Source organism: Amblyomma maculatum, chromosome 3, assembly GCF_055883805.1.
Source record: "Amblyomma maculatum isolate TAMU_Amacu chromosome 3, ASM5588380v1, whole genome shotgun sequence".
Classification (NCBI taxonomy): domain Eukaryota; kingdom Metazoa; phylum Arthropoda; class Arachnida; order Ixodida; family Ixodidae; genus Amblyomma; species Amblyomma maculatum.
In genome coordinates, this window is record NC_139346.1 from 85,027,020 (window position 1) to 85,171,198 (window position 144,179).

A 144,179-nucleotide genomic window follows, 5' to 3' on the forward strand; every position below is an offset into this window, starting at 1 on the left:
GGATCCAGCCATCGAAGATGCTCCTGGGCGGTACCAGTTTTTTTGGTGAAGAACAAACACGGCACACTTCACTTCTGCGTTTATTACCGCTGCTTGAATAGCATACCAAAGGAGGATGTCTACCCGCTTTCCCGCATCGACGACACACTGGACCGGCCCCGTAATGCCAAGTAGTTTTCGTCGATGGACCTGAAGAGTGGGTACTGGCATATTGAGGTCGACGAAAGAGACCGCAAGATGACCGCGTTCGTCACGCCAGACGATTTTTTCGAATTCAAGGTAATGCCCTTCGGCCTCTGATCCGCACAAGCGACATTCGAGCGAGTAATGGATACGATACTGGCTGGCTTGAAATGGCAAATTTGTCTGGTATAATTAGACGACGTTGTAGTCTTCTCTTCGAGCCTTGAAGACCATCTGAGAAGACTTCAAACAGTACTTCACGCAATCAAGTTGCCAGGTTTAACATTGAAAGCTGAAAAGTGTCACTTCGCCTACGAAGAGATGTTGTTTGTGGGTCATATCGTCAGCAAGGTGGGAGTTCGCCCCGAGCCAGAGAAGACAGCTTCGATCGCACAATTTCCACAGCCCGGCGACAAGAAAGCTGTGCGCCGATTCATCGGACTGTGCACTTATTACCGATGATCCGTCAGAACTTTTCGCGCCTCGCCGAACCTTTGACACTGCTTACAAAGGCAGAAGTGCCATTTCAATGAGAAGCACCGCAAGCGTAAGCCTTTGAGCAACTTAAGCGGCACCTACAGTCCCCTCCTTTACTAGGCCACTTTGATGAGAACGCCGAGACTAAGATACATACCGGCGCCAGCAGTCTCGGCCTAGGCGCCGTTCTCATTCAGGATACCGCACAGGAGAACATAATCGCCTACGCTAGCAGGTCCCTCTCGAAAACCGAAGCCAATTACTCGAAGACCGAGAAGGAGCGCCTCGCGAACATCTGGGCCATTTCAAAGTTGCGTCTCTACCTATACGGTCGACCATTTAAGGTGGTAAGCGATCACCACGTGCTCTGCTGGCTAGCAAATTTGAAAGACACCTTCGGCCGCCTTCCCCAATGGAGCTTACGACTTCAAGAATTTGACGTTACCGTAGTCTATAAGTCGGGCCGCAAGAATTCCGACGGAGATTGCTTATACCGCGCCTCCGTCGACGCTCTTCCGAAAGACGATGACCACGACGCCTTTTTGGTACGGCAAGAGCCAGCAGCTTTGCGCACCAGCAGCGCTCGGACCCGGGCTTGAACGACCTACGCGATTACCTGGATGGCAAGACCGCTTCCCCTCCTGCTGTGTTCAGGCGTCATTTATCATCGTTCGCGTTAAGCCATTGCGTCCTGGTTAAGAGCTTTGCACACAACAGGACCACGCAGCTTCGTACGCCTAAAAGCCTCCGGCAGGAAATTCTGCACGAGTTGCACCATGAGCCCACAGCAGGCCATCTCGGGTTTGCGGCCAAGTAGCATCGAATCTAGGAGAAGTGCTACTGGCCGCGACTGCCTGCCGACGTTGCCCACTACGTGAAAACGTGCTGTGAGCGCCAACGACGCGAGACGCCGCCAATCAGACTAGCTGGACTACTGAACCCGATACCGCCCTCAACCCTGCCCTTTCAACAAATTGGGATGGATCTCCTCGGCATTTCCTATCTTCATCTACGGGTAACAAGTGGATGATCGTGGCGACCCACTACCTTACCCACCAGCCGAAGCAAAAGCGCTACCCAATGGTACCGCAGCAGAAGCCGCCAAATATTTTGTCTTTTGCGACACGGCGCCTCAGAAGTGCTCATCAATGACAGGGGAACGGCATTTACGGTAGAGGTGACGCAAGCCATCCAGTATTACAGTTATAAAAGCCATCGACGAACCATTGCGCACCATTGCCAGAACAACGGACTTACGGAGCGCCTGAATGATCGCGGACATGATCGCCATATACGTTGACGCCGAACACAAGACCTGGGACGCGATCTTGCCGTACGTGATTTTTGCATATAACACGGCCATCCAGTAGACAACCAGAGCCACCCCGTTAATTCATGCTTGTGTACGGCAGGGAGCCCACGACGACGCTCGATGAGATGCTGCCGCACGTGACAGAAGGTAACCCCGATGTTGCGCCTACCTGCAGTGTGCATAGGAAGTCCGACGACAAGCCCAGCCGCGCATCTAAGACCAGCAACACACCGACACCCGGCGGTACAACGTGCGACGACGCGACGCAGAGTACAGGCCGGGAGATCAAGTGTGGGTTTGGACGCCGATACGCCGCCGCGGACTAAGTGAAAAAGCTCTTTCGGCGGTACTTCGGCCCATACAAACTGCTTCGGGGCATCGGACCGCTTAATTATAAAGTCATCCCCGACGGCACGACCACAATGACGCGCCCTGAAATTGTTCATGTCGTGTGCCTAACGCCTTACTACGAGCGCTAAAGGCCCTAGCTGTTTATATTTCTCGTATTTTGTTTACTATTTTGTGCTTGTTTCGTAAGCATCGAGGCGATGCCCTTGGAGGGTGGATCAAGGCCGCCAATCATTCGAATATTTGTTCTTTTTAGACAGCCGCTGGCATGCGGCCTTATCAGTGTGAGTATAGCACGCTGATCGATTCTGTATTGTTTGTTTATTCATGCCTGTTGTCCAGAAACGATGCTGTATCATTTTATTTGTCGCGCATGATGCGTCGAGAGGTATCTCGAATATTCCAAACAGTCTCGTGCGTTTCTACAATGTTCCAGGTCATGCTAGTCACCGGTTGCGGCCTTATCTCGACGTTTCTTCGTCGCCTATAAATGAGTGTTGACGGGCGCGATAGGGATTTGTAGATCTACGACCGCCGAGCACTATAATTGCTATCGCTGCCACCGAGTTGTTCAGTTTTTTTTTTTTTTTTTGGGTGCGTCAGCTCAATAAAGAATTCATTCGAGTGAAGATCAAGCCTCATTCTTTGTTGACAACCTTGTCACCACCTCGTGACAATATTTATGAAAATGGCAGAACCTTATAATGCTTAAAAATTTCCTTTTTGGGGTTTGTCCTGCATTCTCTCTGAGTAACGAGGATTGCCATAAAAACCAGTTGTGTGCGTTTTTTTTCCCTAATGGCGAGACAACTGTGCATTATTTTAAAACACTTGCGAATATGTTTTTAGAAATGGTGTTAGCTTGTGATGCGTAGGAAAATTTCACTTCTGAAGTTTGTTCTGCTCTCACGTGAGGTTAATAAGACTGTGAAGCAAACCAAATGAGGTGTGTGTTTAAAAAAAAATTGCAAAAAACTGGAACCGCGTCGATTGATGGAGTATCTGCTAATATTTTGATTGCTATCGTGCACTTCAAAAAGATGTCACCAAGCTACATTCAAAACCACATGCACAGAATCACCCCGCCGGGGTGGCGCGGTGGTTACGACGCTCGAATACTGTTCCCAAGGGTACAGGATCGGTCCCGACCCCGGTGGCCACTTTTCGGTGGAGGCAAATAGCAAGGAGCGCGTGGGCTGTGCGATGTCAGTGCAGGTTAAAGAACCCCAGGTGGCCGAAATTTCCGGAGTCCTTCACCTCGACGTCTCTCATAGCCTAAGTCGGTTTGGGACGTTAAACCCCACCAACCAAACCAAACCAAACATTCACAGAATTTGTCCAAATCTTTTGGCGTGACACTGTACAACATGAATAAAAATGAACAGACGAAATTAGACAAAGATTTCCCTCCACAAAACCTACGTAACTTAAGCCTGATAAAGCTTGTCTAGAATTGGATTTTGCGTGACAATAATGACTGGCATTTAGCAAGGGTTAACGTACGTAATTTTAAAGCTCTCGCTTCGCTCGACCCGCCTCGCTTCGTCTTTGTGCGGCAGCCTCTCTGCGAGCTATACGTCCACTGGGTGTTGGGATTCGACCTGCCGTCTTCGAAACGTCTGAGACGCAGTCAATTTAAGAAGCGCCTCGCCGGGATAATCCATGACGACTGCTGGCACGTCGGGAGCTGTTGCGATCTGTTGGCACCGGTTAAGAGGCAGCGTAGGTATAGTGCAGGCTATCAAGACCGCGCAATTGCCACGACTGCAGCGTGTCCATGGCGTGTCTGCGGTTGAGTGACGTAATGTTTGTCACCTGACTAAGCAGAGGCGAGCGTGCGGTTGCCTTGGTTTCGGCTTAATTATCGAGGGGCTTTAGGTCTCGGCGCCTGAGTGAAGCCATCATGGAGGAAAGAAAGCTAAGGAGGGAGCACGCGGCAACACTCTTGAAGCCTAGTCATGAAAAAACAAAAGAGAGCAAGTCGGTATCTACGTGATTAGACCACGTAATAGTGTGCGGTGAAATCTACTCCCGCTGCGCATCTCGCATGCGCGAACCGGCGCCGCGCGGGGTTTGCCGCGTGCGCAGCACCGGGGAATCGGCGCGATAACCCATGCTGGCCACAGCAGACAGCCGCGGCAAGGGAGACGCGCGCATTAAAACATACTGACCTCCAGACACAGGAACAGACTGGGAGAGCGAAAACACGGGAGAGGGAACGGCTTCCTCGGCGCTTGGCCTGCGAAGACTGATTGATTGATTAAAACTTTAGTTTACACCGATTTAAGAGGCCCCCTACTCCCCGCTCCTGGCAAGCAGGCCTGAGATACGGGGGCTGGAACCTCAGCGACTAAGGACTGGCGAATATACATTGGTTATTCGAGGCATCAGCCGCCAGGCGGACGGCTTTCTGCTGGTCAGCGGGGACGTCGCTTCGCAGCAGGGTTACCCAGGCTTCTCTACTTTTAATGTTGTCCATAGCGCCCGGAGACTTAGGGTATTCCCAAAATATATGGTCGAGGGTCCCCCTCGCTTCGCAGGCTTTACATTTATATTTTTTCTCTCATCTATCTGGGTGTGAAACAACCAGACAGGGTTCGGGAAATTTCCGGCTTGTAATCGCCGACACGCTATGGCCTCTTTATTATTTAAGTTAGGATCCGGTGGCGTCATCAGACGTCTTCCTAATCTCTAATTTTCGTTTACTTCTTTATAGGTTTGCAAACGTTCGTCCATCGCCTGGCAGTCAGGCGGCTCCGCGTTTGCCCGGAAGTAAAGATCTCGGATTAAATCATGGGCCGCCTCGTTGCCGGGGACGGACGTGTGTGCTGGGACCCAAATTAGGGTGATTTTGCGATCGATTTTAGCTACAGCTGTTAGAATTCGGGCGGCTTCTTGCGAAACCCTGCCTTTTCCGATATTCCAGAGAGCAGTTTTACTGTCGCTAAAGATCAATCTAGCCTTCGTTCCGACGCAAGCGAGCGCTATTGCGACCTCTTCAGCCGTGTCTATGTTTCTGCTTCGGATGGTGGTGAAGACGACTGGTGTGCTGCTACCATTGACTACCGCGGCGACTGCCGCCCTTGATCGGGCGTCTACGTAGGCAACTTCTTTTACTCTGAATTCGTTTGCTATTTTAACCAGTGCTTCTGCTCTTTTCTCCCATCTCTCCTTCTGGTATTCTGGGTGCATGTTGCAGGGGAGAGGACGGACAGTGATGTTCTCGCGACATTGTGGCGGTAGGGCAACCTTGTCGGCTGTGCCCCTATCTATTTTTCGACCCACCCATTCTGAGATGGTTCGACCCGTGCTCGACCTACTTCATCTCTCATGTTGGGCGATGCTCACCGCTTCAGCAAGTTCCGTTCAGCTATTATGCACTCCCATTTCTATCAAGTGTTCCGTAGAAGAGGAGGTGGGTAGACCCAGCGCCCTCTTGACGCAACGCCTGATGAGTGCGTCTGTTTCATCTTTTTCATTGGTCCTGATGTTGAGGAATGGTGTGGCATAGCATATTCGGCTTATTATGTACGCCTGCATCAATCTCAAGAGGCTTTTCTCTTTGAGGCCTCTGCCTTTGAATGCAATCCTCCTAAATATCCCTGTTACTTGCGTCGCGTAGGTAGTGAGTTTTTTATCGTTCCGTCGTTATACCAGTCCTCTTGAATAAAAAGTCCGAGAATTCTGATTTGCTGGACTTTTGGTACGGGTTTGCCGTCGACCTTAATTTCTACGTTAAAGTCGCCCTTGCATCTCATTGATTTTGGATTATATATGAAAAGTTCGGATTTTTGCGGAGAGCACGCAAGACGCCTTTCGGCCGCTTAGGACTCGATGGTGTCCGCCGCCACCTGTAGGCGTTCCTCTATGCTGCCATCGCTGCCATTGTTCATCCAGAGATTAACGTCGTCCGCGTAAATGCTAACTTTAGATCTTTCATGGCTTTAAGAGCGGCGGGAAGGCCTCTCATCACCACGTTAAAGAGGAAGGGGGAGATCACCGAGCCTTACGGTGTTCCTTTACTTCCCAGGTGGACAGTGGGGGATTCTAGATTCTGAAACTTTGTTTCAACGTCCTGTTTGTCAGGAAATCTATTACTTAATTATATGTCCTCTCGCCGACTTCTAATTCCTGCAGTCCCGCGAGAATTGCCTGGTGTTTTACGTTTTCAAATGCTTTTGTTAGATCTAGTGCTAGAATTACCTTCGCGTCTCTGGATTTCGAGTCAATTATGTCATGTTGTAATCGGAGCATTACATCCTGTGTGTACACGCCCGGTCGGAATCCGACCATCTCGTGCGGCCACAGGTCGTTTTTCTCCATGAAATTGGTTAGACTTGTTTGGATTACGTGTTCTATAAGCTTTCCAATGCATGAGGTTAGAGAAGTTGACATGATGGAAAAACAGCGCTACATGCGTGGACGGAGGTGTTTTTCCATCATGTCACCATACCAACTCGCCCAGATGTCTCTTCAATTACAGGTTAGAGAAATATATCTGAGGTTTTCCAATTTCGTGAGCTTGCCAGGTTTCGAAGTTAGCACAACGTTTGCAGTTTTCCACTATTGGGGAAGACGACCGCTACTCCATACTTCTTGCATGTAGTTGGTGAGTGCCGTTATGAAAGCGTCGTCTAGGTTTTGTAGCATTTTATTTGTTTCGTCTTTAAGCTCAGGATTTCGGCTCTAATTTCCGCTTCTGAGATGGGGGCTTTGAGGGCCTCGTTCGGAGGGCCCGCGTATTGTGTAAGAGAGGGATGTTGTATCGCCAACATATGTGTCTACAAGCTTAGTTATTAGTTCCTCGTCAGTCCCCTCAAACGCGTCTTGCCTTTGCTATTGTTGTGTTTGATTGTGTTTTCGAACTGTCGGGATCAAGAAGATATCGTTGCAGTCTCCACATCTTCGAAAGGCTCATGTTGCCCTCCATTTCATCGCACCTTTTACACCAGTTTTGCTCGCAGAGTTTAATTGCAGAATCCTCAGTTTCCTTATTGCGCCTGGCTATTTTTCGCCCTAAGTTTCGGTTCCATCTCTGACACCGGAGGCGTCTCTTCATACCTTTTTTTGCTTCCCACATGTGTAGGAGTTTCCTGTCAGCTGTTTTCGGTGCTTCGTCCCTCCCTAGGGTAATGGTTACGGATTTAACGTGATGCATGAGGGTTTCTATCCAATCGTCGATGTTTTCAATATTTTCGTCCATGTTTGCGGATTCCCTAATTTGTCTGAATTTCTCCCATTCGGTAGCGCTGATGATCTTTTGTCGTCTTAGTTTGACTCCCCGTTTAAGCGTTATTTCGAGGACGTAATGATCGCTTCCAAAGTTGAGCGCTATGTTCTTCCACCTAAGCTCCTCTATGTTTTTGGTGAATGTTAAGTCAGGGGTTGTGTCTTTGCTCACACTGTTTCCTACCCTGGTCGGGAAGCCAGAGTCTGTCTGCAGGGTGAGGTTTAATTCGTGAAAATCTTCCCATAACTGCCTGCCCTTCGGATCTTGCCTATTATATCCCCACTCTTGGTGGCAGATCCTGAAGTCTCCTACAATTAGCAGGGGGTTGGCTCCGGCTGCCTTCATTGCTTTGCGAAATAATGTCTTGAACCTAACTTTGCGCTGCTGAGGAGAGCTATATATGTTTAGGACGAAAATACTGGGTACATTCTTCCTGCCCGTGATGATTTCAACGAAAACCGCCTCAATATCGCGAGAACTAATTTCATGTTCGATCACCGCTACGTTCCTTTTGACGAATGTAGTGACCCGAGATTTTCCCCCCGACCACTAGCAAACGCTTGATATCCTGATAATGTCATTAATCCTTTGCCAGTTTCCGGTAGGGCTACGGCTAGAGGTTTTTCAACCATTTGCTCGAGATGTTGTTGCATTAACGCTCGCTTGCGCGGTAATCTTCTGCAATTCCACTGCCATGGGGTCGAATTAATCTGTGGTTGCGTTTTGCCCATGTGTGAATTGGTCACGTATCCCTTCTCTCACTGTTTTCCTTTCTGCCATAGCAGCAAGAGCCGCGTTTGTTTGTTTAGATTGTTCCTGAATTCGGTTTAGGGCGCCTATGATGTTGGTAATGCCTGCCTCGAGCCGCTCTAGTCTCGCCCCGTATTTGGCGTCTAGTCTGTGCCCTATTGCCGCCAGCGGATCCGTTTCTCCGCCTCTTCGTTTCTGCGGGGGAGGTGGTCTGCACTGTTAGTGATCACTGCGTCCTCCTCCGTGTCTGACGCCGCGGGTGGTGTTAGCACCTCTGGCGTCGCAGGTGGAGGTGTCGATTTGGCTACTTGTTTTGCGGGGGGAGCCTGTGGAGGCGGCGGAGCCCCGGAATTTGGCTGTGATTTGGATTGGCGGAGGTCCCGGGTGAGTTTCTTAATTATTTCCCTCAGTTCCTCGACTTCCATTCTCAACTTTTCTATTTCTTTATCTTTTCCTTTGTTTTCCTCATCTTTAGCCTGGGGTACCCCACTGCTGAAACTCCCTGTTTTGCTGTCCCCGCTCGGGCTTCTCTTTTGGGTGGCCGATTGTTTTCTTGGGTACCTGGAGTTGGCCGTGGCTCTGGATTCGGACCCCGACCTGTACTTGGATCCGGACCGCTCCTTGCTGCTGCGGGAGCTTGAGTGGTGACGTCGGTTGGCGTCCTCCAACTGCGGGAAGTTCCCACTCAGCGCCCGGAAGCCTCCGCCCGTCTTAAGAATATCCGCGTTGGTCAAGGTGGTATTTTCTGAATTTCGAGCGTCCTCTGCGGCCGCTCTCAGGTGTGGTGTCGGGATATTGCTGCTGCTCGTTGTGCTGCTGCTGCTCCTGCTGTTCGGCGATTTTCTGCTCCCATTGACGTTTTTTGGTCTGGTAGGGAGTCCTGTAGAGCTCTCTGCACTTCTTGTCGCCAAGCGGATGGTCTTTACCGCAGAGCTGACATTTTATTTCGCAGGTCTGTCCCTGATCTGGGCGCTCTTCTCCGCATCCTCTGCACATAGCGTTATTGGGATCTGGGCAGACATCTTGGTGGTGCCCTAGGCGCCCGCATGCGTTGGAAACCTCGTATTTCTTTCTATATAATACACATCTTTGCCATGTAAGTGAGAGTTTCACCCACCTCGGAACCTCTGACTTTTCAAACAGTATGAGCACGGTGGTTGAGCTCCTGCCCAGGCGCCTGGCTCCTAGCACGGGGGGGTTTGCCTTTGATCGTGCGTAGCCGTTGCACTATTTCTTCCTCGGTGATGCGAAGGGGAATGTCGTGTACCACTCTCTTGCTGCAGTCTTCGGGCATAGAGACGTACGCCATGGTTTCAATTTTCTGACCCTCGATATCGAGGATGCGTAGTGCGACGTATTTTCTTTTCCGTTCTTCGCTGTCTGTTGCAATGAGGATACACTGCTGTATTGTGTTGACCGAGAAAGTGTCTTCCGCAGCCTCTCTGATGTTTATATTCGCGTTGCGAGCGATCAACTCCGCAAGTTCAATGTTGCCCTACTTAAGTAGGCGGCTGACTCCGCCCCGCGGGCGGATAATTATTTTGTCAGTTCCGTCGGGTATTTTGATCGATTGCCTTTCAACCGACTTTGCTGCCAATCTCTTTCCGGCGAGCTTGGACGCGGCTCGCTCTCTCCATTGATCATCGGTGACGCTGCGTTCCTCGTTATCAATTGGCACCGCCTTTCCTCTTTTCTTAGCAATAAACCACTGACCAGGTTATTTCAGCTCCGCAGGTTCTATGCTCGTTCCCTCCACGGTTTCCATCATTTTCGTCGAGCTTCTAAACGGCCGGGGGTGCCTTTGTTTGCCTAGGCCGAACTAGTCCTAGCGTCCCCCATGGCTTGCGAAGTTGTTCAAAGCCTCACAAATCTGCGAAAGAATCGGCCCACCTTGGAGTCTTGATAATCCGCGGTGAGCACTTCCTGAATAGAGTGGATCCCCAGAAAATTTCCGAAAACCAGTGGCCGAAATAGAGCGCGAGTGTTCGTGGTCGAAGAAGCCCATCGATTGCACGTCCGCTCTCCAGCTTGGTCGGCATGGAACTCTCCCTGGCCTGCGAAGGTTGGCTGCGTGACGTCACGCTTTCTCAGTTTTTTTTTAGCCTCCATAGAATTCGTAGCTTTCACGTGGTTTCTCCTCGGTTCAAGGAAAAACACGCACATTGCGAAGAAGTTACGGAGAGGAGTAGTAAAAGCTTTCACGTTTAAAAAACGAGACCATCCAAGTAAAGAAGCCTTCAGGCGGCCATTTATACTTTTTAGAGCTCTTTTTAATGCAAAGCAAATGTTAGTAACCGCGTTGGTTGCGATTTCAGACACGACACGTTTCCGACACCTCTCACTAAGTTCATTCATTCTATAATGAACAGCTGAGAAATACCATAACCTTACACAGTTTTGAAAATTGCTAGTAGCTTTCTTGAAAGTTTGTGAGTTCTATTTGGGTCGGCCTTCTTTCTTCCTGGACGCCGATATTCATCCAGGCTTTTGCGTTCTCTCCTGAAGTACTGTAGCAGTACTTGCTGTCGAGCTAGTTGGTTCATGCCATATATTGCAATGGCGTGTCGTTCGTGCCGTTCCACTTCTAGTAGAGAATGTAGTGAACTGCTAGAGTGCGCCAGTGTTGGCAGTTAGTTTAAAAACTCATTTAATGCAGCTGTATATTATAGTTATTTTGCTCCTAAGTGCATTCATGAAACCTCCGGACCGCACGGCTCGTTTCATTTTTTGACGAAACGAAAAACTAACACCAGGCTGCTACAAGAAGCGAACATCCTAACAGAACACGTGTATGTGGCGGTGACCGCGCTTAGTTTTATATATATATATATATATATATATATATATATATATATATATATATATATATATATATATATATATATATATATTGTAGGGGTGTGTTTACGTTCTGTCAGGCCATTCGTCTGAGGGGGGTAAGAAGTATTGGTGCGATGCATGATGCGGCATTCTTTCAGTAGGGCCTCAAGAGCGTCGGACAAGAAAACGCGTCCGCGGTCGCTGAGCTGTTCCTTCGGAGTCCCGTGGCGAAGAATCAAATTGTTGAGAAGGAACAAAGCAACGTCTTTTGCGGAGGCAGAGGGTAACGGTGATGTTTCAGTGCAGCGTGTAAGATGGTCTACTGCCACGATAACCCATCGGTTTCCAGCAGGAGTAGTAGGAAGAGGGCCATAGAGATCTATGCCAACGCGGTCAAACGGACGAGCAGGGCAGGCTAACGGCTGCAATGCAACAGGGGACTTGTGAGGAGTTTTTCGGCGTTGACAAGATTCGCAAGCGCACAAGAAATGTCTTACAAAGCGGTACATTGCACGCCAGTAAAATCGCAGACGTAGGGGCGTGCAGGTTTTCAATATGCCACCGTGAGCACATTGTGGGTCACCATGGTACGCAGCACAAATGTCGGCACGGAGATGACGCGGGATGACTAGAAGCCACATCCGTCCATCAAGCAAATAATTGCGGCGATAGAGAAGACCATCACGAATGGAGAAGTGGTGGGGTTGGCGGACGAGCGCTTTGGATGAATGACCGGGAGTAGGACTTGAGACAAAATCCAAAGTGCATTGATCCAGGGGTCATTCCGCTGCTCGGTAGCCATGTCGATAGTGGCAAGAGTCGACAAATCGTAGACACAGACGTGGTCAGACGAAGTATCTCTAGGCAATGGCGAGCGGGAAAGAGCATCCGCGTCCGTATGCTTCAGGCCTGATCGATAAATGGCATGAATGTCAAACTCCTGGAGACGGAGAGCCCAGCGAGCAAGGCGACCGGATGGGTCTTTCAGAGAGGCAAGCCAACACAAAGCGGGGTGATCGGTCATAACGTAAAACGGTCGGCCATACATATAGGGACGAAATTTTCCGATGGCCCAAATAGTGGCCAAACATTCCCTTTCTGTGACTGAATAATTAGATTCTGCTTTCGTCAATATTTGGCTGGCGTATGCCACAAGATACTCGCTGTAACCAGACTTACATTGGGTAAGGACGGCACCAAGCCCAATACCGCTGGCATCAGTGTGGATCTCCGTAGGCGCAGTCGGATCAAAGTGGCATAGAATGGGAGGCGAAACCAAAAGGCGGCGTAAAGTGTCGAAGGCTTTATCGCCGGCTGAAGTCCAGGCAAAAAGGTCGGAGCTGCCGGCAAGGAGCTGGGTCAGAGGAGCGATGATAGAGGCGAAATTCAAGATAAAACGTCGAAAGTAGGAGCAGGGGCCGATAAAGCTCCGGAGTTGCTTCAGGGAGGTTGGCTTCGGAAACTCTGCAACTGCGCGAAGTTTGGTGGGGTCGGGAAGAATGCCGTCCTTAGAGACTAGGTGGCCTAAAATTGTGAGTTTTCGAGCGGCAAAGTGGCACTTCTTCAAATTCTATTGAAGCCCAGCATCGGCGAGACGTGAGGACATGCTTTAGGCAAAGAAGGTGAGAAGACAAGTCGGTAGAAAAAACTCTGATGTCATCCAGGTAACAAAGACAGGTCTCCCACTTGAGTCCACAAAGAACAGTGTCCATCAGGCGCTCGAAAGTAGCTGGGGAATTGCAGAGGCCAAAGGGCATAACGTTGAACTCTATAAGCCGTCCGGTGTTAAAAAGGCAGTTTTCGAGCGGTCATCATCAGCCATCGGTACCTGCCAGTAGCCAGAGCGCAAATCCAAAGAGGAGAAATACTCGGCTCCCTGTAAACAGTCCAAGGCGTCGTCGATTCGCAGCAGAGGATAGACATCTTTTCGCGTGATTTTGTTAAGCCTACGGTAATCGACGCAAAACCAGGTGGAACCGTCTTTCTTGGTGACCAAAACAACCAGAGAAGCCCATGGACTGTTAGATGGCTGTATGACGCCCCGACGAAGCAAGTCGTCCACGTTGTCAGCAATGACTCGGCGCTCAGAGGCCGACACGCGATAAGGACGCTGTCGTAAAGGTGCGTTTGTACCAGTGTCGATTGTGTGCGTAACGACAGACGTGCGACCCAGAGCAGTGTGAGGAAGGTCGAAGGCAGATGTGAAGTTCTGTAGAAGAGCAGCGAGTTGATCGCGTTGTGCGGGTGGAAGATCTGCGTCAATAGCGTGTTGAAGAACATCGGGTGGTGTCAAAGCGGTCGCTCTATCGCAAGAGCTGAGAACATTAACGTTTAATGAAGTAGGCGTGGCAGGAAGAGTATTTACAAGCGCGGGATCAAATTCATCAATACGACCGAGACACTCGCGGCGTAGCAGGACGGACGGGCACGAAAATGGATTTGAGACGTACATTGCACTAAGGCCATCTTCGAACTTGAGAACAGCAAATGAAAGCAGGAGGCAGGGATGGCGTGAAGCGGCGTCGAAAGGTGTGAAGAAGACAGTTGAAGCAGTAGCGCTTTCACAGGAGTGTGGAACGAGCGCAGGAGAAAAGGGAGGAATGTCTGTGTCATTGGCTACAAGGAGTTTTGCAGACAGGGTAGGGACGTCACACAAGACGGTATCACAAAGAGCTAAAAAGGAAACTTCCGCGCGGGCGCAGCCAATAACGGCCCGATGAGTAGAAAGAAAATCGTATCCCAGGATGGTGTCGTGTGAGCAGTGAGACAGTACAATAAACTCGATGGTGTATAAGACGTCTTTGATGAGAACACGGGCCGTGCACGCCGCTGAGGGATGAATGCGCTGTGATGAGGCGGTGCGAAGCGAAAAATCGGAAAGCGTGGCGATCACCTTACTAAGACGACGGCAAAGAGCTTCACTGATGACGGATACGGCAGCACCCGTGTCGACAAGAGCGAGAACTGCGACGCCCTCAACAAACACTTGTATTCCGTTAGCGGGGGAACACGGAGGACTTGAAAAATTCGAACCAAGCGCAGTTCTTGCCCCGGGAACTGCGACTTTTAGTTTCCCTCAACAGCGCCGGTAGAACGTCGGGGAAGAGGGGGCGGGGAACGGCGACGAGGGACGATGATCGGCGAGTTGTATACATTTGATTGTCACGAAATACAAAGTCGGAACAGGGCGGAGTTCTCGGCGAGGGCTGGTCTGTATCGTAGGAGTAGTTCCAGAGGTCAGGTCGAGAAGGTGGAAGGCGTTGGCAGCAAAAGCGTGCGACATGGCCCGGCAGCCCGCAAGAGTAGCAGATTGGCCGGTTGTCCGCGGTACGCCAAGGGTTCGTAGGGCGTTGGCGTACCCTTGGAATAGGGACATGGAATGCAGACCCAGGCAAAGGCTAAGGAAGGTTGGAAGGAGCGGCCTGGTAGGAAAAAGATGCTGATGGCATTAGCGGCCTGACCGCAAATTGGGCGTAAATCAGTGGTTTTGTTACTTGCGCTGGCACGGGGCTGGGCGGAAGCACAGGGCTGGGCGGGAGCATGGAGCTGGGCGGAAGGACATCAGCGATGTGATCTTGCACGGCACGCCGTATGGTAGTGGCCAAAGACGGAGCCATGTCAGAAGCAAGGCGGCCAGTATCCTGTAACTGAGGGACCAGTGATAGCTGGCGGGCGACCTCTTCTCGAACGAAAACTTTGATTTGTTGAAGCAAAGGGCTGTCCTCTGATGGGGTAGAACCGCCAAGCGCCAGTGTAGAGATGGCGTCATCTGTAACACCGGACCGCCGGGCAGAAGCGCGCTTCTTACGAAGCACGTCGTAGCTCTGGCAAAGTTTGATAACGTCACTGACGTGGCAGGATTTTTCACCCAGATCATCTGGAACGCGTCGTCAGAGATGCCTTTCAGGTTGTTTTCGATCTTCTCCGCATAGGACATCAGCGGATCGACACGCTTGCACAGGTCCACGATGTCTTCTATAGAACTGGTGAACGACTCTTCGGCATGCTGAGTGCGCTCACACAAGCGTTGTTCTGCCCGGAGCTTGCAAACTGCAGGGCGGCCGAACACTTCCGCAAAAATCTTTTTAAATTCAGACCAAGATGACAGGTCTGCCTCATGGTTGCGAAACCAGAGGTTCGCCACGTCAGTCAGATAGAAAATTGCGCTACTTAGCTTGGTAGCGTCGTCCCATCTGTTGTAACTACTGACGCGCTCTTATGCCGACAACCAGTCGTCGACGTCTTGGCTGTGCTACTGAAGAGGCACGGATCACGCTGCCGTAGAGCTCCAGAACACAGCACGGTGGTTGGTATTGGCGACGATGTCGAGGCAATGTCGTCCGGAATGCTGGAAGCAGAGGGTAATGTGCGGCTTCTTAGTTGCAGGGTGGACGGGAACGTACCCAGAAGCACCTGCACCAATTGTAGGGGTGTGTTTATTCAGTTGACACAGATGAATCCAGCTGCTCGGGATGAACTCGCAGCGAGGCGTAAGGCGTAGCGATTCACACAGACAACGACCAAATTCTTCATCCTCGAGCGTGCCAGCACGCGATGCATGGCAGTGGCTATGAAGACGAAGATTACCACACATAATATATTTATATATATATATATATATATATATATATATATATATATATATATATATATATATATATATATATATATATATATATATATGTATGTATACATATTTTGTGTTTAATTATCTCTCCCCTAAACAGATTACATTACTAATTTCTGTGATTATTCAAGTAAACGTTAAAAAAAAGACATAAAGTACCATCCCCAACGCTTTCCTTGGCCTCGCCGACTGTTGGCTTCTTTCCTTCATGTATTATAACGAGCACCCTCATTTCCCCTTAATTGATCTGCTTGTAGCTTACGGGGGTCTCGGTTCTGGCAGTCGTGAAGCCATAGGTAGCGTAAGAGGGTTCTAGCACAGCTTTCGCCCTCGCTCTTGATCACGTTCTACGTGACGCTGGCGGTATAAAGGACGTTCCACGTCCGCCGCTATGGCTGAGGGTGGCGCTGGTGAACACTCTCAAGGTTCGTATACAGACAACATAAATACCCAAGAAAGTAGCAGGGGGGACAGCGGCCGATGTAGCTCAGTTGGAAGAGCACCGGACGCGTTATTCGGAGGTCGTGGGTTCGGTTCCCACCATCGGCGCGTTGTTTTTTCTTCTACTTTGTGTTTAATTATCTTTCCCCTAAACAGATTACATTACTAATTTCTATGATTATTCAAGTAAACATTAAAAAAAAAGACAAAGTACCATCCCCAACGCTTCCCTTGGCCTCGCCGACTGTTGGCTTCTTGCCTTCATGTATTATAACGAGCCCCCTCATTTCCCCTTAATTGATCTGCTTGTAGCTTACGGGGGTCTCGGTTCTGGCAGTCTTGAAGCCATAGGTAGCGTAAGAGGGTTCTAGCACAGCTTTCGCCCTCGCTCTTGATCACGTTCTACGTGACGCTGGCGGTATAAAAGACGTTCCACGTCCGCCGCTATGGCTGCGGGTGGCGCTGGTGAACACTCTCAAGGTTCGTATACAGACAACATAAATACCCAAGAAAGTAGCAGGGGCGACAGCGGCCGATGTAGCTCAGTTGGAAGAGCACCGGACGCGTTATTCGGAGGTCGTGGGTTCGGTTCCCACCATCGGCACGTTGTTTTTTCTTCTACTTTGTGTTTAATTATCTTTCCCCTAAACAGATTACATTACTAATTTCTGTGATTATTCAAGTAAACGTAAAAAAAAAGACATAAAGTACCATCCCCAACGCTTTCCTTGGCCTCGCCGACTGTTGGCGTCTTTCCTTCATATAAGAGATGTAAAACGTAGCAAATTTAGTAAAGAACTCAGTAAGTGAAGTTTCCCTGGCGGCAGGAGGCCGTAAAATTTATTCATTCTTTTATATAGGTATGTTTACTCACAAGGATGACTTCAGTCAGTGGTTAGGTGAGGGCGCTACACTAATTGAGGTCGGCGCTGCGGGTTGTCCAGTCTTCGTATGTGTGAATGTTGTAAGCATAGCTGTAGCGGGAGCGGAAGCTCAAGCAGCTGTTTATAGTTTGCGTAGACAGCACCAAGAGTGGGGCTGCGCTGACCATTCGATGCCATGCCACGAACATCGATTGTTCAATATATTTCGCACGTTTTTGTATCCGCCTGAAACATTTAGTTTTACAATTACATTTAAGTCGCGCGGTGCAATTCACTGGAACAAAAGTACAGATAGAGCTCATCGCGGTCAACCAGTAACACCCAGGAAAGCTGGGTATGTTTTCAGCTAACGAAACTGTGAAACCGAAACACTGCATAAATCACGAAGAATCATAGAAGAAGAGGGAGGAGTCTTCATTCAGGATGATTCGCTCATCTCATGTCTGTCGATCAAGCGCCTTCCACAGAGCAGAAATGGTTGATGTTTCAGTAGCCGCCTAAGACAGGGGCATCAAGCGGAGGGAATCTTCTCTATGCGCAGCCATATGCCCTTGTCAGGAACCAGAACGATGAAGCTTGACCGGAAGCTGCCTTGAGTCTGCATAAAATGAGTGAGCAAGTAATATTAGTTTTGTTAGCCACTTATTTCTGGTAAACAGAGAAGGAAACACAAGCTTAAGCACAAAAGTAAAGAAAGACAGGAACACGACGTTTTCCGACCACATAATTTGTTATTTTTATTGAAAATGAATAAACTCGAACCGGGTATTTATTATCCTGCTTACTTCGTTAGTGCACTGAAGAGTAACGGCGTAATGTTTTGCTACTTGCTTCTTACTTAGAGACACCATTTCCTTATATTCACAAGACATTCAGCGTCTGTACGATTACATGTAACTGTAACTGTTGAAGTTCACTTTTAATCACTAACTCAACAAAACTTGGTGCCATGTTAAGAGATTCTATTTCTGGCGCCCTGATGCTCAGGGGCGTCCGTGCAAAATGAGAGTGACAGAAGAGGTGTGGCTTTACAGGCCGCTGAATACAGAAATCCCAACTGGATTGGATTGTTTATAGTCGCCACCACGGAGAGAGAGTGTTCTGTGCAGCGCCAGAGGTCTGCAGAAACATCTATCCAACTAGCGTGCACGCAAGAACTACTGAGATCATTTGTTTGTATGGGTTAACAGCTTTAACATAGCGTTAGTGTGGCACATTGTACATCACGGTAAAGGAAATTTCCTGAAAACGGCAATCTAATAGAGCTGTAATAGACTATATGTGCCCCTGTATGATGCTTGCATAGTTTCTGGTTGCGAGGAAACAGCCTAACCTACAATTGACCTTTCCATTTGTTCGTGAAAAGTTTGCAGTACGGATACAGAGACAACTTTTCTTAAAGCGGCAGGTGGAAATTCTGCCAAGCATCACCTTCGGTTCTTCGCTAGGCGATAGCTTCAGCCTAGATACGAGCGTTGCCAAGGACACCCTGAGCATGAGTTCCGCGTAGCGCAGAGCGATGCAGTTTCTGGGGCCAGCTCCGTACGGCAAGTAGGCCATCGCTGTTATCTTGCGCTTGTTTTTACTGCTGAACCTGCGTCAAAATGAGGGAGGAATGTGCGAATCTCCAGCTAGATGATATGTTCTTATTTTTGTTTCCAAAATAAGTAGTTTTCAAATATTTTTAGTTTAGGACAGTTTGAAATTGATAAGACGTCTGTCTAAGCAGAACAGTTGAAAATAAACTTAGCGCTTCGACCCCTCGCCCTGCTGGTACTCATAAAAGGAGAGTGTATCAGAGATCGTATCAATACTTTTAATGTTGGGAGCTCCTGAATTTCACGCGTGGAAAGTGTTGTTACTTTCCAAGAGACACCAGGTCTGGAAGCGAATTCTCTCTCCTTTCCACAGAAGTATCAAAAGAAGTTCCCGAAAATAGCAAACATTTCAAGAAGCACTGTGTGGGCCAGCAGGCAAAATAAGTTTCCAGCCAAAACCTATAGCAGCCAGTGAAGTGCTTCTTAGTGCAGAATTGTGACGGCTTGAAATTGCTAGACTTTTCGAAGAAAAAATGGCTGCGACTTATTTCGGCTAATACCGGTTATACAAGCAAAAGCTTTGGTTATGTTGTGTTCCCAAGCCAGGTAAACTCGTATATAACCTGTAGTGTACTGAATGAAAGCTCGAATATAAGCATGGCCAGACAGGGTTTGCTGTGGCTTAACTCCTCCGTGCATCCGTGCCTCCTTGCGAACCCCAAGGACACCACAGCCGGATCATGACGACACGAATGTGTCGAGGCCATTTTGAAAGAAGAAGTCACAGGCGGCGAGCCAGGTAGCTAATGGTGGCGCTGGAAGGAAATAGTAGGCAGTGGACTGGAGGGCTGTGTGGCATTGTATCACGCAACGTCGTATATCTGTGGAGATATGCACCGTTACGAATAAAGCTTTCAGGGTGTAGGAAGAACAAGAAGAAGCAGCAGGTGGGCGAAGTAGGAGAAGCGGAGCAGCAGCAGAAGCGAGCTCCGCCGGCTCTGGGCGCTGCAAGTGCGAAGGAGCGCGGCACCAGCTCTACGCGCCGCGCCTGAGGTCAAATCTGGCCCGCCGATAACCTTGGCTCCAGCTAGGCCAGTAAAGCTTTCGCTTTACAAACATTTGAATTGGTCTTGTGGTTTACACTGATGCAGAAGTACTGTGAACACTTTCGCGATAGTAACAAATGGACTTCCAATCCTCCATTCAAAACACGAATAAATCCATAAGAAAGTAAAAACAAGGAAGCATGTGCTCTAGCGCACTCTTTTGTAAAGCCATGGCCTTCTTACCAAACTTTGGGATAGAATTGCATTACTAGAATTAAAGAACAGTAAGAGAAGCTGATTCTCAATTGAAAACATGTGGAGATCCAGCAATTATAAACATTTAATCTGATCTTTTAACTTATTCGAATGGCGAACCTCAAAACGCCTTTTGCAGCCGTTAAATGTTTCTTGCTGTTGCTGACTGCATGAAATAAACATGATTTGAGGAGGGAATATATGTCTGTTGCCAACAGTATACCATTCCGTACGTTTAGTGGTTAAAATCCACTTCAGAGCGTAGAGAGAATGCCGTGGTCTAAAATTAAATGCGCTAGACATGTCACCTCCTTTGTACTTTCTTGCGGGTTTATTCGTATTTACAGTGTACCGGGCGGCGGTCGTTGGTACGTGAAAAAACGTTTTTGACCATATACGGGAGTATGCTTTGAGGATGTAGTGAAGCTGAGCGTGGTTCGGCTGCCTCTCTACTGCTTTTTGAATATTAGAATAGTCCATGAAATCCGTGCCTTTATTCCGATTATAATTTTACAGCTGTCTTATTTCTATTTGACTACCTGCGATGGCCCGTTCACAGGCTGCACATATTGCCTTTTTGGATCTGTTATCAATGGCGAGGCTGGCGAATTGAAAAGAAAAAAAAATTGGGACTCTCAAAATGGCGGCAAAAAGGGTAATTATTCAAAAAACATTCCTTCAAAGTACTCAGTTCAGTCGTTCAGTCGTGTCCGACTCTTCGTGACCCTATGGACCATGTCACGCCACGCTTTCCGGTCTCTCACTATCTTCCGAACATCACATAACTTCGTCTGCAGTGCCTTGAGGATGCCATCTATCCACCGCGTTCGCTGCCTACCCCTTCTCAGGCGACCCTCAACCTTTCCCAACATCAAATCTTTCTCCAGCGACTCCTCTATCCTCATCAGATGACCAAAGTAGCTTAGCTTTAACTTTAGAATTTGACCCTGCAATGCGCAGACAGGGTTTATGGTCGACAATATCGACTGATTTGTCCTTCTGGCAGTCCAAGGAACTCTCAAGAGTCTTCGCCAGCACCGCAATTCAAACGCGTCAATTCTTCGGCGGTCAGCCTTTTTCACAATCCAACTCTCGCATCCATACATCACAAATGAAAAGACCATAGCACGAGTTATACGGATCTTGTTTGGCAGACTAATGTCTCTGCTCTTTACTAGGCGGTCAAGGCTAACCATTGCTCTCTTTCCCAAAAGCAGGCGTCTCCTAATTTCATGGCTGCAGTCTCCTTCTGGGGTAATCTTGGAGCCCAAGAACAGAAAATCTGTCACAGCTTCCAGTTCTTGTCCATTGATGCTCCAGGACTTGATAGGGCAAGACGCCATGATCTTTGTCTTTTTAATGTTCAGTTTAAGCCCAAACGTCTCACTCTCTTCTTGTACGCGCATCAGAAGTCTCTTGAGTTCCACTTCACTTTCTGCCATTAAAGTTATATCATCCGCATATCAAGATACGTTTTCCAAAAATCTTCACTCCATCTGAAGACTCATCCAGACCGGCCTTCCTCATGATGCACACTGCATATAGGCTAAATCGGCAGGGCGACAGTATGCAGCCTTGCCTCACTCCTTTCTCGATCGGAAACCAATCAGTAAGACCATGCCCAGTTCTGACTGTGGCCTCTTGCCCTTCATACAGGTTCCTGAGGAGACGGATGAGGTGAAATGGAACTCCCATCTCTTGGAGAGCTTGTCACAATCTGCTGTGATCTACGCAGTCAAACGCTTTCGCATAATCAATAAAGCAGAAGTAGATGGGTTTCTGTAACTCTCTCGATTTTTCCATGATCCTCTTGCACGTCCGGAGCTCCCGATCTATATACTTCTGCAGCCTACCTTGGAGGATTTTCAACATCACCTTGCTAGCATGCGAAATAAGCGCGATCGTGCTGTAGTTGGAACAATCTTTGGCACTGCCTTTCTTTGGAATGGGGATGTAAACTGACCTCCTCCAATCCTGTGGCTACTGCAGGGTTGTCCAAATCTTCTTACATAATGTATACAGAATGTAACGGCGTCATGGTTGAGGTTTTGAAGCAACTCAGCTGGAATGCCATCAATTCCGCTAGCTTTGTTCTTAGCAAGGCTGGCTAAGGCCCATTCAACTTCACTCTTCAGAATGCCCGGCTCGAGATCAGTAATCACAACCGTCTTATGTAGGGTTTGCACATTCGGGTCCTTCTTGTACAGTTCTTTTGTGTATTCCTGCCACCTCTTCTTTATCTCTGAAGCTTCAGTGAGGTCTTTGCCTCGTTTGTCCTTTATCACGTCCAGCTTAGCACAGAAGCTTCCTTTGATACTATTCCTTGGTAAATTACCGCGTAATTCGGTACACCTTGCCGGAAAGATTATTTTCGCATCTCAGTGTTTGAGTATATACTATGCGACAACTTTTTGTTTTCAGTGCCGAAAAAAGTTAGAGGGTTGTAGAGTACGTGGCACTAGCCAAAAGCTCTGTCTGCAGCCGGCCTTCTGTTAGGGTTGCTACCTGCGCTAGTGCTTTTTTCTGCTACTAGCTGGCCTCATTTATGAAAGGTGGTTGCAACCGTATGTGCCTGAAAAATTTGTTAGGATGAAATTGATTATTTTGACTGCTACTCTATAAAGTTGAAAATGTGACCTATATAAGCACTGTCTTGAAAAACGAGTGCAGCGCGTTTAGTGTATTGTAGAAGTATCATATGTACAAACCACGACTCTTCTACCCTGCTTGGGAAGAGAGGGGACCGACACCTTGGCTGTGCTACCACGTAAAGTGGTCGACGTTTTCGAACTGAATCTTTATTTTTATGGGCTGGCCACACTGTGCAATTTGAGCGATGTGAATGTGGTTCTCGTGCGTCAGAGAAGTAACAAAAGTCTCAGAAAAGCTCGGCTGAAGCGGATAAGAACCAAAGAATTTCTCGTGGGAAGCAATTATAACTCAAATTAACCTTGTAGTGCTTTTGTGAGTGATGTAAAGACAGTACCTTTTGGTAAGAAAGTTATAGGATGGATGTTTCGATTGTGACAGAAAGTGGTAAGGAGATAATAAGATAGTTATAAAGAGTTTACAAAGGAATTGTTTGTTGCCATTACCCCGACACATGCCTGACGAGATGGAGACACAATCGTGTGAAAATTGAGTAATGCTTTGGCGTTTCAACATGGGGGGGGGGGGGGGGGGGGCAAACCCAGATCTGGACCTGGCTACCCGAAAGTACACTTTGTCCATGGCTGAAATGTGGTTTGGAGCTATCAAAGGCATGATCTTGATGTGTCCCGCTCAAATTTGGCCCAGGACACGGTTCAGTCCTTATAGAAACAGTCGTTACTGCGGTCATTTGCTTGTGAAAACATTCAAACCTATATCTGGCAGCGCATTAATTGTCATTTTTTTATTCTCTACCGCGAAAACGTTTTTCATAACGTGCCGTACTAATACAAAACCTCAAAAATGAAGTTAAGTATGACAAAAAAAAAACACAGCAGGCTCTTCAGGCAGCACTTGTGACGGCACAACATCAAGCTTTTTCACCCATAGCATGCCAAGGTGCGGGTGAATAAGATCCCCGGGCGTGCGGGTGGTAACGATTATGGCGATGCTTGATATTACGCGCTCTTGAGATTCCGCTTGCTCGACAGGGACCTCGTTATTACCAGCGCGCCACGTCTGCTGGAACATAATGAGAAAGCAAGAGGCCAGGCACTGTTTGCGCGCCAGTGTGCACCCTCACTCCTTGCCTCGAAGACTTCCGCGCCTAGCTCTAATCTTCGTCCACTAGACCAGTGCCGGCGACGCACTGGCGATGGACGTTCTCTTATCGTGGAGGCGAAAAATTAACTCTCGCGCGGGCAGTTCTGCCTCCTAACGCGAAACTAACCACAGGGATTGTGGAAATGTTGTGCGGATCACGTGTGTTTATGCTAAAGTAATTCTCCGATAGATGAAATTAAGGGATCTCTGAATTTTTGATAGGAGTAGGGGGCTTATTAGGATACAGGCGAAACAGAATACAGTCCAGACCACTTATAACGAATTTGATCGTCACGCGGCATTTATTCGTTGTATCCAAAGTTTGTGGTAAGTGGACCACCTATAATACGGGCAAAAAGAGCAAGCGAGACAAAAGTCAACTTTATTTTTGAAAAAGTCCGAGATGCATGTCTGCTTCTTCAAAGCTGATCTCATCACTGTCGTTTCTAATTTTTCCAGCGCGGTAATATGTTCATCGCCAAGGCCTCTGCTGCACACGAGTTCCTTAAGCGACGCGATGTAACCGTTCGCGGTTGAACCGTTCACAGCAACCGGCGGTAGAGCAGCATCCTCGTCATCGTCCTCGTCGGTCTCTGGAAGGGCTCGCACTTCACGCACAATAGCTTCGTCAGTGCATGGCTCCGCAATGTCGGCGTCGTCATCAGCAGAAACTAAATCGTCCCAGGCAACGTCAGGTCCGGCCAGCTGCGTGTCAACGACGCGTTGCCACAAGTCCTCGTGCGACCGGCCTTCCGGTGGGGAATCTAAGGCGTCCTCGGTGCCTGGGCCCATAAACCCCGCCTTGCGGAAGCAATTTGCTATGCACTTCGCGGTGAGTTCCATCCACGCCGTTTTCAACATCTCCACGGCGGCAAACAAGCTGATGCGAACTGGCATGGCAGCATCAATCGCGATCAACAAGCGTTGGATGACGCGCCGCCGGTAGCACACCTTGAACGAATGAATGATGCCCATATCCAGCGGCTGAATTTTGCAGGTTGCATTGGGAAGCAAGGAGAGCACTGTCACCGCACTCAAGGAAGGCTGCACATGGTGCGCCGCACAGTTATCCAGCATGAGCAGGACCTTCCTGTTTTTTCGTGCCATGTCGCGGTCGAACTCGACAAGCCACTCAGCAAATATGTCACGACTCATCCAGGCTTTTGTATTTATTGTTGCTGTAGCATACGGGCACGTAGCTTCCAAAGCATCGCGGCTTACGTGACTTGCCAGTGACAAAAGGCAGCCGCCGGTCACTGCCGTCCATATTGACGCACCGACGAACGGTTATGCGCAACTTGCTGTTCTTCCCTCCTGCGCACTTGTCGCCTTTCAAGGCATGCGTTTTAGATGGCAACATCTGATAAAACAACGCAGTTTCGTCGGCATTGTAAACGTCCCGTGGAGCATAGCTCGTGATTGTTGGGAGCTTGTCGGAAAGCCACGCATCGACGTCCTCGTTGTTCACAGACGCGACCTCGCCGACGACCGCCTTGAAAACAATTCCGTGGCGAGCCTTAAACCGGTGGAGCCATCCATTGCCTGGGTTGAAATCGGGAAAGTCCAAAAGAAAGGCGAAGTCTTTAGCCTTGGAGAGCATCAGCGGTCCACTGATCGGAACGTTGCGAGACCGGGCGTCAGCGAACCACTTCAGCAGTGCGTCCTCAACGCCCGCGTAGGTCGCCTTGCGAAGGCGCTTTCTAGTCGTTGCGTCGGTATTCAAGGTAGCACCAAGAACCTTTTCCTTACCCTTAGCAATGGTTGAAATGGTCGATTTTGACAGTCCGTACTTCTTGATCAGTTCGCGGTTTTTTGCACCTTGAGCAAGTTCGTTAACAATGGCCATCTTCGTTGCGATGTCGACAGCTTTCCTTTTTGCACCTGAAGAGGTCGGCGTACAGTCCTCCATCGCACCAGGCGCAAGTCAAGCCCTTGGGCTCGCGCTTTGAGGCAGCCGTCAACTGCCCGATCTGGGAAAGGCACGGATGCGGCAACGATGTCAACGCAGTGCCATCGCACAGAAAGTATCGACAGCGCAATGCCCTCAGCGCGGGGTGGCAACGGAGCAACATGTGGAGAACCGGTTTGAGCCGGTAGAGCAGGCGCCTGACTTTCCGGATTGGCGGACGCAGATCACGTGGATGCATCGCAGCGACGCGGGCGGCGCCACCTTCTCTTTCGTCACCGGGCGCGCTTTTTCGTTTACATTTTTCAACGCGCGCTTTTTTTTACTTTATTTTACCCGCAAAGGAGCGCCGGGGGACGCTTTGTTCGCTCTGTGTTCGCGTCGTGTCAGGGGAACTCAAAATGCGCGAAATTCGCCTGCCGCGGGTTCGCAGTCGAGCGAAACCACGCCAAACGCCGCCGGATCGGTCAACTGCGGGGACCCGACAGCTTCGCGTTCGCTCTAACCAAGTGTTGAGGCCACAACAGTTCGTTCTATGTGAGACACTGTGCCATTGCCCCAATATATATTTTGACGGTAGCACCGCCCTCGTTCGTACTAAGCGAGCGTTCGTTATATCTGCGGCTGTTATAAGTGGGCTGGACTGTAGTCATTTTTGGTGGTGATCAGTATTAAGAAATCGGTACGATTTAAGGGCGTGTGTTCAGAAAAACATGTGAGGTAGTTTTTCACCCTCTAATGGGACGCCTAGGCAAATCACTAGTTCTATGCCATCAACAGCTACTCAGAACCATTTTATGACAACTCCGTGGGGAGCGGGCTACTGGCTGAAGCCAGGTGTGGAGCCTTGAGGACGCGGCAGTGTCGATCTAGGTTCAATAGCAAGTGCGTATCCGACTGCGCCCTCTGCGGAGCGGAGGAGGAAACTTTGGAGCACGTGATACTTGGATGTGTTCGATTTCTCCCACCCCTCGCACGGCGTCGCTGCCGGTCGCCCTTGGCTTCGCAGGCAACACGGCTGACACGGCAGAGGGAAGCACCGACGGCGTCGCGGCGTCACATGAAGAGGGGAGCGGAGTAGAATTCCTTGGTGCAGTCGTGGAATGTACGAAGAGACGCCTGGAGTTCTGGTGGACACGAGGAGCAGTGCGGGCGGAGCGGCGCAAAGACGTGGAGTGAACTAACATCTGTACTCTCCTTTTTCCCTTTTTTTTTTTGCTGGTCAGATCCCACTGGGTGATCGCCCGTTCAAAAGGGTACGACCATATCGCCATCGCCATCGCTTGTGGTATTGTCCGGTGCTCGCGAGTATCTGATGCCAGGGCAAGCCATAAAAGTGTGTAGCTTCGAAAATTGATTGAAATTAGCTTTTTGGTAACGCGGGTAACCATCTACGTATAATGGTCCTAAATGTCGCCCTATGATGTCACGGTTAGGGAATGGCATATATAAAGATGTACCACCCCGGTCCCGTGGTCCTCCATTTATACCTTTTCCTATATGCCTCTCACCGAAGCAAGCATCCATTCTTCTATCCATTGACCAAAAATCCCAGTTGGGCATGCCTGGCTCATATCTCTATGAACGCCGCTGAGCGTAGCGTTCTCAAACTTGTTGCTCTGCTGGTACTCCTCCTATTACCCTTACCTGGCACTGAAGAACCAAAATACCTGAGCGTTTCTCGAATTCTGGCTTTTTTTTTACAGTTTAGGGTAAGCAACCAGAATCTTCTACTGGACTCAGCCGAATTTTGTTTCCAGGCCAACGACAGTGAAACTGGCCACTAAGATACCTTTCCGGGTCGAACTTCTTGGGCTCCTCCCAGAACCTTGGATCGTAGTGCATCTTGAGAACCGGTACTCCAACCACTGTTCCTTTAGGAAAGCGCATGCCTCTGTATTCGTAGCCGTCATCGCATTCTCTTTGAACAAACCTGAAACAGTTATTTCCACCTAGTTAAGATTATGCCCTGCATGCAAGGTCTTTACATCACAGCCGAAAGTACACGTCACTGGAATAAACTATTCATTTGAGGCCCTCTTAAATGCAGCAACTTTACGCTTCGAGCAATACTGAGAAAGTGAGACTATTTTGGCCTTTAAAACTTCCTAAAACTTTGTAAGCATTTTCTCGAATTTCTAACCTCAAATTCCTCGAACAAGAAGAAATTTTCTTAAATGAACATCACTCTACGGCTTCGCATACTCGGCACTGCACGAGGAATGCGAAAGCATAGCTAGGCTGAGGCTATCGTTACAATATCTGCAACATGAATTACTACTGGGGGGACAGTAACTTCACGAAGATGCTTAGATTGATGAATTCTGGTTTTAGAAAAGCTGATCTATACCTCCTTTTCATGTGGGCATGTTCATCATATAGAGTTACTCGTCCAGGGGCGAAAGTATGGGCTGCTGTTTAGAGAGGTGGAATTCAATTTCATTTTCATGTTTTTTCTTCAATATATAGGGCAAGAACGGTCATCGCATGTAGAATGTCTCGATTGTCTTACCCCTCTCATAAATCCGCCTCTGCGATGCTGAAAGAGCATCTGTTTCTTGCAATTTTGTGACTATTCTTGAAGGCAGCTTAATATCACACTATATGATTTGCTTTGGAGGGAAGGGCGAATACTGTGAGGTCGTTCATGCTAATCGAAAAATATCAGCTGCGCCTCGCTCAGTGACAAACATCACCTTCTGGTTCTTCAATGGCGACATCCCTGTAAAGCGGCACACTATGAACAAGCAGATAGGTTCTCACTAGCATAACTTACCCGTGAAGCGAGGGGTACAAGCGCAATGTTTCCGATATCACCTGGCCGAGATACTCCATCTCACACACATTGTCGTAGCTTAAGCCGCCCTGCGTGATGTGATAAAAGAACCATTCTGTATTGACTAAGACACCTCCTAAAATCGCAGTCAAGAAAAACCACGGTGCCCACGAGCGCGGAGTCACGAATCGAAATAAAGCCCGAGCAAGCAATTCGATCAGCAGCATTTAAAATCACTGCTAAATATATAGCTGGTAGAATTCAAAAGCAGATGATAGAACATTCCCTAAAACATGCTGACGTAAATGATATATGACAGTTCACGTTCATATGGTCACATCAAAAGAGCAGTCTTTGCCGAAGCCGTACTAGAGCGGGTGTTTAAAACTATCGACAGAGCAGAGAGGTTGTAATTATAAAGCCTGAAATGCTTTCTCTTTCTTCAGATTATAGTTTACGGCAGTGGTGCAATACTTATGCTAATTCTGTCCACTTCAATTGCTTCCATTAACCGTGAACGCATTTGCGACACAAGCGTTTTTGCCTTGAAATTTGCACGGTTGTTTTCTCAATTTAAGCTGACTAGGATTCTCATAACGCTGCCAAAGAAAACGACACATTTTCACGACTGAACAAAATCGATAATTCAGAAGCTAAAACGAAATAAAGGAACTAAGCGTGTATACGCTTGGCAGTGTCCGGCTTAGCACCAATTTCTCTTAGTGTCGTAGCATATGTGAATATGTGCACAAGGAATATACTCAAATGTTTTTTTTTTCTTTTGGTAGACCAGCTCTAAAGAGATGCCAAACGTACAACAAATGCTCCGAGACTGCGGCAAAATACTGATCTTATGGTTAACGGAATACTTGGCTTTAGTACAGCGCTACATGACGCTGCCTAGCTCTGAAAACCGGTGGTATATAGTCGGATACAACTTAAGTCTGTAGTAACCACCATGCACAATTCATCCGCACTGTGTCGCTGTTAGTATTTCTGGGTTCGGAAATAAAAGGTAAGTGTCAAACCAACTTGCTAGCTCAAGAATCATGATGCCTTTGGCTGGTTCGGTATAGCGAAATATTAAAAACTGTTTTTTTTTTTTGGCTGTTCAGCGCAGCAGCACCCATGGTTAAGAACTGACGTTTTTTTTTTAAAGTTCCATCCCACTACAGTCGAAAACAGTGCTGTACTTGGTGCATGTCGCGTTTCGCTGCCAACCACTCATATTTGGCTTCAGTTGCGGTTGCCATCGTGGAGCGAAATTACATCTTTTCTTTGAATTATTATTAACCTCGGCACATATCTCGATCTAAGGTTAAAGGTCATACATGTTAATTGCGTAGCGTGAAAATGCGTGAGCGAGTTCAGCTTGTTCTCAAAATAATTAGGCGCTGTGAGCGCCGCAAATGCTTAATTCGACAGCACTTCTGGACTTTGAACAAAGGCTAAAAACAAAAAAAAAACCACAAAAATTACGAGCGTCGACTACGGCCAGAAACGATAACTTTCATAGTATTGATATCGCTTTCGACAACATTTCTCATTCATTAAATAATGCTTACACCACTTCGCAAGTGTTCATCAAACCAACTGAACAATGAATAAATCATGCAAATATATAAGAAATTATCGATTACGTACATCTTTTGATAACACGTGTAGGACTTCTTGCCTCAAACGGTCCTGGACGTCTTGATGCATAGCCAACAGGTATGTGGCAAACGCTAGTGGCGACGCCACCGAACTAATCCTGAAAAAGCGACGAGATGCACGAGCGTTGAACTTTCCATAGGACAGAATTTTACGGCATAGGTCACATAGAAGGTTTGTCATTGCTGGTCGCTGGTACATTATGAGTAGGGATATTTCTATGCTTTGTGCACTATGTACCGTACATACCTAGGTCTAACGTGCGCCCATTTTACTTGACCTAATGGCAGAGAACCTGGAAGACCTAATTCTGACGCGCATGTGGCCGATTCCCATGACCAAGAAAAGAACATCTGCAAGCTCCGATTATAACGGCCATATGAATTCCGCGAATGAAATACAGTTGAACCTGGATATAACCAAGTCGACAAAAAGTTCACAATTTTTCGTTACATGCAGGTTTTCTATGAAGGCTCGCACGAATGATGCAGAAACGAAACCGAAAGGCTTCAGATATCAGTGAAGGTGAACTCACCCTTCAGGCATTTATTTGACAGTACAAAACTGCGTAATCTCTACTTGTTTCCGCGCGAGCGAAGGCACAACACGGCGTTCCAATCAAGCTAAATCATGTAATGCTCCTTCGTCGTCGCGCGAGCTGACGAAACGGTGCAATACTTTGATTGCGTTCATCACCTCCTTCGCAGTGGGCACGTCACACAGATCTGTCTCACAGGAACCATCATCACAGACATCAGGATTTCGCACGCTTTCGGCAAGTGCCTCATCATGCATTTCTTCCGTAGCGACGGCGGCGTTGTCGGCAAACAAAAAGTCGCTCAGGTCGACGTAGTCGGGGACATCACCTTTGCTGCGTAGCTCATCCCACGCTTCGGCCACATCGGATGAAGCTGAAGTCTCTTCTTCATCGTCGTTGGCACCAGCTTGTGCGTTTTTTGTAACCCCTGCCTTCATAAAGCACTTGTCAATAACTTCTGCCTTGACTTCTTGCCAGGAGGCACCTAGCACTTCAACTGACTGATAAATATCGATCTTCAGCTCCCGTTTCAGACGGATGTTCAGAAGAAGGTTCTGTGTCAGTCGGCGCCGGTAAGAGCATTTAAGACTGTTGATTATTTCTTTGTCCAGCGGCTGTATTAATGATGTGCAATCAGCTGGGAAGTAGTGCAGTTCGATGCGAGACAGCTGCAGGCCTTCAACATGGTGCGCAGCGCAACTGTCCAGACGTAGGCAAACATGATGGCCTTGCTGCTTGACATCCTGGTTGAAGTCTTTCTGCCATTCAGAAAATATTGTCAGAGTCATCCACGCTTTAGTGTTCACCGTGTATTTCACAGGCATACGTTTCGTCCCCTTAAAGCACCTGGGACGGGCACTTTTTCAAACAACCAGCAGGACTCGCTTGTCAGTGCCGTCGAGGTTGGTGCACAGTAGAACTGTTACGCGGAGTTTGCTCTGCTTTCCGCCGGGGCAGTCATCTCCTTTAAGCGCTAGCACGCGTCCCGGAAGCATCTGATAAAAAAGAGCAGTCGCGTCGGCATTATAGATTTCAGCCGCTTCGAAGCGACCCGTCTCGTGGGCATAATAGATTTCAGCCGCTTCGAAGCGACTCAGTATTACAGGAAGCGTGTCAGTCACCCATAAAGCAGCAGCATCGCTGTCTGCAGAGGCAGATTCGCCGCAGATAACTTTCCCGATGACATTGTGTCGGTTCTTGAAACCTTCTAGCCACCCGTTGCTTGCCTTGAAGTCATCATGGTCCAAGATGCACGCAAAATCGTTCGCCTTCTGTTGTAATATCGCTCCGCTTATGAGCGCATTCCTAGCTCGCGTGTCCAAAAACCACGTGAACTCTTCCTTGTCCACATCATCATATGTTGACAGTTTCAATCTTTTCTTAGCCTTTGTTTCCGACTCTCCTGCACTTCTAATCTTCTCTTCCGCACTCAAAATTGTTGACAGGGTGCTCACTGGAATCTTGAAATGAGTGGCGACGTCCTTCTTCTTCTCGCCAGCGGAGACCACACTTAAAATGACAAGTTTGTAATGACAAAACTTTTAATTTTTGGCCGTTGAACTCATCACGACGAACTGACGCCGCAGGTACAAGCGGAGCCCCGTGAATGCAGTCAGAAAGGCTGGCCTAGCACTTCCGAAACACGTCGGGTGAACCAACACCGCAAATCCGCAGACACACGAGACGTGCACGAGACGCAGAACAATAGACAGGATGGCGAATGCACAACGTGCTCAAAAATAGCATGTGCAACACGCACGTACAGTACCTACAAAAGAAATGATGATTATGAGTCTGTGGTCTTTCTCTTCGTATCGGGAGATCAACGGGGTCCCTGGATCAGAACAATAAGTTGTAAAAAAAAGAAAAAAAAATCACTTAAAACACGCATACACATTGTCGCACAAAACACACACTGGCACAAATTCACGCACTGGCACACACGCACTGTGGCAGCCACTGAGTGCGATGGTCAGTCGTTTAGCGGTCATCACCGAGTTATCTGCCACCACTGTTGCAGCCGAGCCTTCGTGATGAAAACACTGCGACATGCGATAGTGTTCGTTTCGTTGTCGCTTTCGTCGCCCGCCTTGGAGCCCAATGCGCGGAAGAGGGTGGCGCCATCTGCGTGTCGAGGAGACAACCAGTCGCAGTAGAGCACCAAGTGTTCTAGGAGCTCCTCAGGTTTCTCGCAGGCTCTGCAGGTGGCGGCTTGTGCCTCGGCGGAAGCATCGAAGTGGCGGCGGTACACAAGTGCGCGCAGAGCTCCGGCATGCGCTTTGAATAGAAGGGCACTACCCCTGCTGTTGTCGTACACGAGTTCTGGTGCAATATCCTGCTTGTGCGTGCGGTACATATGGAGTGTTGTTTTGGTCTCCATAGCGGACTGCCAGCGGCCGCTCTCTGCTGCTTGCACCAGGGTCCGAACCGCGCGTCCCCTCTTCCGTTCAGTTAGCTCGTTGTTCTCTTGGGTGGAATTTTCAAAGAGACTATACTTGCAACGCAACCGCTGTACCCGGGACCATCATCGCGTTCTGGTCTCCTTAAAATGGAGGTACCGAAACACTCGTCGTGGCCATCGTGAGTCGGGTAATATGCGGAGCCGTTCCTCGAATGCAATTTTACTGCTGGCCTCTCGTGCTTCGGACGACGACCAGTCGAGGTCACCCTGAATTGCCTCAATGGCAACTGGCCCGTGGCACCCCAGGGCTACTCGGCCAATTTCGTGTTGACCGCGCTCCAGCCAAGCCCGCGTGGAGGCCAATATGCATACCACAGCATTCTCGAACGTCAGGACCCGAACGTGCACAGCCTTCCACAGTTCGTGGAGTATCACGTATCGGATGCATTCTCATAGGTACCGTTTGCGCAAAATACAGCACGCTCGCTGGGAGGAACGTCGCACGTGCTCTTGTGCTGCATATACGTCTCCCTGAGCACTGATGTTAACGCCGATGTACCTGTAGGTGATGCAGGCATTGCGAAATCCGGGGGTAGACGAGACATGCGTGAAAGTGCTGGAATATATGTATAGTGGTTTCACAGCAACCATAGTTCTGCCCAATTAAAGTAACAAAATTCCCATAAAGAAAGTTGTTAGGCAAGCAGGCACGATCTCTCCAGTACTATTCACAGCTTGCTTAGAGGAAGTATTCAGAGACTTGGAATGGGAGCAGTTAGGGATAAGGTTAGATGGAGAATACCTCTGTAATCTGCGATTTGCTGATGACATTGCCTTGCTCAGTAACTCAGGCGATGAATTGCAAAGAATGATTAATGACCTAGACAGGAAAAGTAGAAAGGTAGGTTTGAAAATCAATATGCAGAAGACTAAGGTAATGTTCAACAGCCTCGGGAAGGAACAGCAGTTTACATTAGGTAGCGAAGCACTGGAAGTAGTAGGCGAATATGTCTACCTAGGGAAGGTAGTAACCGCAGACCCGGATCATGAAAAGAAAATAACAAGAAGAATAAGATTGGGATGGAGCGTATTTGGCAAGCACTCGCAGATTATGACTAAATCGTATTCAGATATGTTGCGCAAACAACACAAACACAAGAGAAGAGACACAACACACGCATGTGTGTTTGTCTCTTGTGTTTGTGTTGTTTGCGCCACATATCTGAATACGATGCAGCACCAAATAGCCCCTCAAGCCTTTATTTTGAGATTATGACTAGCAGCTTACCGGTATCGCTCAAGAGAAAAGTATACCACAGTTGCATCTTACCTGTACTCACCTATGGGGCTAAAACGTGGATGCTAATCAAGAGGATTCTACTTAAGTTGACAAAGCAGAGGGCTATGGAACGAAAAATGGAAGGGGTAACATTAAGAGATAGGAAGCGTGCAGATTAGGTCAAATAAATAACTCGAGTTACTGACATTCTAGTGGAAATCAAGAAATGGGCATGGACAGGACATGTAGTGCGAAGAGAGGATAACCGATGGTCGCTTTGGGTATAGGGTAACAAACTGGATTCCAAGGGAATGAAAGCGTAGCAGGGGGCGGCAGAAAGTTAGGTGGGCGGATGAGGTTAAGAAGTTCGCAAGGGTCAAGTGGATGCAGTTAGCACAGAAACGGGTTAATTGGAGAAATATGGGAGAGGCCTTCGCCCTGCAGTAGGTATAGTCGAGCTGATGATGATGATAATGACCTGTAGATGGTGGTCTGAGGTATAGGCTCTCCGCTTGGCAGACTGCAGCCACTAATGCCACCTGGTGTTGCTCTATACTACCTACGCTTTAGGAGGCTGCTGCGTTAGCCATGGAGCGGCGCTAGAAGATAATACTATCATCCTCATCGCCAATTTTGCTTGACTTCTGTGATTACAGGCGTTCACGTAGCTGCTGGCTTCTTAGAGTTCTAATATTCACTAAATTAATGCATTTCGTCGGCCAAATTTCCAGTAAAAGCTCGAAAAATAGTGACTTATCAGCTTTGTGAGTTCTTTACATCAAGTTTGACCGCCGCAATGCCTTAGTTACATAGAGGTCGAAAATACATTGGCTTCAATGGGTGTGGCATGAGAACTTTAAAACCTTCGTTAAATTCAAGAATTCGTTACATAGAGGTTCGTTACATCCAGGCGCAACTGTAAAACACGTAAACATTTTCCTATTTTCAGGTAGAAAAAGGCTGTTTATTCTCATTAACTTAATCACTCAAGCCCGTACTAGTTTAGTTCAAGGGGCTTCCCCTTGAGCACCTCGGTGTGTAATCCACCCACATCTGCCTCGTGAAATCACCCAACTCATACTCAAGGTCTGGAAACCTCCCCGCTTGCGGACCGTGGCAGCCTTTTCTTGATATCTTGCTCTCAAATATTCAGTCATGGACACAAGTGTCAGTTGTTCCAAAATGGCGGGCTGCTTCACTATTGCCACTCTCTTGAGCGCTTAGATTAACTTTACATTTAAAACTGTTCTTGTGGCGGACACGATGCATTTTCTTCGCCGCTGCGGCGTAATTCTTGGAGAAGAGAGGTTACGGATAGGACAACAGCACCACACCGATTGCAAATGGTTCCTTCGATGTCGAAAATGACGAGCAAACGATTTGGTATGGTTGCCAACCGCATTTGTGAGCTGCCGCACCCGCATTGTGGCGATGGCAATGGGCAGCTATAGACTAGGTTCAGTTTACTGGAATCTAACGCGCAGGTGATTTTGCTTCCGCCCAAAAAAGATGTGCGTTAGAATTGGATAAACACTGTATACGTTTGTAAAATACGCGTCCTGCTTTGAGTTTTGGAAATCGCGCATCGGATCGCACTTTTAGCCAGATGCTTACGGAGAGCAATACTAAAACTATTTGATCCTCCGCTCTGCATGAAGCTTGAAATAAGCTAAATACTTTCAGATCTTAGTTAATTATTTGCACACGAGTATTATTTTACCTTATAATGCCAATAAGTTGTTTTCGCAAAGGAGAAGTTGTAAAACTTTGGACTGCTGATGCCCTGCAATACTTGTAGTTCATTAAAGTTTGAGATAAATCGATCAGCACACTCGACGCATTTTGAGGCATTCTATGCTCATTTAATTATTTAAAGTTAAAGTTCCCACTGAGATTAAAATAAAAACGTATTGATGATTTTCCACCGTTGAGGGAGATAGCCGTAATAAATGCATTTTATTATCGAATTACACTCGGGACACTGCGTCAAAAGTGTAGCTAAGAGTAACTTCATATGAAGCACGCAGGCATGCTTGTAAAGGCGTGGGAATAAAATGAAACGTTATCCAACGCTTACTACTCACGCAGCAATTACGAAAAGCGATCCATTCGACAGCGTTCGAGTGCGACACGTTGGATGCGTTTTGTTTGTCGTGCCTGTAAGTACAGAGGTGCGCAAGGAATTAGCCACTCTTTTACTTGCAAGACAACTTGTAGATGCTTTTTTACTGCCTTCGCATAAGCAAAAAATGAGCGTGAAAAAATGGCGTGCTCTAAATTTAGCGTCCTTGTTGTATATGTGCAGAGTATAATAACCCAGTGGGCGGCACAATTACGTTTGCGTAAAGTATTCTTGGTGTTTTGTCGATATGGGAAAACCGCTCTTGAAATGACTGCTGATTACACCGTGAATTTCGCTGCATAGTTTCGCCATTGAACTTTGAAGTCGTGATAAACACAGCTACGGCGAAGGTAAATTTATCACTTTGCAAAGTTTTGTTGCAAACTGATTACAATGATGTCATACCAGCCAAAAGTAGCAACATGTCTTTTAGCATTGCACGTAAGCTTTATACTTTTTTCGAAAACATTCCATTTCACATTACTGCATGTTTTATTTTGTTTAATTTCATAGCGAGCAGGGCCGACGCTATATTGCAACAAACGATATGAGGTACAGCGTGCGCCATTCTTAGAGGGCACAATGCAACGCGTGGGCGCCGTCTCTCGCGGAGCGCCGCCGCCGATACCCGGCGAAAATGCGACACCATGAGTATGCACGAAAAGCGCAGCAGCCAGCCATGCTTACCGCACATGCCCTTTTGCCGGGGATTCTCGCATACTGTCGGCTGCTGCGCGTTTTCATCCTGTCAATAAGTACGACGCATACTGTTCGTCTTCTGTCCACGGCCAATACTAAAAATATGACTTGGAGCCAGCAAACCAACAGCTGTCTTTAAAAATGGGAAACAAAAAACCCTGGCGTAAAAACTTCACATACAGAAAAGAGAAAGAGGCAAAGAGACAACGGACAGGTGCCAACTTCTGTTTATTTCAGAATACAGGTGCATCCATTTATAGCGTCAAGCTACGCCCACCTAACAAAAGGTGCATTATCAAAGCCGTAGGTTTGATGTGTGTGTGAAGTTTTCGCGGCAGAATTTTTTCCCCGGTTTTAAAAGATGTTAGACCAACTAGCCCGGCAACGTGCTTTATTGATGCCAACACCTAGTATCCGTGATTGCTCCCTCGCTTTTTTAAACAAATTGCACGTAGCGGGAAAATGAATGCAAGTAATTCAGTGTTACATCGACCTAATGCAGCTCTTAGGAAGCATTTGTGGCCTTACTACCTTTTCCTTTGTCCGAGTGGGGCTTTATTAATGGACTGTCTTCGGATTCTGCGTCCAAAAGCATCTGCAGAAGGTCGTTTCGGTCCCTCTGCGAAATACAAAAAAAAAAAAAATGTTGCAACACGCCCATCACTGCACTTGGCAATAACTTCATGCATTTGTATGGAGATGCTGAAGCTAACGAACATTTAGCGCTTCGAAGGGCTTAGCGACAAATGCAAATACTTTTAATAACTTTAGACAGAGCCACAAACAAAAAAGCTTTCGTTTTCTTGAGAATTCGAAGTAATAGGACTTCTCTTATCCCGATTGCAACGCAAGCGTTCTAGCTTCCAATACACCAGGCGTCCCAGCTAAAGGTAATTGTGGTTTTTACAATGTAGCTGCAGCGAGTCACATGGCTAGCTTGTATTTTCTCTTTGCAAAGTTTATTCATTACCCAGAACTACTTAGCTAACTTTGAATATCTGATTTAGGAATAAACCACGTATTAGAAACTGGAGATCGGCTTGAGGAACAGGTGCATACGCTAAGCGTACCCCTTGGCAGTTTCATTTACAGGTTCTGAAAGCTAGCATTTGAGGGCCGCGGGCGCATGCCTCTCCCCAAGTGCACATGCGTAAGTCCCTATGGGAATAGCGCGCAGTGAACGTTCTCTGGAAACGCATTATGGGCCGCTAAAGCAGCTCCATTGTTGCGCGCAAGCTACTGCGTGGTGAAGGTTGCAATTAAAAATCGGTAAAAAATCAAAATTCCCTAAATAGCACCTGGCGTCTTACATTTCAACGGAATGTTTTGCATACAGTCTACAATGTTCAAGCTTTTTCCACCGAAGTTAATAATAAATTTTAGCTAATTAGTACTGAAGAATTTAACTTTCGAGAAGAAAACAAAATGTCCCAGACCAGACCAGGCGACTGTCAACAGTCATCACTTGCTTACACTCGTTCTGGACAGTATAACTTTTAAAAACCTTTGTTATCTTAGAATGGGGCAGACCGCATGCGACAATTAATTTGTCAATATTGGCGCAAATCGTAAATGATAGGAAAGCACCGACTCACACCATCCATATTCCTTCGTTCATCAAAGTTGGGACCGAAATATGCAAGCACGGCGTCCATAGGAACTCCTTGCGACATCGCGTACTTAAGCAGCGGCTTGAAGAGGATAGGCAGCTCTGAGATGCAGTCTGCGATAGCGCAAAAATAATGTTCGAGATCGATTGTATGCCGCAATGATATATACCTCCCGTGCTGCTAAGGCAGAAGTACCCACAGATGCTGGGGCTAAATTTCACAACTTTCTGTCCCTGGTTGGAATGGTCCGCCGAAAAAGTTGCTCCATTCATTTGCTTGTTCCATTTGAGGTTGCCATGTTGCAAACTGAACCCCTATAGCAGTGGCAGCCGCATTAAGGGCTCTTGGACGCGCTTAGACAGTTCAGTAGAACTTACAGAAGCGACGCCTTAGCTTTTACGACATATAGAATCCACGCCTAACTGTTATTGATGTCTTGTCACAAGCAGTTTTTTTCCCTCACTATCAAATTCTGCCGTGTGAGTTCCGAGTGAGGTAGACATGACAGGCGACACACCGTTGGCACAGGCATACCTGCAGATATTAGGTGCACGCAGAGAGCCAACCAAGTACACAAAACAATCACGAACACCAACAAAACAAACGCGGCCACTACTGACACGCGCGATCGCGGTGGACACGACGCGTGAAGGAGGATGAAATCAGGTGCTCGAAAGTTTGAGAGAACACACGAACACACCCTGCGTGTTCCAAAATCATATAAAATAATGTTTTCTAGCAGTCTCTTTGCTTACCTCGTGAGGGCACTTGCGTTTATAAAAGGATAAATTGATATCTCATTTTGCCTTTCTTTATAAATCTTATTTGAGGGCGACTGCATTATCGGATCCCTCTCGTTCACATCGCACGTTCATTATGGCCACCTTTATCCAGTTTGAACCAACAAGGCTTAGTGGTCTAGGGCATGGTTGATGTTCCTTTCTCGTAATGCAAAACTCCTGGCATCAATCCCCACTCCCCCTGTATTAAGAAAATTTTGTTTTCTTTTCTTTGTTGCAGGAACATCCTGAAAATATTCGACGTCAGCCCGAATATTTTTGTCTTATACCTGAATTCATGATACCCAAATGAAATCTAGCAACATTCACTAACAACCAGAAAGTCATGTTGTCGCCTTCAAAGTCTGTTTAGGCAAGTCAAAAAGGTAGTGGTTCTCACTGGCATAGACAACGTTGGTTTCCCCGAACATGCCCGTGCACTGGCGACACTTGAGCAGGAGCTTTGAGGCCATCTCGTCACCGCGCTGCACGTCGGTCTGAGTACTGTGGAAAACTCACATGGCCACGTCCATGGCCAGCCGTTGGGCGTGATCGTGAAGGTTGGCCGCTCCCTCCTGCCTCGCGGCAGCCGCCTGGACCATGTCCACAAAGAGGTGTGCTCGGTCTTTCATTATTTCCACTGCCTGCATCCGATAGAAACACAACGGCGATGAAATACTATAATGCGCCTGCCGTTAGCTGCCAGAAGACTCAAAGGATACCGCGCTGACACAACAAAGAACCTCTCAAAAGGCAGTTTCGTGAACAAATTAACTGTTTGCTCCCCACCAGTCAGACATTGAATCTGTTTCACATCGAAAACACAGATAAGCATTCCTAATTCACAAAATTCGAAACCTTGCAACCGCAGTGAACATAATCGAAAGAGCGTGATTCTGTAGGGACTCGAAGTTAACTGAGTTTTGCGGAGGGCAACCCTATTGCGCGTTTTGTATTGAGGTTAAACTCTCTCGCTCACAGCCTACAGGTGACTTTCCGCTTGGCCTTTTCACTGGCGATCGCCAAGGTGGACTTGTTGCAAGTTACTATGTAATGGACGTTTGGCCATTTTTCAACCAAGCAAAGCCATATTATTAGTTTTGCCGAACGTTTCCGCTTATTAGCAAGAGATATGAACTGACCGACCCACTTGCCGACGTCATAGTCTTGATTAATCAATTCACTGTTGGTGACACGAACTGCACATTCTTTTAGACATAATGTGCCGCAGTGGCGTGCCACATTGACAGGCCCTGACGCCGAGCATGCGTAACACAATGCTTTGCAATGGTGGAACACGATAAGTTTAGGATCGTACACGCCTGGTCATTAAATCTGCATTGATAAAACAAACGTAAAGACACTATGAGGTCACTGACCGACGTGTACGTTTAAACAAAAACCTTCCGTTACAAGGGAACATATTGGCGGGCTAGTTGGTGGATAATAGAAGTTAATGAAAAACAGCGCAGAAACGAAGACGAGACCACACGGCACAGCGCCTGTGTTGTGTGGTGTCGTCTTCGTTTTCGCGCTGTTTTTCATTAACTACCGTTACAGGGCTGAGAAATTTCTCGAGTTAACCAGCCATTTCGCGACCCTCAAAGTCAAAAGAGGAAACTATAAGCAGGTCAAGGTCACTGCGAAATGCACACAAGGCGAACATGACACTACACAACAGAAACATAATTTTAAGAACTGTGGGGATATCCACAGCGACAATTAAGCTCCGCGTTTGAGGGCACGACGCGACGGTGTCGATGCCTCCCTTCTGCTGCCCCCTTGCGGATCACGGTTCGCCTATATGCACTTTGATACTGGATAAATCAGTATTCTTTTCATATTGACCACTGTTATCCCGTACATACTTATCACACAGTCGTATTCGTAAGTTACTAGAATGAATGAAATATCATCTAATTATGTATAAGCACCGCTTTAACCAAGTCGCATGCATGAGCGTGCCTGATTGGCTTAGGGGCAGGGTGTTTAATTTTTAATCCAAATGTCCTGGAGGACTGGATTTTGATTTGACCCTTCCAAGTTAAAGGAGAAGCTCAGATTACATTGTCTGCCATCTCAGCCGGGCCGTGTGTTCTCGAAACGCCACACAACCGGACGACCAGTACTGCACGACCACGTAGCCTGAAACAATACCATCTGGCAGATGCATGCCTGTGATTTTTCGCTGACAACGCCCACGCAGAGGTTTGGAAAATGGGGCCTTTAAGCGATAGTTTTAAATGTCCTGGTGCTTGCCTCAATCTCATTAACTAGGACTTTAATATTTCACGAGTTCTCTCTCAGATATATATCATCGGGGATTTACGGTTTGCTTCGGTGTAACGAGCGGCTCAGGCCATGAGTGACGCCGTAGTGGAGGGCTCCGGTAATCTCTTCCACTTGGAGTTCTTCAACTTGCACTGACATCGCACAGTACTTAGACGACTAGCTTTTCGCCGCCATCAAAAATCGGCCGCCGCGACCAAAATTCGATCCCGCGTCCTTGGGCACTGTAGTCGAGTGTCCTAATCATTGCACCACCGTGATGTTGGGAATTTTCGTACAATCCTGTTCTCTCAGTGTACAATTTTGTGTCTACGGTTTTCTTGTTGGCATTCTCTTGAAGGAGCACCAACTGGCTCAAGCAAGGGAGCAGGAGCAAGCACTGGATTCAATTCGTTTGTGCAACATTCAGTAAAAACAGCCTTTATTCCACGACTCTGCTTGGTTAGCACGTATATTCCGTAGCTTCTCGCCTTGTGGTATTGTCTAGTTATTACTTTCGTTTGATTATAGCCTGTTTCTGTGCAGTTGTTCATTGCGCGCAATAGGCTTCTTTTTGTCGCCTGGCATGTTCAAGGTAGCGCGTATACGATTCCGTCTTTTATTCAAGTGTTAATCGAACTGCGCTTGCACCCTGTTGGTTTGTGCGTCTCTTTGGTTAACTCTACAGAAAGGAGTACAGCGAAGCAAATGTGAAGTAACAAATTCAAGCTCTGCCGACCACCTTCGAGAAATAAACTGCTAGGATTGGTATTTATTGTTATAATCAGCCCTAGTATGACAAGGGCCTTCCCTGCATACCTCCGATTAAACCAATCCTATCAGTGGCCGCCTTATCAATGAAAACTTTCGGATCTCATTTCGGCGAACTGACCTCGCTTTCCACACCGTGCATACTCTTGACCTCTCTTTGGTTTTGTCTGTAAGGTTTAACGTGCCAAAGCAGCTCAGGCTATGAGAGATGATGTAGTGGAGGGCTCCAGATATTTCGACCACCTGGCATTCTTTAACGTGCACCGATATAAGCTCAGCACACGGGAGTCTTTTTTTTTCGTTTCCATCCAAAAGCAGCCACAGCAGCATTTTCGAACCCGCTACCATGCGTTGGTATGGAGAGCGATGTAACCTATAAGCCACCACGACAGGGCTGACGTCTTTTGTCATCCACTTTGTTTGTTCGCTCAAATCACGTTACCGCATGCTTAACCCAGTGCATTATTCTCCTGAATGGAATATCAGTGAGTGGAATTCCTAGAACAGAATGGAAGAGGGGAATTCAGAAGAACCGACCTGCTTCATGCTGGATGACTTGAATGCCGGAGAGATGAGACTCCGCAGTTCCCTCCAGGCTTTCCCCGTAATCCTCGTCAGCTTAATTTGGTTGAGAGGTAGATGCTGAGTCACTGCTGTGAACACCTGCAACGATACGGTTTTCGCGCAGACAACGTGTAGGGTTGCGTAGATTTAATTATGCGTACTGCAGCTGCGTTGATGTTCACGGGTGTCATACACCGCACCAAGATTTTTGGGACAACTTTTAACTGAGACAGTTGTGGTATATTATAAGATACTCCTATATGCGCGTTGATGGAAATGTATCTGTTTTCAGTGCGTGGGTAACGTTTGATTTTGAAGTTTCCCTACTCTTGCGACTAGTAATTGGAACGGGAAAACCTGTTTGCGAATTATTGTGTAATACTTTTATGAACATACGAAATTGTCCAAGCCTACTATGCTTAGCGAAATTTGCTTCTGAAGATTGGCCTGCGCTCACAGTAGTTAATGTTATCCATAGAAAACCAATGTGATGCGTTTTAAATAATTCTGAGGCAAATGCATGATTTTGAACATAATAATTGATAGAAACGGTTCGAGGTTCTTATGCGTACGAAATATTTGCTTCTGAAGTGTGTCGTTTACTCAGAGCAAGTAAGAGATATATCAATAAAAACCAATGTGAAGGTTTTTTGAGAGAACATTTATAAAAATGCATTCAGACACTCTCTCCCTCGTAAACTAAAAATTCCGGATATGAGGAGCCCCGTTTTAGATTTTAAAGCATCTCCCTTGCTTACTGTTATAGCTCAAGCAAAAAAAAAAAAAAAAAGTGTGAGTCCGGAAATTCGGTTTCAAAAAAAAAAAAAAAAAGATCTTTTAAGGTGAAGCATCGTTTTAGTTGCAGAGGGGGGTTCTCTGTAAAAACCATTCAGTCTCTGACTTTCAATGAAACAAAAATAAGTCCACTACACCTGGCGCCAGTTAGGCTTGCTTATACCATAAAATGAAAACATTTCTTTTGAACATTGTACACTAGCGCAACATGGGAGTTGAAGAAAGAAATCAGTGAACCATCTACCCTATGCGTTGGCTGCTTTACAATATATAGTTTTAAAATTAAATTAAACTTTTGTTCTGATTACATTGGTGGCTTATGTGGCCTCATTATAACATTATATCCCGTTACTGTGCCATTTTGGTCCAGAGTTCTCAACTGCGCACTCACGAGCGTCTACCTTGCGAGGAGTAATAGGAGGAGGTGCTATGAGCAGAGATGGTAAGTTTAGCGCAAAGCCCGCACTATGTCCTCGCTTGGTAGTTAACGCAAACACCACCAGAAGGGCTGAATTTCTGCGTGAAAGCTACCGGGTCCCTGCCGTGAGCGTAGATGACACAAGTTATTATAGCAAGATGTGGACTAGTAGAGTGCAATCTAAGCTAAGAGACGGCAAAAATCAAGTTTCTACGTTGGGCCCAAGGACATAAAACTACGAGCCTTTGCGCTGTACAGTTAGAAGAAATGTGTCACTAGCTGGGATAAAGGTACCACCGGTAAATCCTGGGAAAGTGCAGAGAAAAAAAAAAGAATGCTCGAAGCTTAATCTAGCACCGAGATCGGAGCAGAAAGTCAACGCACGTGCTCAACACCGGCAGAGCCAGGGCTAGAGCGAGGACAACAGAGTGTGTTCTAGCGTAGAGTAAATTGTAAAGCGCTTTCCTCGCTATTTTATGTCGTCAATATCACTCCACCGAAGAAAAACATTTGTGCACGCGCCTCCTATCTTCCTTTTTTATACGTCCTTTTATAGCCACGTAACGTAACACGACAGCGCTTTGTGTTAGATATTCGTAATGCACGTCAACGGTTTACGTCCTTTTTTTATCTTTCTCTATCGCCTAACAGGAAGTTATACCATATTTTGTTTTATAAAAGACACATCCGCGGCTGCAATCTGAAATGAGAAATCCATTAGTTTTTGGGGTAGCGGTAGATTTCGTGGCATAGAGCTATGGATTCGTTCGTTTATTTTAGATCGCAGCGCTGCAGGGCCAGATATATGGGTAACCGCGCTGCCAAAAGTAAATTTTTGGAGTAATTTTTATCTGTATTTCAACAGACGTGAACTTACTAATGGAAAACCCAGTTTGTGTTCAGTTGCGTTAAAGCCTAAAAAAAAAAGTAAAGGGGAGGGAGGGGGCCGAGGCTTAAAGGAGATTTTCCGTGTGAAATTAGGTTTTGGTCCCCAAGAATGTCTCTACAAGTTTCGTCATTTTTAATTGCCGTTCTTTGTTTAACATTGAATGATTTGAGAGCAACGTTAGACAACCATTGTTGAGGCCCCACAAACTTTGAAAAGTTCGGGTGCTCGCGTAGAACCTGACACTTGTGAAATAAAAAATCCACTTCGTTATCAGTGCGATTAGTCATACCCAATCTGTAGTCTGCTTCATCTGAAGCAAGATAAACGACAAGACAACGGCGTTAGCCAGTAGCTCTACGGAATCCTGAGAATGCTAGGCGTGCAGTTTCGTTGGGTATTTTTAAAAGTGAGTCATTTTCTTTGGCCCTCATTGCGAGTTTGCGTCGTATTATGAAGTGCCGTTTTCGCCCTCATGTCGAGTTGGCGGATTGGTGAAGACATCGGAACCGGATGTCAGCTTGATTACCACCACTTAGGGTTCCGTGGCTTCACTAATCAGATAAGGTCCTCTTGCTTCCTTTGAAGACAGCTCTGGAACCCATCCAGGTGTAATGGAATCGCAGTTTTTATATGCTTGACAGATTTATTCTCTACGATAAGTTCGTGTTTTTGGAAGACTTTGCAGATTTCTAGGGGGAAGCTTGAGCGAGATTTCAACAGAGTTGAAGGACTCGAATGCATCGTGCTTGAAGGATAGGCATATCAATTTGTTTTTCGGCGGCATTGAACTGTGGGTCGAAAATTTTTTTTTTTTAATTCGCAGCAATCGTTAGACTTTTCCTTACATCAGGCATGTAGTGCAGAAAACTGCCACCAGGGCAGTGCAAAGGACGCCCTAACAGTCGCTCTCTACGGCAACTGTTTTATTTAACGACGGCCATTATTTAGCGTTACAAAAAAAGGCTTCCTATCCCTTACCTGTAGCTTTCACACGTTGAACCCATTTGTGTCCCTGAAATTCTAAACCTTTTTATATGTGCTTAAAACGAAAATTTCATTGTAATTTGTTTGTAACTGCAGTTTGAAACCCATGAATCAGGTCTCCAAGCTGCACACAAGTATCTCCCAGTGTTGTATTTTTCTCGGATAGTTGACGCAATTCTATTTGCGGGGGCCAGCTCGAATTGTGAGACGCAGGGAGGCACGCAACACAGCTTTGCGTTCTATATATGTCTATACGTCCGGTACTTCAAGCTGGCAGCTGAAGGTGGAATCTGCCAGCATTTTGTATTCTTATTCTGGCACAATGAAGGCAGTGGCTATAGCAAACCCAGTCCTCACCTGTCTGCCGGTAACCTTCTTGCTATCTTTAATAAACACTTGTTTGATCATCTCAAGGTCTCTCGTCAGCACTGCCGGTATGGTTCCATGGAAGTACTTGAAGTAAGAAACACCAGCACCGGTCTCTGGGCATTGATAGAGGAAAAATGAATTCCATAACCGCCATCAAGTTTCATGCACAAGCTAGGACTTGCAGCAAGGAGTGTTACTTCTCCCTGTAAGGCGCACATTGACGAATATCGCTGAAGCCCTCTTTCGCGATATCTTGGACAAGTAAGTTTTCATCCATAGGCCTTCTGAAATAACCAGCATCGCTAATCAGCTCTTCTAAAATTTTCCTTTCTTACAGTTACGTATGGCATGCTACCATACGAACACGGGCTGCACTTCTACACCCGCGACAAAGCCGGAACATACCATGATACCTGATTACCTGGATTCATCGCCAAGTATGGAATATTCAACCCCTCTTCTCCCATATTCAGACAAAATATCTGTTACATAAGAAATAGCGCGCCAGCGCCAACTCTGTTATCGGAATTTGTGAAAAATACCTTCCCTTTCCCCTCGCTCTAACAGCTCGACCGCAAATCAAAAAGAAAGTAAAGCAGAAAACAGAAAAAAACTTGTTCGTGCATCCGCAACCCTCCGAATATCGATCGCCGTTTTTCATATCTTCTGTTCTCAAGCCTTATCTATCTCTGCGTCCTGAAGCAGCACGAGCGAAAAAACAAGTCGATGAAAATCTCGGAGATGCCCCGCAGATTCAGCATAGAAGCCGATTTCAGAATTTTTGTTCAGCATGGCATAGCTTAAAGGAGTATAGACATGTACATTTTCTGTTCCGGTATGTTTGCTTTAATCGATCCGCAGTGGTCGAAAACAGAGGGACTGCGACCCAAAAAGCCCCAGCACAGACCAATTAATTCATTATTAACGCATTTATCAGGACCAGTTTCGGTTTCGATCTCTCCGGACACGAGCGCGCTGACGTCAAAGATACGATGGATGGATGGATGGAATGGGGATGGAATATAGGAGCGTCCCCTTTGAAACGGGGCGGTAGCAGTAGCTATAATGCTCATTTTTCTCCATATATCTTAATTATTGATTTATAATGGTTAACTAAACCACCATTCTATTTATTAAATTTTGTTCCTACATTACTAACATTATGCCACACGAGCGCCCCCTACTGGCAAGGTTGGTGATCGCGTAAACACAAAATCTGATGACGCATTCGAGTCGCGTTTTTCGTCTGCTTGCTGTCGTACGTGCAAGAAAATATCGTCGTCGAGCAACGCTTCAGCGTAGCCGAATTAGGACGTTGTTTCGCGCCCAATAGCGTGGATGTTACTAACATTGCCGGAAACTTTAATCCCTACCCGTTCGCCTGCGACTCAAGCGACGAAGCAGGAATCAGCAGCAGCCACAAAGGCTTGTTGGGTTGACGCGCAGGAAATGTCACCTGATAGGAATGTTGAACAAAGGAACCGTGAAGATGTCGTTTTATTGGTCCGCTTGGCCAACACTGTGAGCCAAGCTGTTTTAAAAAAAATGTTTTAGTAATGACGCGATCAGCCACCGTAACCCGTAAGCTCTCCCGATGGCTCCCGTGCTCACGCCTGTTCACGCGCTGATTGGTCCCGACGCGGCAGGCCTGCGTGCCGCCGTCCAAGCATGTGGCACCATCTGGCGCAGTCAAGGCAATCTGGGGGCGTAAAGCCGTGGCTGCCACGATCAGCTCCCAAGTCATAGCTGCCTCATAGCATCCGCTATCGGTAATCTAGCTATCGCGGATCGCTGTTCATTTGTTTACATAACTATTTGTACAAAGGACTATGAGTCACGATTACGTTGCGAGGATTATTCGGCCAATACGAAGGTCCTGGTAGAAATAATTACAGTGATACAAGCAAACTTTTTTTCCCTACAGCTGCTGCCCGGTGCGACGCACCTGATGTCTGCTAGCTCCGCTGCTGAAGGCGTCGCGCAAAGCAAGGAATATTTTACGAGATGGGCTTGCCAGTAAAGCGGCGCTAAACTCCGACGTTTATTACAGCGTTAGCCTGTTCCGAAGCGCCTTTCGCTGGGGCTCCGAAGTGACACCAGCTAGGGCTAGCGACGTCTAGGGTAGGCGGGGAGCGGCGCAGTATGTTCCCGGCGCGCTATCGAGAGGCACCGTTGCCGTAAGCCCTGCACTTGGGCAGGCATGCTGTCGGGGCCTGAGTTTAGTAGGCAGTCTCCATACGTACACCGGTGAGGTAATTGTAACATGCACCAACGATGAAGCCATCGAGGGAAGCGAGCAGAAGCGTAGTCTTTCTCAGGGCAGCACCGGAAGCGGCAGCGGCGCTGTTCGAGTCCGGCCATGTGTCGCCACTGCTCTTTGCTTTGCCGACTCCACGTCATAGTTGTTTGATTACGTCATGTTGTTTACCTATGCACACGTTTTCGTCACAACGATGTTGATGACAATGGGTTTTGAAAAACGAAGTAATTGCATGGCTTGTTTTTAAAATCAAATTAAAATATCTTCGTGGAAACGTGCGAGGTTGGGATTGCTTGTGGAGCATCTCTGTGTAACCTGGAAAGCAATCGTATTCCTTCCAATGCTTCAAAAATGGTGACTATACTCTTTAAATGACAGCTATACACTGTTCGGCTTGTTGTACCACCTTCAGTATAGCAGGGACAAAGTAATTATGTACGAATAGTCATCGTTTGTGTTCAGGGGATTTTCCCCAACATGGCGAAAACTAGAATCGTTAGGTGATATTTACCCAACAAGGTCTCCATACTTCGTGCTCCATTCTTCAAACACAGCGCCAGTTCCCTGAAATATCCATGAAGCGTGTTTAAAGAGATCGCATTAAAAAGGGTTCGTCAGCCGAAGTGAAACGAGATGTTCGCTCGCGACATACGAGAGCGCGAGATACGACGAGATGTCGCAACTTAACATCTTAATAGCCACCTGAGATGAATATCACAACGTGTGGAGAAATGCGGATATTTGGTCGTGGCAGTCATTCTATATTACTTACTGTTTCTGTTAACGGACTTATCCACTGCCCAAAAAAGCACTTGCCCACATTATAACACCAACGACAACGCCTTTTCTCGGCGGGGAACTTGAACTGGACCATATTTGGCACAACCCAAAATAACTAGCACACATACCTCCTCCTTAATCAAACGGCGCATTGGTTAAGGTTTTTTAATTCAAGTAGCGAACCGTCTTTTCCACTTGTATCACGCATACCCTCACCTTGAAAGCGTTTCAGCGACTTCGGAGGTACAGGCAGAAGCAACAGAAAAGGGAACGTGTAAGCACGTGGGGATACAAGCAAACTGGGCGCATATGGCTATTCGAAAATCTGGGCGCGCGTCCGGTCGCAAGCACGGCAATGCATGCGTGCAAATTTTAAAGTGGTAAGGGTAAGAAGAATAGGGACTTGGATCCTTGATCGAAATACGGGGTAAACAGGTACATTGTCGTAAAGAGCTATCGCACCAGGTTCAAAGCCAGAGCATGACAATGCGTACCTCGGGTGTATATAAAACCCACTAGCGCACGATCATTTCAAATCATCATGGGTTCTGGTGTTCCCTTCCATATTATTTCTACATATACGCGCTTCAACATCAGTCCTCGAACGTTGTAAAAGGTGACCTTGATCAAAAGTTCAGCGGGAGGTTACTATGGTTCGGTGGCAGACTTTGCACTGGGGCCGAGGACCTTTTATTGATCCTTCGCAACTACAGCATCCTCCAGCATGGAGCCCTACTTGCACAGGTGGCCGCTTTATTCAGAACGCAGTGCAGACAAATGGGATGATTAGTTGCCAAAGATAATGCATGACACTAGAGATGATCGATGACCGTAGTTCTATCGATTATCAATATGGCCACTGACGGTGACGCACGGAATGGCTGCGGATAATCTTGCAGGAAGGTCTGATGTAATCCCCTTTGTAACCACACCTTTTGTTTATATTCGTACTGCTCAGTTTTATATACTGTGCGCACGTTTCCTTGATATATAGTCTGGATGCATAAAACAGTTCAACGATTCCGGCAGGGGACACGCTTTACCCCATATGGAATCCAAGTTCATTAAACCAGGAGAATGCCACGGCGAGAGCGAGGACAAGGCGACAGGGATTTAAAATGTAGACTAAAAGAAAGCCAACAAAACAAGAACCATATGCTTAGAGAAATATTTGTGGACTAAGTGGGGCACAAGGGAGTAATTACTCCTCGACATCCACCCAAGCGCAGCCATGCGGATGCAAATGAAAGCTATACAGCTTTTTTACAACTTCGTAGTTGAAGAAAAATTCGTCCGGGTCCGGGGATTGAAATCGGCACCACTGCTTTTCCAGGACAGTCGCTCTATCGACTGAGCTAACCAAAACGGTCAGCAGATCAGATGGTAGGGTGAGAGCGATTTGATCTGTAACTCGAATTGGGAAGGGTAATAAGAGAGTAATTGTCAGAGTAAGTTCTGAGAAAGTTCCCTTATTAGAAATCTACTCCACCTTGGGGGACTCCCCTAAATATCTGACCAAGTAGTGCATAATTGTGCCGTACTCTACGCGCTCACTGCCACGTACAGCAGAAACGAACCAGACGTAATTATTACAAGAAACGTCGCTTTTAGTGCAGATAATTTGATTACACGGACAGATTGCTCGTTAACCGAAAGAAAAAAGAAGCATGCAGGCATACCTTATCACCCATACTACTCGCACTACGTGAGACGGATCCGTAGTTTCTGGTTTCAAGGCAGTGTGACAAATACTTAGCTCAGTTAACTCAAGAATAATGAGGAGAGGGCAGTGACCCGGTTCGGTTTGTAGCTCGATGTCTCAGCAAACTGGTCGCAACGCTCGACAGCCCATGTCGCAGTGAAGAGTCTTTCTCTGTTAAACTGTAAATCGTCTCTGCGGCAGCGTGAGACCTCGACTTATAAGCTACGGCTCTTCTCAGTCGATGGCTGATCCTAAGAAAGACGACACCGAGGCAGTATGACCTTCCACCAACTGAAACGGCTGCCTACTAGGACAGGTCACACTTCACCATGCAGGCTTTCAAGAAACAGTTTCTTAGTTCTTAAAACGAACCATTATTTTTCAGAAGCGCTTTGATCGGGGCTGTGATGTAGGGAAGAAGAGGGCTGAAACATCTTACAAGGTTAGTCGTGCCAAGCTGCCCTCTTATAACACTCACGTATTCAGGTGTTGGCAGCGTGATCATACCTCCATATTTTGTGGATTAGACCTTTTGGCCCACCGAAATTGCCCGCAACTTTATTTGCAGAGGAAATACTGGGTCGTGCATTTTAAGGGTGAACACGGCTGAGCGTAACCAAGCTTCGCGGAGCGCCAGTGCATCCGGTGCGGTCGCGCTTCGAAGCGAAGCCGCGCTGGTGCGAATGAACCTAGGGGAGGAGCTTCGCGTCATCTGCTGCAACTTGCTTTGCAGCAAAGCACACTGAGATACGTGTCGGCGTCCGATGTCGGGAGCACGGCCCAGAAAAGCGCACTTCACTCAGTTTGGCATACTGCACCTGGTTTACCTTGTAGCGTTAGCACCGCTTCTTGGGCTAGTTGGAGCATAATTGAATTGGTGAAAAAATTGTGCCGAACCAAACACACCACAAGAAAGAAGACGAGACACGAGAGATGTGTCTCGTCTTCTTTCTTGTGGTGTGCTTGGTTCAGCGCAATTTTTTCACCAATTCAAATTACCTTGTAGCGAGTGAACGGCTAGTTGCAATTTCAATTAACTGCATGAACTGAAACACACTTCTCACACCACGCAAACTAACTTTCTTTAGACGTGATGAGGGTGGAGGAAATACGATGTGTTCCCTCGCGCTCAGTACTAGCTTCGTGTCATTTTTTTTTTCTCTGTGGTTCGGGCTATGCGTGCTTTACTTAAGTGGGAAACCTCATAAATCCATAGTGCACTATTTCGCAACTCACTCGGCGACTTATCAGATTTAATAAAAAGGATGTAAAGAAAATAATTGAACGGATGATTTTTGGCGTAAGAGTAGACACGATATCATCTTTAAAAACGCCTTTTCATTCTGTAATTTTTAAAGCGAAAGCCTTTCCATTCTTACGAAGCAAAAATGTGTGCGCAGGAGCTGTGCGCGTCATCTGTGCGTCGTATCTGTGCGCTGATGTGTCACTCGTAAGTAAAGAACGTGGGAGGTGAGAGGTTAGGAATGAAAACGATTGAAGGTGATAAGTAATGAATAAGTCATAGGCATGGATAGAGTTATTGAATAATTGTAATGGCAGTGAAAAGGATTAATAGCGACTAAAATATCCGGTAATCACCAGTATGTGAAAATACGATTTGCAATGACCGCAACCGATTTCAAAATGAGTAAAAAGCTCAGCGATGAGTAGTAATAATAACTATGACTAGGCATGAGTGATCATGATTGCTAATGTTAACCGACGGCTTCAAATGACGCATCTGATTGAAAATACTTTGCTATCAGTGGTAATGAATACAATGACTAGGCATGACTCATCATAACTACAAAACGACCAATATGTCATACGACGACTAGAGTGACCGCAACGGCCTGGAAAGGAGTAAAAATGCTTACTGATGAGTGATATCAATTATACCAAATAGGCATGACTTATCATGACTACGAAATGAGCAATATGACAAAATAAGACTGGAATGACCGCAACTGACCTAAACGATAATTTTAATTTTATATTTAGTTATTATTTGCATCGAAGTGGCACATGAGCTTATTGGTGGGCCGTAGTTGAGGGATCTGGATAAATTTGGTATGATGAGTACGATAATGGATGAGAGCCAGAGACTCTGCTGTCAATACGCGAAATAGCAAAAGCTGGCTTTTGTCTGCTCACTGGTATGTCGAGGCACATAAAATCCCCTTTTCCATAAAAAAAAAAAAACAGGAAAACTTTATTCATCAAAGTCCTGCCTGTGCGACTACAGGAAAAAAAAAAAAACTTTACTTTTAGTTCAGGTGCCTGTGTGAAGGCTGCTCACAGCGTAGAGACGGATTGTCGTACAGCCCGAGCATGAGCTCGGCCTACATTTATCGCCTGTTGGACCGTGGTAGCAAAAGCCATCCGGCCCTGTCTTATCGGCTTGTGATGCTGATACACGACCGCAAGTCACTGCGCAACTAAATGTCCAGTCAGACACACGTGCATTATGCTCTGGTGATTTGTCAAAAACCAATCCGTGAGACTTGTATCAACTGGACGTGCTTCTGTCTAACTTGCGATAACATCGCGTTATGAGCTATCGAAAATGAGTTGCTTTTTATTCTCTTCGCCGATAAAAAAAGCTCTAACAGTGCAAGGCAGTTTCATTTCCAGAGCGCTTTCTGACATCAGCTATTTCGCATGTGCCGGAAAATGAAAGGCGGCGCAAAGCTAAAACAGAGCTCTACAATATGCCAAACAGAGTGAAGTGCGCTTTTCTTTTCTATGCTCCCGCCGTCGGGCGTATCTCAGTGTGCTTTGCTGCAAAGGAAAAGCGGCGCTCTCCAGCGCTGCAGCAGACGACACGAAGCTCCTCCCCTAGGTTCATTCGTGCGTGCGCGGCTTCGCTTCGAAGCGCGACCGCACCGGATGCACTGGCGCTCCGTGGAGCGCGGCCACGCTGAACCGTGTTCACCCTTAAATTGGACGATTGTACACTTCAATGCTTGATTCGTCTAGATTTTGCAACACTTGGCAGACACGTCGGGCATGTTTTTCCTTCGAATGCCCGAAGACAAGAATATCGTCGATCGTGAAACGACGCCCTCCACACCTTTCAGCATTCGGCTCAACGTACGCTTAGTGTATTCCGCCGCCGTGAAGATGTTCCGCCTATGCATTCGGCTTACGCATGCTATTTCTCTAAACGAACAATTATCCTACAGAAGCGGTATTTTGCAAAAACAACAGAATCACAATGTCTGTTTACCATGAACCTTTTCCAGAGTTTATGGAATCTAGAACCTCCCTAAGGGTTCATCAACAAACTGCAGTGCTATGAAATATCGCACAGAATGCGGTGTCAAACTGTCTTTTTAGAGTGTCCGTTGCATAATATTCCAGACCAGTATTGCATCCTTGAAGTTTAAAAGCAATGATGAACTGTATCTAGAGAATCGCAAAGGCAGGAATTTACCGTAGATAAAAAATGCCATTTTTTCCTAACCACGTTTTAACGGGCAGAGTCTCAATAAATAGCTTATAAAAGAAAGTGTTTGTACATGCCAATAAATGCGCTTTTTCTGCTGTTTGGAGTATACAGTGTTTCGGTAAAACCAAGATACAAAGAACGTCACATGGGCGCATGGAGACAAGAGCACAGAAATTAAACTCTTGTACAAACGCTTCCTTGATGCTGAAAAACGAAAATCAGGCTCCTGCAATGTGCGTAAGTCGACTCCAAATAGTGCATGTAACTTTATGGACTGAGCTACACGCAAGCGTCTTTGTCTCCATGAGCCTCTGCCGAGGTCACATAATACGGGAGCTACCACCTAGTAAAGAGCAGAGACATTAGTCTGCCAACTAAGATCCGTATAACTTGTGCTGTGGTTGTTCCAGTTGTGATGTATGGATGCGAGAGTTGGACTGTGAAGAAGGCTGACCGCCCAAGAATTGACGCGTTTGAATTGAGGTGCTGGCGGAGACTCGTGAGAGTTCCTTGGACTGCCAGAAGATCAAATCAGTCGATATTGCCGACCAAAAACCCTGACTGCTCATCGGAGGATCAAATTCTAAAGTTAAAGCTCAGCTACTTTGGTCATCTGATGAGAAGAGAGGAGTCGCTGGAGAGAGATTTGATGTTGCGAAAGGTTGAGGGTCGCCGGAGAAGAGGTAGGCAGCGAACACGATGGTTAGATGGCATCCTCGAGGCACTGCATTTGAATTTATGTGATGTTAGGAAGATAGTGAGAGAGCGGAAAGCATGGCGTGATATGGTCCATAGGGTCACGAAGAGTCGGACACGACTGAACTGAACGAAGTAATGCGCACAGCTTGACACCGTCTTGCGTGCATCGGTTGATGGCAGAGAAATGGGGCTTACAATAGGATGAGAAGCACGCAATATCAATGCGCAGTCACTACACCAGCCCCCTACTATTTCGTCTCAATGCTGAATCAAACTGAAGTGTTATCTATGGCAAGGTTTCAAAATAGTAAAGTCGCATAAGGAACTATACCAGTCCATACACACGCTACTTTGAGGAAGTATGTACACCAAGCCAGGCGGGAGAGGTGCAATAGAGCGAGATTGTTAAGAGGAGGTATCGGAACAAATATAAGACGAAACGACCGATCAAAGCAAAAGAATGTGATCTGGGAAGGCAGCATCAGAGGCTAGCATGCAGGAATGAAGTGGAATAATCGTGCAGGACTTTCGTGCAGTGTTACCACTTAAAAGACATAACACGGCAGGTGTCCAGTAATAAATACCTTTGTTCGGATCTCCTTAAGATTTCCATAAATGAAGCTGGGAGGAGGTCCCGGTATTCCAAGTCTCCTGAAGAGTGAGAACGTCCAGGCACGCTGAGCGAGAAACCTGAGTAAAGTCGGGTGAAATAAAAATAATAAATTTCAAATATCGCGAAAACAAAACCCTTTTAGCGATGTCATGAGGGCGCTAAAACGTCCCACACACTACACAACAGTTTTCTATGGATGCAAGCTGTCATCCATAGAAATCTATAGATGACAGCTATGAGTTTTAATGACCTCTTTGAGTGTCATTTAAACCCACAGATTGACCACATAGAAGTGATGTGCTGAAGGAACGGAAGTGACTCGGCACTTATTTTTAAAAAGACTTCAGCCCCCGAGTTCTTCCTGTGACAATCTACGGATTCATTATCGAAACGATTCCATCATAGTTTTACACTGATACAACATCAAAAAGGTCGCTGATGTATTTTTTTGGGGTCAGAGGCCGCTGGCTGTTTTCATATGTGTTGCATAACGAAGCACCTCATTTTCAGGGCATTTCTATGACGGGTATAATATATGTCATGTTCCAGGTGCGTTTTGTTAAGCCACATAAAGAATATCCCTTCCAAAACGTGCTCCTCCGCGGTGGTTCAGTGATTAAGGCGCTCACTACTGAGCCCAATGACGCCGGAACGTATCTCGGCCGCGGAGGCCTCTATTCGGTGGAGGCGAAAAGCAAGGTACCCGTGTGCTGTGTGATGTCAGTGGACGTTAAAATATACTCAAATGGTCGGAATTTGCGTAGTACTCCACTACTTCGTCTCGTATAACCCAAGTCGCTTTGGGACGCTAAATTCTAGAAACCAAACCAAACGAAACCTTTCATTTTGTGCATAAAACTTAATGTTACGGGCTGTTGCATTTGTATTTGTCGATTTCCTAGTGCTCTTACCATATTTCCTACTAATGTGTATCGTTTTCATCTTACACGCTTATTTTGTGCCTTTAGGAAACGACTGCTTGCTCCAAGTTTCATTGAGCTTGGTCGGCAATCTGCCCCGTGGAATCGCTTTTTTCAGTCTTTTCAGCGTCCCTAAACTACAATAGATACACTATAGCACATATCTTGTTTGCCTGACTGAAATTTATTTTAGTGCAGCGCCACCTGCCTTCCACGGGTTGCATAGCTTTGTTATTTTGTAGTCTATGATGAGATGGTTGGTTACACTGGTAATCATTTGCACCTTTCCTGACGAAGGACGGTCCCACGGCCAAAACGTCGTTGCAGTGCTCTTACCAATAAACATATTACCATGTATGTATGTATGTATGTATGTATGTATGTATGTATGTATGTATGTATGTATGTATGTATGTATGTATGTATGTATGTATGTATGTATGTATGTATGTATGTATGTATGTATGTATGTATACGTACGTACCGTCTTTGCCAAAAGTAACCAGGCTGCTCCGAAGGCTGGCGGAGCAAGAGCGTGGCCGTGTGGCGGCGTTGCGCTCGCTGTTGCTTATCGGTGCTCGTCAGCTCCGAGGGTACAACAGCTGACGTAACTTCGCACCTTCACTCTCGCCCGTTGGATGATAAAAACTAGGCGCATAGTTGTGCGGGCTCGGTTTCACGTGTGCGAAGCCTGATTGTTCCCAGCGAGGGCGCTCAGTATAGCGACGGGGCTATTCGCTCTTCTCGGCAACTTCCCTGAAGCAGATATTATGTCGCGTTTCTCACGTGCTTGTGTTCTGTAATACGCCGCCTAAACGCCCCAGCAGTATTGCGCTTTCCTGCGTGTTTGATGCGCCGGTGCATTGAAGAAATATAACGCACCTCGAAATTTCAATATGCTTTCTCCAAGGTGCCTTGCGTAGTACCACATCACGGGTCGTAACTCTAGTACAAAGATATGGGAAAGCTTGTGAACCCTTTCAAGCCACCTTACGTCTCTTTTATGCTTGCGAAATTGTGTTAGCCCATTGGGGAGGCTGTTTAAACATAAGTGCTATGATTGATTATATCAAATGTTTGCATTTGCTTGTAGGTAAGAGTGATGTTAAGTTCGTGTTCGGCAGGTAGAGAAGCAGAAGACGATGATCTGATGATGGTCAGGAGGAGATATATATTTTCAGAAGCAAAATAGTTTACATTGGCAAACTGTAAGTTACAGTACCAAGAGTCACACAGACAACTGCAACTTAAAACAAAATAGACTCTCCCACAGAGAAGTCACTCTGCAAGCCCTTACTTTCCTACCGAGCGTTTCGGTTAAAGCCTAGGGGGTGTAAATACGTGCTAAGCACGGAGCCTCAATCTCATCTGACGAACATGGTCCGAGGACCGCTTTTTGATACCAGACATCAACAAAGAACAAGGGCGGTCACCTTAGATGATCCGCCCCGAAAATGAAGCAGGCAATCAAATTATTTAAAAACATGCCACAACTCCTGTGGGTTGGGAATAATCTCGGACCCAGGTCCTTAATTACGTCAAATAAAAATACAACATTCAAAACACACACTCTCTCCACTCGCTGGTCCCCAAACCCTCTCACACGGCGCCTGTCTTTGCCTCCCCTCCTCAGCGTGTTTGCGACGCGACCTTGCAGCGGCCGCCTTTGTGAAAGAAACGCCGCGGGGGATTCTGGAGACTAGGCCACCCCGCCGTCCCGTTCGAAGAAAAAAAGGGGGGTGGGGGCACTGTCCCAGAGCAGTGTACAGTCGCCTTCTACAGGGCGTTTAGTGAGCGCTTGAGGCAGGGCAAAACGGCTTCATTATCGGGGTCTCTCTGCCCCGATGTTTCGCGACACAGCGGGAGATCGCTGGACTGATTGCCTACTTTGGAGGGCCGAGGGTCGTGCCTATTGTCGCCTTCTGCAGGACATTTAGCGAGCGCTTGTGGCAGTGCAAAAAGCTTCATTAACGGCGTCGCCCTGCACCCATGCTTGGCGCCACGGCGGGAGATCGCTGAGATTGCTGGACGAGCTGGCCGTAAAGTGGTTCGCAGAAGCGTGCTGCTGTTGTTCCCGGCCGATAATTGGGTGCGTCTGCCGTTCGCTTCTTGGCGACGCCTCGGGGCGAAGGGAACGAAACAAACCAAGCCTCCCGCGCACCCCGCGAGGCGCATTCAGCATCCAAGAAGGGCATCCAAGAAGAGGGGAAAAAAGGAGAACAAAAAAACAACAACAGCGCTCGCTCCTTGGCCTCGGCGCGTGGGGGGTTCGACCGCCAGCTCGACTCCACGTGCGAGTCGCTTTTCACCGCGGCCTTACAATAAGTTTTGGTTTAAGTAAGGAAGTAAAACGAAACCTTCTTCGAGTTTAGCCGTTATATGCACATGATTGCTTTCTCGTTCGCGGAACCGCTATTTCAGGGCGACACTGTCTGGTAAACCTAGGACATATTCGTCCTAGAAAGAACAACAGCTCACCGTGTCTATTATAACCTGCTTTTCTATTTTTCGCAGTTGCCGAGAAGGGCGAATAGCATCGTCGCTATACTGCGCGCCCTCGCTGGGCACAACCAGGCTTCGCACGCGTGAAACCGTAACCCGCACATCATACACGCCTAGTTTTTTATCATCCAACGGGCGAGAGTGAGGATGTGAAGTTACGTCAGCTGTTGTACCCTCGGAGCCGACGCGCACCGATAAGCCACAGCGAGCGCAACACCGCCACACGGCAGCGTGTTTGCGCCACCAGCCTTCGGAGCAGCCTGGTTACTTTTGGCAAAGACGGTACGTACGTACTCTCATGAAAAGGATCGATCCCCCGGTCGAAACGTATAGTCAGATAAATGTTTCTTTTAATGAAGCGTACACCTCGCTTTACACCTTTTATTTGTTTAGGCAGTCAAGTACGTCTTGTTCCCTCAAGATATATACATTTTAACGCTGCCCTGCCGGACGGAATACCATTCCGCGAAACTATTGTGAAAATAAACTTTGGAAATGAACAGTCGCGTTTATCGTAAAGTGGACGTTATGCAGTAAACTGGCTCACTGAAACCTACTCCCATCACCAACCTACCTATCATCATCATCAGCCTAACTATACCCACTGCATGGCGAAAGCTTCTTCCATATTTCTCTCATTAACCCTGTTCTGTGCTAGCTGCGTCCACTTGACCCCTGTGAACTTCTTAACCTCATCCGCCGCCTAACTTTCTGCCACCCGCTGCTACGCTTTCCTTCCCTTGGAATCCAATTTGTTACCCTAAGCGACCATCGGTTATCCTCTCTTCGCACTACATGTCCATGCCCGTTTCTCCTTCTTGATGTTCCCTGTCAGTTCAGTTCAGTCGTTCAGTCGTGTCCGACTCTTCGTGACCCTATTGACCATGTCACGCCACGCTTTCCGGTCTCTCACTATCTTCCTAACATCACATAACTTCATCTGCAGTGCCTCGAGGATGCCATCTAACCATCGCGTTCGCTGCCTACCCCTTCTCCGGCGACCCTCAACCTTTCGCAACATCAAATCTTTCTCCAGCGACTCCTCTCTTCTCATCAGATGACCAAAGTAGCTGAGCTTTAACTTTAGAATTTGACCCTCCGATGAGCAGTGCAGGCAATATCGACTGATTTGATCTTCTGGCAGTCCAAGGAACTCTCAAGAGTCTTCGCCAGCACCACAATTCAAACGCGTCAATTCTTCGGCGGTCAGCCTTTTTCACAGACCAACTCTCGCATCCATACATCACAACTGGAAAGACCATAGCACGAGTTATACGGATCTTGATTGGCAGAATAATGTCTCTGCTCTTTACTAGGCGGTCAAGGCTAACCATTGCTCTCTTTCCCAGAAGCAGGCATCTCCTAATTTCATGGCTGCAGGCTCCTTCCGAGGTAATCTTGGAGCCCAAGAAGAGAAAATCTGTCACAGCTTCCACTTCTTGTCCCTTGATGCTCCAGGACTTGATAGGGCACGACGCCATGATCTTTGTCTTTTTAATGTTAGGTTTAAGCCCAATCTTCTCACTCTCTTCTTGTACGCGCATCAGAAGTCTCTTGAGATCCGCTTCACTTTCTGCCATTAAAGTGGTATCATCCGCATATCTCACGTTGTTGATACGTTTTCCAGCAATCTTCACTCCAGCTGAAGAGTCGTCCAGACCAGCCTTCCTCATTATGCACTCTGCATATAGGTTAAATAGGCAGGGCGACAGTATGCAGCCTTGCCTCACTCCTTTCTCAATCGGAAACCAATCAGTAAGACCATGCCCAGTTCTGACTGTGGCCTCTTGCCCTTCATACAGGTTCCTGAGGAGACAGATGAGGTGAATTGGAACTCCCATCTCTTGGAGAGCTTGCCACAATCTGCTGTGATCTACGCATTCAAACGCTTTCGCATAATCAATAAAGCAGAAGTATATGGGTTTCTGGAACTGTCTTGCTTTTTCCATGATCCAGCGAAGGTTGGCAACTTGGTCTCTAGTTCCTCTGCCCTTGCGAAACCCAGCTTGCACGTCCGGTAGCTCCCGATCCACATACTGCTGCAGCCTACCTTGGAGGATTTTCAACATCACTTTGCTAGCATGCGAAATAAGCGCGATCGTGCAGTAGTTGGAACAATCTTTGGCACTGCCTTTCTTTGGGATGGGGATGTAAACTGACCTCCTCCAATCCTGTGGCCACTGCAGGGTTGTCCAAATCTTCTGACATAATGTATGCAGAATGTTAACAGCGTCATGGTTGAGGTTTTGAAGCAACTCAGCTGGAAGGCTGTCAATTCCGCTAGCTTTGTTCTTAGCAAGGCTGGCTAAGGCCCATTCAACTTCACTCTTCAGGATGCCCGGCTCGAGATCAGTGATCACAACCGTCTTATGTTGGGTTTGCACATTCGGGTCCTTCTTGTACAGTTCTGTGTATTCCTGCCACCTCTTCTTTATCTCTGCGGGTTCAGTGAGGTCCTTGCCTCGTTTGTCCTTTATCACGCCCAGCTTAGCACAGAAGCCTCCTTTGATATATTTGATTGTCTTATACAGAGCTCTTGTGTCCCTTAATTGGCTGTTGTCCTCAACTGCTTGGCACTATATGTTAAGGAAGGCATTCTTATCTCTCCTTGCTATTATCTGAAAATCCGCATTGAGAACCTTGTATCTTTCTCTTTCCCCCATAACTTTTGCCATCCTCCTTTCCTCAGCTATTTGCAAAGCCTCTTCTTACAACCAGTTTGCTTTCTTGCATTTCTTTTGCTTTGGAACTACCTTAGTAGCAACTTCTTGTATTATATCACGAACATCAGTCCACATCTCTTCGGGCTCTTTGTCTTCTAGATCTAATTCTTGAAATCGATTCCTCACTTCCACAGCATATTCTAATGGAACTTGATCCAGATTATACCTGAAAGGCCTTCTAGTTTTCTGCGTTTTCCTCAATCGAAGCTTCATCTTGGCAACAAGAAGCTGATGATCGGTGCCACAATCGGCCCCAGGCCTTGTTTTTACTGCTTGTATAGCGCTTCTCCATCTCTGCCGGCAAATAATATAATCGATCTGATTCCTGTACAGACCGTCCGGTGAAGTCCATGTGTACAGGCACCTCTTGTGCTGTTGAAAATGAGTATTCGCTATGGTCAGGTTGTTTTCTTGACAAAACTCTACTAGCCTCTGCCCAGCTTCATTTGGTTCACCAATACCGAACTTGCCTGTAATTCCGGATATTTCTTCACTCCCTACCTTAGCATTCCAGTCTCCTATGAGAAAAACGACGTCTGATAGATGGGGTGCGGTCTAAAAGGCATTGTAGGTCCGCATAAAATCTCTCAACGTCAGCTTCTTCAGCAGTAGGGGTCGGTGTATAGACTTGGATAACTGTTATGTTGAAAGGGTGACCTTGGATCCGAAGTGAAATCATTCGGTCGTTTTTGGGGTTGTACCCTAGCACTGCTTTGCCCATTCTTCTGTTTACTAAGAGAGCTACCCCATTTCTTCTCTTGGAATCGTGCCCACAATAAAAGACATAATGGTCGCTGGAGTTAAATTCTCCCATTCCGGTCCACTTGAGCTCGCTGATACCCAAGATATCAATGTTCAATCTGTCCATTTCTCGCTTGACGATATCCAGTTTACCTTGCGTCATAGATCTTACATTCCATGTTGCTATGTGATACATCTCCTTGCAACTTCGGACTTCCGGTCGCTTCCCGACACATCCACAACTGAGCGTCCTTTTGGCTTTAGCCCAGCCGCTTCATTCGGCCTGGAGCTACTAGGAATCGCCTTTTGTTCATCCCCAGTAACATGTGGGACGCCTTCCAAACTGGGGGGCTCATGTTCCGGCGCCATATCATTAATGGTATTGTGACTGGCCGTAGGGTTTTCTTGGCAGGAAATACTGGAGTGGGTTGCCATTACCTTCTCCAGTGAATCACATTTTGTCAGAACTCTCTGCCGTGACCTGTCCATCTTGGGTGGCCCTACACAGCAGAGTTCACGACTTCATCGAGTTTCGCAAGCCCCTCCGCCACGACAAGGCAGTGATCCATGAAGGGGTGATGTCCCCTAGAATATCAGAAACTTGAGTTATTTCTCTGACCCACTCTGCACGTTTCCTATCTCTTAATGTTACCCCTACCATTTTTCGTTCCATAGCCCTCTGAATTGTACTCAACTTAAGGAGAACCCTCTTGGTTATCCTCCACGTTTCAGCCTCATAGGTGAGTACAGGTAAGATGCAACTGTTGCATACTTTCCTCTTGAGCGATACCGGTAAGCTGCTAGTCATAATCTGCGAGTGCTTGCCAAATGCGCTTCATCCCATTCTTATTCTTCTCGTTGTTTCCTTTTCATGGTCCGGATCTGTGGTTACTATCTGTCCTAAGTAGATATATTCGCCTACTACTTCCAGTGCTTTGCTACCTAACGTAAACTGCTGTTCCTTCCCGAGGCTGTTGAACATTACCTTAGTCCTCTCTATATTGATTTTCAAACTTATCTTTCTACTGTTCCTTTCTAGATCATCAGTCATTATTTGCAGTTCATCCCCCGAGTTACTTAGCAAGGCAATGTCATCAGCAAATCGTAGATTACTAAGGTATTCTCCATCTACCCTTACCGCTGACTGCTCCCTTTCCAAGTCTCTGAATACTTCCTCTAAGCAAGCTGTGAATAGTACTGGGGAGATCGTGTCTCTTTTCCTAACACCTTTCTTAATGGGAACTTTGTTAGTTTCTTTATGCATAATTATGGTTGCTGTGCAGCCACTGCATATATCTTTCAGCACTTTCCCGTACGGCTCGTCTACCCCATGATTTCGTAATGCCTGCATCACCGCCGAGGTTTCTACTGAGTGAAATGCTTTTTCTTTATAATGAATGCTATGTATAAGGGCTGGTTATATATATTCCGAGAATTTGTCTATCACCTGGTGTATGGTATGGATATGATCGCTAGTAGAGTACCGTCTTCTAAAACTGCTTGATCCTTTGCTTGATTGCAGTCTAAGGTTGTCCTGATTTTATTAGCGATTAAATTAGTAAATACCTTATACGCAACAGACAGTAAGCTGATTATTCTGTAACTTTTCAGGTCCTTAGCGTCCCCTTTCTTATGAATGAGGATAATATTTGCATTCTTCCATGGTTCCGGTACCGTCGATGACACTGGACACTGCGTATACACGTTGGTCACTTTTACTAGAACGATGTCCCCCCGTCCTTCAATCAAATCTGTAGTTATCTGATCCACTCCAGTTGATTTCCCCGTTTTCTTAGTTTTTAATGCTTTCTTGACCTAGTCCTTCGTCACTGGTGGAACGTCTGACTGTTTTTCCCTACCGCCAATCTCATTACGGTCCTGACTAGTTTGGCTATTGTAGAAATCTGTATAGAACTCTTCGGCTACTTTAACTATCTTGTCCATATTCGTGATGACGTTGCCCGCCTTGTCCCTTAGCGCATACATCTGGTTTTTGCCTATGCCCAATTTCTTTTTTACCGCTTTATGGCTTCCCCCTTTCTTTACAGCATGCTCAATTTTTTCCATGCTATACTTCCTTATATCGACCAACTTGCGCTTATTGATTAGCTTTGATATCTCGGCCAATTCTATCCTGTGTGTTCGATTGAAAGCTTTCATACTATATGGCGTTTCTTAATCAAATCTTTCGTCTCCTTAGACAGCCTATCGGTATCCTTGGTTCGAGCTGAATATATATTCTGTAGCGAGATCCTGACTCTTCTGCCCTTCCCCTCATTGCTAATTTGTTGATGGGTTTGTTTCTTACTAATCTGTTGCGTTCCTTTTTCAGATATAGGCTAATTCGGGACCTCACCATCCTGTGGTCACTGCATCGCACTTTCCCAATTACCTCTACATCTTGCATAATGGCGGAGGTTGAACACAGTATGAAGTTAGTTTCATTTTTAGTCTCCTCGTTAGGACGTTTCCATGTCCATTTCCGCTTCTTCCGTTTGGTGAAGAAGGCATTCATGATTCTTAACTCATTACGCTTTGCAAATTCAACTAATGACTCCCCCCTGTTATTCCTAGAACCAATGCCAAAGTCACCTACTGCCTGGTCTCTTGCCTGTTTTTCCCTACCATGGCATTGAAGTCGCCCATTAGTACAGTATACTGCGTCTTTACTTTTCGCATTGCCGATCTTCGTAGAAGCTTTCAACTGCCTGGTCATCATTACTACTTGTAGGTGCATAGACCTGTACAACCTTCAGTTTATACCGCTTATTAAGCATAATTACGATGCCTGCTACCCTCTCGGTAATACTGTAGAATTCATCGATATTGCCCGCTATATATGAATTGACAAGGAAACCTACTCCCAGTTCTCGCCTCTCCGGTAAACCTCAATAACACAGTACGTGCCCATCCTTCAGTACAGTATATGCCTCATTCGGCTTCCTAGCCTCACTAAGTCCTATGACATCCCATTTCATATCCTCTAGTTCCTCTAACAGCCCTGCTAAACTAACTTCACTAGCTAGGGTTCTAGCGTTAAACGTTGCCAGGGTCAGTTTCCAATGGCGACATGTCCAGCGGACCCAGGAATTTTTACCACCCCCTGCTGCATCACAGGTCTGACCGCCGCCGTGGTCAGTTGTTCCGCAGGCGCTGTTGACTGAAGGCCGCCGTTTTATGGAACTAATCACGAGAGATTGCTGCCAATTACCGCACCAGGGTGGCCTACTCCTGTTCTGGCGAGGAAGTGCGTTGCCGGAGGTGTTCACCGGCATCAGGCCCCACTCCAAACCTGTTTAAGCAATTCCATCGACACGCGGATTTTGTAATTTTTTTATCTGGTGGAGACTTGCGCGGCACCGGGATTTGAACCCCGGTCGTCTTGCATGCGAGGCGGATGTTCTACCGCTGCATCACCGCTGCACTTCTTTATATTGTCATGATGGCAGGGATTTTTGGAAATCGGCGACAGGGGCAGAGACACAGAGTCAAGACAGAGGTTCACGGGAAACGGTAACACAAAGACAGGCTCAAGAGTCCACAGACCTATATACCCGAAGCGCGCGAGAGACTCCAACTTCTTCGTCTTTAAAGCGCTACCTCAAACCGTTAGGTGGCATTATTCCCCCCCTTTAAAAAAAAACGCAAGCTCAAAGAAAAAAAAAACTGATCCGGATGGCAAATACGACTTTCAGCGGGTGAAATACGGCTTCATGCGAAGCACATGCACTAGGTCAGGCGAGCACTGACGACTAGAACTCGGTACAGTTCCGTCTGGAATAACCTCGTACGTAAGTTCTGAGAGGCGACTCAACATTCTGTAGGGTCCGAAGTAACGATTGAGAAGTTTTTCTGACAGGCCTGGGCGCCGGACAGGTGTCCACACCCAGCCTTTGTCACCAGGATGGAACACGACATAGCGGTGTCGGTCGTTATATCGGCGTGCATCTGTTGCTTGCTGTTTTGTAATGTGATTACGGGCGAATTGGCGAGCTTCCTCAGCGTAGTTGGCGAATCCTTCTGCTTCAGCAGTGAGCAGCTGGTCGTCAGCCGCTTATGGCAAAATAGCGTCGAGCATGGTCTGTACATCGCGTCCGTATACTATGCGAAACGGAGTCAATCGAGTCGTTTCTTGGACGGCAGTGTTATATGCAAATGAGACATAAGGCAATATCTCGTCCCATGTTTTGTGCCGCACATCCACGTACATGGCGAGCATGTCCGCTATTGTTTTGTTTAGTCGCTCTGTAAGGCCATTAGACTGAGGATGGTCAGCAGTAGTCTTTCGGTGAAGTGTGCTTTAGTATGGAAAACTTCTTCAAGAAGATGCGCTGTGAATGCCTTGCCACGATCAGTGATGACGTATGAAGGGGCGCCATGGCGGAGGACAATCTGCGTCATGAAAAATTGTGCAACTTCGGAGGATGTTGCACGTGGTACCGCCATAGTTTCCCCGTAACGTGTCAGATAATCTGTAGCCACGATAACCCACTTATTGCCAGCTGACGATAGAGGAAAAGGGCCGAGAAAGGCCATTCCAATTTGGTCGAATGTGACCACCGGTGGGGGAATAGGCTGCAGGAAACCCGGTTGCTCCAATGGCGGTGTCTTGCGTCGCTGGCACTTGCGGCAACCTCTAACATATCGATGAACGGTGGCGGCAAGTTTGGGCCAGTAGTAGGCCTGGCGCACTCTGGTAAGAGTGCGTGCAAAGCCCAAGTGTCCAGCGGTGAGTTCATCATGGCAAATATGAACGATTTCATCGCGGAGATCTGCAGGGATGACTAGAAGATAGGCTCGGTCACTGTTGCCGGCGCTTTTCTTGTGAGGATTCCGACACGCGTACAGAAGGATGACAAATTCTTAGCTAACAGTCGAGATACTGTAGAATCGAAACCCTCCAGATGATCGATCATAGTTTTGAGGTCAGGATCACCCCGTTGCCGGCCCTTTAAATCAGATGAACTGATAATGCCAAGACAACGGGCGTCTTCATCCGTACTGTCATGGGCCAACTCCACGGGTGATCGAGACAGTGCGTCAGCATCTTCATGTTTACGTCCAGATTTATAAACAATAGAGTAATCAAATTCCTGCATACGAAGACTTCACCGTGCAAGACGTCCTGATGGATCTCGAAGACTAGCCAGCCAACACAAAGCATGATGTTCTGTCACAATTTAAAATTTACGGCCGTAGAGGTAAGGTCGGAATTTCATTGTGGCCCAAACGACGGCGAGACACTCCTCTTCAGAAGTTGAATAGTTTGATTCTGCCCGAGAAAGGGTGCGGCTGGCATAAGCAATCACTTTTTCCTTGCCTTGCTGGTGCTGGACCGACGTTGCTGGCGTCGGTGTGAATTTCGGTGGCAGCGTCCTCATCGAAGTGCGCAAGAACGGGAGGGTTGTGCAACCGTTGGCGCAGCTCGGTGAATGCCTCCTGCTGCTGGGAAGACCAGACATATGGGACGTCATCACGTGTCAGGCGCGTCAAAGGTTCTGCAATCTTGGCAAAATCGGCAATGAAACGGCGATAGTACAAGCACAGGCCCAAGAAACGTCGGACTGCTTTCTTCGTGGTAGGGATGGGAAAATTAGCTACAGCGGCTGTTTTGTCAGGATTAGGCCGGACACCGTCAGCGCTAACCACATGACCGAGAAATTTCAGCTGCTCACATCCAAAGTGTCATTTTTCCGGTTTGAGTGTCAATTCGGCCGAGCGAAGAGCGTCCAATACCCTTCGCAGCAGCTTAAGATGTTGGTCAAACGTTTCTGAAAACACGATGACGTCGTCCAAGTAAACCAAACAGATTTGCCATTTAAGACCAGCAAGTATGGTGTCCATCATTTTCTGGAACGTCGCTGGCGCTGCACACAGACCGAAAGGCAATACTTTAAATTCAATAAGCCATCGGGTGTCACAAGGCAGGCTTTTCCCGATCGCGCTGATCCACTTCTATCTGCGTATAACCACTTTTTAAATCAATGGAGGAAAAGAACTTGGCGTTGCGAAGTCGATCGAGCGAATCGTCGATACAGGGCAACGGATATACATCTTTTTTCGTGATGTCATTCAGTTTCCAGTAATCAACGCAAAAACGCTGCGTGCCATCCTGTTTGTTAACCAACACGAGTGGCGACGACCACGGACTTTTAGACGGCTGAATAACATCCTCATTAAGCATCATTTCCTGAACTTGTGTCCGAATTGCCTCACGGTCTTTGGTCGAAATACGGTACGGCTGCTGTCGAATAGGTCGGGCATCGTCAGACGTTAAGATGCGATGCTTGGTGATGGAAGTTTGCCGGACTTCCGATTATGAGGTAAAGCATGGGGCGTACTCCAGCAGTAAGACACGCAGGTCGCGTTGTTGACAGACAGAAAGGTCACTGCTAACATGGATGTGGTCTAGAACATTAGGAGTGTCAATAATGTCAAACGCAAAACATTCAGAAACTTCGTTTAACAGTTCGCCGAAAGCGATGGCAGTAGAGCAATAGAGGTGGCGAGATTCATTCGTGAAGTTTGTGACCAGAAGCTCAGAGTGACCATTGCTGAGAATAATTAAGCTTCGAGCTGCACAGATGCCATGAGAAAATAAAAGCGAGCGGTTGCCTTCAGCAATTATAGGCCCGTCACGAAGCCCGTCGCATACAACACTCACAAACACGCTGGTGCGGGGAGGCACTGAAAAACACTCGGCTGAAACTCGTAGGGCGCACGTACGTTGGCCGTCCGTGGGGCTGGCAGCCGCTTTCTCCGTTGAGAACGAGACCGTTCGCTGTCGGAGATCGATGATGGCGCCATATTCGCGCAGGAAATCCACACCGAGATACAAATCACGAGAACATTCCCGGAGAACGACGCAGCTGACAACAAACGTTGACGTACGAATCTGGATTCTAGCCGTGCACTGTCCAATAGGAGTAATTACATGCCCCCCAGCCGTGCGTATCTGCGTTCTACACCATGGTGTCTTAACCTTCCTAAGATGCGCTGCCAGTTTCCCACTCAAAATCGAAAAGTATGCTCCGGTATCCACTAAAGCGCTGACGTAATGACCATCGATGCACACAGGGATGTCCAGCGATAGCCAGTCTCGTGAACCAAATGCTGTCGTTTAAGCTCCGAAATCCATATCTGTTCTCATTGGGGGACTTCTTCGTGCTGCTGACATTTAGCGGCCCCACCCCCGGAGGTCGCTCTACTCAGGTTTCCCGGTGGGGGCTTGGCGAGCGACCAGGCGGTGCTCGCAGGAGGTCACTAGTTGTTGAAGGGGATTGCCGACGTGGGGATGGAGACCTGGATTGTCGGCGTGCCATCCGGAAGCTCTCTTGTGCGAGGTTGTCTCCAATGTAACGAGGTAGTTGACCGAACGTGCGTCTAGATGCGCTGGTGTAAAAACCCTCTGGTCCGAATTCCCGATAAGGGCACCACCGGAAAATGTGACCAGGTTCCCCACAGTGGTAGCAAAGGCGGAGGCTCAGAGGGGCTCGCCAGACGTCCGTTCGTCGAATGTTTGACCGCAGTGGCCGCACGTACCGCGTTGGTTGCTGTACAGGAATGTTTTGCGTTGGCTGCTGGACGGGCATGCTCTGGGTTGGTGGTAACGTAGACAACGAAGCTTGGATGGGAACTGGGCGTCGGAGAATGTCAGCGTATGTCGGACGAGAATAACCAGGAACAGGGGTACTTTGAGCTTCAGCAACATGCAGAGATGGCTGCGTGACTTGCTCAATCTCTTCGCTTATTATGTCTGTGAGAGAATCGCCCCTGGGTTGGAACGTGCCCCAAACCTTCTGCAGTTCCTCACGTACAATTGCACGAATAAGATCTCGTAGGTGATCAGTAATGCTTACAGCAGCTGTAAGAGGCTCGGCAGCAGTCGTAGCGAGGATTGAGCTGTGGTAGACCGCCGAGCGCTGGTGTAGGCTCTTTTTCATGGTGGCAGCCTCTTTTAAAAATGAGGTAACTGTAGTTGGTGGGCTACGTACAAGACCAGCAAAAAGCTGTTCTTTAACCCCACGCATTAGGTGGCGCAGCTTTCTGTCTTTAGATATGTTGGGATCCGCACGTCGAAATAGTTTCGTCATGTCCTAAACATACATCATGACGTTCTCGTTTGGCATCTGTTTTCAAGATTGCAGAGCACGTTCTGCTCGTTCGCGCCTATCCAGGCTGACATACGCCTCTATGATAAGACGGCGGAACTGAGGCTATGATGTTAATGTGCCTTCTCGGTTCTCATACCATGTCAATACATGGTCTTCCAGGCAGAAAATGGCGTTTCGTAGCTTTAAGTTGTCGTTCCACTGATTAAAGGATGCGACTCGTTCGAACTGAGTTAGCCAATTCTCAACGTCTTCATGCGCAGTGCCATGGAACGATATCGGCACTCAGGGGTTTTGAAGGTAAGCAGGAGTACCTTGCATGACCGACGTAGTGCTTTGCGTGGCTGGCAGGAGGCTCGTTGTTGAAGTGGACTCCAAGGGCCTGTGTTCGGGAGGAAGGCCCAGGTTCCTCCGGCTGACGCGATGAATTTGGCGTGTCCACAGGCAAAAGCTTGGTGTTGTTGTTTCGCGGAGGGGTGTGCGACATTGAGGGGACAGTTACCCAGTGGCTCCACCAAAACTGTCACGAAGACAGGGATTTTTGGAAATCGGAAACAGGGGCAGGGACACAAAGTCAAGACAGAGGTTCACGGAAAATGGTAACACAAAGACAAAGGCTCAAGAGTCCACAGTCCTAGCTAGCCGAAGCGCGTGAGTCTGAAACTTCTTCGTCTTTAAAGCGCTACCTCAAACCGTCAGGTAGCAATATATATATATACATATTGTTACAAAGAAGATTGGCAGTGGTTCGAGAAGAGTCCTCGCGCTAGGCCAACCATTAATCATCCTTTTCCCTATCGCCATGTCATGCTGTCCTCTTTGCTTGTCACCACGTAACATTTTTGCGAAGGTGCTGGGTGTGTCATCCCCATCCTTGCCTTGGAGCATCGACGCCATCTGTAAGCCGTGACCATCGACCGAGGGACCAGGGATATCGCCGGGCAGCTTCGCCCCAGCCCTTTCAGCCCAGACCCGACCAACTACCACCGCCCGGCCCCAAGCCTGAGGCGGATTACCAACGCATCAGACATCGTGGTGGGAAGCAAGTCATTCACTCCTATCTTTCCTTGAACATCCTCACCGTCACGTCACCATCAACTTGAAGCGACCCGATCGGGACGATCGCTCGGCAGGCCTGTGAAGTGTTGCGAAGAAGATCGACAGTGGCGTGAGAGGAGCCCTCGCACTAGGCCGACCATTAAATCATTCTTCACCCTATCGCCATGTCATGCTGTACTCTTTGCCTGTCACCACGCAGTAATATATATTGTGCTTACCAACCATACTACTTACAATTGGTCCGATGAATGCGAAAAAGCGTTTCAAAACCTGAAGAATGCCCTCATCTCGGACCCTGTTCTCGCTCACTTCGACGATACTGCTGCCTCCATTCTCCACACCGATGCCAGCAGCAGCTTTATCTGCGCAGTACTTCTGGAATGTGATATCGCTTATCGGGAAAAGGTAATTGCGTTTCCCAGTCGAGCTCTTACACCAGTGGAACGCAACTACACCATGACTGAGCAAGAGTGCCTCGCCGCCATTTGGGCAGTTCAGAAATCCCGCCCCTACCTCCATGGCCGCCATTTCACCATCGTTACCGATCGCCACGCTCTGTGTATGTAATCAACCCTCAACAATTTGAATGGACGCCTAGCCCTTTGGATTCTGCGTGTTCAGGAATGCACCTTCAATGTCACATACAAATCGGGTTTGTATGTACATTCAATGTACATACAAACGGATGCCGATACTGTTCCGCATCCAGAATCCCCGCCTAGTGCTTCTTTGAGCCTTCCTACGTGCACCCTCGACGTCCCAATGTCGTCCACAGCTCCAAATGTCGCCAGTGCTCCTCCTGCAGCTGCTCCAGATCACTACACCATTATTTTACACAAGCGAGCAGATCCCTACTGCCGTTATCTTATCGAATTTCTTACAGGTGTTTCTCATCCTCCTACCGCTAGGATTCGCAGGCAACTCCAAAAGTTCAAATTTGACAACGGCGTGCTTCCCCGTTATATTTATTTCTCTGGAGGCACCCGTTGGGTCCCTTTATCCCGAGAGCGCTTCGCACCCAATCCTGGCGGCTCCCAACAATGATGCTACAGTCGGTTACTTAGGATTTCATAAAACTTACCACCGTGTGAAAACGGTTTTTTTTTCTGGCCAGGCGGGGCAGAAACCTCAAGCGTGGCAAAATACGTCGCCTCTTGCCTGCCATGCCAGCGCCGAAAACGGCTGACTTCTTCTCCTGCTGGCCAACTACAGGCGCTACCTTGCCCTGCTACTCCTTTCGCCGTTGTTGGCATAGACTTGTACGGGCCACTTCCATTGTCCACACGAGGTAATCGCTGGATCGTCATCGCCGTCGACCACCTAACACACTACGCTGAGACCGCTGCCCTGCCTAATGGCTCAGCACCTGATGTCGCAACCTTCTTTTTGGAATCCCTTGTACTGCGCTATGGGGCCCCTCAAGTGCTTCTCAGTGACCGTGGTCGGACATTTCTGTCGACGATTGTAGCCGCAGTTCTTGAGGCCTCAATCACACATCACAAACTAACCAGCTATCACCTGCAGACGAATGGGTTGACTGAGCAGTTCCACAGCACGCTTTCTGACATGCTGTCTATGTACGTGGACCAGGACCACAGAAACTGGGACGTAATAGTTTCTTTTGCTACGTTCGCTTACCATGCTGCTCTACAGCGGACCACAGGCTACACCCCGTTTTTCCTCGTTTACGGCCGTTCTCCCGCTACCCTTCCTGATGCCTCTTTCCTTTCTAAGCATGACATTTCCTTATCCTTTTTTCCTGACCAGTTCATTTCTCGAGTAGCCAGATCTCGCTGACTTGCTCGCATCAACACTGAAGCTAGCCAGAAAGATCGCAAGTGCCGCTATGATTCAACCCACTACCTAGTTTCGTTCCGTCCCGGCAACGAGGTGTTACTTTGCACGTCATTGAGCACTCCTGGCTTTTGTGAAAGTTCCAGCGTCGTTACATTGGTCCACACTCAGTTCTTGCAAAAACCGTCCCGGTCACCTATCGCGTCTCCCCTGTTTACCCTCCTCCGAACAGTCTATACCGTGGCACTGAAGTTGTCCACGTTTCACTCGTGAAGCCTTTTATTCAGCGCAATTCTGCGACTAATTGCGACCAGGCTGGCCGCTTCAACTGCGCGGGCGAAATAGTGTGAGCACTATCTGGCCCTCCATCTTTCACACGGGTGAACGTGCTGCTTCATCTTCATCCTGCTCTCTCTTGTAGATACCAATCGCTACATTGTGCGACCAGGGCTTGAGGTCTCAAATACAACCTGATCCGCCAAGCCCGACCTTCGCGTTACGTTACAATATATATATATATATATATATGCATTGAGGGGATATCACAAGTTTTTAAGGCACCTGATTAAAATATTATGGTCCGATGGTCACATTGCATAATATATATATATATATATATATATATATATATATATATATATTGTGAAATAAGGCTAGATCGAGACGGCGAGGTCGTGACGGCAAGGAAAACGAATCCTTGTCTAGAGTTTTAATCCAATCACGAATCCAGGCGCGCGCCGGAGCCGGCGCCGCGGGACGATGATGATGGTATGTACAAATGAAAGAAGATCATGGCATGTACAAATGAAAGAAGGTCCACAGAAGGCTCCTTTTGTTTAACTAACGCTACTGGAGAGGACCATGGGCTTGTCGAGGGACGAATAATATTGCGATGGAGCATGTCATTCATATTTTCTTCAATTACTTTTCGTTCAGAGAGGGAAACCCGATAAGGCCGTCGGCAAACAATAGAGTTACTTTCAGTAATGATGCGATGGTGCGCAACACTAGTCTGTTCCAGTGGGGGGAAAGTGGCTTCAAAAATGGCTTGGTGGTGTCGAAGCAGTGTCAGCAGCGTTGGTTCAGCATGAGGTTAGGATTAATAGTCTTTGTGAGAACAGAAAGGGAGACGTCTGGCGAAACACGGTGCTGAGGCAGAGGGGAGGTGGGCACCATCAAGGGCAAAGGTTGAACAGCAACCATGCAGGGGAGCGAAGTTCCTTGGGAGCACGATGGATTCACGTGAACTGTTAGTGGGCGCTGCTGCCGCTGAGCCGTTGCAGAACCTCACAAGACTAGACAGGAAGGCGATACCGTGTGAGAGATGACGATAAGATGGTGCGATGAGTACGTCCCCGTCAGTGATGTGGTCAGAAACAACGGTAAGCAGTTTTTCGCACTGAGGAGGCAAGACACTATCAGCAGCGGCAACGAGGGGATGATGTCGTTCAGAAACTTCAGATGAAGAATCGGCGTCTGTCATATGGATAAAGCGGTCGCCACAAGAAATTAACGCCGAAGCGGTTGACAAAAAATCCCATCCAAAAATCATCAGATGCGCACAAGGTGAGCGCACAGCAAACTGCATATGATGGTGGACGCCGTCAACAACTCGTACGGTGCATTTCGCTAAAGGGCGCAAAGGGACGTAATTGTCTTCACGGAGTTCAGGCCCATCATATGGTGTCGTCATTTTTCGCAAACGGTAGCACAAATCAGTGTGAATGAGAGAAATAGCAGCTCCTGTATCAATTAATGCTTCGACCGGTAATCCTTCAGCGAAAACAGAAATCACATTATACGGTCTATCAGGAGGACTTTTAGTAAGTTCGCAGAGTGCAATTTGCCCTCCGGAAACTGCAACGCTTAGTTTTCCGGATGGCGGACAGGGAGAGTTGCTGCGGATCGGAGAGTGGAAGCTGAGCGGCGGTATGGGGATGGGGACCGGCGTCGGGATGCATGGGTTCCACGAGGCTCAGACGAGGATTCTGGAGGTGGAGATGATCTTCGAGGTGGGCTTGGAATACATTGGCATTGATAATATGACGCTGAGGGCATGTCACTTTAGAAGGTGCTGTAACCACGGCGCTAGTTCTGGAGGCGGCGACGACAGAAGCGGAAATTTGTCCTCTAATGCCACAGTAATAGCAAACTGGTCGGGAGGGGGCCAAGGTGCGTAATAGGGTGGTGCAGGTTGAGCCGTCGCTATTGCATAGACATGATTGTAGGTTGGTGCCGGTCGGGGCGGGGAACTAAAGGAGGGGGGGATGCTGCGAAGTGCGCGTAAGTCGGTACTGGTCGGGGTGCAGGAGGGTCAGATGCCATAGGTTGGGTGAATGTTGCCAGCTGTTCTTTGATGATGCTGCGGAGACCAGCTTCATTAGAAGTTACGGAAGAATTATCGCAGACGTGTCGACAGACAGGCTTGAGGGCTTGGAGCTCCTCGCGGATGATGGCTCGAATAAGTGCCCGCAGATCGAGGTCATAGGTTGGGCCAGTAGCGTTGCCGGGCTGCAATCGGGAGGACTGCAGCTGGCCGATGCGTTGGCAGGTCGTAATAATGGAATCAATAGTTGAAGGATTCTGAGCAACTAGGGTGTTATAAGCCATAGAATTGATTCCTTTCAAGACGTGGTGTACTTGTTCAGGTTCCGCCATGGTGGGTGTAATACGCCGGCAGAGTGCAAGTATGGTCGCTATTTAAGACGCATATGACTCATCAGGACCTTAAAGGCGGGAAGCGAGCTTGGTCTTCACTATCTCAGTCCGAACTGCCGGGTCGGCGAAGTACTGTCGGAACTGCTGTTTGAAGGTGGGCCAGTTAGTTGTGTGGGGCTCGCGGTTGATGAACCAATTCCTGGCGACCTCAATAAGGTAGAAAGAAACGTTACGAAATTTCAGAGCATCGTCCCACCAGTTGTAGGCACTGCAGTGTTCATAGGTGTCAAGCCAGTCATCGACGTCTTCATCGCGACGACCAGCGAACAGCGGCGGGCCCGCGCTGTGTTGTGGGCACAGTCGTAGAAGCTGGTGCAGCCGAGGTAGAGAGTCCGGCCGGTTCGTGGGTACTGTCGGTAGACATAGCGATGGTGGCAGTTGCCAAACGGCGACCGAAACGTAGCTCCAGCGAGAGGCAGTGCCCAAGGCAGCAAGGGGATCGAATTTCACCTCCACCACTTGTGAAAGAAGGCTAGGTCGATACTGCGAGGTCGTGACGGCAAGGAAAGCGAAGCCTTGTCTAGCGTTTTAATCCGATCACGAACCCGGGCGCGCGCCGGAGCCTGCGCCGCGGGACGATAATGATGGTATGTACAAATGAAAGAAGATCATGGCATGTACAAATGAAAGAAGGTTCACAGAAGGCTCACTGTATATATATATATATATATATATATATATATATATATATATATATATATATATATATATATATATATATATATATATATATATATATATATATATATATATTGTTACGTGGAAGATTTGCAGTCCCAAAGCTGTCCGCACAACTAACGTTGATGAGGGCACCGATTTCACAACACTCAGCGTCGTCGCCTTCTCCGAGTCTGTTGCCCTTCTTCATCCTCATCACGAACAGCGAATACAGCTAAGTAACACTACCCCCCCGCGGGAAAAGCACAGTCCCGGTGCGGTCTATGTTAGCGAAATAGAAGGTTGATGATAGGGCTTTAGACGGGACACATGCACTATTTCGGAGGTTGGAGCTGTGGACGGGTACTTCGGAACCACAGATTCAACTTCGTAGTTGACGTCTGTCACGGGGCGCAAAACATGTTAAGGGCCAGTGTAACGGGCAGAAGTTTTTCACACAAGCCCACTCGACGGCACGGGAGCCACAGCAAAACGAGAGGCCAGGAGTGTAGTGGACATCACGGTGGCGGCTGTCGTACCGGATCTTTTGAGAGTCTTGGGATGCAGAGAGCCTGGCATGAGCTATCCGGCAGGCATCATGAGCGCGGGTGACCGCATCACTGGTGTAAGTACTGTTGGCGTCTGCCGCGGGTAGAGAGGTGTCGAAGGGTAGTAACGGGTGTCGGCCAAATAATAAATAAAATCGGGAGTATCCAGCGGTAGAAGGGACAGATGAATTGTAGGCGAATGTGACAAAGGGGAGATGAACGTCCCAATCTGGATTGTCGTCAGACACATACATGGCCCGGATGTCTGTGAGGGTACGGTTTAGACGTTCCGTGAGGCCGTTAGTCTGGGGATGATATGCGGTGGTGAATTTGTGGCGGACGGAGCACGAACGGAGAATTTCGTCAACCACTCGCGACAGGAAACAGCGGCCACGGTCAGTTAGTAGTTCGCGAGGAGCATCATGATGAAGAACTACGTTTTCTAGAAGGAAGTCAGCGACGTCTGTGGCGCAGCTGGTTGGGATGGCTCGGGTAATAGCGTACCGAGTAGCGTATTCGGTGGCGACGGCGATCCATTTGTTCCCCGAGGTGGAAACTTGAAAGGGGCAAAGGAGGTCAACGCCTATACGGGAAAACGGGTCAGTTGGTATGGGTATCGGCTGCATATGACCTGAAGGCGAAATTGTGGGCTTCTTCCGACGCTGACACAGTTCACATGCGGCAATCTACTGTTGGACAGAGCGATAGAGCCCCGGCCAGTAGAAACGTCGGCGCAGGCTGTCGTATGTGCGAGAGACACCCAAGTGGCCAGCCGTGGGAGCATCATGGAACTGTTCAAGGATGGTGGAACTCAGGTGTTTGGGAATGACGAGCAAAAGGTCTGTGCCATCTGGTCGCATATTACGTCGGTATAGGGTGTTCTCGTGAAGCACAAATAAGGCAAGAGATGGGTCAGGGCGGTCGGAGGTAAGACGGAGGATAATGGAAAGCAGAGAAGGATCTAAGTGTTGTTCCTTGGCAATGTTGGCAAAGGCGGAGAGAGACAAGTCATATGCATCATAGTCAGAGTCTGTAGGACTAGGGGAGTCGATGGGATGACCTGACAAACAGTCTGCATCTTGGTGAAGCCGGCCGGACTTGTAGACGACGGAAAAGGTGTATTCTTATAATCGTAGCGCCCAGCGCCCAAAACGGCCAGAAGGATCTTTAAGAGAGGAAAGCCAGTACATGACATGATGGTCTGATATCACTGTAAAATGGCGGCCAAACAAATAAGTGCGGAATTTCGTAATAGCCCAGTCAAGCGCCAGGCACTCTCGCTCTGTAATAGAATAATTTTGTTCGGGTGTTGAGAGGAGGCGGCTGGCATACGCAATCACCCTTGTACGGCCGTGTTGTCGCTGAGCGAGTATAGCTCCTATTCCATGGCCACTTGCGTCGGTACGGAGTTCAGTATTGGCGGAAGGGTTGAAGTGGGCCAAGACTGGTGGCGTTGTTAGAGCAGCAATAAGCTCTGAGAAAGCTGCAACTTGTTCAGGCCCCCAATAGAATGGAACGTCTTTCTTGAAGAGTTGGGTGAGCGGACGAGCAAGGACTGCGAAGTTCGGGACGAATCGTCGGAAATAAGAACATAGGCCAATTAAGCTTCGGACATCGCTGGATGAACGCGGAGTGGGAAATCTCTGACGGCACGTATCTTGTCAGGGTCAGGCTGAACACCGGAAGCATTAACCAAGTGACCAAGCACTTTGAGTTCCCGATGGCCGAAACTGCATTTCTTTGAGTTGAGTTGAAGGCCGGCGCGGCGGAATAGCTCGAGAATGGTAGAAAGGCGAGAGAGGTGGCTGTCAAAAGTGGACGAGACAACAATGACGTCGTCTAAGTAACAAAGACAAGTCGTCCACTTGAAGCCGGGCAGCAATCATTCCATCATCCGTTCGAAAGTTGCAGGGGCGTTACATAGGCCAAAAGGCATGACTTTGAATTGATAAAGGACGTCAGGGGTGATGAACGCTGTTTTTTCACGGTCTCTCTCGTCGACAGAAATCTGCCAGTAGCCGGAACTAAGGTCGATGGATGAAAATTAGCTGGCTCCGTGCAAACTATCAAGCGCGTCGTCGATGCGCGGAAGAGGATATACATCGTTTATGGTTATTTTATTCAAATGACGGTAGTCAACGCAGAATCTCCAACTGTTATCCTTCTTCTTGACCAACACGACAGGGAATGCCCAGGGGCTACTGGAAGGCTCGATTATGTCGTTTGCTAACATCTTTTCGACCTCCGTTTGAATGACGCGTCGCTCGACAAGCGAAACGCGATAGGACAGCCTGTGAATAGGACTGGCGTCACCGGTGTCAATGCGGTGGGTGACAACTGTCGTTTGACCCAATGGGCGGGTACCGAAGTCGAAAAGGTCACTGTAGGTAAACAAAAGCTTGTGTAACACAGCGGCGAATTCAGGTTGCAGATCAGCTGCAATCATGCTGTTAAGTGGATCAGGGCGCGATGTGGACGACGAGGGGTTGTTCGCAGGGACGGCAGTTGTATGATCTGTAGACAGAGCTGCAATGGCACAATCGGTAATCGGGGACAACGCAGCTAATGAAATTCCCTCGGGCAGAACTTGAGTTGAAAAGCTGAAGTTAAGGACAGGGAGAGTGGTGCGGTTCTGGGAGATGTGCACAATTAGATGAGGAAGGGTGACGTGCCGCTGCAGCATGACATCAGTAATGAGACAAGCGAGATAATTGCCATCTGGGACGGGTGGAAATGGCGACATAGGGATGTAAACGGCAGTTTCAGGAGGAAGGCGGCTAAATTGTGCTGATCGAAGGCGGGGTGAGCAGGAGGGGTCTTCAGAGCAGAGCGGAAGGTCCAAGCGAAGTAGGCCGCTAGAGCAGTCAATAAGGGCAGAGTGGGCTGTTAAGAAGTCAATGCCAAGGATAACGTCGTGGGGGCATTCATGTAGGACGGTGAACAACACTGGGGCATGACGGTCAGCAATTGTAACTCGCGCCGTACACATGCCAACCACGGCAGCAGGGCTGCCATTGGCGACGCGAACTGTGGACGAGACGGCTGGCGTAAGGACTTTCTTGAGGCGACGGCGAAATGAGGAGCTGAGAACGGACAGTTGGGCGCCTGTATCAATTAGAGCAGAAACGGGAACTCCATCCACAAGGACGTCGATACGGTTATTTTGTAGGGCAGGGGTCAACAGAGGTTTTTCAGTCCGGGTCATAAATGCAGCGTCACCTCCGGGAGCTGCATTGGCTAGTTTTCCGGTACGTGGCCAGAATATGACGGTGGCGAACTGCGGCAAGGAACAGGAGAACGCGAACGTCGTGCTTGCGGGGATGGTGAACAGTTGGCAGCACGGACAGTGGAACCGGGGTCAGCAAGGGTCTGGTCGGGGCGAGGTGGGGAATAGCGAGGGGCATAGTCTCCGCAGCGGTCGACGTAGGTGTACTGACGAGATGGCGTGTACCAGCGACTATGGCAGTGGCGGGAAATGTGGCCAACGCGAGAACAAGTAAAACAGATGGGGCGATTGTCGTGGGTACGCCATTCATTTGGGTTGCGGTAACGATATCGGGGCGAGAAACTGGCGTTGGTTGAGGTGGCAGAAATTACTGGAGGGGCAGGTCCTGAATCCGTGGTGTCGGTGGTGCTGGTAGAACGGAGGCCCAATTCGCAACCTTTTGGCGAGCAACAGCCTTAATAAGTGATATGGTAGCCAGGGTGTTGTCGGGTGTATGCGACAGCGAGGCCGCGGGAGTCATTGCCTCAAGCTCTTGGCGGACAATGCGTGTTGAAGTGCTGTCGTTAGCAGGTGGTCGAGGAGTCGGGATATCGATACAGGAGGAGCTAGCAGCCGTGTTCGGCAGCCAGTCGAATCTGTGAGATATGCGCATCTGTTTCGGCTGCTCGAAACGTCGGCACACCTGTAGCACCGAGTCCTCGGTGGAGCAATCCCTGCACAACAGGAGGTTGAAGGCATCGTCGGCAATGCCTTTTACTATATGGCCGACTTTATCCTCCTCAGGCATGCCTTGGTCGACTTTGCGGCATAGAGACTTGGATGTAAGTGAGATAAGACTCCGTAGACCATCCTCTCGTTCCTCCTGTCGAAACATATTCGCCATAATGTCACGAGCTTGACGGATTGAGTACCAGCCTACAAAGCAGTGTCCAAAGCACCCGTGAAGGCGGCCAATTGGAATGATGCTTTCTTTTGAAATATCATACGAAGCAAGCCGGTATAATTGAAAATCGTGACATCCTTTACCAACTCCAGTGTTAGACACTTCCTAAATTCCATTTTCAAAACAGCTCACGCGAAGTCCATCTCCAACAATTAATACTCCCTTACTTCAATGTTGAAAAACTTGCTGTGTCTGTCGGGGAAGATAACGGTATTCTCAACGAACTCCAGCATTCACCACACACGTAGGGAAGGACCGAAAGCCTCTGCTTGCGTAGTATGAGGTAATAGTTATTCATGAATTTCCTTGTACGTGCCATGTTTCTTCTTCCCCCCCGCCCCTAAAATAGACAACCAACCTTTTATTTTACATATTTTTTACAAGCAAATATATAAATCTACCAAAACTATCATGCTGCAAAAAGTTTTTCTAAGGCAGTATGTAAATGCAGACTGAAAAAATCATTTTCAAAAATTTATTGTTTATTTTTTTCAGTACCGAGAAATGAAGTAACACAAACAGTGGATAGAACACCTCTGCACATCAGAATAAGAGCAAAATTACATGGTAGAGAAAAAAAAATTAAGCCGTCACTTGCGTCTGGCGAAGAAATTGTCGCAGCGAATTTATTAAATTTTTAGCCATCATCAATCGTGCATACATACCGAAAACCACTTCATAAACATTGAGACGCTTTTGAATACTGCATAATAAAGCTACACTAAATGCAGCAGCAATTACTAAATAAAATGTCTGACGAGTACTTCTTAAAGGAACGCCCTTAACAATTCTCTACAACAAAAACTTGCGCTATGTTTTACAGATATCTTTATATCCTTGGTCTCATAATGCAATACTTTTTGTGCCTGATATTTATTAAGAATTGAGGATTGCTTTCAGGAGATTCAATAAGCAACTAAGATCCTGATTTCTTTCAGTTCGAATCAAATATATTCATTTTTCAATATCTTAAAACCTTGGCCGATTTCGATGTAATGTGGAGAAAGAACAAAGAATTCTAGAGTTACAAATTTAACTCGGAATACATAAAAGATCTGCTGAATACAAGTAACGGTTTCAGTGGCAACTATATATATATATACATTGTTACTTATCTGTATTCGCTGTTCGTGATGAGGATGAAGAAAGGCAACAGACTCGGAGAAGACGACGACGCTGAGTGTTATGAAATTGGTGCCCTCATCAACGTTAGTTGCGCGGACAGCTTTGGGACTGCAAATCTTCCACGTAACATCTCTTGGTGGAGGTGAATATATTCGATCCCCTGTCACAAGCTGGATCTCCGCGGCGGCCGCCACATCGGAACCACCACGATGATTACCGACGCCTCTACCTCTACAGCCGCCGCACCTGCTGTTGTAATGGCCCACCCCCGTGACCCCGGAACCTTCTGCGGGACCGACGACGTCGACGTAGACGACTGGCTTGCCCTATACGAGCGCGTGAGCAAGCATAACAGGTGGGATGCCACACTCATTCTCGCGAAAGTAATCTTTTACTTGGCTGGGACCGCGAGGGTGTGGTTTGAAACACACGAAGACGAGCTAACATCTTGGGATATTTGCAAACAGAAGCTGCACGACCTATTCGGAAAGCCTATTGGCCGCCTCATTGCCACCAAAAAAGCGCTCGCCTCTCGCGCCCGTGTTCGGCAGCCAGTCGAATCTGTGAGATATGCGCATCTGTTTCGGCTGCTCGAAACGTCGGCACACCTGTAGCACCGAGTCCTCGGTGGAGCAATCCCTGCACAACAGGAGGTTGAAGGCATCGTCGGCAATGCCTTTTACTATATGGCCGACTTTATCCTCCTCAGGCATGCCTTGGTCGACTTCGCGGCATAGAGACTTGGATGTAAGTGAGATAAGTGAGATAAGATATATATATATATATATATATATATATATATATATATATATATATATATATATATATATATATATATATATATTGTTACTTATCTGTATTCGCGATATATACATATATATATATATATATATATACATATATATATATATATATATATATATATATATATATATATATATATATATATATATATATATATATAGTTGCCACTGAAACCGTTACTTGTATTCAGCAGATCTTTTATGTATTCCGAGTTAAATTTGTAACTCTAGAATTCTTTGTTCTTTCTCCACATTACATCGAAATCGGCCAAGGTTTGAAGATATTGAAAAATGAATATATTTGATTCCAACTGAAAGAAATCAGGATCTTAGTTGCTTATTGAATCTCCTGAAAGCAATCCTCAATTCTTAATAAATATCAGGCACAAAAAGTATTGCATTATGAAACCAAGGATATAAAGATATCTGTAAAACATAGCGCAAGTTTTTGTTGTAGAGAATTGTTAAGGGCTTTCCTTTAAGAAGTACTCGTCAGACATTTTATTTAGTAATTGCTGCTGCATTTAGTGTAGCTTTATTATGCAGTATTCAAAAGCGTCTCAATGTTTATGAAGTGGTTTTCGGTATGTATGCACGTTTGATGATGGCTAAAAATTGAATAAATTCGCTGCGACAATTTCGTCGCCAGACGCAAGTGACGGATTAATTTTTTTTCTCTACCATGTAATTTTGCTCTTATTCTGATGTGCAGAGGTGTTCTATCCACTGTTTGTGTTACTTCATTTCTCGGTACTGGAAAAAATAAACAATAAATTTTTGAAAATGATTTTTTCAGTCTGCATTTACATACTGCCTTAGAAAAACTTTTTGCAGCATGATAGTTTTGGTAGATTTATATATTTGCTTGTAAAAATTATGTAAAATAAAAGGTTGGTTGTCTATTTTAGGGGCGAGGGGGAGAAGAAACATGGCACGTACAAGGAAAGTCATGAATAACTATTACCTCATACTACGCAAGCAGAGGCTTTCGGTCCTTCCCTACGTGTGTGGTGAATGCTGGAGTTCGTTGAGAATACCGTTATCTTCCCCGACAGACACAGCAAGTTTTTCAACATTGAAGTGAGGGAGTAGTAATTGTTGGAGATGGACTTCGCGTGAGCTGTTTTGAAAATGGAATTTAGGAAGTGTCTAACACTGGAGTTGGTAAAGGATGTCACGATTTTCATTTATACCGGCTTGCTTCGTATGATACCTCAAATGAAAGCATCATTCCAATTGGCCGCCTTCACGGGTGCTTTGGACACTGCTTTGTAGGCTGGTACTCAATCCGTCAAGCTCGTGACATTATGGCGAATATGTTTCGACAGGGGGAACGAGAGGATGGACTTGGCGCTCGCTGTAGAATTGAATTAGCAAGGGGCTTTCTGTCTCTCATATGCCCTGGATTTGCCATTCTTCACACTTCAAAGTGTGCGGAACGTTGCTGATGTTACAATTCGAGTTTTCACGAAAGTAGTGTTCGAAATCACAGTATATATTAAGCCAGCGTTATCGTCTGCATCAGTTTAAATTCTTTTGTGCACTCCAGACAGCTTATAGGATTTGTTGTATCGAGAGTAGAGTGAACTACATGATTTTGTAAATGTTTGGTGTCTGCACCTAACGCACAGAGACGCAGGGGAAATTTGGGGGAAGCGGTTACTTGGTTTGATGATGTTAAAATGCTTTTAATATTTTATTTATACTTAGAAAGTTGTTTGAAAAAGATTGAAATGAAGTTTGAACGGTCCGCGATTAGGGCAGCTTGTCAGCATTCCACAATGATTTCATTGCAATAGTTGCTTCTGCTTTCTAATGCCCCTACAGATAACAGGAGACGGATAGCGTCTGTGTCTGTGAACTTCCCGCCTACAGTTAGAATTTTCCGCAAAACGTACCGAGTGGGACCAGAATTCATGGCTAGAATTCATGGCCAGCATTAATGGCAGAATTCAATTTCATGGCCTGGCAGTAAGGGATCGAAGGTCTTCAGTCGCGTCGGTGGCAATTACTATAATAAGGGTTCTGTTACCTTTTGGTGAGGTCTTTGTAAATATAGGTGATTACCATACCCTGTTGCAATCGATGGAAACGCCCAGAAGATCGTTAGACTGGATGTGTAGGTATGCGCAGATAAAATCTTTGAATGTATTTTGTTAAACGAGGGAACAGTTGGATGAGTTCGTCCACGATTTCTGTCCATATCATGAATACTTCCTCCAGGAAGCGTTTGTAAAATATCGTTTGTGTGAGTGGTGGGACTAATCCCTCCATCCAACAACAACAACAACACGGTGGCAACAGCAAGTCCTGGCGTACAGGGGCTTGTTTAACTTCATTCTAGCGACCGAACGGGCACCCATGATGTGACAAAACAACATCACTGTACCCATATATAAAAATAAAGGGGACCCTAACTATGGAATCTATTGGTCCATCCGCATCCTGTCCCACACGATGACGATCCTCTTGAGGATCATGGACGCTAAAATTCGGGCTATCGTCAGCATACGATCAAACCAATGCGGGTTTACGCGCGGCACTGGTACGACTGACGCTATTTTTGCTGCCCGTCAGCTGACGGATTGACACTGAGGATTGAAAGGCAAGCCGCTTCACATATCCTTCCTTGATCTGGAAAAAGCGTTCGATAAGACACAGGCTGATTTGACTGGCACTGCGCTTTCATGGTGTCCCCGAGTTGCGCGTGCGCCTTGTAGCGGTAATGTACAATATCGTTGGTAGTCGCGTGAGATGCCCAGCTGGACTCTCAGACAGCTTCCCGATCACTTTTGGGGTCTACCAGGGCTGTGCGCTGTCCCCTCTGCTATTTGCCCTGGTGACGGACACCAAAACTTGTGACCTACAGAAGGACATGCCATGGACATTGCTATCCGCGGATGACGTGATGCTCGCATCACGTACAGGGCAAGGCCTGCAGGAGTGGACACAATATTGGTGTGATCGACTTGCCACATATGGGTAGAGATTAAATCTCGAGAAGACTTAGTACCTGGAAACGAGCCCGGAGCCAGGCACCATCTACGTCAACAGCTGCCCACTGCCAAAAGCTGCCTGCTTCCGATACCTTGGATCCCACCAGCGTACCGTTGTATCCGCGGACTTGGACGCCAGAGTGCGCTTCGGCGGGGCGTGGCTTATGGCGTGAAATGTTACGAGAGCTTTGTGATCGTAGCTTTCTGAGACTGCTAAGATCGAAGATTTACATCAGTGGTACCTTCAGTTGCGTTATAATCAGCGTTGCTCGCCATCCACCGTGGTCGTCGAGAACAAGCTGCTGTCTGCGGAGATGAAAATAATTCGCTGAATGGATGGCTCCACCCTAATGGATCGGCAACGCAACGAGGACGTTCGACGTCGATGGGATGTTACGCCGATCATTGATAAAATTTGGGATAGTCGCCTGCGCTGGTACGAACAGTCCGCCGCTCGAGCGATGGAACAGTGGCAGTAACTGCCATCAACTTTAAGGTAGAGGGCAAACGCCCAATTGACTGCCCGAAGATGCGCTGGCTGGACGCTGTGAAATGCGACCTCGCCGCCATCAGACCAGCGGCCCCAACACTGTTTATCAGAATCGCCCAGGATGGATGAAGCTGATCAAGGGCCGACCCCAAACCGGGATAAGGCGTTGCTAATGATGATGATGAGTGGTGGGGAAGGGGGTGTGAACGAAGTAAACATGATTCATTGCTGCCCAGGAATATGTTAGCACAGTTTTGTGAAGTGGTCGTGCCCATACCTGCGTCACTCTTTTGCAGATGTTAGAATAAATGTAGAAGGAATTAACTTCGATGTAGAGATTAGTGAGTGCGGCGATGGCGGTTGGGTTAGGTAAGTCTAATCTTTTAGGATTTTATGTATTACCAGGACTCGGATTCTGGTATAATGCGGAATGTTTGTGTACAGGGACATCACTTCAAAGATCACGAAAGATCTTTGATGACAGTGGATTGACGTCACTTTTTGGGAGATATGATTAGTGTGTCGTATGTGGAGCGTGTGGTTTGGAAGATTAAGTTTCACGAGGGAATCGATGCAGGTATGAATTCTTTCTGTGAGTGTGCCAATTTCGAAAACGATCGACCGGCAGGGATGATTTTCCTTGTGTATTTTAGGAAGCACGTGAAAGCGTCTGGGAGACGTACTTATGGATATGAGTGTCTTACGTATATAGTCGCGGTGGCATTTCTGTTCTCTTGTTCAGTTACTTTAGAGCTTGTATTTTAATTTTTGTTGTTCGGCTGTGGGATCTGATGAAAGTAATCTATAGATACTTAAACTGTTGAGCTGACAACATCCCTCTTCAATGCTGTGGTTATTGTCTGAACTTTCTATACCGCCTCCTTCGTGAGAAGGTTTGATGTCAGTGCCAGTTCACATGCTGAGTAATTCAGTTGCGCTGAATTCTTGCCTTTAAAGGTTAGAGACAGCCAAGGAGTAGTAGTTCTCAACTTCGGAGTCCTGAACGGACAGCAAATTTAGCAGCTTCGCGACACTTCGCAAGATGGAAAAGTGTACGTGGTGAGCGCATTGAAAAAAAGACAGCTTACCAGATCAAAAGAGTCGCGACGAGCACTATGAGGGCAATGCATAGTGACTCCATTGGAAAGGTGTCCTCTGGGCTGTTACTGCCAATTCAAACTAGCACGCACACTACTAGCTAGTACTAGCGCTCGGTAACCTTTATTCGAATATGGGCTAATAAAATAGGTGCAACGTCATATCACGTGTCTCTATTTGACTTGGTTTGCAAAACATGCCAAGTAAAACTACAGGATGAACGCAATGCGTTTTCGAAGCGGAGGAGCATGTGCGGCCTGCAGCTCAACGGTATAGTCGATCAACGCTGTTGGAAGTTATGGCCGCAAAATTTCTTTCAGGTTTATTCTGTTCAGTATGCACATGCGATTGCTCTTTCTCATGAACAACGTTTTTTGTTTCTAAATTCTAACATCCTGTTGTAAAGGCTGTCGCTTTGTGGCTGCCGACTGGGTACTTCGGATTAATGCCATCGCCCTCACACAAGCGCTCTTTCTTGCAGTTCTGCCGGCACGACTGTGTAACCAGTCAGTCTAGAGGAATAAACGTATGCGTATTTGTGTATATCCGGTGTGTAGGCAAGAGGAGAAGGAGGAAGAAGATGAGGAGGAAAGGCAGGGAGGTTAACCGGTAAAGGAACTGGTTTGCTACCCTGCACTGGGGGAGAGAGGTAGATGGATATAAAAGTTGTGGGTGAGAGAGGGATGGGTGATGACAGTACAGTTACATCACATACATGTCACATCACAGTCATATCACGTAACATAAAAAATCGTAGTCTTCCGATCAGTCCTGTGCTTTTCATAAAGCGGAGCAGTGCCTGGGAGGCCTTTACCGCAGACGATCACCGTGGCCAGGGACCCAGAATCTTAATTTCAGTTAGTGGGCGTCCATCTAGACGCTCCAGCGCACGGCATAGGCACTGTCTTTCCTCGCTGTATACGGGGCACTCACAAAGAATGTGACCTAAAGTCTCTTCGCACCCGCAGTTTGGGCATGCAGGGCTATTTTCCATACCAATCGCAAAATAATAAGAGTTTGTAAATGCTACACCAACCCACAGCGGCACAGCAAAGTTTTTTCACATCGGAGTAAGCCAGGTGGAAGCCGGAGCTTCAGGTCAGGGTCTATGGATTTTAAGCGGCAGTTAGCAAACTGGTCAGAACTCAGTGTGCAGGCGGCGATCGTAAAATATAGCGGGGCTAGTACAAATCGTTCCAAAAATCCCTTCAAAAATGTTGATTGACAGCGATCACTTTTCCAGTCGAACCGGTGTTTTGTAAGCACCGCTGGCAATGCAGACGGTAAATATTCGAACGGTGTGCTGTTAGATGTCAGGGCACGTTAAAAAACCCGAGGTGGTCGAAATTTTCGGAACCCACCATTACGGCGGCTCTTATAGCCTGAGTGACATTGGGACGTTAAACTTCATAAACCAAACCAAGCCAAATATTCGAATGGAAATATATAGAAGAGCGAATGTTATACATTTCCAAAACTGCAAAGGAGACTAACAACGAGGCGCAATAAACTAAAAACAATTAATATTCATCGACGAAGATCGGAAATATATATGAATGCGAAGCCAGGTATGCCGATGAAAAACAAACCGAATTTAACTAGAGGAAACGGAGAAATAACGAAGTAGAACTGTCCAGAAATCAGAAAGATGGATCATTCGGTGCCAGAATGTAATTGCTACTTCCGGTCACGTGACAGCTGCTTACGTACGAGCCTAAGATGTTGAGATGTATACTGAAGGTCGCCGTGAATCCTATCTCACTGCTAAAAAAAGCACGCACGTGGCCACAAAGCACATAAAAATTGCATACGTTCCACAATGTGTAAAAAGCAGAAATTGTGGTCGCCATTTTTTAGAATCTTCAAAATGTTCACGCAGGCGCTTGTTGACCGTCATTTCAGTCATGCGAAGGATAAATGAAACACAAATTGAACTCAGTAAGGGCAGCGGAAGCGAATTTCGAAGATCGTAGGTGCGGATCCCAATGGCGGTATGCAAATATGTTTCTTTTAGTGTCCAAATTTCCGGAGTCCTCCACTACGGCGTCTGTCACAGCCTGAGTCGCTTTGGGACGTTAAACCCCCCACACCAAACCAAACCACTTTTTAATTACTCCCTACACGATTGCAGCAATACTTCTAACTTATAATCGCCAAGAAAATAGATTGGCTAGGCGACGAATCGAAGAGCCCTCTATATGCAGCGGTTTGCTTTGCCAGGTATTGTCAAGTTTAACTATGCATATAAAGGGTGGTTTACTCTAGGCTAGGACTTATTAGGACGAAAGAGGACTTATTACAGCCTTTAGGTAAGCTTTGTCAAAGGTCATGAAGATGATGAAAATTATATTTTTTTGATACTGTCAATCCCGAGAGGCATTGTAACAGGGAGGGCATTCAAAAGTACAGACACACAAAATATAGCAATTATAATTATTCGAAGTACGTATCAAAATATGATACTAAATTATACATCACAAAATTCCTATAGCAGTTCTACCAGAACGAAGAGTGTGTGACAAGGATTAGGCGAACAACTGGTTATACCACAAGAGAAACACAACAGGAAAGAACAAATTCATAATGACTAAATACAAAATAACTACTGACATGTAAGTAGCTCACTTTAAACAAGAGTGCTAATATCCATTAAGGATGAACTACTAACAATAGATGTGTTGAAGGTGCTTCATTCGCGTATAGCAAGAGGAAAGTACGAATATTTTTGAGTCAGTACGGAATGAAAACACGCTTAGTGTATGTATGTATGTGGTTATTAAGGGTTCGTATCGTTGGGATTTTGATATGTGCCTTGAAGTGTAGATTTTTAACTGATTGTGTATAAGTTGGTTCGTAGATGGTTTCAAGGCCCGCTTGTTTTGCTCTTTTCTGAATAGTTAGTAGTCCTGCATGCTTGAGTAGTTCTGCTGGTGAGTCTGTCAACCTGTGTTTGTTAAATAAACATAGGAGAACCTTCATCTGCACTTCGTGTAATCGTTTCAATAGGTTCTTAGTAAAATGAAATCAAACAACTTGAGCATATTCTAAAACTGGCCTGACAGATGGTTTATACGCAAGTATTTTTGTTTCAGATGATGCTGGTTTGAGGAGTATGCTATTGAACAACAACCGTGTCAATGAGGTTGACGTGAGGTTGTTAACATGAGAATTCCATCTGAGGTAAGAGGTCAGTGGTATACCTAAATAATTCTATTCGGAGACTGATGCAAAAGTAATGTTGTTTAATGAGTTCTGAAAAATTGATCTGTGTTTGTTTCTGGCTAGGGATAGCGTAACTGATTTTTTAAAGTTAATAGCCATTTGCATTCCGCGCACCATTCCCATACTGCTGTTAAAGTGTACGCTACTTAAATTTATTACGTGCTTTAAAGTAGTGTACTTTATCGTTGTCGTGCGTTACTTAACCATTGATTTCTTCGAGCAGTTTTTCAAAGAAGGCTTTAGATAAACCGCGGTAAAAACTAAGAATATGGGCAGTATTGTGGGCAGTAATGACAGCGAAGTTAAGTGAAATCCTATAATTTTTGTTTGCTGATTAGCCAGAAGAAGAGCTCTTTTCTGGAAGCCTTGATGCCATAGGTAGAGTAAGAGGATTGTAGCACAGCTTCTACTTCCTTGGTTAGATAAAGTTCCATCTGACAGTCGCGGTAATACAGAACCTTCTACGTCCTGTAAACTCTCCCGGGAACAAGTTACACGTACCACAATATATCTACGAAAGTATAACATCGAAAGAAGTCGCAGTAGCACAGTTGGTAAAATTCCCGGACGGGAATTTCTAGGGTTTTTGATTTTTTCGAAGGGTTTATGGTTGTTTTTGCTTTTACACTTATTCCATTTAAAATAAATTTCTTCGTGATTACAATATTACTTCGCACTGATCAGCGCCGCAAAAAAATGCGTTGTACATCTCTCCGTGTCAGCGGCTTTTATTTCCATTTCTATACTTCCGTTCTGTGTATTGAAAATGGCCCAGCAGCGGAGGCTCCGGGGAGGAGTGTTTTTCCAAGTTTGAACTAGACAAACAGTTATGCTCGTACAATGCACAGACGTGTTCCGCTGCCGCATTCGGGACTGCATGGGAGTATACACTTGTCAGCGTTCACAAAAATGTATAAAAACCAGCCGAGTTAGTTTCCGGTGGATAACGACGTTCAGGGTTGCCTTTTATTACCTTTCGGGAGACTTAATGGCTTTACGAAGGGTAACGAGTCGTTGAAGGCTAAACCGTAAAATTCTCGACCAGTTATGAGACCCTTTCGGGCTATCTTTTTCAAAATGAAACCAAGCCGCAGCGACTGAGTCGACTTCTGCTCAAGTCTTGAGGAACCGTCGTTGCAGTAAAATGAGCTGTTTATACGGAGGCAGGCGTTACTAAGATGCATCTGCGTTTGTCTTCCAAAGTTCAAGCTTTGCCATTAATTGCTTTGAACCCTAGCTCACGGATGAAATAAAGATTATAATAGAAACTGCAAAGAAATTTCTCAACATTAAGGCCATTCCAGTAACACATATTGTCACGTGCTAAGTATCGGAAGCCAAGAGAAGGAAGAAAGAGGTTGAAAAGGAGAAACGGAAGCTGGTGGGCCTTAGTTCCACGGTTCCTCGAACTGAACGAATGCATTAATGAAAACTTTATTTCCCCCGAAAAGGAGCCCTTCATCTCCCGCCCCCGGGAGGCAGGCCGGGAAACGGGTGAGGAGGGCACCGAAGGCTGATGTCAGGTGAGATTAGAAGCAATCTTCACGGCCTCAGCCGCCAGGCGGGTCACGTGCCGCTAACGGGGGGATCACCGCTCCGCAGCCAAACCTCCCAGGCTTTTCTACTATCAATGTTAATGCCAGCGCCTGGGGAATCGGCGCATTCTCATAATATATGATGTAGCGTGCTTTTGCGGCCGCAATTTTTACATTTATAATCTTCTTCCTCCCCGGTCTGTGCTAAGAAAACCCAGACAGGGCAGATGCATTTACCGGCTTGTAATCGCCTTCAGATGCGTGCTTCATTGTTAGTGAGAGACCGATCTGGGGGAGGGTAGACCTTTCGATCTAGTTTGCAAGATTCAGTGTTCTCATTGTATGTAATAGCGCAATCTTTTTTTCCTTGCATTCGAGCTGTTCTACCGCTGCTCGGTTGTAGAGATCTCCGGACAGCAGGTGCACAGCTACATTACCAGGGACAGACTCGTAAGCTGGCATCCATATGATGGATATGGTTCTAGTAATGAGATTTGTGAGAAGAATCTTTTTGGCCTAATTTGACATCCGTACTTTTGCAAAAATCAAGACAGCCGTTTTGTTGTCGCTGATTATAGTTTTGGCTTGTGTGCCAGTGCATGCGAGCAAAATTGCGGCCTCTTCAGCTGTGCCAATGTCCCGGGTGCGTGTTGAGGCCGCAATATTAGGGGCCCCTTCTCCATTTCCTACTGCCGAGACAGCCTCTTCGAGTCGTCCGCATGATGCGTCTACATAAGCAACTTCCACGACTGCCTTGCGTTTCATTCGTTTAGCGATAGTTTTTGCTCTGTGTTCTCTGCGTTATTCGTTGCGGTCTGGGTAGATGTTTCGAGGTAAGGGTGGTACCAGTATGTGCTCCCTTATGTTGGGTGGGATATATGTTTTCGTCTGTAGGCCTCTGTATGGAGTTCGACCCAGTCCAGGGTGGTTCTGCCTGTCTCCGTCTGACTTAGGCTTTCCAGTTGAGAACTTCTGACTGCTTCAGTGAGCTCTTGCCATGTATTATGAATTTCGATTTTCTCCAGCTTCTCCGTTGACGTGGAGATAGGGAGGCCTAGGGCGCGTTTGGCGCATTTGCGAATTATAACGACGAGTCTTTCACGTTCTGTCTTTTTGAGATTGAGAAAAGTTGGGGCATAACATATGTGACTGATGATGAAGGCCTGTGTCATTTTAAGTAGACTGCGCTCCTTGAGACCATGTCCTCTAAGCGCTACTCTTCTTGTAACTTTGGTTGCGTAGTTCTCCAACTTTTTGATGGTGTCTGTGTCCTGCCCCCTTGCCTGGAGGACCATTCCTAAGAATATAATTTGCTCTACCTGTGGGACCGGGTAGTTTTCTACATTTACCTTTATGTCTGGTTTAATTTTCGTATTTTTGGGTTTGTAGATGGAATAGTTCCGACTTTTGCGGGGAACAGGATAGACCGCATTCTGCAGCGTACTCAACCACCTTATTTGCGGCAGCCTGAAGATTGTTCCCTATATATGCGTCGTTACCTTTGTTTACTTGGAGATTTCTGTCATGTGCTTACATGCTAAATTTTAAGTCTGGTATTTGAATTAAGTATGGTGGTAGCCCCCTTATAGCAATGTTAAAAAAAGGGAGACAAGACAGAACCTTGTGGCGTTCCCTTGTTACCCAAAGTGACTGTGGGCGATTGGGCGCTTTGAAAGTTCATGGTAACTTGTCTATTTGTGAGGAAGTCTTTGAAATAGTTATATGTTCTGATTCCAACCCCAGTCTCTTGAAGACTTTCGAGGACTGCCTTATGCTTCAAAATGTCGAAGGCTTTGGTTAGGTCCAGTTCGAGGATAGTCTTTGTATTCGAAGATTCATGTGTTATTATATCGTACCTAACTCTGAGCATCACATACTGTGTGCTTAGCCTCGGCCTGAATCCCACCATTTCGTATTGCAAAAGGTTCTCTTGCTCCATGTATTTGGGAAGTCTCGTCTGAACAACGTGTTCACGAGGTCAGCGATATGGGTCGTAGGTGTTCTAGTTTTGGCGGCTTCTGCGGTAAGGGTGTGAGGACTACACTGGCATTGTTCCATGCCTGCGGTAGTTGTCCAGTCTTCTATACCTTATTCATGTATTCAGTAAGGGCTGTGATTGACTCGTCGTTTAGATTTCTGATAATCGTGTTCGTGATCCCGTTAACACCTGGGGTCGATCTTGTCTCAGCTCGGACTTCATTCCTAGTGATAGACGCGTCTAAGTCTAGGTTAAGCTTCCGTCATATGCTGGTAGCGTTTCGGTTTCTGCTTATCCGATGTAGAGTTTGATTAATTTACTCATCAATTGTTAGTCCTGAAAATAAACACCTTTTTACGCACTCAGTGCATAAAAGTTTGTGGAGGTGCGGGGTCGCCCAACACGGATCCCTGTGACCTTTGACGCAGCTGCCGACTACCTGGCTTACCACCTTTATCCCTGAATATGGCTCAAGAAGGCTACGCGCAGAGAATGCCACTAGCGGTAAGTAACTAGCAGCATCATCGCGAGCCGCGGACGTTCGCTGGAAAATCAGATGATTTCGATGAGTAGCTCACACACTATGAGCGGGTGAGCCGGTACAATGGACGGGGCCCCACTGTGAAACTAGCGAATCTTGTACTCTGCAGAAGCCACGGCACTGATTTGGTTCGATAACCACGAAGATACGCTGACTAGCTGCGACCATTTCACGGAGGAAAAGAGCAAAAAAAAGTGCTTCGACGATGGAACAGCAAAGAAGACACGCGCCGAGCAAACGTTTCTCCAGCAAGCCGAAGTATGTACCTGGTGAGACTTGCACAAGATACATTGAGGAACGTTTAAAGCTGTTCAAAAAAGTCAACCCACGAATGTCTGAAGAAGATAAGGTCGGGCGTTTGCTGGAAGACGTCGCTGATGTATATGCATTCGTGATCACCAAAACCATTAGAACTCAACCGCTGACGTGAACAGGCACTGCCACACTTTCGAAACCCTTAAGCTTCGTCATGTGACTCCTAAATTTGGCCGACTGGCCAACTTGACTTCCTTGAAAGTGTATGTGTTGGTATTCCCTAGTCAATGGCTGACTTGATACGCCGGATCGTACGAGAAGAACTGCTTCGAATTCAGGACTCTCTCTTCGGAGGTGAAGACCAATATGAAGGTTGCGCGCTGCAAGCAGAGCCCGTGACCCCATCTGTTTCCTAGAATTCAGCTCACACTTCACCCAACTTCGACAACCGCACACGCTAAGGCACTCCCTCTTCCCAGCAGCGGTTGGGACGAAACATCACCGAAACAGGCGGAGTCGTTCGCCAGCAACGTAGGCCCGACTACGAATCTCGCCCTGATCAAGTTTGCACGCACTTTGCCGCTGATCGGTGGCGCCCACCACCAGTGTGCTGCAGCTGTGGAATGATGGGACATATCTCTCGCTAAGGGGCATGCGACCGCAAGACCATCGCCCCTGGCCCAATGCTTTTTATCGGCTCGACACTAACATTAACCTCCCGCACCGTCAGCGGAGCGAGGAATTCAATCTTAGCACCCCCTGCTGCGTCACAGGTCTCACCGCCGCCGTGGTCAGTTGTTCCGCAGCCGCTGGTGACTGAGGGCCGGGGTTTTATGGAACTAATCATGAGAGGTTGCGGCTAAAGTCCCTAGATCCGTTTTTTTCGTTAAAAAACGGATCTAGGGCCAATTAGTTGCGGCCAATTACTGCACCAGGGTGGCCAACTCCTGCTCTGATGAGGGAGTGCATTGCCGGAGGTGTTCACCGCCATCAGGTCGTACCCCAAACCTTGTTTTTATGCAATTCCATCGACACGCGGCTTTTTTTTTTAATCCGGTGGAAAATTGCGTGGCACCGGGATTTGAGCACCGGCCCTCTTGCATGCGAGGCGGATGTTCTACCGCTACGCCACCGCTGCCCACACCACTGAAGTTATGTGGAAGAAGTTAAATGAGCTACTTAATCGAAACCCTCATAGTGGAATACACATGAAATAATTATAAATGACAAAGTTATTTGTGGAACACAGCTAGCTGAAGAATTTAACAACCATCTAGTGAACCAGGTTACTAGTGCTCACTGTGTAGAAGCAACGGGAAATGTTGCTAGAAATTTAGACAGTATATTTTTTGTTCCCACAAGTGAAAATGAACTCCATGATGCATTTAGTTCTCTTCGTAACAGTGCGGCGCGGGACATTAACGATCTTCAACTAAGGCCTATAAAAGGTGCACTTGACTTGCTCACACCACATCTCACTCATATCTACAATTTAGCTCTCTTCACGGGCGTTTTCCCAGCAAAAATGCAAATATATAAAGTAATAACAATTTTCAAAGGTGGCGATCGCAACAATTTAGCAAGCTATCGCCCAATATCCTTGCTACTTATCTTTTCAAAAGTTCTTGAAAAAGTAATTCATATTCGCATCACCAATGTTTTTGAAAGGCACAATTTGTTAACATCGACACAATTCGGCTTTCGCAAAGGAAAATCCACAGAGCTAGCATTGCTGACACAGAAAGAAATAATACTAAAAGCATTTGAAGAAAATGAAGCAGTAGTTGGTATCTACATTGATTTTTCCAAAGCTTTTGATCATCTTAATCACATAACATTACTAAAAAGCTACAAATATATGGAAGGAGGAAACACCACTAGCCCTCATAACATCATATCTACAACATTGAAGGCAAAGCGTTTCAATAGATAACAACATGTCATCATACAGACCTGTACCACCGGCATACCTCAAGGAAGTATGCCCCCTCCTATTTAACATATGTGTAAATGATATCACATCTGTTAGCCCCGTTCCACATTATATATCCTATGCAGATGACACCACCTTATTATTTCACGAGCGTAACTTCAATTCTTACAGGATGGTATTAACACGATCCTTCGAGGTCTCTACCAATGGAGTAAAGCGAACCCCCTGGGCATTAGCACACAAAAAAAACAACAACAAAGGCAGTCATGTTCACTCACAGGCAATCGAAAACACCACACTTCTTAAATATCTCATTAGGATACGAACCAATATAACTTGTTGATTCAGTTAAAACGCTTGGCGTGTATCTGCACAAAAATATGGTATTGGATACTCACGTTAATTAGGCTATAACCAAAATATCTAAATCTCTCGGAATACTAGCGAGGTTCCACTCTTTCCTACCACAAGCTATTAGGCTGCATATATACAATGCCTTGATTCTATCAGATATAAGTTAGTGCTTTCTTGTTTGGGAGAGAACAACCGTCACAAATCTAAATCGTTAGCACGTACTCAAAAAAAAAAAACTATTCGGCATATCGTAGGGGTCGACTCGCAAGCCAACACAGGTGAATATTTTATGCGGCTTAATGTAACAAGTGTGCATATTCTGTACCTAAACACATTGGCAAAAAGTTACAAACAAAAACTTCGTAAGAGCCAGCAAGAATTATAATATACAGCACATTTAGCTCGATCAACACATGGACGTGATACACGCTTTTCAGAACCTTGGAAAGTTCCTTATTCGCGGACAAATTATGGTCAACAAATACTACGTCATTCCTTACCAACACTTGTAAACAACCTCCAACATAATGGAATTGACATTACCCGCATTAGTATTTCAAGAATTAGTTCTTTCCTGTCTGACCGAGCATCAGACAACCCAGGCTAATTAATGCTACTAAAATGATAACATGCTGTTCTGTTGCAAAACCGTTTGCCATTATGAATATGTACCTGTATGCACGTTCCATTCTGTTTGTAAATTACTACAGGTAATTTTTTTTTCTTTGTACTTGCTGTACATATAAAGATTGTTTAAGTTCCACAAGAGAGCTTTGCAAGACCACTCTATATTGTTTAACCTTGTACGTTTTGTTTGCTTTGTTCCATGTTTCCATGCTCCACGAGTATGTTTTATAAATATCCACCTCTGTGTCGTCACTGTATGCCATGCACGATCAAGTGAACATGTTTAACTTTTTGCTCGAGCCTTCTCCATTGATTTCTTTCCTGACGGAAAATAAACTGCATTTGAATTTGAATTGAATAAAAAAGAATTGCCGGTAAAAGCTGAACACAAATTTCTAGGCATTACGTTCGACAAAAAACCTACATTTCTACTCCACATAAATACACTGAAAAAGAAAGCCCCCAATTCTCTTAACATACTGAAAGGTCTTTCGCGGAAACATTGGGGATCTGACAGGGCATGTCGTCTACACATAGACCGCTCTGTTATACGCTGCCGCTTAGAATAGGAGCATAGTATACGGTTCAGCTAGACCTTCATAAATGAAAAATTTAGACCCGGTACAAAACTTAGGCCTTTGAGAATAGTCTTTATTTGGAAACGAACGAACCTTCGCTAGAAGACGGACAAACTGCACTCACATGCGCTTATGTTCTCAGAATAAGGACACGAAAAAAAAAACCTCCGTTATTCGATTGTAACAACTTGCCCCTCTCGAAAAATATTCACAAATAACCCTCAAACAACAAGACCATTGATAATGCGATTTGAATTCATAAGCCGTGACCTCCATCTTCTGGGCACCTTGCCTGATATCGCTCAAGAAAATAGGCACTGGCTGCATTGTGTAACTTTACAACAATCTGTGACCTCACTCCTACGCAGTTCAAAAAAAGCAAAACTCCTACAGAACATATATTACAAGAATATCGCACACTAAAAGAGAAATACAGCAAATACACAGAGGTTTACTCGGATGGAACAAAAACTGCCTCTTTTGTTGGCTGCGCTGTAGTGGATAGGAGCTCCGAAAAAATACGTCGAATTCATCAATGTGCATCAATGTTTACAGCCGAGTGTTATGCTGTCCTGGTAGCTTTAGCAAAAATTGGGCACGAGGGCATTGAGATCAGTGTTACCTATACAGATTCAATGGGTGTACTCATAGCTCTAAACCCCAAAAAAGCAGTCATGCCATTACTCGGTAACATAATGCATGCTATAACAAATATATCAACACAAAAGACTTAACATAATATTCTGTTGGGTTCCAAGCCACATGGGCATTTAAAGCAATGAGAGAGCGGACGTGTGTGCTGCTAAGCAGGGAAGAAAAAATAGAGAAAGTAAACATGCCTTATAAAGATGGCACAAAGTTAATTCAACAAAAACAAAAGCATGTATGGCAGTCTATATGGAATAACAAAGAAAGTAATGAATTGCACCTCGTAAAGCCTCGTAAGTGGCCTCGGCAGCACAGCAACGATGCGGTCGTCTTACGCCCGCCATCTCACCTTTCAAGTGTTCCTTCAGGCCTTTCTACCGACATCATCTGGCGATGACTGCTTAATCGGCGAATCTGATGCGGGGCCAGTTACCAATCTGAGTGGTGGCGGTTCGGTTGTTCCTGCCTCGCCGCGCTGCTTATCATCTGGACCAAACTGCGCAGCGGGACCTTTGCGCCGCCGCCCCAGTGCGCCTCTGGTCACGTCGGCGCGGCGCTTGTCACCAACCCCCCCCCCCCCCCCCCCCGAAAACTAGCCATCGCATCGAAAGCAACATCAATACAGCCGCTTCAAAGCGCTTCCCATCCCATCACTCCCTTCAGTGGGCTCGGCAGCACAGCAATGATGCGGTCGTCTTACACCTGCCATCTTCTCACCTTTCAGGTAACGAATCGGTACTCACTATACGCACAGTGTACCCGTTACCTTGCCTTGTTAGTGTTGCCGAGCCCCTGTTATTGCATTAGCATTATGCGTGATTGTGCAGAACTTATGTTGGAATTGCTAGCACTAGCTGGCGACGTTGAGCTATATCCCGGCCCTCCTACGCGTTCGTCTTCAATCTAGGCGTCTGGCGACATCTTGACCGCTCTAAAGGAAATACGTGAAGGTCAAGCCTCCATCTTAAACTATGTAAAGGCAATGCAAACTAAACTCACCAAAAACGATACATTATTAGATGACATTAGGCACAGGTAATCAAAAATCGAAAATGAATTCTCGTCTGTCGCAGTAATAAAAACCCAATTTGAAGATGTCCAGGCCCTGGTTGAAGGTAACGCTCACGACATATCAGTGCTAACAAGCCGGCTGGATGATGCAGAAGACAGGGCGCGTCGATCTAATATTCTATTCTTTGGACTAGTCGATAAAGAAAATGAATCTTGGTCCCAATCTGAAGACGCAATCATAAATCTTTGCAGTGATAAACTTGGGTCGATATCACACCGATGGATATTGAGCGCGCACACAGATTAGGAAAATTTGATACGAACAAATTCAGATCTATCATCGTGAAAATAACTCACTTCAAGACAAAAAAAAAAAAGCTTACTTTCAAGCAGTAATAAGCTGAAAAACACAGATTAACGCATCATCATCATCATCAGCCTGAATACACCCACTGTAGGGCGAAGGCCTCTCCCATATTTCTTCACTTATCCCGTTTCTGTGCTAGCTGCATCCACTTGACCCCTGCGAGCTTCTTAACCTCATCCGCCCACCTAACTTTCTGCGCCCCCTGCTACGCTTTCTTTCCCTTGGAATGCAGTTTGTTGCCCTAAGCGACCATCGGTTATCCTCTCTTCGCACTACATGTCCTGCCCATGCCCATTTCTTCTTTCTAATTTCCACTAGAATGTCGGTAACCTGAGTTATTTCTCTGACACACTCTGCACGCTTCCTATCTCTTAAGGTTACCCCTACTCACCCAAACCCGTACCGCGCGAAAACATTTTGTTGAAAAAATTCAAGCTGCGTCATTATAAACTCATTATTGACAATGAAACTTATACTTTTACCATGCCACTAACATAGGGAGCTTAATGCCCAAGCTTGACAAACTTCGCTACCTTATCGACACAACAGACAGCAAGCTTGTGCTATAAAGTGAAACCTGGTTAAACGCAACTGTCCAAACGCTACATTTCTTCCCAATTTCAATATCTTCCGACGCGATCTTGTAAATAGACGAAGCGGTGGTGTACTAATAGCTGCTCATCATAGAATACATTGCACCGTAATTAACATAAATTCTCCGTTAGAAGTCTTTTTTTTTATGTGCAACATCTCTTATCCTCCCGTCATCATCGGAGCCTTCTTATGCCCCCCAGATGCTGATGCCTCGTTTTCTAATCCCTTCTACGACACTATCCACTCTTTAGCTTCGTCATATCCTCACGCTTCCGTTCTTATATTGGGTGATTTCAACTTTCCTGCTATCACATGGTCTGATGTCACATTAACGATCGTCAAAAATAACACTGAAAGCGAATTTTTAAACGCATGCCTCACGTTCAATTTGTCACAGCTTGCTTCCGCCCCTACCAGGGAAGATAACAATTCTTCGAACATACTCGACTTGCTACTAACTTCCCACCTCGACAACGTCTCGTCCCTAACGTACTTACCCGGTATTAGCGATCACAAAATAATACAAGCTTCTTTCCAAGGCTAGATACCTAGCACAAAAAAGGCTTAAAAGAAACTAACTAAAAAGAAACTAAATCATAGGGGTTATTATGGATGCATAAATGATAAGTTGTTCGAGTTTACGACGTGGTACTAAACAGACTTACTACTCGCTCTGTCGAAACTAACTGGTCGCTTTTCAAGAATAAAGGCATGAACTTATCACCACATACATTCCCACTATAATTGTAACGGAACGACTCACATCGCAGTGGTTTAACGCTACCCTAAAACGAATGAACAACAAAAAGAAACAGTACTATCCAGCAGCTAAACGCTTAAACCGCCTCAGTTTCGTGGGGAAAATATCACACCATCGACAAAACATTTCAGACACTTGCCGCCAAAACAAAGAAAAGCTTTTATTACAACACGTTGCCCAACATGCTGCGGACATGCTAGACAGTTTTGGAAAATTGTTCATCCATCGTGTAGCAATCGCTTATCTCTGCTTGATGACCGACATAATCCTATTGCTGATAAAGATGTACCAGAAGTTCTGAACTCTGTATTTGCACCTATTTATACTAACAAGTCTAAAGATGAACTTCCTGATTTTCCGCGATACAATTACCCTGTCATGCCTCCCATAACGTTTCATACCAACGGAATTGCGAACGTAATTGATTCTTTAAAGGTTTCTTCCTCAGCCGGGGTTAATGGCAGCAACTCCAAACTACTAAAAAACACCAAACATATCACAAGTATCATTCTGTCGCACATCATTCAGCAATCGTTATCATCTGGACGTTGCCTCAAGACTGGAAGGTAGGCAAGGTGATTCCAGTTCCTAAAAAAGGTTCGCCATCTTCACGCAATAGCTTTCGCCCCATATCCCTCCCAACCATTCGTTCAAAGTTAATGGAGCATGGTATCTACACACATATCGCAAATGTTCTTACATCTGTAAATTTTTTACACCCTAACCAACACGGTTTTCGTAAAGGAATGTCATGTGACACACAGTTAGCTTTATTTATTATTCACATTAGTTCTAACCTAGATAACAACATACCAGTTGATGCATTGTTCTTGGATTTCGAGAAAGCTTTTGACAAAGTTCCCCACAGACGGCTTGTATTTAAACTTTCACGTTTGAACCTTGACCCACTCATTCTCACTTGGATAGAACACTTCTTCGCTGACCAAAAACTGTTCGTACACGCTAATGAATTTTCCTCACCTTTAGGCTCCGTCGCCTCTGGAGTGCCACAAGGTGCTGTACTCGGTCCATTACTTTTCCTAATCTATATGAATGACCTGGCTACTGATATAACTTATAACATACGACTATTTGTGGATGACTGTGTAATCTATCGACCTATCGCTAACAGCAACGATACTAAACTGTTACAGACCGACTTGAATTACATCGAATCATGGTGTAGCAAATAACTCATGTCCCTAAACACAAATAAGACGTCATTAATTACATTCCACCGTAGACAGTCCTTTCCTTCACCTTCGTATTATATATTTGGTTCTAAAATTTCCGCAGTTGACTCTTATAAATATCTTGGTGTAACCATTACCCGTTCCCTCACCTGGTCTACTCACGTCTCTAACATTGCTAAAGAGGCCAACCGCATACTTAGTTTTTTACTCCGTAACTTGCGACTTAAACCTCCTTCTGTCAAACTGCTGACCTATTTACCGCTCGTCCGTCCCAAACTGGAATACGTATGCGCTGTTCGGGACCCTCACCAGTCTATCCTTTCCCTCACCCTCGAATACATCCAAAACCGTGCAGCAAGGTTCATTCATTCAGACTATTCATATCACTCAAGTGTTACTGATTTGAAGACAAAATCTAATCTCCTTTCAGGCCGCAAAATAGCCCGACTGTGACTTTTTCATAAATTTTACCATTCATCACTAGGAAACTGTGCCATCATGCCTTGTCACCGCGTATCCCATCGACTTAATCACAATAAACTAGCATACCCGCCATCTGCAAATACCACTGCACATCTAAATGCTTTTTTCGCCAATACAGCAAAGGAGTGGAATCGCCTTCCTGCCGACGCAGTTCATCACGCTCATCCAGCACACTTGAAAGCATTCATTGAAAGACAGGCCAATGAACTGTAACAGCCCACCGCTCATGTAATACCCCATAGGGGCATTTGAGGTATAAATAAATAAATAATATAAGAATGAAAAACAAGCACTCATCAGGGACGCTTCGTAGAAGCTACAGTATACCGTCTCTGTATTGGGCACTGTTACGTTTCTCCACCGACAAGTGGAACAGCTTACGCGGGGTGAACAGCGGTGGGACGACGACGACCAAGCCGTAACCGTGGTCGGAGGGACGAGCCAGGCGATACCGTCGTCTAACAACTGGTGAACAGCGGTGGGATGACGACGACCAAGCCGTAACCGTGGTCGGAGGGACGAGCCAGGCGATACCGTCGTCCAACAACTGATGAACAGCGGAGGAACGAGAACGACCAAGCCGTGCGTGGTCGGTGAAACGAGCCAGGTCTGACCGAGGTGCAACATCAGGTGGGAAGAGCGGAGATGTCCCAGGCGTGACTCATTAAACAAGCAGCTCAGCGGAAAGTCGGGAGCAGTGCAACGAGCCCTGTGTGATGACTGGTTGCCTGCAGCGGAACGACTGCGTTGGATTCTTGGCTGCGAGGTTTGGTGAGTGCGGGACTTTCTTCTACTGAGTTTTGCCAGGCTTTTGTTAAGTAGAGAACAGAGCTGGTAATTGTGTTGTCGTTGTTGCTGGGTTAATTGCAGCAAGGCAATAGTGGGCAGTAGAGAAGGCAGCACTCGGAACAGCCATGGGTTTGGATTTGAAGTCGTTGCGCAAACCGAAATTGCTGGAGCTTGCGGAGGAGTTGGGTCGGGATTTGTCAGACAAACTCAGAAAACCAGAAGTGTTAAAGGCTATTCTTGCGTTGGAAGTTGAAGATGACGAGCTTTTGGAATGCCTTGAGATCATTGACGAACGTCAAGAGGAACGTGAACATAAAGAACGTCACGAGAAAGATGAACGTGAACGTCACGAGAAAGAGGAAAGTGAACGTCACGAGAAAGAGGAAAGTGAACGTCACGAGAAAGAGGACGCTCGCGTGAGGAAACTGATGCAGCTGGAGATTTCAGCCCATAGAATGAGCGTGGAAAAGCTTAAGGCTTTCAATGCCCTTCAGTGTAACGGCTCGATACCGCGAGACGGTACGCCGCGTTCCTCATCGCAGAGGATATGGCAGAATATTTGGCAGACTTCGAGAGTGTCTGTAGAAGTAAACGCTTCGAACGAGATAGTTGGCGCAGAAGTTGGTAGCTCTTCTTCCCGCTGAAGCGTCGGAAGAAATCAAGCGCCTGGCTGGCGACAGCTTGAAAAATTACGATGAACTAAAAGAGTCATTGCTGATACGATATCAGATAACGCCTCATGATCTTCGGAAGAGGTATGGGAGCGAGAAACATTATGACGAGTCGTACTTTGATTTGGCGTATCAGTTGAAAGCCGCTGTAAGCGAATGGCTAGACAGTGCGGAAGTTTCGGAGCAAATCGAATTTGCACCGGAGTGTGAGAAACCGCTTGGCGAAACGGCCGAGCAACGTGACCGCAGTAGCGAGCCGACCGAGCCTCGAACAGAGTAGTATTGTGTTACCTTGGTCGAGCCACTAGCTGAGACGGTTAGCACAGGCTTAATCGGTGAGAAGTCCGAAGTGACGCCGTTGAGCGAGGTGAACTGCATGCCGACCCAAGTAGCTGTAGGAGATACAGTTCCATGAAATGACTGTGGGGAACTGGTAGTAACTGAACCGCATCTCGGGTCAGAAGCAGAAGATTGTATAGAGCGTGACGGAGATGGATATCAGCTAGAAAATGAGAAAATTGCGGTTTCCGAAATCGGATGTGTCGTAGAGCAAGGCACGCTGAAAAATGAAGTGTCAATCAGGGAAACTGCGCAGCCCGCGAGTTGTGATCAGCTAGGGCAGACCGATGAGGAGTGCGCGTACACTGTAGAGAGCGAGACTTGCGAAGGCGACAGCGAGAGACCAGAGCAGAGTCAGAATCGTTCGTGCCCCGATACCACGCTATGTTGTGTTCATGAGAAAAGCAACCCCAGTGTGAGTGCGGACGTGGCACATATGGCCCTCACGCAATCCGAAGCGCCCCAGCTGTCGAAGGAGCTTGATCGTGCGCCGGTTAGCGCTGAGCAATGCGGCTCATCGGAGAACCCCTGTAACGTGAGTGGCGAGCCGCCAGAGGAAATGCCTAGCTTGAGGGCTGACATGAGCGGTTGTTGTTCGGATTTGACTGAAAGTGAGCCATGCGATGCAGCCGCGACGGCGCCAGAGGAAATGCCTAGCTTGAGGGCTGGCGTGAGCGGTTGTTGTTCGAACTTGACTGAAAGTGAGTCATGCGCTGCTGGCCGCGATGCAGACGCGGAGCCGCACTTTGACTGTGTTGACCACTTTGAAGACACCGGTGTTTTACTAGCTCCGGTTACCGCTAGAACATTGACCGCTAGCTTGTCAGAGATGCTCAGAAAGAAAGCAGAAGGCTAGGATTCCAGTGCTGCCGACGAAAAACGCGGAAGGGCAGGCGCGAGAAAGATTGCTGCCATCGTGAGGAGAGCAAACTCAAACGATTGCGAAAAGAAAGCAGAAAGCATGTGTTCCAATGCTGTCGCAGAAAAAAGCGGAAAAGTAGGCGCAAGAAAGAACGGAGCAAGTGGAAGCTATCGCGAAAAAGAAAGCGACTATCCCAACGGCACAAATGCGCCCGTGCCGAGAAATCGCGTGACTGGTTCGCTAAGCGTAGGAATAGGGATAGGTTGTTTAGAAAATTGAGTGATTCATGTTCATGCGTTTGTTTGCACAGAAACAGGAAGGTACGGTTGTTACGTGAAACGGACAGCCGAAGCTTTAGTGAAAAGGGTGATCTCAACGGTAATGCCAATGGCTTAAGCCGGAGCCCATAACGTAAGAAGAAGCCTCAGTTTTCGCTTGTTGGTGTTTTTCTTCCTGACATAGGATTTTGAACTTATTGTATTCTATTATCTTTGTTTTAAAGTGATGTTTTGAAAATGCGTTTTTCAAATTTGTGGACGCGTTCCAAGTGCTACTGAGCTGCCCTTTAATATAGATGGGGGCATAAGAGGGAAATAGTCTGGCATAACTTAGTGAAGATTGTGCCGTGCTTGCTGGCTGACCGGTTGAGTTTTTAGCGTGGTTGTGACGTTGTGGGTTGTCAGAAATCTCTCCTGAAGACAAGTTGCAGAGTGCCTTGGAAACCCGGACTTGCCAAGGACTTCTTCAGGCTAACTGGCTCAAGAAAAACAGAGTCGGACGACCCCGGCTAGCAGCAACATCCCGATCCCTCCGGACAGCGGATGCAGTTCCCTGCCCTTCGGGATCTTCCTTCCCCGGCGGGGTAGTCTGTAATTTTTCTCCACCGACAAGTGGAACAGCTTACGCGGCCACCGCATAGCAAAAGGCAGAACCGCGAGCGGATCGGCCATTTCGACGCCGTTCATCGGCCGCGCAACGCTTCCTCTCGCGGACAAGTCTCAGCGTGATCCTGACACACGCCAAATGTGTGTGCGTGCGTGTGTGTGCAAACGCCGGCCAAGCCTGGAGCTCGTGAGAGAGTGCGCCGCCCTCGCCCGTCTGCAGGAGGTGGAGGAGATGCGTTCGGACCACCTGCGATTGAGTCATCCCATCTTGCCCAGTCGTGTTTGGCTTTCCCTTTCCTGTGAGGGTTTACCCTTTCCCTGTGAACTGGAAAACCTATGAAAAGCAGCAGCCGACTCGGTGGCGGACATCCTAGCGGAGAGTCCGCACATCCGGAAGGCGGCCATTCTCACGGACTCCCGCTCCGCCCTCCAGCTCTTACAGAAACCGGATGGTGCCCCTCCTATGGTGCGTAGCCTGGCAGCACGACTCACCACCATTGGACTCCGGGGCACCACCCTGATCCTCTGCTGGGTACCGGGCCACTCTGGAGTGGCTGGCAACGAGGCAGCCGATACCCTGGGTAGGACTGCCCACGATCCTGGCACCCCCACCAGCACCGCGGTGTGACCTCTGGACGTGGCAAGGGATATCATCCGACGCCACCTCCTCCTGGAACACCCGGACTCCAGAGTTGTGGACGGATCTCCCCCCCGTCCGCTTCCCACTAAGGGCCTTTCCTTTGCCGACCGGTCCTTCCTTCTCCAACTCCGAGTCGGCTCCGCTCGGACGTCTTCCCGTCTCTACCGGTTCGGCCTCACCCCCTCTACGGCATGTCTGCAGTGTGGACACCAGGAAGAGACACTCGACCATCTCCTGTGTGAGTGCCCAGCCTTCGCACTGCAGCGTGCCGCCCTCTCTTCTGGTTATCGCTCCCTTTCCCTCCCCTCTTCAACCTCAGAAGAGGTTCTCTTTCCTCGTGGGCCGACATCGGACAAGCCCTTCCGCTTGCTCCTCGCCTTCTTGGCGGCAATCGGCATCGCCGACCTTCTCTAGACACCCTGGGGGGCATGATTGCTTTCGAGCAGCGCCTGCGTTTCTTTCTTCCTTATCTTTCTTCCCCTCCCCCTTCTCCTACTATCTGCACTCGGCAGTGGCGGTATCGACACCGTCGGCAGTCAACCTGCTAGTGCACTCCCCCGTCATCTTCCTAACCACCACCACCACCACCACCACCGCTGAGATAGAGACTACTTTGACACGCCGTTGAGACGACGCTAGACACCAGCTGTGTGAACGTGTCTGTATTCTCTCCGGGTCAGCTTCTCTGCCCGCTACTTCATGATGTTTTAGAAAAGGTTGTTTCGTTAGAAGGCGCCTCGTCTTTACTGGGACCGTTGATGCCGTCCGCCGTCCGAGGAGCCGCCAGGCCAACGCTACCGAGGGGCGCGCTACCCGCATGTAACAACTGCTGGCAGTGGTGGGCTGAGCACGCGAGCAACGAACCTAATAACTGGTGGCAGTGGTACGCTACTCAGGCACTCGCGACCCCAAACCTAACAGCACACACATCTCACACATAACGTTTTACTAATGAAACAAGATAAGCCCATGTGTGAAGAATAGAAGAATGCGGAGATGTGCTCACAGTTAATCACATCCTGATTACATTCCCAAAACTCGAGGCACTACGGAAAAAGCATTTCACTATTTTTTATCATAATGCCATCCCAATCCATGACAAATTACTTTTAGGAGAAAGAGCATTAATAAACTTAACTTGTGTTCTCAGTTATTTAAAAAAAGGAAGGCTTTCTGAATAAACTATAACTTTTAACTTATCTGTTCCCCTTTTCAATTAGGAACAGATTTTAACCTTGCTCTTGGCGCTTGATGGCCTCAGTTGCTTATGCGCCAAAAAATCCCAACATCAACCGACCGACAGACAGACAGACAGACAGACAGACAGACAGACAGACAGACAGACAGACAGACAGACAGACAGACAGACAGACAGACAGACAGACAGACAGACAGACAGACAGACAGACAGACAGACAGACAGACAGACAGACAGACAGACAGACAGACAGACAGACAGACAGACAGACAGACAGACAGACAGACAGACAGACAGACAGACAGACAGACAGACAGACAGACAGACAGACAGACAGACAGACAGACAGACAGACAGACAGACAGACAGACAGACAGACAGACAGACAGACAGACAGACAGACAGACAGACAGACAGACAGACAGACAGACAGACAGACAGACAGACAGACAGACAGACAGACAGACAGACAGACAGACAGACAGACAGACAGACAGACAGACAGACAGACAGACAGACAGACAGACAGACAGACAGACAGACAGACAGACAGACAGACAGACAGACAGACAGACAGACAGACAGACAGACAGACAGACAGACAGACAGACAGACAGACAGACAGACAGACAGACAGACAGACAGACAGACAGACAGACAGACAGACAGACAGACAGACAGACAGACAGACAGACAGACAGACAGACAGACAGACAGACAGACAGACAGACAGACAGACAGACAGACAGACAGACAGACAGACAGACAGACAGACAGACAGACAGACAGACAGACAGACAGACAGACAGACAGACAGACAGACAGACAGACAGACAGACAGACAGACAGACAGACAGACAGACAGACAGACAGACAGACAGACAGACAGACAGACAGACAGACAGACAGACAGACAGACAGACAGACAGACAGACAGACAGACAGACAGACAGACAGACAGACAGACAGACAGACAGACAGACAGACAGACAGACAGACAGACAGACAGACAGACAGACAGACAGACAGACAGACAGACAGACAGACAGACAGACAGACAGACAGACAGACAGACAGACAGACAGACAGACAGACAGACAGACAGACAGACAGACAGACAGACAGACAGACAGACAGACAGACAGACAGACAGACAGACAGACAGACAGACAGACAGACAGACAGACAGACAGACAGACAGACAGACAGACAGACAGACAGACAGACAGACAGACAGACAGACAGACAGACAGACAGACAGACAGACAGACAGACGTGCTAATAACCGGAAGCGAAGAGAAGAAAAAGGTTGAAAAAGAAGAAAGGGGAGCCGGTGGGCCTTGATTCCTAGCACTGAAAATAAATGCCTTGCTGCGTGCTCAGTGCGTAGAGAGAAAGAGAGCAGAACTTTTTATTTATTCCAACGGATGAAGAGGCTCCGGCCCTCCGTCGCTTGGGATGGATGGCAGGTGCCCCGCCTCAGACGCAGACCGGCAGTCGTTGTTGGCCGGCGGCGTCCCAGGCCAGCTGGATGGCGGCTAGCTGGAGCCCAGGGATCAAGCAGCGCAGCATGGTCTCCCAGGGTTGCGGCGTCATATTTAGACCCCTACCGGGAGAAAAGGGGCAGTCCCAGAGGATGTGTTCGAGGGTCCCTCTCGAGTCACAATTTGCACAGAATTCTGATCTTTCTCCTGGGAGCATATGGCTCACCAGGAGCGGGTGTGGGAATGTCCCAGTCTGAAGGCGACGCTAGGCGACGGCCCGCCTGCAATTTAGAGTAGGGGCTGGCGCAGCAGCCACCCGTCTACTGAGTCTATAATGGTGCGGAATTTCTGTGTAAGATTTGGCACACTCTATGCTTCCCGCGGCAAGCCCCGCCCCTCTCTGCCGCCGGCTCGGTGGTAGAGCCCTCGAGCCATGGTTTGGGCGGATTCGTTGCCGGGAACGCCAGTGTGCGCTGGAGTCCAAATCAGCTGTATAGTTCGCGAGATTGGTGATTGGTGTAATATTCGACTTGCATGGGGAGCAATCAACTCACGACTGCTCCGCCTAACCGCCGCAGGCAGATCCATTCTAGAAAAACTGGGCATCGACACTTGGGGAGGCGCTCAGACAAAATCTGAAATAGACATGGCTGTACAGGACAGGCTATGGGTACCTCCATTGCCAAAAAACATGCATCCCGAATACCACACGGAGCGTCGGGAAAAAAGAGCTCAAATGCTCAGTAAGAAATTCAGCCGCTTGCCGCCGGAGGAAGTAGCCTTTGTAGATGCTGCCGGAGAGGCAAGCCCCTTTATTGTTGCAGCGATAACGAATGGGTCGTGTAGACCGATCACCGCGGTCACCTTGAAAACTAGATCTCCTGAGACAGCTGAGGAAGTGGCTGTAGCTCTAGCCTGCGCCGAGACTAAGGCACGTTTCGTGATCTGCGACAGCAAGACTGCCATACGAATTGCTCAGTACGTAACAATATATCCGATGTAATTTGAGTACTTTCAGGCCACGTTATAAAAAGTATTCCTCAATAAGAAACATTTTCGGATAAACTTTTAACATTCAAAATATCTCCTCTTGATAAACGTCAAATGACAACTCTGAAAATTACACACCCATATCAATTCTACAAATTTTCCTGTTGCGTTTTAAGGTTTTTAGAGAGAACAGTTGGTTTTAATGTGCAAAAAAGCATGACTTCTGCTTAGTGCTGAGTACAAAACACGGTGATGGAGCAAGCAGGTTTGGAAATGAAACAATAACATTAAAAATATTTTAAAATGTGTCTACGAAATCTGGACGTCCCTCTGTTTGTGTGTTGTGATGGTCGAGTAGATGGTATCGCACATAAGTTCTTGCAATATTATTTTAATATCGAGTACCAGGATCAGTCGCTCAATGCGCAGACCTAGCCGCGATTGAAAGATTTCAGCGGAATTTCACAAATGTAAACTTGAGGGTGCTAGTAAAAATCATTACCAGCACCATCACGCTGCTAACACTCAAGGGTACCCATGAAGATTGAGGTGAGTGCATATACTGTTCTAATCAGACTTCTAGCCGTAGGTTCTCCTGCAACGGTAGGCGATTGACGCCGAGCGAGTGCCGGCAAGCGCCCCTTGACAAGCCTCGATGATGCGTCGCATGTCACTGGCGCACCGAGGGAAAGCCTCCGCATCGGGCAAGTCTGAACCAGCTCTAGACAGACTGGCACCAGAGCCCGCTGCCGGCGCCTTACCGGAGCCCCTTCTTCTCACGTATCGGCTGATTCGAAGCCCTAGACCAGTACGCTAGCTTTTGGACCTCTTGAGTGCTGCCAACTGTCGCCTCAAGATTCGATAATTCAAGAGGCGACGGCTTGCTGACTTATATAAGCAGGAGCACTTGCGCCGGGGATACCATCGAGAGCGTTTGTCGAGTGCAGTGCTGCTCGCCCGGAGGGAACACGGCGGAATCTCCCTGGCTGTCGCCGCCAGCGAACGGAGCCTTGATACCCGGACCTGCATCGCGACAATACCTCTCTGGCAGGGTTCCTAACCACCATACAGCCTGTCCTCTCTGCGCGCCATTTGCTCGTACTGTAATGATAACGGGCCTCCTCGTGGTGTGAAATTTCCCGTCATTCGCATCAAAATTGTTTGCCAACTGCTCTGCAGACAGCGTTCCGGTGTTGTCCTATGATTGCGCTGCCTTTTTTGCATGTATCAGCTACACACTGTGCAGGCTGTTAGGATAGGACGCAAACCGATGACACATGTATACCCCCTCCTGAATCATGCCTGAAGCACCTCAACGCACCATGTCGCCTAGCACAGTGGATGCCGTCAGAGGACGAGAATGAGCACAGAGGGCGCGTTAGCGAAGCGGAAAGAGTAGCCACCGGTCGCAAGGTTGCGCGCGCCGCAGGCGGAATAATCATTATGAAAAGAAGGCTATAAGGATCAGTAATATAGGTTTAACCAGTCCTAAATAGATTAGGCGAAAAGGTTGCAGACCAAGTGCTCCCCGGAGTAATATATGCGGACGAGTTTGTGCTGTTAGCAGATAGCGAGTAAGTTTAGCAAACTTCTTCAGGAGACGAAGGAGACACTGACAGTTTTAATTTTAACGCAGTTCAGGTTTGATGATTTTCAACGATTCATTCGATCCTGTGCATAAAATACAACACTACGAAATACCGCAAGTGACAGAACAGAAATATATCGCGGTATAAACAAATGATGGACTGGCTACACGGAAAGGCATCAACAGTCGGTTATGGCAAAGGGGCGATAAGATGCCAAGATAACGAAGCATAGCGCATGGGAGGGGGGGGGGGGGGTACAGCAGCTACGAGGTACTGAGTGGAATTTGGAAAAAATAGTGCTGCCACACGTACCTCAGAGAGCTGCTGGACGGTTAGCACGAGGTGCTCATGGCAAACCACAAATGAGGCTGTACAGGGAGATATAGGCTGGGCGTCTTGAATAAAGGGAAGGTCAGAGTAAAATATACGAGCAACGGCTAAAGAAATAGCGCAATATTAAGTGGGCAGGTAATGTATTTAAGTAGATAATCTAATAAAGATGATCACAATACAGGAAAATAAGTAGGAAATGAACGGATTAGATTGCAAAAAACAAGGACGGATAAATAAAGAACTAACAGGGCAGGTAAAAAACACTGTAAAATTGTATAAAATAAATTTGAAGGGAACAATTTCGAAATTATAAAAGGTAGATCAGGAAGGAATGTTTATTTGATAACTCTAGAGGCAGTGCCCTGTTCTTTGAACATATGGGCCACTCAGTGATAAGAATACGCAAATAAAAAAATGATTAAGATGTGCAGTGTGAGATAAATTCATAGAAAAAATTGAACTTGTAATACTTGGATGTTATGGTAGCCGTCATCAAGTCGCTCCCCTGCGGTGATGCAGTGGTTAGGGCGCTCGACTACTGTTCCCAAGGGTGCGGGATCGAATACCGGCCTCCGCGATCGCTTTTCGGTGGAAGCGAAAATAAAGGTGCCCATATACTGTGACATGACAGTGCACGTTAAAGAACACCAGGTTATCGAAATTTGCGGAGCCTTCCACTACGGCATCTCTCATAGCCTGAACAGTAAAACCAAATAAACTAAACGATCTTGATGTCGATTCGGGCACATTCACTCGCCCTGAGACTATAGGGTTAAGAGAAAACAGAGGTCAGGTAAATAAATGTGCGGTCGAAGTTAGCCAAAAATGATTGGAAGATTGACAGCTTAAAAGCCAAAAGATGACATCATGTTATAACTGTTTCAAATAAAAGTTTAGGAAGACAAAAAGTTGACTGATTTATAACATTATTCAACTCACCTTGCCCACAGCCCAGCAAAGCCCGACTAGTCAGGTTTCTGATTTGTTCTCGTTTCACATCAAATATGCAGTATATATTTGCCATTCCCCTTCTTGGCGTAAAAGCACCTTTTACTGAACTAGCCTATCAGATTAAATTCATGGAACTGATGAACCAACTGTGCCTAAGAAAGGGGCCCTTGTCGTATATGCGAACTCGGTATGCCACCATAATCAAGAGAGTAATTTCATAGATTTCAATAAATTAATAATCCTAAGACAAGAATTATGTGGATTAGTGGGTGCCTTGACCTAAACTCGTAGGTTGGAGTAGCACAATCCAGCATTTGACTCACCACCGTCGAATCTGAGGCTGCAGAGCGTATATCCTAACATATTGTTACGTATATGCCACCGTAGAGGACGACGATAGAAAATAGAGTGTGAGACGACGAAGCTGAAGAAACCGTTGGGACTCTCCTGAACACTTACTGTGTTCTGCTCTGCTGTGCTGTGAATCCTTGCCATCACCTGCTGTAGTTTCCTGTAACCTTCTGCCCCGTATCATCTTGGTGGAGGTGAATCAAGGTCACCGTACGCGCCGATTAGCCCATTTACGCTGCAGAAAGCTGGATTTGCGCAGCGGGCGCCACCTACCGGGGATCCCAATGACGCCACAAATAGCCACGATGACCTCTGAAGCAGCCCCTAAAATCACGGGAACATCGCCTCAGCCAGTGGTACTCACACAAATTCGCCACCCTCCCATCTTTAATGGCGACGACCACCCAGACGTTGACGACTGGCTAGATGAGTATGAGTGCTGCAGCCGCAGCAACAATTGGGACGCAACTATCATGCTCGCTAATATCATCTTCTGTTTGGCGGGAACAGCTCGAACATGGTTGCAAAACCACGAACAAGAGCTTGTTACCTGGGACATCTGCAAGCATAAGCTTCAGGACTTGTTCGGGAAGCCAATTGGGCGGGCTCTTGCTGCAAGAACGGAACTATCGTCTCGAGTTCAATCCCCCACAGAGGCCTACCTCGCCTATATTCAGGACGTTCTTGCGTTGTGTCGCAAGGTCAGCAGCTCTATGCCGGAAAGTGACAAGTTAGGGCATATCCTCAAGGGTATCGCGGATGATGCATTCAGAATCCTATTCTGCATGGATTGCTCTACTGTCGACTCGGCGCTTGAAGTCTGCCGAAAATTTGAGCAAGCAAAACAAAGACGTCTCGTACACCGCTTTGACCGTCTTCCGAAAACGGCGCCTACATCATCCCGCGATGACCTGGCCCCTTTGCACCAGCCCTCGCATCCCACTACCATGACTCGGATCGTCCGGAGAGAACTTGAGGCCCTAACTCCTGCACCGCTCCCGTCTCCGCTGCCCGACACTGTTGCCATGATACAAGCCACTGTCCGCCAGAAACTTGCAAACGTTGGCCTCTCCGCCAGCCCCGTGTCGCCCCAGCCACCATCGCACCCGGTCCCTTTAGTGGCTGCTGCAACCACCAGTCGAGCCTCCCCACGTCGCTACGATGATCAGAATCCTGCAGGGTGGTGCACCTCAGACGACAGGCCAATCTGTTTTATTTGCTGTCGCGCCGGCCACACTTCGCGTTATCGCCGTAGCCGTGCCTTCTCCACCCCTCGCTTTTATTACAACGCTGACCGCCGGTATTATTATGAACCTCGACGCTTTGCTGCCCAACCGGCCGAGCCCCGTCCCGCCTATGATGGACCTGGACACATTCCTCCTCAACCGGATCAGCCTCACACCGAAACCGACCCAACTGCTCGTCGCCCAAGTCGATCTCCATATCCCCGCGATGATCGATCCCGTTCACCGGTTCCTCGTCGCCGCTCCTCCCCATCATACACCGGCATCTACCCGGGAAGCTAGTGAATGCAGCGCCCGGGAGTGACGCTGCATTACCGACCCGGACTGCCAACTCGGTACTGACCATCGCACCTAGACGTAACAACATTGATATTCTAGTGGATGGAGTCCCGATTTCTGCACTTATTGACACTGGCGCCCACATTTCTGTCCTCAATTCATCACTCCGCTGACGCCTCAAGCAAGTCCTCACACCCGCTACCTCATCTATCATCTGTGTTGCGGATGGCAACACAGCTACTGTTATTGGTATGGGCACTGCACGAATTAGCATTGCCGGCCGCAACATCCCTGTGTTATTTACAGTCCTCACCAGTTGCCCTCAAGATGTGATATTAGGCCTCGACTTTTTAACTACACACTCTGCTCTTATTGACTGTTCTTCTGGACTACTTCATCTAGACCTGCCTCTCTGTCCTGACGAACAAGCTCATGAAACTTCAACGCTCCGTCTTCGCTCCACTGCATTTACTCGTCTGCCACCTGAAGCCGCTGTCTATGTGCTCATGTCACCTTTTCCCTCCCTTCCTGATGGCGACTACGTTGTTTCCCCTTTAACCAATGTTACTCTGCAGCGTAGCATAGCGCTCCCTCATATTATCGTGCACATAGCCAATACTTCAGCTGTTCTGTACAAGTTCTTCCTGAGGACATTTCTCTTGCCGAACTTACTCCACTGTCTGACTTTAATGTGTCTGCACTTTTACTTGACACTACTGCTGGAGGATCGACACGACCTGCAGAGTCCCTGCCTACGGAGGCCCGCATATGAGTAATGGTAGCTCCTGACTTGTGTCCTGACCGTTCTCAAGCACTTACGCGCCTTCTGACTTCGTACAGTGACATTTTTGATTTTGGTAACCAACCCTTGGGACAAGCATCCCTCGTTACTCATCGCATCGATACAGGAGACGCCAGACCAATTCACAGAAGACCTTACCGAGTCGCCATTTCTGCACGTCGCGTCATACAAGCCGAAGTAGACAAAATGTTGGCAAGGAATAATAAAGAGCCTTCGATCAGCCCCTGGGCGTCACCTGTAGTGCTTGTTAAAAAGAAGGACAATACCTGGATATTCTGCGTTGATTACCGACATCTCAACAAAGTTACAAAGAAGGAAGTTTACCCACTTCCCAGGATAGATGATGCCCTCGACTGCTTGCACGGTGCCAGTTATTTCTCTTCGATTGATCTTCGTTCCTGTTATTGGCAGATTGCGGTCGACGAACGGGACCGAGAGAAGACCGCATTCGTCACACCCGATGGCCTGTACCAATTCAAGGTGATGCCTTTTGGCATGTGTAATGCGCCTGCTACGTTCGAAGGTATGATGGACTCTTTTACGTGGTCTCAAATGGACGACGTGCTTATGTTATCTCGATGACGTCATTGTCTTTTCTTCGACCTTCGAGAGCCATCTTCACCGCCTTGATGAAGAGCTGGCCTTCAGCAGAATTCAAAGAAGTGGAGCTTCGGCCGACGTGAACTCAAAGTGCTGGGACACCTGGTCGATGCCAGTACATTCCATGAAAATCGAAAAGGTTTACGGAAGATTTGTGGGTCGAAAATGTAAATTTTTGTGAATTTAGTGTTATTTGGCATTTAACCCATTATCACCGCATATTGAGGATTCACGCAGTTTTAAATTAGGAAGCGTCCTCTTGTCTCCTGACCATGATGCCGTCACCATGCTTTCGAACAGTTAGGAAAATTCGTTGCAAGAAATAGCAATCTTCGTTATATAAAAAGCAGATATTTCTTTGCAAGGCGATCACCAAAATGCGGTTGATTTCCAAGAAATTCTTAAGGTGGGTATCCCTCATCCCGTGAATTTCGAAGATAAGTTTGGTGGCCCATGTTGCAAATCGTTGATGACTGTACACCGCCTGTCCCAGCCCCATCAGGGGAGTACTTTTGATGGTGCAGGGACAGGTAGGTCACCGCCGCTAGCGGTGGGGGCTAGCCTGTCACCGAATTGCATCTGATATAGACCGTCATTGCACCCGCCCCTGCTACGGTGGTGGACGACGGCTGTTGTTGCGACGCGCGTCTTTCTCTCCCTCTGCCTTTGCTTTCTTCTCTATTTTCTCTTCCGTCTGCACGAGGCAGCGGAGGTGGCTCAGCATCAGAACCAGTAGCAGGCCCGTGCATTTTCTTTTCCTTCTTCCTACAGCCAAACAACGAACACAATCAGAATTTCACTGAACGCATCAAAGTTCACCGGCGTTTTATAATGCGTTTACAGGAAAGGAATGGCGCTGTATCTGTCACTCGCGGAACCACACTCTCATCCTCACTAAATTTTGAAGAGCGCTTCACGAATAAAGAAAAATAACCCGGGGCGTAGCGAAGTCGGTAGAACACTCGGCTGGGGATCCAAGTGCTGAAGGTTCGGTTCCCGGTCGAGGCAAGGTTTATTAATTCATTTTAACTCTCGCTTTCGAAAGCGTGACAGCCGACAGCTCCTGCTGACAACGATGAGAGCTTAAAGGCTTTCCCTTTAAAAGCCCTCAGATAGATTTTCACAACGAAATATACGGAATGCTATATTTCGGCAGAAGAGGCATATTTTCTTCTCAAATAAAATTTATTTCATGTAATTAGCAATTAATAGAAGCTTTTACCGCAGCACCAGAAGGTTTGAGATTAACTAATAGTGGAAACAGAAACCACATTTAAGAATCTTCGTTATTGCTACAAATGCGCTTATTCTCATGTCATAATTGGCTTTCCTATGTCTAGTGGTAACAATCTGCCCCAGGTGTCAGGAAGTCTGCCATGTCTTTATAGGAAGTGCGCTAAAATACAGGGTACTCAGTTTCTCCTCCCTTATAAGCTTATTGGTGTTCAGAATGCAATCTCCATCTATGAGAAAAACGCTTTTATGGATAAGTAGCTCCATGTGTGATATCTAAAGAAAAATAAGCGCATTAGTCGACATGTTTCCTTTACTTTATTAATTACGCAATAACCTTCATGAAAATGTGATGTTGCTTAATATATATATATATATATATATATATATATATATATATATATATATATATATATCAATCACCTTACTCGCTATGCGGAGACAGTAGCACTTCAGGATGCCACCGGACCCACTATCGCGACCTTTCTTCTTCATCATTTCATTCTGCGGCACGGTGCCCCCCGTGAACGTCTAAGTGATCGAGGCAAATCTTTCCTATCCGAGGTTGTCGAAGTGCTCCTACGCGAATGTCAAACCATCCACCGGACAGCCAGCGCGTACCACCCTCAAACCAACGGACTGACAGAGCGCTTCAATCGCACACTAGGCGACATGATGTCCAAGTACATCGCCTCCGATCACTCCGAAAGGACAAGATTCTCCCATTTATAACCTACGCCTACAACACCGCCGTTCAAGCAACTACCGGATTCTCGCCATTTTTTCTGCTGTAGGGGCGTGAACTTTCGTCTCCACTCGACACCATCCTTCCCTACCGTCCTGATATATCAGAGTATACATCGCTTTCAGAAGCTGCCAGGCTCGCTGAAGAATGTCGCAAAACTGGCTGGCTCACTCACCTCGGACGAGCAAGCCCAGAAGCAAGCGCACAGCGACAGCAGCAACTCTGTCCACCAATTTTTTCCCGGATCTTACGTGTGGCTCTGGGTTCCGTCGACACCACCCGGTCTGACCAGCAAGTTTATTTCCGAGTACCACGGACCCTATCTAGTCCTCGAACAGACTTCTCCCGTCAATTACCTAGTTGAACCGCTAGCCGCAACCACCGACCTTCGCCGCCGTGGGCGTGAGATTGTTCACGTCGACCGTTTGAAGCCTTACTACGATCCCGCAACCCTTTCGTCTCCTTGAGTCGCCAGGATGGCTCCTCTTTTCTGCGGGGGCCAGATTGTAAAGAAGAGGTTCCGATTAAGTGGGCAGATCACCGAGAGAGAGGAAGAGAAAGTGATTTTGCGGACCAGCTGACTGCAAGTTAGGCCACCCCGGCTCCGGTCCTGCTCGCTACCAGTGCCCGCTACCAGTGCCTGGATCCCCGCTTAACAATATTTATTTATTTTATGGTGCAGCGGTGGCGTAGCGGTAGAACATCCGCCTCGCATGCAAGAGGACCGGGGTTCAAATCCCGGTGCCGCGCAATTCTCCACCGGATGAAAAAAAAATAAAAAAAAAATCCGCGTGTTGATGGAATTGCATAAACAGGTTTGGGGTGCGACCTGATGCCGGTGAACACCTCCGGCAACGCACTCCCTCACCAGAACAGGAGTTGGCCACCCTGGTGCAGTAATTGGCCGCAACCTCCGATGATAAGCTCCATAAAACCCCGGCCCTCAGTCACCAGCGGCTGCGGAACAACTGACCACGGCGGCGGTCAGACCTGTGACGCAGCAGGGGGTGCTAAGAAAGCCTGGCTCCGCTGGACAGGCCGCCATTGGAAACTGACCCTGGCAACGTTTAATGCTAGAACCCTAGCTAGTGAAGCTAGCTTAGCAGTGCTGTTAGAGGAACTAGAGGGCATGAAATGGGATGTCATAGGGCTTAGTGAGGTTAGGAGGCCGAATGAGGCATATACTGTACTGAAGGATGGGCATGTACTGTGTTATCGAGGCTTACCAGAGAGGCTACAACTAGGAGTAGGTTTCCTTGTCAATACGTATATAGCGGGTAATATAGATGAATTCTATAGTATTAATGAGAAGGTTGCAGGCATCGTAATTAGGCTTTATAAGCGGTATAAACTGAAAGTTGTACAGGCCTATGCACCTACATGTAGTTATGATGACCAGGCAGTTGAGAGCTTCTATGAAGATGTAGAATCGGCAATGCGAAAAGTAAAGACGCAGTATACTGTACTAATGGGCGATTTCAATGCCAAGGTAGGGAAAAAACAGGCAGGAGACAAGGCAGTAGGTGACTATGGCATTGGTTCTAGGAATAGCAGGGGGGAGTTGCTAGTTGAGTTTGCAGAGCGTAATAACTTACGAATCATGAATACCTTCTTCAGCAAACGGAAGAACCGGAAATGGACATGGAAAAGTCCTAACGGAGAGACTAAAAATGAAATCGACTTTTTAATGTGTTCAACCCCCGCCATTATGCAAGATGTAGAGGTAATCGGGAAAGTGCGATGCAGTGACCACAGGATGATGAGGTCCCGAATTAGCCTAAATCTGAAGAAGGAACGCAACAGATTAGTAAGAAAGAAACCCATCAACGAATTAGCGGTGAGGGGGAGGGCAGAAGAGTTCAGGATCTCGCTACAGAATAGGTTTTCAGCTCTAACTGAAGATGACGACATTACCCTAGAGGCAAGGAACAATAATTTCAGAGATATCATTACTGAGTGCGCGGTAGAAGTAGGCGGTAGGATAGTTTGAGAGGATACCGGCAAGCTGTCTAAGGAGACGAAAGATTTGATTAAGAAACGCCAGAGTATGAAATCTTCCAATCCAACAGACCAGATTGAATTGGCCGAGATATCAAAGCTAATCAATAAGCGCAAGGTGGCCGATATAAGGAAGTATAACATGGAGAAAATTGAGCATGCTGTAAAGAACGGGGGAAGCCTTAAAGCGGTAAAGATGAAATTGGGCATTGGCAAAAACCAGATGTATGCGATAAGGGACAAGCAGGCAACGTCATCACTAGTATGGAAAAGATAGTCAAAGTAGCCGAGGAGTTCTATACAGATCTCTACAGTAGCCAAAGTAGTCATGCCCGTAATGAGATTCGCGGTAGGGAAAAACAGTCAGACGTTCCACCAGTGACGAAGGACGAGGTCAAGAAAGCACTAGAAACTATGAAAAGGGGGAAATCAGCTGGAGAGGATAAGATAACTACAAATTTGCTGAAGGACGGGGGGGGATATAGTGCTGGAAAGACTGGCCACCCTGTATACGCAGTGCCTGGTGTCATCGACGGTACCGGAACCATGGAAGAATGCAAACATTATCCTCATTCACAAGAAAGGGGACTCTAAGGACCTTAAAAATTACAGACCAATCAGCTTACTGTCTGTTACGTATAAGGTATTTACTAAGGTAATCGCTAATAGAATCAGGACAACCTTAGACTGCAATCAAGCAAAGGATCAAGCAGGGTTTCGGAAACGGTACTCTACTATCGATCATATCCATACCATCAATCAGGTGATAGAAAAATGCTCGGAATGTAACCAGCCCTTATACATAGCATTCATTGATTACGAAAAAGCATTTGACTCAGTTGAGACCTCGGCGGTGATGCAGGCATTGCGAAATCAGGGGGTACACGAGCCGTACGTGAAAGTGCTGGAAGATATATATAGTGGCTGCACAGCAACCATAGTTCTGCATAAAGAAAGTAACAAAATTTCCATAAAGAAAGGTGTTAGGCAAGGAGACACAATCTCCCCTGTATTATTCATAGCTTGTTTAGAGGAAGTATTCAGAGACTTGGAATGGGAGCAGTTAGGGATAAGGGTAGATGGAGAATACCTCAGTGATCTGCGATTTGCTGATGACATTGCCTTGCTAAGCATTTCGGGGGATGAACTGCAAATAATGATTGATGACCTAGACAGGAAAAGTAGAAAGGTAGGCTTGAAAATCAATATGCAGAAGACTAAGCTAATGCTCAACAGCCTCGGGAAGGAACAGCAGTTTACATTAGGTAGCGAAATACTGGAAGTAGTAGGCGAATATGTCTACTTAGGACAGGTAGAAACCGCAGATCCGGCCCACGAAAAGGAAATAACAAGAAGAATACGATTGGGATGGAGCGCATTTGGCAAGCACTCGCATATTATGACTAGCAGCTTACCGGTATCGCTCAAGAGGAAAGTATACAACAGTTGCATCTTGCCTGTACTCACCTATGGGGCTGAAACGTGGAGGCTAACCAAGAGAGTTCTACTTAGGTTGAGGACAACCCAGAGGGCTATGGAACGAAAAATGGTAGGGGTAACATTAAGAGATAGAAAGCGTGCAGAGTGGGTCAGAGAAATAACTCAAGTTACCGACATTCTAGTAGAAATTAAGAAGAAGAAATGGACATGGGCAGGACATGTAGTGCGAAGAGAGGATAACCGATGGTCGCTGAGGGTAACGAACTGGATTCCAAGGGAAGGAAAGCGTAGCAGGGGGCGGCAGAAAGTTAGGTGGGCGGATGAGATTAAGAAGTTCGCAGGGGTCAAGTGGATGCAGCTAGCACAGAACCGGGTTAAGTGGAGAAATATGGGAGAGGCCTTCGCCCTGCAGTGGGTATAATCAGGCTGATGATGATGATGATGATTTATTTTATTATCAATACCTCAAATGCCCCAGGAATGGGGTATTACATGAGGGATGGGCTGCTATTTCATATGAAAACAGATTCGATGGCTGCCTTGAATTGAGATGGATTGGAGTGGTGCAGGAAGTCGACTGGCAGATTGTTCCAGTCCCGAGCAGTTTTTACAAAGAACGAGCGAAGATGAGCTGTAGTCTGCGTTGATGGAGGGTAGACAACTTTGGGATTGCTGGTGCGGTTTGAGAAGCGATGAGCTGGTAATATCACTGAAGCATCAAGTGGTGTGTGATAAAATTTATGAAAAAGGTAAAGTATAAAGATGCAACGTCTTAAATTGAGATTAGTAAGGTGAGCCTTAGATTTAAGAGCAGTTACTCTGGAGTGATAAGAATATTCTGAAAAGATAAATCTTGCTGCGCGATTTTGAACTGATTCGAGGGTGTTACATATGTTAGCTTGATGAGGGTCGCAGATTGAGCATGCATATTCTAGCTGAGATCGAACGAACCTGAGGTAAGTTAATGCTTTAATCGAGGCAGGGGCGAGGCGCAAATTTCGACGGAGGTAACCAAGAGTGCGATTGGCTTTGTTAGCAATGTTCGTTACATGTGCAGACCAATTAAGTGTGTTAGAAATTGTGATGCCAAGGTATTTGTATTATTGGACAGATGAAATTTCGGAGCCACAGATGACATACCTGGAGTGTTTATAGTGCTGTCGTCGATGAAAAGAGAGTAATGACGTTTTATTAGTGTTTAAAGACATTAACCATTTGTCGCACCATGCTTCAACGCGTTTAAGGTCATCTTGAAGAATGCGAGAATCGGAACTGGTATGGAAGGGACAGTAGATGACGCAATCGTCTGCAAATAGGCGGATGTTAGAAACAATGTTACTAGGCAGATCATTAATGTAGATTAGGAAGAGCAAGGGTCCAAGTACAGTGTCTTGGGGAACACCGGAGAGGACTGGGGAGCAAGTCGATGAGTGTTTGTTAGCGTACACAAATTGCTTCCGGTTAGTCAGAAAATTACGTATCCATTCCAATACAAGAGGGTTAATGCGTAATCGTGAAAGTTTAAGTAAAAGTCGCTGATGGGGAACTTTGTCGAATGCTTTTTCAAAATCTAAAAAAAGAGCGTCTACAGGTACGTTTAAATCCAGGTTAGAACTTATGTCATTGATGAATAAAGCTAGTTGAGTTTCACATGACAGTCCTTTGCGAAAACCATGTTGATTAGGATGAAAAAAGGCTATAGAAATTAGAAATTTTACCATGTGAGGGTAAAGCACATGTTCCATTAGTTTTGAAGAGACGCCTGTTAGTGAAATAGGACGATAACTAGAACATGAAGATGGAGGACCTTTTTTCGGAACTGGAACAACCTTGCCTATTTTCCAGTCTTCCGGCACCACTCCTGATGACAACGATTGCTGAAAAATATGACATAAAATGACGCTGACAACTAACTGTTTTGGTGTGTTTTAGTACTTTTGAGTTGATGCCATCGACACCTGATGAAGATGTAAGTTTTAGTGAGTCTATAATTTTCGCGATACCGGAAGGATTGAAAATGATATCAGGCATGACTGCGTGATCATAGATAGGGAAATCTTGTAAAGTGTTGGCGCCTTCTTGCGTAAATAAAGATGTGAATGTGTGGTTACGTTCTTCAGCTATTTTATTGTCAGGGATTGGACGGTTCTGCTTATCGCGTTAGTTGTAACGGTTGAAACTGTTTGGGCAAATCGTATTCCAAAACTTTTTAGGGCTATTTTTTATCATTGTTGGCAAGACTGATGAATAAAAAGAGCGAATTTAGTTTTGCTAGCAAGTGATTTAAACTCCTTTTCCGCTGCGTAATACTTTTGCCATGAACATTGGATGTTAGTTTTTTTAGCTGAGCGGAATAGCCTTTTCTTTTTGTTATTAACACGTTTCAACGTGATGCTAAACCATGGTGATGACTGTTTTTCTGTTATAGTAGTAGTTGGTATGTGCGTTATTATCAACTCATGCATTTTGTTTTTAAAAAGTAACCAGTTATTTTCTACGAAGCGTTTTGAAAAATCGTGAAGAAGCCAGATGTAAAATTCTTCGAGTGCTGCATTAATTATGGAATAATCCCCCTGTCGTATAGTGTTATTGTTTTCGTTATTTTTGGTGTATGCGGCAGATGACAATGAAAGGAACCGTGCAAAATTGAATGGTCACTAAGCCCTGACAAATATGTGAGCGGAGAGAGCATATCGGGCTCGGAAGCTGAAACCAGATCGAGTGTGTTTGGTGACTTGCTACCGCGACGCGTCGGCTCTGTGACTGTTTGCGTTAGTCCAAACGTTAGGCAAGTGTTTACGAAGTCACGTTCGCTGTTGTTTTGTGATAGAACTGAGGCAAGATTTGACCAAATTATCGCAGGAAATTGAAGTCTCCGAAAAGCAGGACAGGCGATAGACGGTATGTGCTGGTTACTGATAAAAGGACCTTGTGGAACTCGGCAAAGAAAGAAATATCAGCATCAGGAGGGCGATAGCAGACGCCAATTACTATAGGTGGATAAGAGGCGTTACTAATAACAAATGTAATTTCTAAGGGGGAGGATGTCCTAAATTCAGTGCACTGAAGGCTGCGGTGGGCGGCTATTAGTACACCACCACCACGTTTATTATTTCGATCACGCCGGAAAATATTGAAATCTGAAGAAAGCGAAAGTACTTCAGAGTCTGCGATTGATGAATTGAGCCACGTTTCGGTAAGAATGACCAGGTTAGATTCTGTTGTGTGAATTATATTACGGAGTTCATCAAGCTTTGGCAAAAGGCTTCGATTATTAATATATAAAAAAGAGATGTAGGTAAGGTTGGGACGCGAATGATTTCCTTCTACGAGTTTAAAGGGTGGGAGATAACCTGCTGAATGCTGTGGTCAAATATGTAGGTTTTGTTTCCGATTAGTTTGTTGTGTCTAAGTTTATATTTTCCTTTCTGTGCTTTACCGAATTCCAGGAGGTGCTTTCCAGCGGTAAGCGCGTGCGGACAGTAATCTTCAGAAATGCTCTTTAAGGTTTTGGCACATGAAAGTAGCTTTTCTTTTACCTTAAAGTGGACAAACTTAACGATGATTGGTCGGTCACGGTTCGCCCTGAACTTTCCCAGCCGGTGAGCTCTTTCAATATCAAGAGGAACGAGGGTAGTATCTAATAGCGTACTACAATGCTGGATTATGAGGTCTTTCGACTGCGCCCATGTTTCGCGGTCGACATCTTTATAGCCGAAAAACAAAAGGTTTGATCTGCGTGATCTGTTGTCCGAATCATCCAGTCTGTTTTCAATGCTGGCAATTTGCACAGCATTTTGTTCGGAGAGTTCTTGTATGTGGTTCATCTGTTCTTTAACAGCTATCATTTATGAACAGTCAGCTTCAATTTTGGCCGGTCTGTTTTTGATTTCCTGAAATGTTTCGTCATTCTGGGAAAGTTTAAGGCGAATAGATTTCATTTCTGCAAGAAGTGAAGCTTGTCCGGAACGAATTTCGTTTAATGCTTCAAGTATTTCGGTGGAAGATTGGGTATCACCGGAACGAGTGTTGGGACCAAGGTTTAGCTCAACGTCGCCAGGGAGGATTAGTAACCGCTTGATAACATGGTAGCAATCAAAGGCATTCTGGATGCAGCACAGTGGGCTCGGCAGCACCAGTAAGCCAGCATAGCGCGTGCGTCGCGCAAATAAGGTATATTTTGCATTTACCTGCAAGACGAACAAGCGTCGCAGGTGAGTTGCAGTGGCCATAGCTGTGGTGCTGTCGAGCCCAATGAAGGCGGTGTTGGGTGGCGTCTTGTTTATAAAGCGGTCAGGTGGCAAGGAGGTTCATTGTTGGCGATTGACTATCGTCGATGAGAATGCATGTGGCGATAATCGCGGGGCATAACCCTGCGGCGGCGCTGGCAGGCAGTGGGGCAGCCGTGCTGTTGACGTACGCGTGGTTGGTGAAATGCTGTGCGGCAGGACGGGCTCAGGGCCGCGATGTGCTGGCGGCCAGGCTGGCATCCGTGTGACCACTCGGGCATCACTCGTGGACCAGCTGCCACATCGCAGGAGATAGACGGAAACCTGCAAGACAAACAAGCGCCATAGCTGTGGTGCTGTCGAGCCCAATATATATATATATATATATATATATATATATATATATATATATATATATATATTGTAACGGCGAACAAGCACAGACGCGGCCGTTCTTTCGAATGCCCAGCTTTGAATTTATTCTGTCTTCATCGTCGTTTTCTCCTTCACTCCTGCACTCTTCACTTCGTCGTCGGCTGAGTACGTCACACTCAGCCATGACCGCGGCCCCTAATGCATCACCCCACATCGCTGCTGTCACATCATCTGTTGCGCACGGCGGTTTTGTGTTTCTGGGCTGTCCTCTTGCGGAGCCATGAGGAGGTTCGCATTGATATTATATTCATATTGTCTGGTTCATGGTGAGTGGCAAGTTGCTCTTTGGGCGAGATTCCTGGGGTCGTTGCCACTTGGGCGTTCCGCCACGGCCTCGTTGAGTCATGCACCTGAGAGTTTCTCGAGTGCCAGTCACTTGTTGGCGGCTTGCTCTATTCAGTATTGTAGGCGAACGACCCTTTTCTTCAACCGCGACACGTGCACTGCGAAATTGGTTCTCCTCCGCCCGACCGAACTTATCTAAAACGCCGTAGTACACACCCGCCACGTATTGTCACCTAAGCGCTCAGTGATTGCGTTGGGCCCATCTTATTTCCCGGTCAGCTTACGCCCAGTTGATTGTAGGCCGCGGATTGGCGTTGTTCCTGCAGAACTTTGCACAGACGTGGTGACAGCATAGGCCGCCGCTCGAAGGTGCTGATCGCAGTCTGCCTCGCCTTTTTTGTTGTTCACGCAGAAGGGAGTGAGTGGCGATTGTATACTCTGATTCGTCTGCTCGGTGAGACCATTCGCTTGAGGGGGGTACACCGATACGAAGTGGTGCGCAGCTCCCGCCCGGCGCAGGTAGGCACGGATTTTGCGACTCCGTTAGGCGATTGAGCGGTCCGATATTACATTTTGTGGAAGCCCGCGCCGCCATTCGAACCGGTCTTGTAGAAAGGCAGCAACGTAGTGGGCAGCTACAGAGGTTACAGCAGCAACCTTTACAAATTTTGAAAGATAATCTACAGCCACTAATATGTACCGGTTGCCCACTGCTGATGTCGGCAGAGGTCTAATAAGGTCGATCCATATTGTGTTATATAAAGTCTCAGGTGAAGAGATTGGCGTCAGAAGCCCGGATTGACAACCTGGAAGACGCTTTTACTGCTGGCAGACTTCGCAGCTGGCAACGTACGCGCGGAAGTTGCTGCTCATCTTGGGCCACCAGAAGCGTTCCTGCGCCTTTCGCAACGTGGCTCGCTGACCAATGTGCCCTCCTGTGGAGGAGTTGTGAATAGTGTGGAGCACCTGCCCGCGGAGAGCAGCAGGAAGTACGAGGAGAGGATGTTCTTCCTTGCGGTTTTTGAGCCGATGTCGGCGGTATAACGTAGCATGCCGCATAAAAAACTTGGCGTTGCATCCTATGTGTTCCTAAAGGAAGCCATGATAGCCGCCAAATCTCTGTCCTCGCTTTGGGCTATCCTGCTGAAAAAATAAGGGCCAACTTTTGCTGTACCGAGCTCGAGAGTAGCCTTCACCACTGGGGTGTCGTGACAAGGCATCTGCAATACGGTTAAGAGTCCTGGCCCGATGCCGCACATCATATGTGTATTCTTGGAGTGTGATTATCCATCGAGCGAACTTGTGTCTGAGATGCTTATTCGTGAACATCCAGACGATTGCAGAATTATCCGTTACGATGGTGAATTGCAGTCCGAAAAGGTAATAGCGAAACGCATTGTCGACACTCTAGACCACCGCCAAACATTCTAACTTGTTGGAGTGGTAATGGTTTTGGCAGCGGACAATTTGCGACTGGAGTATGCAGCGACGTGCTGAGCACGCTGTAAGTCACGCTGGAGAAGAACCGCTCCCAAGCCGACCTGGCTGGCATCAGTGTGCACTTTAGTGTGGCAGCCTTTGCGAAAGTGGCTAAGTACTGGGCACTCAGTCAGTTTATCTTTGAGTGCCTTAAAGGCTCGTTACTGCCGTGCACCCCATATAAAGTTCTCGCTCTTCTTCAACAAATTTGTGAGAGGAGCTGCTGTGGTGGCAAAATTAGCTACAAATTTCCATAAATAGGAAGCCATGCCAAGGAACGTCTGCAGCTGCTTCACACTATGAGGTGTGGGGTAATTCGTGACGGTCGCTATTCGCTTTGGGAGCGGGTGAATGTCCTCCGCTGCAATTTTGTAGCCGATGTAGATCTTCGACAGGCCAAACTTACATTTCTCGCGGTTTAGCCGGAAACCAGAATGATATAACAGGACAAGAACATTATTCAGATTCCAGAGATGCTCGCCTTCGCTGCCCCCGATGACCAAAGTGTCATCGAGGTAGACCACACAGGCGTGGCCTTTGAGAGAACCGAGCACCATGTTCGTAGCACGCTGGAAAGTGCTTGGAGCTGTACGTAGCCCGAAAGGCATGGTATCGTGAAGCCCGTCAGTGATGTACTGTTTGGCTGCGGACGCGGCCCACTCGATTTCGCAGGCCTGAAGAAGACGGACCTTATCGTAAATGTAAAAGGCGACGTCTTCATCCGGAGCCTGGCACCGCGATGTCATCGTCGTGAGTTTGGCGTCGTGCGTACTGGTCATGGGTGTAAACGCGGCAAGGAGGGAAGGGGTCCAGGCCGACCAAGTGTTGTAGCGGCGGCGTTCGTACTGGTGCCAGGCGCAAGCGGTACCACGGAGATGGTCTTCCGCGACAGCGAGCGTGGTGGCTGGAAACCAGGCGGAACGCCGGGCAGCAGCGTCGACAAGTTCAATCCACACTTCGACATGATCAGAAAAGCCACGGAACTCTGGAAGCGGTACCGGTGGTACTGGGCATCGAGACGACATCGAGACGCAGCCAAGTGCTGCGGCGAAAGTGGCGGATACCTCCCGGAGGGTAGAGAGCAATTCTGGAAGGAGGGCCGCCAGAGCTGAATCCGTCGAGAATGCATGGGAGCCGTTCTCGGTTCGAATAGAAGTTCTGGGCACCGAGTGAGCTGGTCGTGTGACTGCCCGGCCGCTTCAAAGGAGGAGCGGGTCGGGGAGGTCTGGGTCGGGCCCGAAGTTGGTCGACTGCGCCATTGTGACGAAGAACAAGCAGGGATGCGGCCGTTCTTTTGAACGCCCAGCTTTATTCTGTCTTCATTGCCGTCTTCTCCTTCGCTCTTGCCCTCTTCACTTCGTTGTCGGCAGGATTTCACCATATATACGTCACATAAAATATTGAAATTTTATTGCTCTGTATGTATGCTTATAATACTAAATTCGAAACGCGCGAACCAACGTTCGGATTAATGATCAGGAACTCCAGTACACTAGCCGGGTGTCATAACCACTGAGCCACAGTGGCGGGGTGCAGTGCAATCGACGTTGTTCACCCATTGTATGCTTGAGAGGAACGCTGCAGTTTTGCGAGCAATCTGTCACAGGGATTTTTTCATACATCGCGGCTTTTTTAAGACTCAGAAGGAAGGACTGCTTAAGACATATTTTGTGAAAAACATTATATATGTGGCTTCTGAAGGTACTCTACAACATTGCGCATCACATCGTTTGTCTAGGGCGACTGTTTAAAAAGTTTGTTAAGCATAATTATCAACAACTTAAGCGAAAAATAAAAATCAATTGCAATTACTTTATCCTAATACGAATAATCGTGCGTCCGGTTTAGTTTGAGGCCAAAGTACCTTTGCTAATTTTTTAAAATGTTGGCTCAAGCTACACGTGACGGTCTGCACAGGCAGCATAATGTCACGGTGCCACTGTACAAGTAAACAAGTAAGGATGCCTGTTGATGAACGTAGAGCTGAGGGGGATTAACGCAGCTTGGCTTCTTGCAGTATTAAGTTATTACTGGATCGTTTCATGCATTAATTACATTATTTTTCAAAAAAATTCTAGGGACAATGCTGAGGTCCCCTTGTCAGTCCCGGAATTCGCTCTTAAAAGTGAAGCTTGCGTGAGTGCAATGAAAGAATCGCAAAACAAGGACAGTGTGCAACGTATCAATGTGACACTCACAGTAAAGGAAGTGGGCCGTCTACTGTATGATTACGGTTTAGTGTAGACCACTAGGGATTCTTTAGACTATGGTTACAGCGCACAGGCGCTTTTTTAGCTTCGATTGCTTCGGGACGCTGCCGCTGCGGGTGGTATTACACCGGGATCCTCTGGCTGCCCCGCCTACCAACACAGCCTACGCGTCGGGTTAATCGCGTAGAGTAACAATAACGGCATGCAGAAACACGGACGCAGCGGAGGGGAGGGAGCATAAACTCTCCTGGAAGCTTTCCTAACGGAAGTTATGGGCCGAGGCCTAACGTAACGCCCTTGCGAATACTGAAGTGCCTGCCTGAGAGCTCTAAGTCGCCATTGAAAGACGGCGGTTCTAGAGTAAGAGATCGCACAGTGGAATTCATTCGTGAAAGGCCGAAATCAGCCTGTGTGTGATAGTCGCGAATTCGTTATAATCGCTCCAGGTGAACTAGCTAGGTCACTAAACCGCTATTGCCCACATCTGCTGAGCAGTGATTTTCAAAAGCACAGCTAAAAAGCTAATAGCGTTTATCCTGACCATTACCAACTAGATATATTCGCCGCATAATTTTTCTGCTGGCCGTATTCGGCCCCATTTTGGTGGAAATAAAAACTTAATTGGGTTGAAAAGTTCATTAAATATTGCTGTTGTGAAGGGCAGGTGTACGACTCTTTTTTTGGGCAAGCCGAGTGGCGAAAGCGTATTTTTCTTTCACTTAGGCAATAAGCACGTAGCTACGCGGTCAAAACAGTACTTATAGTACATTGCAAACAATAGGAACATTTTACTCAGCATAACGACACAAAAGTTGTGGAAGGCGTAGCAATTTAACAGCTGTTCTGCGAAGGTCAAACGCAGATAAAGGCTTCATGAACGCCGCAAGCTTCCGGCAGACAAGTTGGTTTTATGGGTTTCAGCCGCCTTTTTTAAGACCGCGCACAAGTATATGGTCCCATTAATCACTCCTCTGTTCCAACTTTGTCTGCACGTGTACGAGACAAAGGTTCTTGCGGATGTTTTGTTATTTTGTGTAGTCCTAGCAACGAACTCGCTACATGGCCTCCTGTGTCTGCGAAAGTTCATAAAAGAAGAGGTGGCTTTTGTGGCAGTAAACTTGTTTTAACGGCCTTGAACGCATGGGGGGTGCAGCACCTAACAAAATACACGGTGAATGGAGATTTCAAAGTGGTACACACCCCTTTTTTGTTTATTACGTTTGCCCCACGTGGTCATAGGTAGTTGGCGCGAGCAATATCTTTCGGTGCCATCGCTATAGCTGATGATCTTGGGCTTGGAAACAAGGAAGTAAAAACACGTTAACATACATATATCCATGGATACAAGACCGTCATATTCTTTATTTTTTCAATCATAAATGGAAGGAGAAATAGGGAAAGCCGCTAATTGGCAGCTTGAGGAATCAATGGCTCCTTTAAATGCATGCGCGGAAGCAGAGGGAGATATAGAAGTAGTTTACCGGTGACTTTACACAGAAAAATGGATTATTATTAGTACAAAACAAAGGAGTCAGCATATGCACTACGATAAATGATACACTGACTTAGAACATACAATAGGATTATTTTACTCATGCCTCGCAATATTTTTTATTAATTACCTGTTGACATATCTACATAAAAATCACTATGGCTCAAAGAAGACAACACAAGAAGAGAAAGAACGTTTTCAAGTCATGAACTAACTCAACCCACACTCCGCCATTTTACAATATCTACATAACTGACAATACGTTAGCAATTCTAGGTGATATTGATAGACATACGTTGGTGGATGAATCATGATCAAAGAAACTCAGTCTTTAACACACTCCTATGCTTGTTCAACATTATCACTATACCAACACGTAACACTAGGCATAGTTCCTCAAATATACTTGTGCATCACTAAATTACATCCCCTAACTCGTTGCCTGGCCTTTATGTCTCTGGAAAACTGGCCAGTTGTTTTTTTTTACCGCAACATATAGTAGCGTTGTCGACAGACGGCGCGCACTTTCGCTCTACGGACGGAATGCGCGCAGACCCTTTCTGGGCTCCAGCCTCGGACTCGACGGGGCGTGCTCTGCTCCGCCGTGATACTCGGCCGTTCCCACTTCGGACGTCTAGTGGAAGAGGGTGGGCTGAGAGGTCCGAAGTGACCATGCCGCCACCAAAATGGACCCTTTTTGGGCATTGTGTGCTTTGTTTTGTACGCCGTGCGAGCGAGTGCTGTAAACGAAGGGACAATAAATCTGTTCCGCTGTTTTGTTTTAACTACTGTGTCGACTACAGAACGTTTCTCAGAAGTGGGGTTGCAACCAGCTACCTTCCTCAACGAGCGCCTCTGAAGTACTTCGACCACGGAAAAGCCACGATGATGCTACGTTCGAAGACAACGAATGGAGGACCAGAGGGCGAGGTATCACGACCGGCTCACTCGACGAAGGACGACAGCATACAGAACGAAGACAAGACGCAGCCCAATGTCGAAAGGGATCCATGAACGCTGCAACGGCAAGCAGCCACGACATGGGTAGCTCCAACGAAGCAGTGCCCGTTCCTAGTGGCTGCGACTTCCGGGCGCTGATGCAGGCGGCGATCCAGACGTCGCTACGAGAGGCGTTGCAGGGAGCAGCCCAGCTAATGCAATCGGCTCAATCGCCACCAAACCACCCGTCGGCAGGTGCATCGGGCGTCGCGGATGGACGATTGGCCACGGCGAGCGCACAACTGGTGCCAATATTCGACCCATCTTTGCACGATCAGCCAACGGTCGAGACGTGGCTCAACAAAGTGGACAATCTGGCTGCAGCCTACAGTTGGAGCGACCAGCAGACCACTTGCTTCACGCTTACGAAGCTCCAGGGCGTCGCAAAAACGTGGTATGATGGGCTCACAGATGTCCAACGAACTTGGGCCGACTGGAAAGCTGAAATGAAGAGGGCGTTTCTTTCGGCATCCAGTTTCCGACACACTTTCCGGGATATGGAATCACAAACGAAGGAGCGCCACGAAAGTGTTGAAGCGTACTTCTACGACAAACTGGCCAAAGCAAGACGCTGCAACATCGGTGAAGCGGCTTGTATCGAGTACGTCCTCACTGGACTCAACGACAAACATCTGGTGCGGACCCTCAGTGTTCGAGACTACGCAAGCCCAGATGAGTTGCTCCAGTGCATGAAACGGCTCTGCGACCGAACGGACACCATGAAGCAGACGAGACCTAAGACGCTCTATCAGCCGTTGGATGCTCGACGTTCACACCGCGTCCAAGACGGCAACGACTGCATAGCATCAACGCCTCCACTTCCACCTCCCACCGGAGGCGAATCGGCAAGGCACCCAGGCGGAAATACAACGAAAAATGCGAGCCACTTTGTTTTAATTGCTCTTCATTCGGACATTTTTTGGTAGCATGCCCAAAACGTGAACTTAAACCGCGATGCAAAAATTGTGGAAAATTGGGCCACAAGACCAAAGATTGCTATTCGAAGAAAGGCTCGACAACTAGCAAAGGGACGAAACCAGCTGTGCTGGGGCAAGACAGCAACAATGCAGTGGGCAGCATGGTGTCTAATCAGAAGTACTTCATGAGTGCCAATGTGAACGGGAAGCCGATTAAAGCATACGTTGACATCGGAAGCCACTGCATAACAATGCGAGAGAGAAGCAGAAAAGTTTAAATTCTCATATGAACCTCTAAGCCGTCCCTTTACCATCAGCGGATAAGGATTGGGAAAAACAGCGCAAATGGGCAGTTGTGAAGCGAAATTGACGGTGGACCAGGCTACAGCCGACGTCCAGATTCACATTGTCTGGGACGGTGTACAAGCTATCCCACCGCTTATTGGGCAACCCTTTACCGAACAGCCGCACATAACTTAGCTGTACCGGTCATACCTCCGCGTCGAGTGAACTTGTGGGCGAAGGAGGCCGTTGTCATACCTCCGAATTACGTCGGCTTCGTTGCACTCGGCAGTGACAACGTTGCTCACGGTGACATTTTAGTCAATGGAAAGTTGCACGAGCCACGGGGCCAATACGGACCAAGCTGTGTGCTGAGGGAAAACGAAGGATGCGAGCTATGCACACCTTTAGCGAACATCTCAGAGTCTCCGCTGATTGTCGCGCGAAATGTGAAAATCGCAAGGGGAACATTGGGCATAGAATAAGAATATTCGGAGCCCTCCATTCTTGTAAACTACAATGAAAGAAAGCCGACCAATCTCGACAGATGATGTAATGGTCGGCTCGTCAATTTCTAACACGCAAAAGGAGTCAATCGTCGCGGTGACTGACGAGTACCGCGACTGCTTCACAACGTGCCTATCACAAAACGGCGGCGCACGCGCAACTGAAATGAAGATTGAGGTGAACACGGACACTCCGGTAACGCACCGCCCCTACCGCCTAGCACACTCGGAAAGACAGTGCTGGTGCTGGAATGATGATCAAGAGGCTGCATTTAGGGAACAACAAAGGCACCGAATGAGTAAGCCAACGCTGGCACTTTGCGCACATGGAGCGAAGGCGGAACTGCACACCGATGTGCGCAGGATTGGTCTCCGGGGAGTGTTGCATGAACAAGCGGACGGAAAAATGCATCCGTTGTGTATGTCAGCTGCAGCACAACGGTACCACTCGTACGAACTTGAGGCGTTAGCGGTTTTATGGACTATTTAGAAGCTTAGGCCATATCTGTACGGAACCGAGTTCCTCGTTGTTACAGACTGCAACTCTCTCAGGACTGCCTTTTCAAAGCGGGATCTGGTGTCACGTGTTGGCAGGTGGTACCAGAAGCTGCAAGAATACACGTTTGATGTAGAACACCGACCGGGAGCTTCAATGAGCCTTGTTGATGGCCTGCGCAGGGCGCCTGTCTCGAAAACTGAAGAAACTGATGTTGCAAGAGGCATTAATGTCTTTGTAACGGAGCTCACCGACGACGACTGGTTGACGCTAGCACAGAAAACCGACTCTACGTTACAGTCCATCGCAGACACCTTGAAGCGATCGTCGAAGACGAAAGAAGCGCGCCGCATAAGCATGGAGTATGCCTTGGTAGAGGGCGTGCTTTTCAGATCACCAACAACGCTGAGGAGCACTGATTATAGGTGGTACCACGAGCGGCACGATGGCAAATCGTGAGACGGTGTCAGGACGATGTGGTACACTTCGCAGTTGACAAAACCATGGCCTTGCTATAAAGCAAATATTGGTTTCCAACGATGCGACGGTACGTGAAACGGCACATGTCATGCTGCTTGGAATGTTTGTATCGGAAAGCTCCATCCGGAAAAGTAAAACCGGGTAGGCTGCACAACATCGACAAAGTGGCTATGCCATTCGACACGATCCATATGGATCACTTGGGCCCATTTATCCGACGCACTAGCGACAATACGCACGTCACAGTGGCATTGGATGGCTTTGCGAAGTTTGTGCTCATTCGCGCTGTAAGAAGCACCGCGTTAAGCTATGCAAAGGGTTTCCTCTGGGACCTTGTTGCCACTTTCGGGGCTCCACGAAGACTGATCACCGACCAGAGAACAGCATACACCAGCTGACAGTTCGAGAAGTACTGCAAGTGGCTCAATATAATTCACGTGAAGAACGCAACGTGCACACCTAGGGCCAACGGACAGGTCGAGATGTACAACTGAATGATAACGCCCGCCATTGCCAGCCTATCAAAACAAGGCAAAGGAAAGGACTGGGACGAAACTCTAACGCAGGTGCAATGGGGAATCAACAACACCCTAAACCAAGCTGCGAAGGCGACGCCATCCAGTCTGCTTTTCAACTTTCACCCACGAAACGTGACAGGAGGCCCAGTTGATGACGCCATCGCAGTGAAGCTTCCCGCCAGCCTTTTTAAGCTATGGGAGACGGCAATTGACAATATTCTTCAGGGCCAGAAGAAACATAGAGAAAGTTTCAACAAGCGACAAAAGACACCGCCGAGACCAACCAGGCGACATGGTGTTGATCGAGAGGGAGCCAGTTTCAACGGGAGAGTCACGCAAGCTATGCCAAAAGTACAGGGTACCGTACATGGTAGTAGAAACGCTTCCCAACGACCGATACAAAGTGCAAAACTTCCCCGAAGTACAGCGTACCCGGTGATTCTACGAAGGCATCGTGGCGGCGGACCGGATGTAGAGCTACACACTTGGAACCGCGGCCAGTGGCGATTCCTCTTCAGAAGACACCGAAAGCGACGACGGCCAAGAAGCCTACGAGTAAGAACAAAGAAAAGAGAAAACGCAAGACCCCATTCCAACCGAGGGGGGTTGGAAAGAAAAGGATGGCTGAATGTCGGCAGAGACGCCACGCACTTTCGGCCCACGGACGGAATGCGCTCAGACCCTCTCCGGGCTCCCGCCTCGGACTCGACGGGGGGTACTCTGCTCCGCTGTGAAGTAGCTCTCGGGTTACTCGGCTGTTCGGACCTCGGATCTCTGGTGGGAGAGGGTGTGCTGAGAGGGAACGAATGGACCGTGCTGCCGCCGAAAAAGACCCTTTTCGGGCAGTGTGTGTTTTGTACGCCGTGTGAGCGAGTGCTGTAAACGAAGGGAGAAAAATCTGTTGTTTTGTTTTAACGACTGTATCGACTACAGTAGCATAAGTAAAAGAAATGTTATTATTACCAGAGCATAAAATGAAGTTCGTTGAAGCATTTTGCATTCTTATCGAATATATCAATTGGGCATCGGTAATAAGTGACAGCCAAAATAACGATTACAGTAAATTTTCAGTTGCTTCAATACCCATCGCAGGCAAGGGCTGCCCAAACTAGAAAAGTAAGGAAACCATTGAAAAACGTCACGCTCTGCACGAAATAAAATCGAATGATTAAAAAATTACATTTATAAAAAAATCATGATGCAAGGTAACTTGTAAGGTACAAGAAATATCGCAAAAATGTTAATTCGAAATAAAACAAGAAAACGTAAATACTAATAATTTATTCCATTTCTCCTAATCGGTGCTTAACGATCTGGGTTAAGTTTCGGCTTGCTTTCAAGAAAGGATTTCATAATTCGGCGTTTCTTTCGTAATTATTACTCTCAGTGATTTACGACGGTCGGTTTTTGGACAAGAAATATTGTATTCACGCCAGCAAGGTCGTCGATGTTTTAAACGCGCATATTACATACATAATCATAGGTGTATGCCACATTGCGGTTTCTATACGAGACCTGTCAGGTCTCTGTGGATGTATCTTAGCTGAGAAGACGTTCGCTCAACGTTACAGCTGCCATCATCTAGACACAACAATGAAAACGGTGCCTCTCTAGCCTGGGGTGGCGCACTGTTGCATCGTTCCAATAGTGCACCACTTCAACACTTTCATTTGTGAGGCTTGCTTCCAGCAAGCACTGGTTCAACTCCTCGCGAAGCGAGATTACATCATCCGTCACGGAAATAAAGAGAGGTCGGTGGTCATCAAACGACTCAGCAGCCGCTTCTTGAATGAGTTGAGTAAGGCACTCAGTTACCACATTGTGAACTGGTTTTCTCCTTTGTCTGAGATGTTCGGTTTCATAGGAGAGCCCCATTTTTTGAACATTTTCGCGCAAAACTCTTCGCAAGTTTTCACTAATGTGTCACTGCTCGTAGGTAACAGACAAAAAACTTCTTGCTCGATTGCGTTTACCAATCGTATAAAACTCGCTGACAGTGTGCTGTAGTTTGGCGTTTACAAGGTGATCGAAGTTCGGCATCAGACGTTTTCCTCTTTCAAGCGTTTTCTGGACATCTGATAGCGGCTCGAGTGCATCTTTCATCAAGACTGCATACGCAAAAAGAACCTCTTCCTCGGAAAGTGTCGCTCGAATAGCTTCTGATTTGGTGCTTTCATACGAGCTTTCAACAAGTTGTATGGGCAGAGTTGTTCAAGAAATCTGGAAAATTCAGGAACATGTTCGGGATGCAAAAACCGGGTAAAATCGGGTTTCACCCAAGAACGAACAACCCTACTTTTATAGCTCCCCACCTCTATTGTTGAGGTAAAAAAAATAATTGATGTACTAAAAAAAAAACTGATTCCGCCTTAGGATTTGCACATGTGCCATCTTATTCTTAGAGACAGGAGGTTTTTCCGACAAATTGAAAATCTCTAGCGTCTGCGCAGTTGAAAAAGGCGGCGATCGAACAGTACTTGGCAGTTACAGACCTGTATCCGTACTATCAGTGTTTAAAAAAATACAGAGCACACAGTGAACTAAAATGTTAATTGTTTCTTGGTCAATAAAAGTATTATATCTGAGTATCCATACAAGTTTCATTCAGAAAGGCAAGTAAGTTGAGTCTGCCTTGCTCAATATTAAGGAAAATATAATTGCAAACATAGAAACACATATTATACATTTGGAATATTCTTAGATTTTAAGAGGGTTCCATAAAACATAACATTCTTTCCCCAAAGCTACAACGATACCATCTTCGGGTAATTCAGTAGACATTATTGAAAGTCATATGCTGAATGGTTTTCAATTTGTAAGCCTCGGGAACAGTACATTGAGCTTGGAAATCAAGTACGGTGTCCCACAGGATTAGAATCTTAGAGCCAATGCTATTTTTAGTGTATAAATTATATTACAAGGATGCCTGGAACATCGAACATTATTTTGTATGCCGATGATAGGAATGTATTATTAGAGAAATTAGCTTAACGAGCTTAACAGCTGAAGTAAATACATGGCTACAAAGCCTGTCATCATGGCTCTGCTGCAACCAGCTGATGCTTAGAATGGAAAAGAGCAAAAGTTTTGTTTTGGGCAAAAAAAACAAATTTGCTGATGTCGGTGTCGATCTTGTTTTTCAAGAGAAACCTCTGAAACGGGCGAGCACGTACGAATTTCTGGGAGTATATACTGAGGAATATTTAAATAGATTACAAAACGTATCGCAGTTCAGTATAGATATTTCGAAAATCACTGGCATGTTGGGACAACTGAGGTTTAGGATACCTATCTTGTTTAAACGCCAATTTTACTAAGCGTTAATTTACTCTCATCTATGTTATTGTATATTAGACTGGGGATTACAGAGGAAACTTATCTAGAAGGAATACACGTGACATAAAGGTAGAGTATAAGAATTATCGTAAAAAAATAACCACCACATAAACACACACTATCTTGTAGAAATATAAGATATTGACAATTCGTAACACGTTTCGGTCCGGCCTCGCGACGAAGATGTATTGCGTTGTCAAATCTGTTGGTTCAATGTTTCTTTAATCTGATAGATGCCAGAACTTACTTATCATTTACATGATGGCAAGTATGTTATAAAAAGACCTCGAACATTGTACGCAGCACAGCTAGTTAGCCATCAAATTCTCGAACTGCTCAATATTGCCCCCACGTAGTCGATACCGTACGCGCATTAAATTCACCGTCTAAGAAACCGGTGAAACATCTCAGTGAAGAGTAATTATTCGAAAATATTCTGTCTAGCTGAGCGCAGTGCGGTTTGTATTCATGTTTAAAATCGTGTTACCTGCAGGTTTCGGCACAACTATGATTTTGGCAGTATCATTGCAATTCATAGGTCCGTCCCGCCGTGATGGCGCAGTGGTTGAGGCTCTCCACTACTGCTCCCAAGGATGCAGGATCGAATCCCGGCCTCGGCGGCCACTTTTCGAAGGAGGCGAAAAATAAGGCGCCCGTGTGCTGTGCGATGTCAGTACATATTGAAGAACCCCAGGTGGTGGAAATTTCCGGAGTCCTCCACTGCGGCGTCTCTCATAGCCTGAGTCGCTTTGGGACATTAAACTACACAAACCAATTCATAGGTCCATTCTCTGTGCAAATCAGTTGTGTGTATCCGTGAATTTTGGTCGTTTCGTTCCCGTTATTGCGTGTAATGACTTCATTTACTGCTGTACATAATGAGTGCAATTCAAATGTTTTTTGTTCTTTTTTTCTTCCTATCAGTGCTCTGTCACTGTGGTCGTCACGCCGTTTTCTGAGGCTTTGTTTGCAATATAAGTTCTGAGGCTTCGTCAGTGTTGGTATAAGCCTTTTGCCTCGACTATCCAGAGAGAAAGGAAAATAAATGCATATATTTATGTACTCTGTACCTGGTTCTATCAAAAATATATGAATGAATAAATTTGAGAATGTGAAGGCTGCTCCGGTAAGATATGCATCAGACATTATCTCGTCAATTTTAACTCGCATCAAAAATTTCTTGCTCTGGACAGGAATATTTCTTGAAACATTTACTGTAGCTATAGAGTATGTCCTATATATAGAGGCGGAATTGTAACTCAGCAGATAACTACAGGCCCCATATTAGGGGTTTATTACTTTCAAAAATTTTGGAAGCTATAAATATTGGAAAGTTATTAGGCTTTATTGATTAGTACAATGTAATGAGCGATGATCAATGTGGTTTCCAGAGGGAAAAATATCATGTGAACTCCCATTACTCAATGTCAAGCAAGAAATGATAAAAAAAGAATAAAAAATAGTTTATAAACAACAGGCTTATTTCTTGATCTGCGTAAAGCTTTTTACTTTATTAATCATGACAATCTAATATGTAAACTGCAAAGGTATGGAATACTGGAAGTGCGCACGAATAATTCTATAAAGTGACTTTCCTTGCCGCGATCAGTAGCTTTATATAGTATTACTAAAAGGTCAATATTAGGGCGTTTGGTATTTAATCTGTAGATAAATGATCTTTCATTAATACCTTATTCACCCAAAATAATTATGTGCGTATTCGGCATGAACCTGTTCATTTCAAATGCACTACTACTTCACTTACAAAAAAAAAAAAATAAACCGTTACGGCTACTTAAAGTTCTATGCTGGTGGATGCAGATAAGTTAGCTAAATCAAAAGTAAATATGTTAAATTTAAATATCCAAGTCAACCACTTTGTGCTAATATTGTGATATTGATATGCGACACATGAATGCATGAGGTTACAGGTAAAATGTCTTGGGTATATTTTTTCACAATTATTGGTAATAGAACAATCATATAAATAAATTGGCTGTGTAGTCAGAAAAAACTAAATAAGTAAACGTACTCCTCTATAGGTAAAACAAACATTGCATTGCACCCTTCTCCAAGCTTTCATAATGTAGAGTACTGTGGGGAACTACAACAGGTCCTAAATATAATAAACTATCGGTGCTGCAAAAGGTGTTACGAATATTTATGAACTACCAAGATGAGTCATAACTATTTTAACATACCAGTTATTATTGGAACGCTCATTGCTTCCAGCCGCGCAAATACACTGTAACAAGTTAATACAATGTGTAAAATAAATAAATTGTATGTCCCTGAGATAAACCTCCAGGAATAAAACTACACCCTGAGCAAACTATGCCAGACAATACTAAATTTCGAAAGCGGCTTATTTGTCGAATAGCACAACAGGAGATCGTAATTTTGCGACCTAACTTTAATGAATATGTGAAATCATATTTGCTGAAGAAGCTTAGGTTCTTTAAAAGACGATGTTTATAATAACTTCGGCCAAACAAAAATGTATATATGTTCTCAGATCATTAAGGGCGGTGTGCATGTTTATGCATATCTATGTTGAGTTGTAAGTAGTC

General features: G+C 46.9%; 1 long non-coding RNA gene and 1 pseudogene across 2 annotated transcripts; both read right to left on the reverse strand.

The window, feature by feature from the left end:
• Positions 1-17,101: 17,101 nt before the first annotated feature.
• LOC146195162 (cytochrome P450 3A31-like) lies at positions 17,102-46,916 on the reverse strand (annotated as a pseudogene). The gene is made up of 13 exons (XR_014705702.1): positions 46,907-46,916; positions 46,474-46,598; positions 43,004-43,129; positions 39,828-40,071; positions 38,634-38,761; positions 37,570-37,657; positions 37,166-37,171; positions 36,302-36,374; positions 29,991-30,099; positions 28,347-28,435; positions 27,363-27,503; positions 18,504-18,666; positions 17,102-17,670 (listed from the first exon to the last, which is right to left on the reverse strand). The product of XR_014705702.1 is annotated as a cytochrome P450 3A31-like (transcript).
• Positions 46,917-49,269: 2,353 nt separating this feature from the next.
• LOC146195163 (uncharacterized) lies at positions 49,270-100,581 on the reverse strand. Its single transcript, XR_014705539.1, has 3 exons — positions 100,465-100,581; positions 55,962-56,067; positions 49,270-49,309 (listed from the first exon to the last, which is right to left on the reverse strand). It is a non-coding gene; the product is annotated as an uncharacterized LOC146195163 (long non-coding RNA).
• Positions 100,582-144,179: the final 43,598 nt, after the last annotated feature.